The following is a 141,040-nucleotide window of genomic DNA, read 5'->3' as shown; positions in this document are numbered from 1 at the left end:
TATTTTACATCCACTTAAACTCTTATGTGCTTCCCTCATTTACAATTGGACATTTCCCAGTAATGCCTCCCAGAATAGCTAATAAGCATGTTGTCTTCAGCTGTTTGTTATCCAGTTAGGAGAAGAAAGTAGTATCAGTGATAGGGGACTCAGTCGTATACAGTACAACAGATGTCTTGTGTTAGGTTGAAACAAGATTGAAACAAGTCTACTAGTATTTCCTAATGACACATGCTGGCACAACATGTGCCGCTGTAAGTGCAAAATAACAATTACTGTATTTGACAGCTGCAGATGCTGGTGAATAAGTTGTAAATGCATTTTTCAGAGGGCCGTCAATGGGTGGCGTCACAATTTGGGGCTTGGTCCAGCCCTGCAGTAAGAGACAGTCATCCACTGACATTTCTGGAGTAGTTTTGTCAATGCCTCTTTTTGTTTATCCTTCCTTTATGTCTTAGCACACCGTGTGGTGTTAGCAGCAGGTGGGGACTATTTTCGGGCACTGCTCTGTGGAGGGTTACGGGAGTCCAGTGAGGACATTGTATGCCTGCGAGGCGTGGCATCCTGGGTCATTGAATCCATGCTCGGCTTCATCTACACGGGTCAGCTCAGAATGGGCTGGAGCCAGATTTGGGAGCTGACAGATGCACTGTGTCAGTTCCAGCTGCAGGGGGCGCTCTCACTGTGCATTGACTTCCTACGGGACAGAATGGATGAAAGCACCTGTCTGGATGTGCTGGTCCTAGCTGAGACCTATGCGCTGGTCCAGCTGGGGCAGGCTGCAGAGGAGTACATCCTAGCCCACTTCCAGTGCATCTCTGCTGGGGAGAAGTTCAAGGATGTCCCCTGTTCCTTCCTGGAGAAGATGCTTGAGAAGGACTCATTGTATGTAGAGAGTGAGGTAATATATTTTTCTTATTTTGTTGGTCATCCTCTTGCGTCTTAATACCTATATTTTGGCAGATTAGGATTTGAAAATATGACACTTTGGCTCCATCTAGTGTTTTTTATAAAGAACGACCCAGTGGCTAACAACAATTGCTGGTTCCAGCATCTGAAATGAGAGCTCTCCTTTCATTTCATAAAATTGCAAGCACTTTACTTTTGTTTTTTTTAGGATGAAATAAGAAACTTTGGACCTATGAAAATGTATAGAATAAACTTTAAATCAATCAGTTTAAGAAAAATCCATACATGAATAAAAAGTTGCTTCAAATTTGAGAACCAGGATTTAGTTCACTCAATTAAGGTTATGACTAATAACCATGTGATACCTACTATGCATTATCCTGACCAATGGCCAGTTTTTAAACCTTCTATTTCAACAAATACAGGGAAGCTGTGAATTATGAATTTCTTTTCCTTATACTTAGATAGTGGTGTTCAGGGCAGTAGTTGACTGGGTGGAGGATAGCCCTAAAGAGAGACTACCAGTTCTGCCAGGCCTGCTCCACCGTATTCGTCTCCCCCTCCTCAGCTACTCTGAGCTCCAGGAGGCCCTAAGCTGCGGCCTCCTCTACAGGAGCCCAGGGGCCAGAGGATCACTGGAGGCTCTCCAAAGCCTCCTGGAGGAGGATTACACAGGGCCTGAGTGCCGACCTCGCAACCCAAACCAGGTACACACACACACACACACACACACACACACACACACACACACACACACAGTTTCCAGGACAATCTTCCATGATAATATATTCGATAATCGTGCTTTAGAAATGCCTTATATCTTGGTTAAGGTTCTGGTTCTGGTTGGTGGGGACACTGTTGATGATGAATGCATGAAGATGGTTCCCAGCCAGACCTTGTGGTTCGCTCAGCAGTTCCACCGTGGACATGGTCTGATCAGAAGCATAGAGTGGAGGCCATTCACCAAGCTTCCTGAACCGCCCCGGTTCAGACACTGCGTCTGTCTCCTCAACAACAACCTTTATGTCCTGGGAGGACGCAAGTACTACGGAGCACTGGATATCCTTAAGTCTGCCTTGAGGTAGGGTGTGTGTGTGAGAGAGAGGGGAGGAGGGGGTTTCAGATCACAAAAGACTAAGAAAAAGTAAAATATTAATATTTATGAAACTAGATCAGTGAATGTTTGGCAATTTGTTGAAAAAACTAACAAACAAAATTGTTGCTGATTCATTTTCCATCAACTAATCAATTAATTAGACAGGGTGAACGACAACATGTTCTCAATTACAGGGAAAGCTTTACTTTGTGAAAATATTAGCTAGGACACTGCAGGAGATTTGGGGGACAGGTTTGACTCACCCGCAGCAGCAGGATTAGATCTGTATCACGGATGTGACGCAACATCCTTCTGCAAAGCCGCTGGTGATAGTTTCTCTGGCTGATATGGCCTGCTTCTCTTTTGATGTTGGCAGTTCAGGTTTTAATTCACAGCTTAAGGGGAGATTCCTAAATTGTCACATAGTCTAAAGAATAAACCCTTTCAGGAACGTCTCGGTTTCAGGAACTCTTCATCTCCTCAGTTGATCAAGGCATCTCCCAGGTGTTTTCCATCAGCCGCTAATTATGAGACAGAACCATCCCCTTATGATCCTCTAGTCTGCTCCTACACACACTCTGCCAATACAGAGAAACAGTATGTATATATACAGTATATATATCCAAAAACATGCCTTCAAGCACGTTTATGCAACACCGTATTGATGTTTTGAAAGTTCACAGTTTAAAAAAACTGGACATTTGAGGGAGATGTTGAGCGCTATAACAAAGTCGAACATCAGCTATTGTCAGATTCCTCACTTTCCACAGTAACAGTAAGTAGTCTGGAAAAACTGCAATGACAATACATTTTTATTGCAATAATATTGTATTTGTTACTCATAGTCCTGTTTCTCGCTCTCTGTGTAGGTTTGACCTGTCTCAGTGTAAATGGGAACGACTACCTGACATGCTGTGTCAAAGGGACAACTTTTCTGCTGTGTGTCTGGAAGGTAAGATCTTTGCTCTGGGTGGTAACTGTGACGACAGCCAATACCTGGATGCTGTGGAGTACTACACTCCTGAGGAGAACACCTGGAGGTACAGTATAACACTAAAGGGACTGCACTAATAAAACCTGAAAAGGCAGGCATGCATGTCTGAGCTGTATTTTAGCACTTTAATAAACTTGGGCTGGGATGTAACAAGTTATACAATCAGCACTTGCTACATTATCTGCCCTCTTTCTAAGTCTTCATTGGCAAACAATCTACTGAAATGATCTTTGGCGTTATGTTGTTGCCGCTGGATGACTCTCTTGGCATATTCTGATCTTGATTATAATAATAAACTAGTTATATTGGTTGTTACTGTTCCGATGATTATCCGTGTTTATTGATGCAGTGCTGCTGAGTCAGTTATTTCATGTTTGCTTTACAGTATGTACTGTATGTTGCACTTGATGCTGCAAAATCAGTTGTTGTCGGCGACAAATAAAGGTGAACATAAAAGTAAAGTTATTGTATAAGGAGTACAGTTACTAATACTGTGAATATGCACTGTACTGTACAGTATGCATCCATACTACATCTTTACTAATGCAAAAACAATTGTTGTAATAAAATGCTGTTAGATTTTCTTTATTACCTGGCTGTATTTAAAAGGGAAACTTTACTTACCCACATTACTTTATTTGAACTTCGAGGCCAGATCAGACATTTCTGAACGTAAAAATGAACCCACCCTAAATTACAGGGAAGTGTGTAAATACATGAATTTCCCATTTCACGTAAAGGTGCAGTCATGAAAAAATAACATCTTCTGAAGATCTTTCTCAGATAAAGATTATGTTTGAAACAAAGTAAAAAAAAAGTTATATCTCACTTTAAAGCCACCTACAGGGAACTTTGGGGGAAAGAGGTTAGTACAAGTAAACAATATGTGTAATTTATCACTTCTCTCTGACACAGAACATACCCTGACTCATAACCCTTAGTGTCCTCCCCTGCAGGCGGGCGCACTCTCTGGACACAGCAGTGTGCAGCCACGCTGCAGCTGTTCTGGATGGACAGATCTATATTTCTGGAGGCTGTGACCCCCATCAACACTGTCTTTCCTCTATGTGCCACTACCATCCTTCCCGTGGCTGTTCACCCAGAGCCCCCATGACTGTGGGAACGGGTCGTGCCGGCCATATCATGTTAGCCTTGGGGAGGGGGTTAGTGGTAGCTGGAGGGCTGCAGCCGCTCTGGATGGGCTTCGGAGACCAACTCTTCTGTGAGCTGTACAACACCACGCATGACTCCTGGTCATCCATCCCCGCCCTGCCTCGCCCTCATCTGTCACCAGGAGCAACTGTGCTTGGTGGACGGTTATATGTGGTGGGAGGGTCTTCAGCAAACACAGATACATCAAGGGATAATAAGGGGGTGCATCGCTATGATCCCATGGAGGGGTGCTGGGAAAACTTGGGGTCTATGCCACACCCATATACAAATCTGGCAGTTTGTTCCATGCCATTTCCAGAGTCTTTCATTTAAGCACTGGTTGATTTTGTTTCTGGCTCAGGTAAACCCAAGGAGCTTTAATATATGTAATTCTGTTGAAGCAACTCTAATATATAGCTAGGTACAGTAGGTGCTACAGGACAACCAGGCCCTATTATATTTACATCAGAGACACATGATGTCATCAGAAATGCAATACAAACTTTGAGTTTGAAAGATGTGGGCAGGAAGGCTGGGATGGTCGGTTACAGTTGGTTGCATTATGGGAAATGTAGGATGCAGTGTTTTTGGAGTTTGACCCATACTAGACACTAAAAGTCAGGGTAATTTTGACCATGATTTCCATGTGTCTCTTGTGGGTCTCCCTACATTAAAATAATGCTGGGCTGCCCCTGTAAACAATAATTGGGCTAGGTTAGGCTAATTTTGTGTGTGTGAGTTTGTATATATTTTAAATTGTGTTTATTTTGTGTTCTGAATAATTCATTCTTGCTGTACTGGTCAAATGTAAAATTAGGTCAAAGCTATCTAAATGTGAACACCAGCAGAGCCCAATTAGGTACAAAGGGAGATGTTGAATGAGACCTTGACCTGGTTAAATAATATGTGGTGGCCATGTACGCCCCAAAGCAGCAACCAACGTCAAATGACATTTATGTAAATTCAACTCTCCAATACTTCAGTCAACCACAGCAATCCAAAATGACGCTCAATGAGTTCGCACAAGCCACAACAATGGGTCTTCTGATTTTCACAACAGTTTTGTCCTATTTATCTATTCACAAACAGCTTCCTGTCATCAGTTGACTAAAGTTAGAACTGTGTGTGTGTGTGTGTGTGTGTGTGTGTGTGTGTGTGTGTGTGTGTGTGTGTGTGTGTGTGTGTGTGTGTGTGTGTGTGTGTGATAATAAAATGAACAATTGCAATTCTTTTCTAATCCTGAATCTTTTTCTTTTCGCTTTTTGGCCCACAGGTTTATAATCTTTTACCTTGTGTTTCTCCGCCCAGTCTTCTGTTTTCCTTCATGGGCGTACTTTGTCTTTTGGTCCTTCTGCAGACAGACACACAAAACAAAATACAGTAGATATTCAGTGCAGTATCATAACAAAAGATTATTTAAAAAGGGGGGATTAGACAGAGGATCTGTCCTCTAGTCTGAAGTAGTTGTCAAACTCAGACCTCGTAAAAATTTTGATTCCTGTCAATTTAAAATTGTGAATACAACTTTGCCAACACCAACTCCTCAGCTCTTTGTCAAACTCTTCTATTCGACTGGGCTAAGACACAGTCCAAAGGGACGTCAAATAGACTTTTAAAAAACAGGATTAGTTCCCTTTTAGAAAACAGGAGGCCTGCATGATATTCAGGTCCATACAGTATGCTCTTTGCCAGTCAAAACGGGCTCTCAAAGGAATGCACCTATACTTAATTCAAAATTCCTCAGCAGACAAATTTGTTCAGTTGCTTGGAAATTGTTTATTCATTTGTCATCATGTGACCTCTGTATGACATTTCAATACTGTGATAATTAAAAGTAGTTGTATACTGTATGTGGGGGAGATCTTACACCCTCTGTCTGGCAGAAAGCATCAGAAACACAACAAGGTCCAAAGTGTTGAGAAGGTGTTGTTGTCAACGGCTGTTTCCATGGTAAAGAATGAACCTTTGAGGTTGAGATTTATCATCATCTTTGAAGGGTTATAACAACTACAGCATATAAGGATAGGGGATCAAGAAAGTCTATCCTAGTGTGTGTTGACCTTTTTAGGTCCAGGGGTTTTTGACATTGTTATTGGACATCTGTGGCTCTCAAAGCAGCAGGCCTCTTGGCCACATGTAAGGAGTTGACACTGTTACTAAGCCACCAGGATTTTGTCATCATCCTGTACTACACTTGTGTTTCAAGGATGTTGTCATACTAAGATATCTGTTGATGTCCCTTCACTCTGTCACTCAGCAGCTTTAAATATGACTCATGTTTCCTGTAGAAAAATCCCTTTCTGTCTTTTGCGCAGCAATTTTCAAATAAAATGTGATTAACCACATTAAATCTTGTGACGTGGCTGTTTCTGTTATGAAATAGTGGACAGAGATGAAAGGATGTTGCTTTTGTGAAATGTTTCTTATGCAATGATCTGCTCATGCTGCAGAACATTGCATAAGTGAACAATTATTTTTGCAAGCCAGTACTTCATGTACTCATCTAGAACTCTTGTGAAAATACACAACAGAAGAGATTCAATATTAAAAACCTTTATTAAGTTAAACATTGTCTTTTGTTTTTTTGACTAATGACTAGACAAGTTACTAGTAAATGTAAAACAATATTCTCACACATCCAAAATATATCTGATCATTTAAATAGCCAAATATACATCAATTATTATGTATTATTAAGTCACTGCCATAGCTAAGTCAAACATTGTTTTTTAGACTTAGCCATGTAGAAAAGGTGTTTTTTATCTGTGAACACCTTTTTTGACACAGCCATGCTACTTAGTCACATTGGTGATTTGAGTTAATGTTCACATTCTTAGCTTAGCGTGTTAGCATGCAAACATTCAATATTTAGCACTAAACAGAAAGTACAGCTGAGGCTGATGGGAATCAGTTTTGCAGGTATTTGGTCATAAATAAAAGTACAGGACAAATTACATTACATTACATCTGATAATGGTACCAGGGTAAGTTAGGGTACATTTCTTGTGGTCTATCCTGAGGGAAATGTTATTGTGAGTACCAAATTTCATGGCAATCAATCCAATATTGACGAGTCATTTCATTCAGAACCACAAATGTTAACCTTGTGGTGGCTTTACAGGAAATGTCAGAAGATCACCAAAGTCATTAGGATTCCTCACCTGGGGACCATGAATGTCTGTACAAAATTGGGCACCAATCCATCAAATAGATGTTAAGATATTTCATTGGATAAGTGAACATTTCCATTCTCTAGTGGCAAAGTCATTAGGATTCATCTTATTTTATTTTTGTACCAAATTTCATGGAAATCCATCCAATAGTTGTTGAAATATTCCCAGATATAAAAGTCACGTAAGTAAAGCTTGATGATGCAAATTACGAGTCAACACAGTCTGTGTCTAATCAACGAGTTGGGGAAAGTAGGAAAAACTATTATATCATCTCAACACTGGCCAAAGTCTTGAGTTCAGGCTGATCAACCTCTTTGCCTGCCACATTGCTGCTCCTGTCCTTGTTCTTGCTTTTGAAAGGACTTCCCAGTTTGATCAAGAGTGTGTGCAGGACAGAGCTTTCATCTGGTGAAGAGCTGCTGCGGCTCATGCGGCCGCTACGGGTAGACGTGCCCCTGCTTTCCGAGTTGGTGGCCTCGAAGAGCTTGCCCATGAAACTGAGGCCGGCCTGGCGGATGTGGGAGCTGCCGGCGAACACATAGAGAATGGGGTTGACAGCGCTGCTGAAGAAGGCGAAGGCAGTGACATTTGGACGGGCTGCAACGGCAGCGTCGATCACTGGATCACTGCCCTTCAACAGACCGACCACCTGGAGGAGGGAGAGGGGTAAGAGGGAGGTTAGAGGAAGAGAGGAAACAGCAAAACCAGTGCACACAAATAAAAGGTCCCCAAAAAAACGGCCTGGTCAAAGACATAGAGGCTGGTGGAATCACCTGCTCTATAATGGTTCTGGTAAGTTCATCATGTACATTTCCACAGCACTAATTCCATCAGTACATCAGCAGAGTTGTGTTACACTCACCACTCTGTGGTTTTACTTTTAGTAGGAACTCTCGCTACTCAATCACAGTCAGTTCTACTTGCCACATTTGGTGTTAAAGCTATAGTGCGTAGTTAAGTAATGACAACAAAACTGTCAGCGTGTCCACATGATACAAGCCTTACGTAACCGCGCACCACCCCCACACCCCCTTCACACATTTGCTTGTAACCAAGGAAGACACGGAGAATTAAAAAAACATGATGGACTCTTCAGAAGAGGTAATTATTTTCACTTGAGTTTTTGCACGGGAAAGTCACCGGATGACACAATCTTCTGAACATAGGCATACTGAGAAATACAGAGAGAGTTGTGTGGAGCTGATAGTCTTAATTAGCTTTCGAGCAACTCATTTGGCAACGGCTTGAATATGACGGACGTTCATTAATGTCAAAAAGTTACGCACTAAAGCTTTAAGCTACTCTCCTTGAAAGTCAACATTTCCTGCAGCAGTTTCACATTAAAAGCTGTGAGGAAAGTGATGTTTGATGCCATTTGAATCGACTTTTAACGTGAAACATCTGCAGGGAGAGTTGACATTCATTGACAGTTACTTAACTCAGAACCAAAAAACAGCAAAGTAGAACCAACTGCAATTAAATAGTGATAGAGAACAGTACATTTACAGTAGATGAAGATTTAAAAAATGACATCATAAATGATACATATATCAAAGTAAGCAGCACTGAAGTGACGGGACATATTAAATGGAAAATGTATATTTTAAGAGCATTGCATAGCATTTTTTTTCAATATTTAACTGAAATGTCAGTAGATTTGTTGACCAATCATGATAAATAATGGTTTCACGTTATTGCAAACTCATTACAAAAAAATTGGTAATCACACTGTGCGACCCACCCATTATAATAGGAATTTTGCCTGTCAATACTTTCTGGGTCAACATGCGTTACAGAGTCCTTCTATAGGAGCATTTTACCCCCAAAATACTTGCACATTTTTGGTATCTAATGGAATCAGTAGCAGTTTCTAGCCCATGTAGGTCAAACTCTGAACTTAACAAAATCACCTCTATGATGTTGACGATGTGATAGGGCAGCCAGAATACTGCAAAGGCGGAGATGATTAGCAGGATGAGGCGGCTGCCTTGTTCTCTGCGCTGGAACTTGGCGCTTTGCAGACGGCAGATGACGGAGGAGTAACAGGTGTTGATGAGGGAGAAAGGCAACAGGCAGGCCATGATGGTCTCAAACAGGTACTGGAAGACCCGGTGACCCGTGCTCCCCCAGTGGTATGGGATACAATGACTGATATTGTCTGATGGGGTCTCCTTCAGATTACTGTAAGAGAACAAGAAGAAATACACAAATTGAATATGACAATAGATATACCAGCCAGAGACATAGATACATAAATTGTAATTTATGTTTTAATAAATTATAGCAGATATATCAGCATTTTTATTACTGTAATAATAGTGTGCGGCAATTCAGAAACAGCGCAATCAAATTGGTTTCACCATCAATTTAGCTTTAAGTATGGAAGTTCATTAGTGACAAAACTATTAAGCAACCTTAAAACAAATCAAGATGTAAAAACACACAAGTGTTACTGAAGTTTTGAGCTTGCAAGAGGCTCTAGATTTGAACAAACTGCATGTTTTTGTTTTGTTTTAACTCACAGTCTCTTTGTTTGCTTTTTTATACAGTCGTGGTTTATGTAATGATCGTTCATGGTCAGTGCTTTGCCCCACTCAGTAGTTTTGTTTTTAATATAATTCAATTTTCATGCTGCCTGCCTGCTACACTGCATCACACTTTTACTGTCTTTAAAAAATAATAGGGAAATAAAATCAATTATATTTCCCATTACAGTTCATTTTGTTATGAAACAAAAGACAGTAATTCAGATAAGATAGCATCCTAAAAAAAAAAATTTTTCTTTTTTTTCTTACTGCCAGAAAAAAAGCCATACCTTTATAGTCTATTATCTATAAAGTTCTAAATTGTCACAACAGTTCTTCAAAGGACACCTAACTTAACATTAGAAATGACACCTTCAACACATAACGAAGAGAACCAACAATTTTGCAGGTTTTGTTCAAGAAAGGGTGAAACTGAGAAACGTAATAGATCCAAATGTACAAAGAGAACTTTAGTCTTACCTTCGGTAGAAAGGCATCGGCAGTGACAGGAGGAACGCTAACACCCAGACCACCAGCAGTACAATCAGCAGGGAGTGCTTGGTTCTCATTCTCTGGGACAGAAAAGGCCTATTTACGGCCAGCCAGCGGTCTATGCTCATCAGGGTGATGAGGTAAATGGACACATACATGTTCACACTTGACAGGTAATGCACCAGCTTGCATGCGGCCGAGCCAAACTCCCAGCCCCGTCCGCCAGCCAGGTAGCGCAGGAAAAGAGGGGCGCTGAGCAGCACGAAAGCATCCGCCATAGCCACATTCAGCACCAACAAACAGGTCACTGAGCGTTTCTTCACCCGGCAGAACACCGACCAAACCACAAACAGGTTCCCGGGGAAGCCCAGCACAAACGCCAGGGTCAGGATGGCGATGCCGACCTGGGCGCTGATGGACATAGAGGACGGCTGGGAGGTGGTGGTGGTGGTGATATTGGATGCCATCAGGAAAGCCTCTAATGAATCAGAGTTCGGCTTCGGCAGCTGTGAATCTGACACAACCTTTCAATGGACAAACAGGCAGGAAACAGGATATGTTGTATTAAGATTTGTGAGATGCGCATGTGTGTGTCAATGCTGGCTGAATATTGCACAATATATTGTATTCCTATCTGTGTCACTGTCTCTCTACACAACATATTTCTAGAGTGTAGTTTACAGCAGCAGAGCTGCCAGAATCAGCCGTTTATATATGTCAATGGAATCAGCAGAGAATCATAAGAGAGGCCAAAGGTCATGAGCTGCTTCTGTGGAGACGACAGGAATTGATACAGTAGTCTACCTTTCTTAATATGTGAAAACCAGGTGTACATTTTATTGTGTAAGACTTGTGTGCAGCAAGGAAATAGGAAATTTCAGTACAGTAATATTGCACTGTCAAACAAACCAGTGGCGGTTCTACATTGAATGGTGCCCTGGGCAAGACCCCCTTTGAGTGCCCCCCCCCCCCCCTCCAAAAAAAATTAACTATTGCAATTACAACAGGAAACACACTTTTTAAGGTGCACAATCTCCACTTCCAACATTGCCAAAAGTCAATGAACACAATTCTGCACAAAATATGACAGTATAGGTTATGAGAACTTAAAATAAATATACAGTATATAAAAAAATAATATACAATCATAAAAAATTGAGCAGAGAGCAACAATAATATAAAATATTAGGAATAATATACAAATAAAATATAGAAATATTCTAAATAGCACAAATCTTTCATCACACAAATGTGAAGACACACTAAAGAAAATCTAATTATTACACTATAGCACTAAGAACAGAAAACACAAACTAAAACTAAAACCTGACCTTTCTGGCCTTCCTTGACGCAAAATCATCAATGATGTCATCGACAGGGACGGACTGTCTGGGACCAAAAATTGGCCCTGGCATTTTGGCCCAGACCGGCCGACCACATAAGATCACAAATACCACCCGTCCTTGCGCTCCCCTGAATATGTATAGCAACTCCTACTCCTTAAAACTAACGCCATGTAATGAGTAAGCAAGAATCAGTGAGAGTTGACACATTAAATACTTCAAAAAGTGCCATTTATTAATACAATAAAACGGTATACTCCTCATGAATCATAAAATTAAATAAATAAATATATATATATATATATATGTATTATCATTTCAAGAGGCCCGGTGCTTTAATTTGAAGAGGTCTATCATGAGTTTTTGTCTGCCAATGCAAAGTCAAAGTCAAGTTTATTTCATCCATAGAAATGGAAATTACAGTGCTCATACACTATACATACAATACAATAAATACAATATAATACAATACATAAATACAATACAAAATTTATAAAAATGTACATTTAAAGTGCTGGTTGTGCTGTCTGATAGTCTGAGGTATAAAAGAGAGAGCATACCGCTTAGTTCGTGTCACAGGAGGCCTTAGCCTACCACTACGTTCCATAACTCTGCCCGTCAAATTACCATGAAGAAGGTTACCCGGGTCCCTCGTTATTTTCTGTCATTTTTGCTAGACGGATGTCATATACTTGATCCACTGTATTTAACTCTCCTACCATTTTTCCAGCCCTTTTAGTCACTCTATCAATCCTGGCCTTCTCAGTTATCCCAGCATTCCCACCCCAACCCACCACACAGTAACTCCAAACACTACATATCACTGACATAAAAAACATTCTCACCACATCTGTATTCACCTTAAAGGACTGCAACTTCCTCATACAGTATACACGTGGACTTAATTTTTTCATCAGTAAGTCAACATGATCTGACCATGTTAGCCTATCATTAAAAACAATGCCCAAATACTTGTATGTGCTCACTCTTTCTATTACTGAACCTTTAATTTCCACTGGCTCAGTTGTCATCTTATTTCTCCTGTAATCAATTATTAATTCTTTAGTTTTCTTAACATTGAGTTCAAGGAAATGAGTGTCACAAAAATCAACAAAAGCTTTTATCTCATTTTGATAGTGACTATAGTCATCATTTTCAATTAAACCAATGAGCGCTGTGTCGTCAGCAAATTTAACAACTTGACAGCTTGCCTGCTGTGGACGGTAGTCTGCGGTGTAAATGGTAAAAACAAAGGCTGATAAAACAGTTCCCTGAGGTGATCCTGTGTTTGTCATGATCTTGTCTGACTTAACTTTTGAGTTTAGCTTAACAAATTGAGACCTGTTCTCTAAAAAATTTAGAATGAAAGAAATAAATACACCTGGAACCTTCATCATTAAAAGCTTATTTATGCAGATAGAAAAGCTATAATTCTCGTTACGAACGTTTGGATGATGTGCAACGTTTATATAGGCTACTAATGTTGTGTTGTGTTTATCTTTCGCGCCCGCCCCACACCGCTACGGACTAGTCCATTTCATTGTGAAAGTAAGGGGTGCCAGCAGGGCGCCTACAGCTGCAAGGGGGGGTGGGGGAGGCGCTGAGAGGACTTTTTTTAAAGTTCTCGTGCCGTCCTCCATGTGATATGAAAAAATGCTGCCCTGGGCGGCTGCCCGGTTTGCCCGTGCCAAAAACCGCCACTGAAACAAACTCCCTACTCATATTTGTGCTTTTACCTATTTTTACCTACCTTTTGATTATGGTTTATTTCGTGCCATTTTTGACATTTGTTTGGCCAAATAAGTCCAGACAAAGGGGAGGAATTTAAATTCTGATATATTTTTCTTTATTTTAAGTTTCTAAAGGTTGGTTTTGGGACATCATAATTTGATGCAATGTTAAAAATAAAAATCCCCTCTTTTCTAATACAGTGCATTCTCCCTCAGTTGTCCAAATTAATCTGAGAATGTAAATGTCTTATGAAGCAGCGCATGTGTTGAATGAATTTGGCAAGCAATAGGAACTAATGTAACAGTTCTGCTTTATACCACATACTGACTATAAGAAGCGAAAGAGGCAGAGGAGCCCTTTAAACTTTCAAAGTTTTTTTTAAATTAAAACTTCACTGACCTTAAACTGCTGATCTTTTTTTTTTTAAAAGGCGGCAACGATCAATCCACTCCAAAGGTTTACCAATTTCCATCTATTGTACACCTTGACTGATCTACTGTTGACTCCCAAGCTTCTCTCTTTGCTTTGAAGACTGCGTGTGAAGAGAAAACCTTAAAAGTATATTGAGTAAGAGTGTTCATAGGAGAGAAAATCCAGTGACAACAGGAAGCCAGCTTGAGCTCACTGGGTGTCAATGTGACAGTAGTTCCTGCTTCACATTTTATTCTGTGGTACTGGTATGCATGCCAGCTTTATGAAAAACTGTTGACAATGCATCTGCTGCCCGGTGTGGAACAGCAACAATACAGCTTATTGACAGAAATGTAGTGCCTTGTTATAAAAGAGGCAAAACGTGGATAGCATGGAGCCACAAAATGTTGTGAAACTGATGGCATAACGTTTGAGGAAGAGCAGGAATGAACAGCACAAAAGATCGTCATGGGGGTGAATAAGTGAGGGGGTGATTATTATTCCAGTAAACTGTCAGGATCTTGTTGATACATGAGTGTTAAATCATTCCTCTATCGTGTGCATTGTCTGTTCTCTTTCACCAGACATCTTTGCAGATTTACAGCATATTCCTCTTCCCACATAAACTGGATTGCAACTAGTTAAGATGTGTCACATTTACAGCTGCTTTACTTCATTTGGTATTTTTCTGTATTTCATTTTTTTACTGAGCATGCTCACAGTAAAATATTAAAACATTCCAGGTCGGGATTTTCTATTTAAAGCTGCACTAATCAATGTTTTCATAATAACAATGGATCAAATGACAATAATGTGAAAGGGGTCCCTCGTCCCACAGAGAATTATCACTAAACTTTGCAGTTCTCATGAGCTCTATAGAGCATTTTAGCATCTTTTAGCTTATTGTTTTCATCTTACGGCCAAGAACGTTACTGTTTTGATTCAGTCTCACTGTTTTTCATCATTCCAGCCAAACAAGGCAGCTATTTTCAGTGAATAAATGTCTCATAAACTCACTGTGCAACTGCCAAAAAAAGCAATTCATGCAGCTTTGCAGTTTTTCTCAGTTGCTTTGGTACATTTCTTGAATCATCCCTAACATTTGCAGAACAGTAAGTGCATTTTTCGAAACAATTCGTACAAACAGCAGCACCCAATGGATTACCTGTAAAACCCCATAACTTACTTAAAATCCTTAGCCGAGACTGCAGTGCTGTAAAACAGTCTTGTCTTTTTCTTTTCTGTATCGCAATGACATCGTCTGTCAACAAATTACAGTACAAACAGTAAAGTTGTAAATGTAAATCTTGTTAAATCTCTTGCAATCAATCTACCACATACAGTAATGTGTAACTTTGTACTGTTGAAATTGATATACGTCATACAGAAAAAGTCCAGCCTTTAGCCTTTTCAATCATTGTCATCAAAACCTTAGCCATAGTTCATGAATGTTGTCGAAGCACGCAAAGCGAACACATCAGTGTGAATATAAAATATAATATAAAAACAAAGTCAAGTGCCTCCATCGAACCTGAGCTCTCAATTTGTGCTCGTCACTGAGATAAAACAATATTCCCTCTTTCAGTTCATTTTGACATTTCGATGCTTCTGTCAGGCATTTTGACAAATAAAACATTGCATAAAAAATGTTGCGAAAAATCTTGCAAAACAAAGTAAACATAAAGCACCACCTGGGTCCTAGATAATACTCCACAGTTCTTCCTTATGAAATGGTTCAGTGCAGAGCAAGTCTCATATATCTCAACAATGTCACTTTAGGATAAGGCAAGCTGTTCTTGGATCAGTATGCCCAGTGACATCCCTTTTAAAGTTGGTAACAGTATCATTTTGAGTAGGGATTTACATTAGCTGAACAGCTGCTGAATCTTGTCTTCATTGGCAGGAACCAGCAGTGCATGATGAACCCTGATGACATTTTTGTTATTGGACGGGGATTTTCCACTCAGAGGAACAACACCAGCTTCAAGCCTGCTGAATCATGTGTCTTCACCATTCTTTACTGGTTTGGTATTAGAGTTTGAGTTGGTAACAGAGTCTGAATCTTTGTCCTTTAGCATGACAGCATCTGCGTCTTTGTCTTTTTCGCGGCTGTTCTGGCTGTTTTGTCGGCTCTTCCTGGTGGCCGAGTCCAGCCCAGTGCCCTCAAACAAGCGGGCCATGAACGCCAGCCCTTCTCGCCGGATGTAGGACTTTCCTGCGAAGAAGTAGAGTACTGGGTTCGCACAGCTGCTCATGAAGGCTACGGAAGACGTGACAGCTCGGCTCTTGTGCCATATTAAATTGAGTCTGGAGAGTGGAGAAGTAGGAGAGATTTCATTAGAGACAAATGACTGACTTTGATTTGTATGAGAATGTACATAAAAGGTTTGCAGACTATAACTTAGTACTTGCTTTAGCCAGTGGTGGAAGAAGTACTCAATATTTTACTTAACGTAGGAATACTACAGTGTACAAATATTATGTTACAAGTAAGTCAGGTCAGTGGTTTCCATCTGCTCCAAGTGTGTTAAGCTAAGCTCCATCCTTCCTCACATCTAATTCTTGATAAGTAAGGAAATAATTAGAAAACACCCTATCACCATCAAAATAAAAATCAAAAATAAATGGTCAATTGATAGTTTTTTTTAAACTTCAGTTAATAGTTATTTTATTGTTAAACAATTCAACGATAATTTTACTTATTATTACTAATGCTAAAATTTGTTATTTAATAGGTTATTGTTGCACACATCATAACATTTTCTATATTATATTACGTATTTTTGTGAATGATTGCCAAATGATTTGTGAACCATTAGTAAACATTATTTGGATGCTTTTATAAAGTTGCAACTGATTATTATAATATCTGGTAATGGTTCATAAATACAATGTAAAGCATCTATAAACATAACTTTTAGAGATCACCAAAAAAGATTTAATGGAGCCAAATTAATGTTATTTGATGCTTTATTAATCACTTACTAATCTAATTATTTTATAATTTGCCATTCAAATGATGTTTATTGATGGCCAAGGGCGTAAATCCCAGGGGGGTCGGGGTCAGCCCCCTCCCCCCCTAGAAATATCATTAAAACAATGCAGTGTATTGTAAATAACATAATGATGTATACTTAAAATGTCTGTGTAAGCAGTAAAACAATACAAACCCCAAAAAATGCTTTTTAAGTTTAGAAACATTTTGAGTCCCCCCCTCCCTTACCTCACAGTGGCTTGGTCCACTGCATGCTGTAGGATCTGCGCTAGCAGACTCAGTCACATCGGGTAGTGACAGGAGTGACAGGTTCAAGGCTGTTTTATTCACATTAAACATCGGATGAAGTTGTTCTTTTCTCAAATAGAAATGATGCTGAGTAATGAATTAGTCATGACAAAAAAGTTCGCTATGTTAGTGTAATATAATGTAACGTTACCTAGCTTATAGCTTGTTGGATAGAAATGCACCCACTACAACTAACGTTACCACGGCGATAGCCTAACGTTATGTGTGTGAACTGATATTAGGGTTAATATTGAAGATCTACAGTTGTGTTTTGCTCAATATGAAGTTAAGTGGCTGATCAGTTAAATATATATCCTCTGTCCCAGAAGAAACCTAATATTTATGTGGAGGACGCAAGATCATTTTATAATTATAATGTGACCACGTGGTGAACCTATGAACCTATAACTCATATTTAGACATCTGACGTTAAAGATTTGTGTTGTTGTTAAAAATGACAAAGAAAAGAAAAACAGACATAAGATATATTTTCAGTAGGCCTACACCAAAACGCCAAGTACAATAAGTCCTCATATCAAGACAATTTGGTAACATCTTTATAAGAATGGGTGCTTATGGAAATACTAACGTCACTATGTCACTGGCAAACGAGACAGAAAGACCTGAGGAACAGGGAGACCAGGGATAGTCAGGTGGAGAGTCTCAGGGAGACCAGGGACAGTCAGGTGGAGAGTCTCAGGTAAGTGTGTTGAGCACAATTCATATTTTTGGAGCTGTGTGGCCGTCAGGGTTAGCAGATGAGCTTTACCAGTGGCTCACTAATTTACATTATGATCAGCTAATTTAACAAGTGTACAAAAGCATTGTATTTCTTTTAGATGGGGACACTTTTTCAAAATAAGTCATTTTGTTTTAAGGTATTTTTGTGGCTTGATTATAAACAACTTAAAAATAAATACATGGTTTTAAAGAAGAATATTTCGGTCAATTTAGTCAGCTTTTTTATTGAATCAAGAGAAACACTGAAAAGAAGGAAAATGGTACAGTCTCCATGCTACACTAATGATAGTATTAAGGCTTTCCTCTGTGAACACATGTCCTCTACAAGTATAATTGTGGCTGTATTATTTGTGTCCCCTTCAAAAATTGCTCTTCAGAGATTTTATGTTTATTGTCCCCACCTACTGTTAGATCAGATTAGATCTAACAGTAGGTCTAGATGGCTTACAAAACAATGAATAACCATTAACAAATTACAGGGAAGTGTGTAAATACATGAATTTCCCATTTCACGTAAAGGTGCAGTCATGAAAAAATAACATCTTCTGAAGATCTTTCTCAGATAAAGATTATGTTTGAAACAAAGTAGAAAAAAAGTTATATCTCACTTTAAAGCCACCTACAGGGAACTTTGGGGGAAAGAGGTTAGTACAAGTAAACAATATGTGTAATTTATCACTTCTCTCTGACACAGAACATACCCTGACTCATAACCCTTAGTGTCCTCCCCTGCAGGCGGGCGCACTCTCTGGACACAGCAGCTGTTCTGGATGGACAGATCTATATTTCTGGAGGCTGTGACCCCCATCAACACTGACTTTCCTCTATGTGCCACTACCATCCTTCCCGTGGCTGTTCACCCAGAGCCCCCATGACTGTGGGAACGGGTCTTGCCGGCCATATCATGTTAGCCTTGGGGAGGGGGTTAGTGGTAGCTGGAGGGCTGCAGCCACTCTGGATGGGCTTCGGAGACCAACTCTTCTGTGAGCTGTACAACACCACGCATGACTCCTGGTCATCCATCCCCGCCCTGCCTCGCCCTCATCTGTCACCAGGGGCAACTGTGCTTGGTGGACGGTTATACGTGGTGGGAGGGTCTTCAGCAAACACAGATACATCAAGGGATAACAAGGGGGTGCATCGCTATGATCCCATGGAGGGGTGCTGGGAAAACTTGGGGTCTATGCCACACCCATATACAAATCTGGCAGTTTGTTCCATGCCATTTCCAGAGTCTTTCATTTAAGCACTGGTTGATTTTGTTTCTGGCTCAGGTAAACCCAAGGAGCTTTAATATATGTAATTCTGTTGAAGCAACTCTAATATATAGCTAGAGGTACAGTAGGTGCTACAGGACAACCAGGTCCTTTTTTTTTTTTTTTTTTCAATATCAAACTTTATTGAAGAATGTGGACATACAGTAGGAAGGAACATCTTCTGTACATCTTAACAGTCTAAGTTCTAAACGAGCCAGAGGGTTACTAAAGGAAAATAAAACCAAAACAAAGCAAAAAACTTCATACAAATATTTTGTAAAGCTTACAAAAGGTCATATGATCTAACAGCTTTTTTGTTTGTACAGGTAGAAATGGAAAATATGTATTGTTTAATATTGGCAGCCAGCTCCGAAAAGCTTGGCTTCTTTTTCAAAAACTTTGACTTATGTAAATACAATTTGGTTAAAATAATTATCAAATTTATCACATAATACTCTGAATAAAGCTTTCTATCATATTGAGTGAATCCAAACAATACATTTTCCAAAAGTAATGGTGTACTCTTAACGTCTTGTTGAAAGAGTTGACGAGTCGCCTTATTCTTACTTTTAGCTTGTAGTGAAAAACAGATATTCCCAACAGTTGTTTCTTTCACATTTAACAGTATAGGGTGATCATCAACTCCATTAAAACCTTTAAAGAGTGCAACGACAGCTGAAGGTATTGCATCAAAAACAATAGAGAACTCCTTCGGAGAGACAGGGATGCCGTAGTGATGAATAAACTCAACATAATTATAAAGCTGACCATGCTGGTTGAGTAATTGACTTAGAAGCAATATGTTGTTGTCAACCCACTGCTGAAAGAAAATGGATTTGTTTTTATACAAAATATATTTGTTGTTCCAAATATAAAACCTATGAGGAGAGAAATTATGCTTGTAAATCAAAGACCAAGCCAGCAGCATTTGTTTATGGAATGAAGAAAATTTAAGAGGAATTTTGTAAATATTATAGGTACAAACCAATAAAAACTGGAGTCCACCAACTGAGGAAAAAAACATAATGGGGAATAAAATTCCACAAGGAAGTTGGACACTTTAAATAACGTTTAATCCAATTAATTTTGAAAGTGTTATTTAAGGTATTAAAGTCCATGAAACTGAGGCCACCTTTACTGTACTCATTCATTAAAACAGACTTTCTCAGATAGTGAGTGCGGTTTTTCCACACAAAATTATATAGAACTTTGTCTATAGTTTTACACATTTGTTTATCTACATATAAAGACAGTGCAGCGTATGTTAATCTTGATATTCCTTCAGCCTTCGAGAGTAGAATCCTGCCTTTTAATGATAAGTCACGTAAAAGCCAAAGGTTGGATTTCTTTCTTGTTTTTTCAACAATGGGAGTGAAATTATTCTTGCATCTTTGGAGTTCATTTTTATCAATAACAAGCCCTAAATAATTAATACTATTTTTCACAGGAATATTAGCGATCATATCAACATCACAATCTTTAAGTGCTTGTAATTCACATTTTTTGAGATTTAAACGGAGACCAGAAGCTTTACTGAAGACTTCTATTATAGAAATTGCTAGAGGAACCTGGGAGCTGTCTTTTAAAAACAGTGTTGTGTCATCTGCCAGTTGACAAAGTGCTTTTACATAAAAACATTAAAGAACAGTTAGAAAACGATTAAAAAAACAAAGCAAATTAAAACATCAAAGTGCAGTTAAAAATGATTAAAAAATGATAAAAAATGAATAAAAATCATTTAAAATCACATAAAAGTTGGGCTGCAAGCAGAAAATGGTAGGGAGATATAGGGCATCCCTGCCGAATTCCACATTTGATTTCAAATCTGGGCGAGGACCCATTTTTAAGTTTAAGGGAGCAATTTGCATTATTGTAGAGAGTTTTGATCGCATTACAAAAGAAATCCCCCAAGCCAAACTTCTTAAGTGAATGATAGAGAAAATGATGCTCGACGGTATCAAAAGCCTTGAAAAAGTCTAAGAAAAACACAAAGCTGTCGTCTGAAATTAAATATGAATAGTCAACTAAATCTAAGACAAGTCTAATGTTGTTGGAGATATGCCTATTGGGCATAAATCCTGATTGTGTTTCATCAATTATAGAGTTTAATACTTTTTTCATTCTTCTAGCAAAGATCAAGGCTAATATTTTATAATCATTATTTAAAAGACAAATAGGACGCCAGTTATCAATATAAAGTAAATCCTTGCGTGGTTTAGGGATTAAAGTAATCAGACCTTGAGTCATACTCCAAGGTAAGGTATTGGTTGATATGCTTTCATTACAGTTTCTCGATTGCTAAGACATTTCTTGAAAGCTGCTCTCCTTTTCTCTAAACTGTGGACACAAAACCCAATTTTCAAGCTACATTCACAAAACCTCACTCTTGCAAAACCAAACTTTCACCTCAAAACAGTTCAATCTGTGCTCAAAACTGAACTATGTTGTCAAATCGTGCCCCGAGTCAATCAAAATTAAAAACACTACTGAACAGTCACTAAACACTACGTAGAAAAATAGAAGACACAATGCTCAGGACATGAAGCTGGAGAAATAAATGTTTGTTCACTGTAGGCTAAATGCATGTTGCAAAACAAAAAAAACCTGTGCATTTAGCACTTGTACAAAAAGACAAAACAGAAATCTTGTGCATTTACACGTAGCACTTGTAAAAACAAACAGAAATTTATGTGTTTGCCACTTGTGTACAGTAAGCCCATGTAAAAATAAAGTACAAAAATATACAAATAAGTGCATTACTCAGCCACAGCATCACAGGCCACATTTTGTCTGGCCAGGCAACGGGGGAAAAAACCCCTGGTATGCCGTATCCAGGCTTGGCATGCCTCCACACCTATGTCACCACAGGCAAGTCCCATGGCTTGCAGGAGATTTACCCTGGTGTAAGGTTGGCGTTCATATACCTTCCACCGCCATGAGGAGAAGAATTCCTCAATGGGGTTTAGGAAAGGGGAGTACGGTGGAAGGCAAAGATTGATAAAACCATGGTTCATATTGAACCACTCTCTAACCTGGAGGGCTCTGTGAAAACTCACATTGTCCCAAACAACAACATAGATGGGATGCTCATCCTGCTGCCCTAACAGAGCATCTCGCATGTGATTGAGGAAAATGAGGAGCTGGTGAGTGTTGTAGGGCCTCAGGTTGGCATGATGGTGGACAACCCCATGATTGCTGATGGCAGCACATAATGTGACAATGCCACCACGCTGCCCAGGAACACCAACAATGGCCAATCACATTACGGCCTCTCCTTCTCCTTTTGGTGAGATTAAACCCAGCTTCATCCATGTAGATGTATTCATGGGGTCTTTCCATTGCATCCAGTTGAAAAACCCTCTGTAGAAATAGATATAGTTTTGTAAGTGATACAGAAAAAGTGATTTAGGCCACTACAGTAAATCACTACTTAGAGTAATCAACATTGAATTGTCTGGATATATGCCAACCTGTACATACTGGAATCTTTGCTTTTTGACTCTGTCTGAGTTGCGATCAAAGGGCACTCTGTATAGCTGTTTCATGCGCAGTCTGTTGCGCTTGAGGACACGATCAACAGTAGAGAGGCTGACACTGTTGATACCCTCAAAATTTACATGGTCCTCAATGATCTTCTGCTGAATTTCACTCAGTTTAATTGCATTGTTCTCACGGACCATAACAATTAGGGTCTCTTGGTGTGGGGAGAACATACCTGTCCTCCCACCCCCATGTGGCAGTCTTTCAATTCTACAAAAAGAGAACATGGAGTTACAAAAAATATACATGAAATACTAGGCCTACAAACAGTTAGACCAACCCTCCATTACAATACTACACTACATTGGTACAGTGATGTACTGAAACATATATTTACTTACAGTATACTGTGGTACAGTATATGTCATACAGTAATTGCTGTCAACATTTACATACAGTACTATAATGTCAAAAAAAGGTAATTACCTGTTCTCTTCTCTAAATCTTCGGATTATGGTGGACACAGTGAATCTACTGATGTTTGGTTGTACCCTTTGTCCAGCCTCCCTCATGCTCATACCATGGACAAGAACATGGTCAATCACAGTAGCTCTGATTTCATCAGATATTACTGTTCTTTGTCTTCGCTGACCACCTCGACCTCCTCTCACACGAACTCTTCCTCTCAGATTTCTATCCATTGTAGGGCCTCACAAACCAGTGCTCTCTGAACTGGCTTATATGTTCCCTCACATCATTAGCCACAAGTGTGATCAATTTTGAGTTGTTGTGTTCAAGTGGTGACACCTGTACTTTAATTGTGTTTGACTTTTGTCACCTGTGCTCACCATTATGCAGCACGGGTGCATCACAATGAAAATGTGTTGGCAAGTTGTGTCTAAACAGGTGAAAAGTGCTTATGGTTTTGCCAAAAGAGTAGAGCTTAGATCGGCCCAAAAAATCAAGCTCGAACCTACCCGAGCCCGAGCACGTTGCGTCCGAGCCCGGCCCGGCCCGACACATTAGCTGTAATTATGAGCCCGAGCCCGATTTAAACCCGACACTTTTTTAATACGTGGGCCGTTATAACTGACGTTCTCAACTACAATTTAGAGTTGTTTGAACTGCAGAAATCTGTTTAGAATAATACAACAAGGACGAAGCCTGTAAACTGCGCTGTTTGTTTATTCAGAATGGAACGGATCGCAAATGGATCTGAATGAAGAAACGTAAAAAAAAAAAGAAACAATGATGAACAACATATTGTTGTCACTGCCCACGACTTGTTTAAACTGCTTCCATACCTCCGACTTTCCTCCACACTTGCTCAAAGGTAATTCTCCTGTTTTTCTTTTTTTCTTTACATCTTCAAGCTCCATCATAAAAAAAAGCATCATTTTCTGAATATTCTGCAGTATATAGCTTTTTGTAAAATGAGGAGCAGAACTTAGATATTAACTGTTGATCATCAGTTATAGAGTTGTCAATGTTTAGCTCATTAATGGTATTAACTTTTGCATGGTACTTTTCCAGTTTGAAGAAATATGAAGAATTCTGTTCTCCTTCTTCTAACCACTGCTTCAGAAACTTTATAAAAGCTCCTTCCGCCTTCCTCTTATATATTTCATCCAGGTTCTCTTGTAAATTAAACATTTCTATTTTTTCCTCCTCTGTTAAAGCATCTGGTGATATTTGAGACAAGACCGATATACCTGTGATAACCTTTTGTTCCTCTAATTTCCTAATTTTAGCAAGATTGCTACCAAGCTTCCTAAAATATTTGGCTGATTCATATTTAAATAACTCCCAATTAACACTAAAGGATTTTTCCATCTCAGCTTTGTTAAAAAAGTGTTTTATCAACTGTGGGATTTTCTGTTTAACCTTCTCAACTTTAAGAAGAGAGTTATTTAATTTCCAATAATTGGCTTTGCAACAACAACAATCTGAGGTAAATAATTTTATAGAAATGTAAATTGCTTTATGATCGCTTAAGGGACAGGGAAGAATGTTTACAGTCACACCTTGTTCTTTAATACTATTTGACACTAGCCAAAAGTCTATACGGGAAAGCCTAGTTTTGTCTTTGTTACTTCAAGTGAAGGATAAAACATCCGGGAATTTAATTCTCCATATGTCAGTTAAATCATATCTTTCCATGAAAAGCTTAAAGTATGTATTTCTACCACTATCACGTGCAGGTGGCCATCTATCAATCTGGGAAATTAAAGTAATATTAAGGTCTCCTCCAAGCAAAATATGAGAGTTTGGAAACGTTGTTAACCAATGCTTGAGTCTATTCTCTATGTCAGCAAATAATTGAATTTTTTGTAGATTAGAATTGTACCCATATACATTAAAAATAATTAAAACAATCTTGTTGTAACTAATCACTTGGCAAATAACGTGCCCTTTTGGATCTGTATCTGTGTGTAGAATGTCACCATTATACAGTGAGAAAACCATAACTCATTACCCCACTGAGTTCTCCAAAAATTTACATCACTTGAAGTTGAATGAGATTCCTGACAAAACGATAAATCTGTGTTCAGCTGTTTAACAAATAAAAACATAGCTTTACGTTTAGCAATATTTCTTATCCCCCTGGCATTTAAAGAAACAATAGACAATGAAATATTTCAAATAGAAAAGGCTTATGAGATACTACGGAGCAAATAACCTAATCAAGCTGCACCTTAGAGTAATAACAGGGTTAACTTATTGGTGGAAAATTAAGTTTTTAAGTGTTAAGTTCCAAAAAGGAAAAGAGACCAACATATTTCAAATAATAGTCTTTCAGAAAGTTGGTCAATAAGTGTATTCTTTAAGAGATATATTATATGCAACAGAAACGTTTTCCAAACAAAACTTAGGACCATGCAGGCTCAATAATAAGGCAGTAAAAATAAACCAAGAGCCTGGATACTCATTTTGGCTGTGTGCCAAAAATATATATAGTTATGAGTTATGTCTTATGCTCATTATTCAGGTGATTTAAGGTCACCAGTACTTCAGGTGATTTCCTTCCCATCGACAAAGGCTCGTGCTCCAACAAAGTAAGCAGGCTTTCTCTCACTACGTGCCTTACTCACCAAAGGCCACATCTTCAATCTGGCCTCCTTGACCGGTTGAGGGAGATCTTCGACAAAGCGGAGCTTGTTCTCACGCATGATGGGGTGATTTTTGGTTGCGTTCCATAGCGCATCTCTGTAGGATCTCTGGGAGAATCTGATGATGATTGCTCTCGGCCGAGAGCTGGCAGGTGTTGGTTTTCCGATACGATGAACGACGTTGATCGCAGCTGGGAGCTTGTTGTTTTCATCTGGGAGAATACTCCGACAAAGCTCTACAACTTTCCCCTTCACATTTTCTGCAGAGTTTTCGGCCACTCCGTAGAGTTTCAGGTTCCATCTTCTTGAATAGGTCTCCAGTTCGCACACACGAGTTAGAAGTGCCGCCACTTTTTTTTCCTCCTCTTTAAGACGACCATCAAAACTCTTTACTTTCTGTTTTGTTTCTTTTAATTCACTACAAGCAAAATCTAGAGTTTTCTTCCGCCCTTCAATTTTCAGCGCGTTTCCATCAATTTTCTTGGAGTTTTCACTCACCAGCATTTTTATGGAGTCAGCCTGCTCCTTTATAAGCTGAGAGAGGGTAGAGATAACGACGTTATCCTGGGGTTTTGAGTCGTGTTTTGTTACATAGAGAGCCTTTTTTGCAGCTGGGGAATCACACAGAGTCACAGGAAGAGGGGGGAAATCTTCTGACATGGAGACTTCTACCGTCGACATAGTGCTAGCCAAGGTTGTGCTAGCATAGTCGTGGCACGAGGCTATCAGAGCGTTACCTGCCTGTACTTCAGGAACAACGTTCTTCTTACTCTTGTTCATTCTTTTTCTATCACGGGATGACATAGTGTTGTTTCCCACAAGTATAGACATCAGTCCGACAAGGTGAGGATATAGTATTTTTTAAGTTTCCACCAAAATAAAACTTTTGTGCAGGAGCTCAGCATTAACGCACTTACTCGGCCGCCATCTTGGTCCGGACCCTACCACAACCAGGCCCTATTATATTTACATCAGAGACACATGATGTCATCAGAAATCCTGCAATACAAACTTTGAGTTTGAAAGATGTGAGCAGGAAGGCTGGGATGGTTGGATGCATTATGGGAAATGTAGGATCTAGTGTTTTTGGAGTTTGACCCATACTAGACACTAAAAGTCAGGGTAATTTTGACCATGATTTCCATGTGTCTCTTGTGGGTCTCCCTACATTAAAATAATGCTGGGCTGCCCCTGTAAACAATAATTGGGCTAGGTTAGGCTAATTTGTGTGTGTGAGTTTGTATATTTTTAAATTGTGTTTATTTTGTGTTCTGAATAATTCATTCTTGCTGTACTGGTCAAATGTAAAATGAGTTCAAAGCTATCTAAATGTGAACACCAGCAGAGCCCAATTAGGTACAAAGGGAGATGTTGAATGAGACCTTGACCTGGTTAAATAATATGTGGTGGCCATGTACGCCCCAAAGCAGCAACCAACGTCAAATGACATTTATGTAAATTCAACTCTCCAATACTTCAGTCAACCACAGCAATCCAAAATGACGCTCAATGAGTTGGCACAAGCCACAACAATGGGTCTTCTGATTTTCACAACAGTTTTGTCCTATTTATCTGTTCACAAACAGCTTCCTGTCATCAGTCGACCGACTGAAGTTAAAACTGTGTGTGTGTGTGTGTGTGTGTGTGTGTGTGTGTGTGTGTGTGTGTGTGTGTGTGTGTGTGTGTGTGTGTGTGTGTGTGTGTGTATGTGATAATAAAATGAACAATTGCAATTCTTTTCTAATCCTGAATCTTTTTCTTTTCGCTTTTTGGCCCACAGGTTTATAATCTTTTACCTTGTGTTTCTCCGCCCAGTCTTCTGTTTTCCTTCATGGGCGTACTTTGTCTTTTGGTCCTTCTGCAGACAGACGCACAAAACAAAATACAGTAGATATTCAGTGCAGTATCATAACAACAGATTATTTAAAAAGGGGGGATTAGACAGAGGATCTGTCCTCTAGTCTGAAGTAGTCGTCAAACTCAGACCTCGTAAAAATTTTGATTCCTGTCAATTTAAAATTGTGAATACAACTTTGCCAACACCAACTCCTCAGCTCTTTGTCAAACTCTTCTATTTGACTGGGCTAAGACACAGTCCAAAGGGACGTCATATAGACTTTTAAAAAAACAGGATTAGTTCCCTTTTAGAAAACAGGAGGCCTGCATGATATTCAGGTCCATACAGTAGCCTATGCTCTTTGCCAGTCAAAACGGGCTCTCAAATAGAGCTTAGATCGGCCCAAAAAATCAAGCCCGAACCTACCCGAGCCCGAGCACGTCGCGTCCGAAACCGGCCCGCCCCGACACATTAACTGTAATTATGAGCCCGAGACCGATTTAAACCCGACACTTTTTTAATACGTGGGCCGTTATAACTGACGTTCTCAACTACAATTCAGAGTTGTTTGAACTACAGAAATCTGTTTAGAATAATACAACAAGGACGAAGCCTGTAAACTGCGCTGTTTGTTTATTCAGAATGGAACGGATCGCAAATAGATCTGAATGAAGAAACGTAAAAAAAAGGATGAACAACATATTGTTGTCACTGCCTACGACTTGTTTAAACTGCTTCAATACCTCCGACTTTCCTCCACACTTGCTCAAAGGTAATTCTCCTGTTTTATTTTTTTTTCTTTACATCTTCAAGCTCCATGTTGCACTTAAGATACACAATACAGCACAGCAGGCCCGGTGTGATGCGTGCGAGAGGAGGAGACTCCACGCATGAAGTGCTGCATTTTGTAACTGCAGCCTAAATTTTGTACACATGTGTTACTTTTATATAACTTATATATACATATTTATAATATTTTTGATTATAGCATAGCTTTCTCCCCACCCAACTAGGCTAAATAGGTAATGGATAAAAAAAAAAAAAAATGCTTGATCAAGGGTCCGGCCCGGGCCGACCCGGCCCGAGGATAGTGGCGGAAAATAACGGCCCGAGCCCAACCGGTGGTCGTGTCGGGCTCGGGTCGGACTCGGACTTGGGCCGAGAATCTAAACTCTACTCTCAAAGCAATGCACCTATACTTAATTCAAAATTCCTCAGCAGACAAATTTGTTCAGTTGCTTGGAAATTGTTTATTCATTGTCATCATGTGACCTCTGTATGACATTTCAATACTGTGATAATTAAAAGTAGTTGTATACTGTATGTGGGGGAGATCTTACACCCTCTGTCTGGCAGAAAGCATCAGAAACACAACAAGGTCCAAAGTGTTGAGAAGGTGTTGTTGTCAACGGCTGTTTCCATGGTAAAGAATGAACCTTTGAGGTTGAGATTTATCATCATCTTTGAAGGGTTATAACAACTACAGCATATAAGGATAGGGGATCAAGAAAGTCTATCCTAGTGTGTGTTGACCTTTTTAGATCCAGGGGTTTTTGACATTGTTATTGGACATCTGTGGCTCTCAAAGCAGCAGGCCTCTTGGTTGCCACATGTAAGGAGTTGACACTGTTACTAAGCCACCAGGATTTTGTCATCATCCTGTACTACACTTGTGTTTCAAGGATGTTGTCATACTAAGATATCTGTTGATGTCCCTTCACTCTGTCACTCAGCAGCTTTAAATATGACTCATGTTTCCTGTAGAAAAATCCCTTTCTGTCTTTTGCGCAGCAATTTTCAAATAAAATGTGATTAATCACATTAAATCTTGTGACGTAGCTGTTTCTGTTACGAAATAGTGGACAGAGATGAAAGGATGTTGCTTTTGTGAAATGTTTCTTATGCAATGATCTGCTCATGCTGCAGAACATTGCATAAGTGAACAATTTTTGCAAGCCAGTACTTCATGTACTCATCTAGAACTCTTGTGAAAATACACAACAGAAGAGATTCAATATTAAAAACCTTTATTAAGTTAACAAACATTGTCTTTTGTTTTTTTGACTAATGACCAGACAAGTTACTAGTAAATGTAAAACAATATTCTCACACATCCAAAATATATCTGATCATTTAAATAGCCAAATATACATCAATTATTATGTATATGAAGTCACTGCCATAGCTAAGTCAAACATTGTTTTTTAGACTTAGCCATGTAGAAAAGGTGTTTTTTATCTGTGAACACCTTTTTTGACACAGCCATGCTACTTAGTCACATTGGTGATTTGAGATAATGTTCACATTCTTAGCTTAGCGTGTTAGCATGCAAACATTCAATATTTAGCACTAAACAGAAAGTACAGCTGAGGCTGATGGGAATCAGTTTTGCAGGTATTTGGTCATAAATAAAAGTACAGGACAAATTACATTACATTACATCTGATAATGGTACCAGGGTAAGTTAGGGTACATTTCTTGTGGTCTATCCTGAGGGAAATGTTATTGTGAGTACCAAATTTCATGGCAATCAATCCAATATTGACAAGTCATTTCATATCAGACCCACAAATGTTAACCTTGTGGTGGCTTTACAGGAAATGTCAGGGGATCACCAAAGTCATTAGGATTCCGCACCTGGGGACCATGAATGTCTGTACAAAATTGGGCACCAATCCATCAAATAGATGTTAAGATATTTCATTGGATAAGTGAACATTTCCATTCTCTAGTGGCAAAGACATTAGGATTCATCTTATTTTATTTTTGTACCAAATTTCATGGAAATCCATCCAATAGTTGTTGAAATATTCCCAGATATAAAAAAACGTAAGTAAAGCTTGATGATGCAAATTACGAGTCAACACAGTCTGTGTCTAATCAACGAGTTGGGGAAAGTAGGAAAAACTATTCTATCATCTCAACACTGGCCAAAGTCTTGAGTTCAGGCTGATCAACCTCTTTGCCTGCCACACTGCTGCTCCTGTCCTTGTTCTTGCTTTTGAAAGGACTTCCCAGTTTGCTCGAGAGTGTGTGCAGGACAGAGCTTTCATCTGGTGAAGAGCTGCTGCGACTCATGCGGCCGCTACGGGTAGACGTGCTCCTGCTTTCCGAGTTGGTGGCCTCGAAGAGCTTGCCCATGAAACTGAGGCCGGCCTGGCGGATGTGGGAGCTGCCAGCGAACACATAGAGAATGGGGTTGACAGCGCTGCTGAAGTAGGCGAAGGCAGTGACATTTGGACGGGCTGCAGCGGCGGCGTCGATCACTGGAGCACTGCCCTTCAACAGACCGACCACCTGGAGGAGGGAGAGGGGTAAGAGGGAGGTTAGAGGAAGAGAGGAAACAGCAAAACCAGTGCACACAAATAAAAGGTCCCCAAAAAAACGGCCTGGTCAAAGACATAGAGGCTGGTGGAATCACCTGCTCTATAATGGTTCTGGTAAGTTCAACATGTACATTTCCACAGCACTAATTCCATCAGTACAGCAGCAGAGTTGTGTTACCACTCTGTGGTTTTACTTTTAGTAGGAACTCTCGCTACTCAATCACAGTCAGTTCTACTTGCCACACTTGGTGTTAAAGCTATAGTGCGTAGTTAAGTAATGACAACAAAACTGTCAGCGTGTCCACATGATACAAGCCTTACGTAACCGCGCACCACCCCCACACCCCCTTCACACATTTGCTTGTAACCAAAGAAGACACAGAGAATTAAAAAAACATGATGGACTCTTCAGAAGAGGTAATTATCTTCACTTGAGTTTTTGCGTGGGAAAGTCACCGGATGACACAATCTTCTGAACATAGGCATACTGAGAAATACAGAGAGAGTTGTGTGGAGCTGATAATCTTAATTAGGTTTGGAGCAACTCATTTGGCAACGGCTTGAATATGACAGACGTTCATTAATGTCAAAAAGTTACGCACTAAAGCTTTAAGCTACTCTCCTTGAAAGTCAACATTTCCTGCAGCAGTTTCACATTAAAAGCTGTGAGGAAAGTGATGTTTGATGCCATTTGAGTCGACTTTTAACGTGACACATCTGCAGGGAGAGTTGACATTCATTGACAGTTACTTAACTCAACCAAAAAACAGCAAAGTAGAACCAACTGCAATTAAATAGTGATAGAGAACAGTACATTTACAGTAGATGAAGATTTAAAAAATGACATCATAAATGATACATATATCAAAGTAAGCAGCACTGAAGTTATGGAACATATTAAATGGAAAATGTATATTCTAAGAGCATTGCAAAGCATTTTTTTTCAATATTTTACTGAAATGTCAGTAGATTTGTTGACCGATCATGATAAATAATGGTTTCACGTTATCGCAAACTCATCACAAAAAAATTAGTAGTCACACTGTGCGACCCACCCATTATAATAGGAATTTTGGAAGGTTAAAGACAGTAATGTCTATTAATTTACCTGTCATAACTTTCTGGGTCAACATGCGTTACAGAGTCCTTCTATAGGAGCATTTTACCCCCAAAATACTTGCACATTTTTGGTATCTAATGGAATCAGTAGCAGTTTCTAGCCCGTGTAGGTCAAACTCTGAACTTAACAAAATCACCTCTATGATGTTGACGATGTGATAGGGCAGCCAGAATACTGCAAAGGCGGAGATGATTAGCAGGATGAGGCGGCTGCCTTGTCCTCTGCGCTGGAACTTGGCGCTTTGCAGACGGCAGATGACGGAGGAGTAACAGGTGTTGATGAGGGAGAAAGGCAACAGGCAGGCCATGATGGTCTCAAACAGGTACTGGAAGACCCGGTGACCCGTGCTCCCCCAGTGGTATCTGATACAATAACTGATATTGTCTGATGGGGCCTTCTTCAGATTACTGTAAGAGAGCAAGAAGAAATACACAAATTGAATATGACACTAGATATACCAGCCAGAGACATAGATACATAAAATTTAATTTATGTTTTAATAAATTATAGCAGATATATCAGCATTTTTATTACTGTAATAATAGTGTGCGGCAATTCAGAAACAGCGCAATCAAATTGGTTTCACCATCAATTTAGCTTTAAGTATGGAAGTTCATTAGTGACAAAACTATTAAGCAACCTTAAAACAAATCAAGATGTAAAAACACACAAGTGTTACTGAAGTTTTGAGCTTGCAAGAGGCTCTAAATTTGAACAAACACCATGTTTTTGTTTTGTTTTAACTCACAGTCTCTTTGTTTGCTTTTTTGTACAGTCGTGGTTTATGTAATGATCGTTCATGGTCAGTGCTTTGCCCCACTCAATAGTTTTGTTTTTAATATAATTCCATTTTGATGCTGCCTGCCTGCTACACTGCATCACACTTTTACTGTCTTTAAAAAAATAAAAAAATAAAAAAATGGGAAATAAAATCAAGCATTATATTTCCGATTACAGTTCATGTTGTTATGAAACAAAAGAGAAATTCAGATAAGATAGCATCCTTCTAAAAAAATGTTTTTCTTACTGCCAGAAAAAAAGCCATACCTTTATAATCTATTATCTATAAAGTTCTAAATTGTCACAACAGTTCTTCAAAGGACACCTAACTTAACATTAGAAATGACACCTTCAACACATAACGAAGAGAACCAACAATTTTGCAGTTTTTGTTCAAGAAAAGGTGAAACTGAGAAACGTAATAGATCCAAATGTACAAAGAGAACTTTAGTCTTACCTTCGGTAGAAAGGCATCGGCAGTGACAGGAGGAACGCTAACACCCAGACCACCAGCAGTAGAATCAGCAGGGAACGCTTGGTTCTCATTCTCTGGGACAGAAAAGGCCTATTTACGGCCAGCCAGCGGTCCATGCTCATCAGAGTGATGAGGTAAATGGACACATACATGTTCACACTTGACAGGTAATGCACCAGCTTGCATGCGGCCGAGCCAAACTCCCAGCCCCGTCCGCCAGCCAGGTAGCGTAGGAAAAGAGGGGCGCTGAGCAGCACGAAAGCGTCCGCCATAGCCACATTCAGCACCAACAAACAGGTCACTGAGCGCTTCTTCACCCGGCAGAACACCGACCAAACCACAAACAGGTTCCCGGGGAAGCCCAGCACAAACGCCAGGGTCAGGATGGCGATGCCGACCTGGGCGCTGATGGGCATAGAGGACGGCTGGGAGGTGGTGGTGGTGGTGATATTGGATGCCATCACGAAAGCCTCTAATGAATCAGAGTTCGGCTTCAGCAGCTGTGAATCTGACACAACCTTTCAACAGACAAACAGGCAGGAAACAGGATATGTTGTATTAAGGTTTGTGAGATGTGCATGTATGTGTCAATGCTGGCTGAATATTGCACAATATATTGTTTTCCTTATCTGTGTCACTGTCTCTCTACACAACATACTTCTAGAGTGTAGTTTACAGCAGCAGAGCTGCCAGAATCAGCCATTCATATATGTCAATGTAATCAGCAGAGAATCATAAGAGAGGCCAAAGGTCATGAGCTGCCTCTGTGGAGACGGTAGGAACTGATACCAGGGCTGGACTGGGACAAAAAATCGTCCCTGGCATTTTTGGCCCAGGCAGCCCACACCCACCGTGATTGGTCAGACACATTCCCTGCATACAGCCCTCTTAAAATATGCGTGCATTCTATGATATGAGTTGCCTAGTGTTCTGCATTCATATGATCGTTTTGGATCCTTTAACAAGGGTCTCAAGACTTATCTGTTGATTTTACACTTAAATAATTAATTCATTCTTAGAGTTTGGGTTTGTATATATATATATATATATATATATATATATATATGGTATTTTTATTTTAATATTGATGTTTGATATTGTATTGCCATTATTGTTATTATTACTATTTTGCTTAATATTGGCATAGCTACTTTTAAAAACAGTTTACTGTTCATTTTAACTATTGTAAGATTCATATATAGTATAGGATCAGGAATGAGTTGCAGTGTTAGCATTAATGTTTACTCCACTGATCAACAGTCAACAGTCAGGTGAGTACTGGCATTCCACAAAGCACATTTGGCTTTGCAATGCTACTGAATAACATTAGCTAATCAAGCAATTCAAGGAACACTGATGCTTGTATCAACACTGATTTTATAGATCACACAGACTTTTCAGCTACCCAACAGGCCAACCGCTAGCATTTTCAATATAAGCTTAAGCAGTTAGGTTAACTGACAGCCACTAACTTAACTACAGCCAAACTGCTTGTTGTCGTTATGACGTGAGGCGCACATTAACACACACACACACACACACACACACACACACACACACACACACACACACACACACACACACACACACACACACACACACAGCCTTCCTCCCTTGCTGAGAGTCCCTGTTAATTTGCCTACTCCTTACCACATCGTCATCTATTCTCTCTTCCATCATTTCCTCACTCGCTCCCATGGCCCTGTCATGGTCACTCTCCTCCTCCTCGGCTTCTTCCCTGTCATGATGTTGTTTCTGTTTCTCTGTATAGCCAGCCACCTCTCCTCCTCCTCTACTTCAGGTAATGATGATGTTGAAGCAGCTACTACAACCCCAAACATGTCAGAAATGTTGGCACATTTTGAGGCATCCGCCTGTAGATTCTTAATCTTTTCTCCCGTAATTTCTCTGCACCTCCCTTGCGCTTTGGTGGTCGTTTGTCCATTTTAACGTGGATGCTAAACTTCCAGCATAAGCGTAATTACATACTATTACAGCTCGTGTCTCAGGAAGGGGAAGGGGATTCCTGGATTTGATTGGGTCAGGCCAGTGCCAATAAAGAAAATTAACCAATGGGCCGCTGTCAGTTCTTTATGGGCCGGCGCGGCCAAAAAAAAACAAAAAAAACTATAAATTATATCGGCGATTCGGCCCAAAAGTGGGACGGACAACCGGGAAATTGATTTGTTTGGCCAAATAAGACAAATCAGACAATCCAGACAAAGGGGATGAATTTAAATTCTGATATATTTTTCTTCATTTTAAGTTTCTAAAGGTTGGTTTTGGGACATCATAATTTGATGCAATGTTAAAATTAAAAAATCCCCTCTTTTCTAATACAGTGCATTCTCCCTCAGTTGTCCAAATTAATCTGAGAATGTAAATGTCTTATGAAGCAGCGCATGTGTTGAATGAATTTGGCAAGTAATAGGAACTAATGTAACAGTTCTGCTTTATACCACATACTGACTATAAGAAGCGAAAGAGGCAGAGGAGCCCTTTAAACTCTCAAAGTTTTTTTTAAATTAAAACTTCACTGACCTTACACTGCTGATCTTTTTTTTTAAAGGCGGCAACAATCAATCCACTCCAAAGGTTTACCAATTTCCATCTATTGTACACCTTGACTGATCTACTGTTGACTCTCAAGCTTCTCTCTTTGCTTTGAAGACTGTGTGTGAAGAGAAAACCTTAAAAGTATATTGAGTAAGAGTGTTCATAGAGAAAATCCAGTGACAACAGGAAGCCAGCTTGAGCTCACTGGGTGTCAATGTGACAGTAGTTCCTGCTACACATTTTATTCTGTGGTACTGGTATGCATGCCAGCTTTATGAAAAACTGTTGACAATGCATCTGCTGCCCGGTGTGGAACAGCAACAATACAGCTTATTGACAGAAATGTAGTGCCTTGTTATAAAAGAGGCAAAACGTGGATAGCATGGAGCCACAAAATGTTGTGAAACTGATGGCATAACGTTTGAGGAAGAGCAGGAATGAACAGCACAAAAGATCGTCATGGGGGTGAATAAGTGAGGGGGTGATTATTATTCCAGTAAACTGTCAGGATCTTGTTGATACATGAGTGTTAAATCATTCCTCTATCGTGTGCATTGTCTGTTCTCTTTCACCAGACATCTTTGCAGATTTACAGCATATTCCTCTTCCCACATAAACTGGATTGCAACTAAGTTAAGATGTGTCACATTTATAGCTGCTTTACTTCATTTGGTATTTTTCTGAATTTAATTTTTTTACTGAGCATGCTCACAGTAAAATATTAAAACATTCCAGGTCAGAATTTTCCATTTAAAGTTGCACTAATCAATGTTTTCATAATAACAATGGATCAAATGACAATAATGTGAAAGGGGTCCCTCTTCCCACAGAGAATTATCACTAATCTTTGCAGTTCTCATGAGCTCTATAGAGCGTTTTAGCATCTTTTAGCTTAGTTTTCATCTTACGGCCAAGAACGTTACTGTTTTGATTCAGTCTCACTGTTTTTCATCATTCCAGCCAAACAAGGCAGCTATTTTCAGTGAATAAATGTCTCATAAACTCACCTTGCAACTGACAAAAAAATTAATTCATGCAGCTTTGCAGTTTTTCTCAGTTGCTTTGGTACATTTCTTGAATCATCCCTAACATTTGCAGAACAGTAAGTGCATTTTTCGAAACAATTCGTACAAACAGCAGCACCCAATGGATTACCTGTAAAACCCCATAACTTACTTAAAATCCTTAGCCGAGACTGCAGTGCTGTAAAACAGTCTTGTCTTTTTCTTTTCTGTATCGCAATGACATCGTCTGTCAACAAATTACAGTACAAACAGTAAAGTTGTAAATGTAAATCTTGTTAAATCTCTTGCAATCAATCTACCACATACAGTAATGTGTAACTTTGTACTGTTGAAATTGATATACGTCATACAGAAAAAGTCCAGCCTTTAGCCTTTTCAATCATTGTCATCAAAACCTTAGCCATAGTTCATGAATGTTGTCGAAGCACGCAAAGCGAACACATCAGTGTGAATATAAAATATAATATAAAAACAAAGTCAAGTGCCTCCATCGAACCTGAGCTCTCAATTTGTGCTCGTCACTGAGATAAAACAATATTCCCTCTTTCAGTTCATTTTGACATTTCGATGCTTCTGTCAGGCATTTTGACAAATAAAACATTGCATAAAAAATGTTGCGAAAAATCTTGCAAAACAAAGTAAACATAAAGCACCACCTGGGTCCTAGATAATACTCCACAGTTCTTCCTTATGAAATGGTTCAGTGCAGAGCAAGTCTCATATATCTCAACAATGTCACTTTAGGATAAGGCAAGCTGTTCTTGGATCAGTATGCCCAGTGACATCCCTTTTAAAGTTGGTAACAGTATCATTTTGAGTAGGGATTTACATTAGCTGAACAGCTGCTGAATCTTGTCTTCATTGGCAGGAACCAGCAGTGCATGATGAACCCTGATGACATTTTTGTTATTGGATGGGGATTTTCCACTCAGAGGAACAACACCAGCTTCAAGCCTGCTGAATCATGTGTCTTCTAGTTACCATTCTTTACTGGTTTGGTATTAGAGTTTGAGTTGGTAACAGAGTCTGGATCTTTGTCCTTTAGCATGACAGCATCTGCGTCTTTGTCTTTTTCGCGGCTGTTCTGGCTGTTTTGTCGGCTCTTCCTGGTGGCCGAGTCCAGCCCAGTGCCCTCAAACAAGCGGGCCATGAACGCCAGCCCTTCTCGCCGGATGTAGGACTTTCCTGCGAAGAAGTAGAGTACTGGGTTCGCACAGCTGCTCATGAAGGCTACGGAAGACGTGACAGCTCGGCTCTTGTGCCATATTAAATTGAGTCTGGAGAGTGGAGAAGTAGGAGAGATTTCATTAGAGACAAATGACTGACTTTGATTTGTATGAGAATGTACATAAAAGGTTTGCAGACTATAACTTAGTACTTGCTTTAGCCAGTGGTGGAAGAAGTACTCAATATTTTACTTAACGTAGGAATACTACAGTGTACAAATATTATGTTACAAGTAAGTCAGGTCAGTGGTTTCCATCTGCTCCAAGTGTGTTAAGCTAAGCTCCATCCTTCCTCACATCTAATTCTTGATAAGTAAGCAAATAATTAGAAAACACCCTATCACCATCAAAATAAAAATCAAAAATCAAAAATAAATGGTCAATTGGTCCGTGTACTTTTTCGTTCATTCGATTTTCATTTCATAAACAGTATTAAAAAACAAAAAACAAATGCTAATTTGATTTTTGTTTTAAAATACAAAATTTGAAATTGAAATACAAGGCATTTTTTTTCCTTTTCATGGTCAAAAGGGGATGGGAGAAATTAAAAATATGCTGTGATTTTCATTTTGTATTTCATATAAGAAAAATAAAATCGCTCGAAAATAGAAATGAAAAAAGCCTGTTATTTTCATATTCAGAGACCGGATGTTGTCATTTCCAAGGCAACAGCGCCAGCCAGTGTAGCCTACCAGTGTTGCTTTCAGCCCAGGCTAAAATTACTCTGGAAACATACTCTTGATAATGCTTGGGGGGACTTTTATTTCATAATGTCACATTTATTTATTACCCTCTCTCCCTGCCTTCCTCTGACTCTCTGTCTCTACCCGCAGCAGACAACTTCACCCCAAGAGAGTCGAACCAGCTGAGGAAATAGAATTTCAGTTCACAGCTGTAACGTTACCGTTACGCCACCGTTACCAATCCCAGCAAACTTTCTGTTGCTTGCTGATCTGGCAGAGAGTCACCGGGGGTTCGGGATCAGATCATGGGGATCAGACCTCTAATATTCTGGGTCTAATATTCTAATATTAGCTGCTGCAGCTAGCTAGCAGCTAGCCTCCAGCCCTGTGACCTCGGTCCCCGCGGTTCGCTGCCCGGTGCTGACTGACTCTGGTCCGTCTACATAGCTGGCGTTACCCGCTCTAGCTGAGCTGGGAATCTGCCGCGCTCGTGTTTTAGTCATATTTTCTTTTGTTTGCAGATAGTGATATGCTATGATGCACTGATGTCAGGCAGGCTCGCTAGTTGCTTTTAGTCGAAGTCTGTGAGATAACAAAACTTCCTTTGAATATAACGTGCATATAAATAGACGGAATAAATAAAAGTCCCCTGAAATAAATAAAAGTAAAACATATGTATTTAGGCTATTGAACTATAATGACTAATGCGTATGTTCATATGTATTGCCTCATTTATGTATTTCATTATCTATTTCATAGCCATATTTATGTATATTTATGTAAAGGGGGGCAAAAAATGGATGATCAGTCGCTCAGGAAGTTATAGGCTACAGTTTCCCTCAACTGCAGCCGGGACATTCTAAAACGCTTAACGTGAAAAAGCTTAACATGGTTTAATCTATCTAATGATCAATCAGATATCAGTCAGTTATCAGTCAGATAACGTCCATAATAATTGGACTTTGGGTTAGATTTTTTGACAGTTTTCAGTGGTTATGAGGAGATAGAAATTTGGTAATCATTGATCATTGTTTAGGTACATTAAACCACGTTAAGCTTCTTCCTCGCCATAGGCGCCAATGAAGAAGAAAACGTTAACGTGAGAGAACTTCTATAATCGTTTGAATTTCGGTTTAGTTTTTTTGACAGGCTAAGTGTTCATGACAAGATATGGCCATGAAAAATATGGTGATGGTTAAGTGTTTTTTTTTTTTTCATGTTAAGCGTTTTAGAATGTCCCCTGCAGCCTGAGTTAAAGCAAATATGGTAGTGTATGTTTTGGTCATTCGATTTTCATTTCATGAAATACATAAATGAGGCAATACATATAAACATATGCATTAGGGTTTCCAAAGTAATTTTAGCCTGGGCTGAAAGCACCACCAATGGTAGGCTACACTGGCGCTGTTGCCGTGGAAATGACAACATCCGGTCTCTGAATATGAAAAAACAAGCCTTTTTTCGTTTCTATTTTCGAGTGATTTTATTTTTTGTTATATGAAATAGAAAATGAAAATCAAAGTTTTCTCCCATCCCATTTTGACCATGAAAAGGAAAAAAATGCCTTGTATTTCAATTTCAAATTTTGTATTTTAAAACGAAAATCAAATAACCATTCGTTTTTTGTTTTTTAATACCTGTTTATGAAATGAAAATCGAATGAACGAAAAAGTACACGGACCTCAATTGATAGTTTTTTTTAAACTTCAGTTAATAGTTATTTTATTGTTAACAAACAATTCAACAATAATTTTACTTATTATTACTAATGCTAAAATTTGTTATTTAACAGGTTATTGTTGCACACATCATAACATTTTCTATATTATATTACGTATTTTTGTGAATGATTGCCAAATGATTTGTAAACCATTAGTAAACATTATTTGGATGCTTTTATAAAGTTGCAACTGATTATTATAATACCTGGTAATGGTTCATAAATATAGTGTAAAGCATCTATAAACATAAATTTTAGAGATCACCAAAAAAGATTTAATGGACCCAAATTAATGTTATTTGATGCTTAATTAATCACTTACTAATCTAATAGTTGTAACTTTAAAATAACCATCCAAATGATGTTTATAGATGGCTTACAAAACACTGAATAACTATTAACAAAGTTTTAACTATCTATCTAGATGAATAAACAAATTATTTGATATTACACAAAACTAATGATAAGATAGCATCAATTATAACATTACTAATAATAAGTAAACTTTATGAGTCATAAGTTCATTGTTTGTTAACAGTAAAATAACTATTAACATCTAAGTAACTATCAATTTACCAATTATTAATGATGGTTATTGTAAAGTGTGACCAATAAGTTGAATACGTTTTATCAAATAATTTATAAGTTTTGCCAATATGTTCAATAAGTGATGCTTTAAATGGTCCAATTTGACCCAACAACTCCCAAATGTACACCGTGTATAGTATGTAACACCAATGATTGTAAAAAGCATGCAAATTGTTGTGTCATCACTTACATTTTTTTTACTTCACCGTCTGGATACAAAGCCCATGTTACCTGAGGACAACAAAACAATTGCTAAGTTAATAAGTGAAAACTTAAGTAATGATCAGCAACTTTTTTCAATAAATGACATTAAACCTGGACGCATGATGAATACATTTACTCTATATCGATAATGTTTGGAGCGATGTGTTACTTGTAAAAACAGAATGTATGACATACTTGCACCATGTTGATGATGTGGTAGGGCAACCAAAAGAGGCAGAAGGTCAACACGATGGCCAGGATGAGCTTCTCACTGCGAATGCGACGGCGGAACTTTGTCTGTCGGATCCGTCGTAAGATGCAGATGTAGCTGACTACAATGACCCCGTAGGGAATTAAAAACCCCAACACGATCTCCAGCATGTACTGGAGGATCACCTGTTAAATAGAATTTAATATTCTATCATTCTGCATAACATGAAATTACATGCTGGCTGCCCCGGGAAAGGCAGCAAGAGGTAAGTGTTTCAAAAAGTTGATTTAGGGAGTTTATTATAGGGATTTAAAGAGAGAAAGGTTAGGGAAATTAGCAAATCAGTTGTTTTTTTCAGTTATATGTTCAGATGCTTTTCTCTATTGCATGCAGAATCAGTTTTGATTAACTTTACCTCCGAATAATGTGGTTTCTTTTTTAGGAGATAAGAGAGTTTCACCCTGCTTCCAGGTTTTATGCTAAGCTAGGACAGTCATCTCCTGGCTCCAGCTATATTGAGCGTACAGACAGCTGAGTGTGGTATCGATCTTCTCCTTTAACTCTCGACAAGAAGGTGAAAAAGCATATTTCCTTTTCTCTAAAATGTCAGGGCCTCCCTGTGCTTCAGATGTTCCTGTTCATTCCCATCACACTGAACTCTTGCATACACTATTCATTTGTCTTTTATTCAAGATTTAGAGGATTGTGCAACCTTGGTGGAGTGTGCTTAATTGGCATTACTAGTATGAAGATAATCAGGTTTTTGTTCACTCACATGGCTGCTTTTATCGTGGACTGGTTCGCACACCAAGGTAGTCCCCTCCTGCTTCTCTTTTCTGAAGATCATTGCAGGAACAGAGGCAACCATCACCAGGATCCACAACACCGCCAGCACCCGCAATACAGTCTTCCGGCTGGTGAGAAGAGTGATGCGCTGCGGCCACAGCACTGCCACCAGCCTGTAGATGCTCATGAGCATGATGATCTGGATGGAGGCATACATGTTGACCAGACACAGGTAGAAGATGATCTTACACATCGCTTCCCCAAACACCCATTTCTTCAAAACCAGGTAGACGATAAAGAATGGGGTGAGGGCCATCAGAGAGCCGTCGGCGACAGCTAGGTTGAGGATGAGGAGCGTGGTGACAGAATACTTCTGGGCACTTGCCAGGATGCTCCAGATGATGAAGAGGTTTCCAGGGAAGCCCAGGAGAAAGACGAGGCTCAGGATGAGGGCGCCCATAGTGGTGCCAGTCTTGGTATTCACAATGCTCTCATTTGTCAAATTGGAGGATTCATTTAGGAAGGGAGAAATGTTTCTCTGGGCCATTTTTGTTACCTGCCAAAGAGAGAATATTGGTAATGGTTGTTTTATGGTTTACCTACAGTAGTAGTACATTTATTTCTACCTCTAAAGTGAAAATACAGAAAACATAAAAATATAAGGAATTGTTTTTTCCTCTTTTTTTCAAAAAGAAATGTTAGGAAAGCCAACCTCAGAATGCTGCTTTTGAAAATGAATAATCAATATGAGACTTTGTTTTTAGGGCAGTTTCTCAAAAAAGTAACTAGAATATGGAGGCATTTCTTACCTAACACCAACCTGCAAAATTACAAAGAGACTTTAACAAACTGCATTAGTCAGATTGTATGACTAACAAAGAGCCTTACCTCTGAATCATACTCCATGTTTTATCTGGCACAGGCCTGAGTTTGATATACAAGTACATATTACTGCAGAAAAGCGTGGGAGTGTGGCGCAAGTGTAACAGGTTTAAACGGAGCTTCTTAATTCCTGAAAAACGAGACCAGACACGAGTGGAGAGCAACCGTTACTGTGTTTATGTCAATATTTGAGCAATGATTCAGTCTAAGATTTATATTCTTTCTATTTCTCTTTAGGGCCTAATGAAGCAAGTTTATTTGTAGTACCATCAAAACACAAAAGAAATATAAACAATATGACCAAAAGTATGTGGACATTCCTTTGGAAAATGAATCACATTTACTCAACATTTAATCACCCTACTTCAGTAAAAGTTCAGGTCCTTGTCCTTCAGTTATTATTATTAGAAAACATGATCACTTTATACAATATGATGCATTGGTACACACTTCTGCCTAACAGTTCACATTAGCTCCACTTAGACCAACTACAACATTAACTGATGTCTTCTATATTTAGGCATCAAAATTGTATAACATAAAATTCAGTTATGAGATGTTCTGAAGTGAATAAAGAAAATAAAAACTTTGAAAAGTGGCTGCAGTTTGCTTGCATCAGTTCCATACAGTATGTTTGCAGATACAGAGAATGCAACTTCACCATGTTTAGCTTAGACTTGGGTACCACCAGCTGGCTGCTTCCTTTTGATCTACGGAACTTATTAGGTGTATATTTTTTAAGCATGTCAAGGATATTATACAAGGGATTTTTAAACAGGCAGATGCATCCAGCAGTAATGTATTGATTCCACTAACAAGTATTATCTGTGTACTAGAAGCCGGATATTTTACTGTATTCCTCTGTGCCATAGAGCTCCACTGCTGTCCAAAAACTTTTAAAAATACATCCACTTCTTTCAGGATGAATACACACACACTGTAGTTCATTTTCAGTGAATCCCACAAGCATCATCCTGGTAGTCTATATTCTGATTACCACACCAAATGTGTATCCATCCACCGCAGAAAATAGTCCTCAACAAATAAACTTTTTCCTCCTGTTTGAGTAAAGTTTGCTAAAAAACTTCAATGCCCAGCTCTTTGAAGACATTAGCTGGTATTATTTAGAAATGAAAGTATGTTCAGTATGTGTAACCCTTTTTTATAAGAGTTATCACTTAAATTGATTTAGGTGGATTTGGGAATAAATCCATCAGGATTAACATGTTGTTGGTTGTGGTATTTTTATGTTAATAACACAAATATAAAATATTGCCAGCCTTTTTCTTTAAGAGATTTATAAACTAGCAGCATTCTAAAATACACACTATATATATGTAAACAACTGGAAGCCAATACAAATGTTTAAGAAGAGGAGTAATGTGCTTAGTGCAGAAAAAGAGTTTGCTCTCAGCAGTCAATTAAAGAGATACATTTTACAGTTCATACAACAGGTAATGCTTGTGTATTTATCATATAGGCTCCTGACAGGCGACCAATGTAAAACAGCTATTTCTGGAAAAGTGATGTTACTGGAAAAATGTTTTCAGAAGTGACATGTCATCACTTGTTCGACATATCTTGACTATTAGTTCAAGAGCACACCCTCTAGACTGACACTCAAACTATGCAGTGTCAGTATTTTTCATAAAATCCAATATTCACACCCACATCTGCTAACCAAACCTGTTTGATATTTCTTAGCAGCATGTGCAGGAATTATGGATAATTACAATGATACACATTTAATAAGTAAGTGGTAATATCAAAGGTAGCAGAGATGGAATGACTGCTTCCCGAGAAGCAGACATTTGTTGTGTTTTGGAGACATTTACTTTTATTGCTGCTCCTTCAGCCTACTGTATATATAGTATACGCTGTTGCATGGTGAAGAGAAAGCATTTTAATTTGTACCACAGTAAAGTGGGTGATGCATAGGGGGTGTGACTTAAGTAACGGGCTCTTCTTGTTTTACTGTTAAAGTCATGTTTTTTATTTAAATGAGAAAGTTAATTATTTATTAATTTAGATATTTGGCACTTGGTCTGCTTTTTTCTTGTTTAGTTTTACACTAAATAACAGACTATTCAAAGACAAGTCCACAGCACAAAGGTGCTTTAGAGAGACATACAATAAAATCCAATTAGATAATGAAAACAAACAAATGGGTACATTTGGAAATAAATAAGTTAAATACACAAATAACAGAAGACTATATGTGGCCGGCTCGATGGTGTTTTAAGCCCCCAATGTCTCCTTCCAGGCAGCGCTGCGACCGTTGACTTCAAGGCACCTAATCCTAACCTTAACCCTAACCATAACCATAACCATAACCATTGCCTAAACGACTTCAAGGCAGCGCTGCAACCGTGCCGTGTGCCAGCAAAACATAGGTAAAGATCTATGCCTGATGATGTAATAGTATCTTCATTAACCGCAGATGCACTCACAGAAGTTTTCAAATGAAATATTGTTGAATAAAACCATTCTCTCCAGGTTTCAGAAAGTGAGAGACAAAGAGATGAAACCACATGGCAGTGTTTACAGAAAGCTGGTCAAACCACATTGATAGTAGCATCAAAGCAACAAAGGGAGATATGTTTGTGTGTATTGTGACTCATGCACATACCTAAGCTACTAAAACACACCTGCTCTGCCTAAAAAGGAAAATTATGCATAATAAAATTGTACAACACAACACAAATTTAGTTGCACAAAACGTCATCTTGTTCATGTTTGAACAAATCACAGCTGTCAAATGAAATTAACCACACTGTCAAAAGACCACATGAAAACACTTTGTAAAACTTAAAAAATATACAGGGATGCAGAAGACAAACACCTGTAAATCATCAAAAATAAACAAAAGTTCAAAGTTTCCCCATCCAACAGCAGCAACTAGTAAAACAGCTGACTGTAGTGATTTGTTGGCAGTTGTAACCACAGTGTTGTTGACAGAAACTAACACAGAATCATGAAGGGGAGACAGGAACACAGGTACACTCACCAAGTAATCGACTGTAAATCCCAGCAGAAGATAGAAGACACCAAGGGCTGGGAAATAATCTGATGTTAATGTTGCGTTTTCTTCCGTTTCTTTTCACCCTTTCCTCTTCCCGCGTTTCCCCCCCCCACCCACTCTCTCTCTCTCACTCTGTGATTGATTTGTCACGCTTGCTGTAACATGTAGTGTAGAAGAAAAGGTGTGTCCCTTAATACCTGGCATGCCTCTGCCCTGGCAGTCTGTCAACATCAACTGTCGACCAAGGAATCCATTTGTGTAGTGTCGACTTAAAGGGCAAGTCCATTTCTTTTTACCTTATCGTTTCCCGCCATGCAGATTACTGTTTTGAGATTTTACCATAATATCAAAGTGGTTGTCAATAAAGATATGTCTAAAAATCCAACTACCCTACATGGCCCAAAGTATGTGGACACCCAAATGAGCATGTAATTCTGAAACCATGGGCATGAATCTGCCACTATAAACTTGTAGGAGGACTCTCCACAAGATTTTGGAAACTGGCTGCAACGATTTGCTCCCATTCAGCCACAAGAGCATAAGCGAGGTCAGCCAATGATGTTGGGTAATAAGGCCCGAGTTGCTGTTGGCATTTCAGTTCATCCCAAAGGAGTTGGATGAGGGTTAAGTCAGGGCTCTCACTTTATAGATTCACTTGCAATAACTTGCAAGCTGCCGTTTCTTCTTGCCAGGGATGAAAAACCCTCTAGATGAGTCATGCTCAGCTAATTTTCCAATGCCAATAAATCAGTCTATACCAAAGCATAAGAAATGACAAAGAAAATTATTATAAAAAGAAAGATTACTTACACATATGGAGCAGTTATGGAGCTGTTAACTAAATACTTGGTCATTTGTATTTAGTTTTTAGGACTGTCAAAATGTTGGACAGCTTTTCCATTAAAGACAATAGTTGTTGCAGTGCAGAAAAAAATACTTCAAATTGCCATTACACATACTTTTACTATTCTAACTTGGCCAGCTGTGCGAACACTCCAATGTCATACCATATACTGTATATTCAAAAAGTGGAAACTTAGCGAACCTGTCTGGGTGAGTGGAGTACCCGAGGGGTGAAGACCTCACCCTGTGGCTGTCGTCTATCAGGTGGAGATAGGGGTAGTTTGAGTTCCTGTCCAGTGTGACGGAACAGCCATCTGCCAGGAAAACAAATTAAGTATTAATACTGCTAAATGGAAATTATTTTTGTATTAAAGTAAAGGGGTTCAACTGAATTTCTTACAGCGTAGAAGCTGTTCTCTGGTTTTTGGTGCTGGCGGAAGTGAGAAGTCAACATAAGAGAGACCGTATAATAAAAACTAGGGCTGTCAAACGATAAATTTTTTTAATAGCGATTAATCGCTGAATTTCTATAGTTAATTGCGATTAATCGCATATTTTATCATATGATTAAAATTCTATTATTTTGCATTTCAGAACAGTTTTTAAGTACATATTAACAATCGAAAGCAATTTTTACCAGTGTATCTTGATTGGGAATCAAATGAATGCAAAGAAAGTTACTTTAGGAACTTGATTTTAAGATTTGTAATTATTTATTTACTGTTAAAAGAAAAATGTGTGAATCTGTCATTATTGCACAATTTCTCCAAGTACCTAACTAAAAATCCCTATCCTTACTAGAGTCAATATAGTGTTTAGTAACTCCTAAATAATGTTGATTATTCACTGACGTCCAGTGATCACCGGTTAATGAGACAGCATTTGCAGCACTTTGCAGCTGTTCCAGTTGGGCTGCTTTCTCCGTGTCATACAGGCTGTGTATCTGTGAAAACTACTGTCCCCCTCGACGGCAATGAGACGGGTCAGAACATGCCAACAGTAGTACGTCTTTAAGACCTGAGTCCTCTACGATGCTGACAGGTCTGCAGTTAGTTGCCACCCGTTTCACAAGAGCTTTAGTCATTTTTTGGGATTTGGTTTCATCCACAGGTCGGCAAGTAGCACTCTCCAAAATACTGCTTTGCCTGAGTGGGTAGCATGATAGCGGTAGCATCACGTTAACTGTACTACTATGCTTAGCTCCGTAGGTGGTAGCTCAAACTTGACGTGCTTCGGTGATATTTTAATTCAGCTTTACACAATGTGCATATGGCTTTCGACTTGTCTACGAGCCGTCCGGGAGTTTTGGAAAATAAAAAGCGTCATTCAGGATTTCATTTCATGTCTGCAGCCTGCAGCAGCAGGATGTGATACAAGGAAGTGGCAACTTGATAAGTAACGGTGCTGCAAAGGGTCAAAATAGTAGCCTGTTAGGCACGACGCAAAGCCGAGTGAAGTGTAAAATAAATTAATAAATGCCGGCATGCGATTAAAAAAAATGAATCGCATCGCCTCGGCCCTAAATCGCATCGCGATTAACGTGTTGATGCTGACAGCCCTAATAAAAACAAAAAAAATATCTTAAAACCACTGGACATGAATATAGCCATTATACCAGTCAGATTTTGTATATTCTCATGTGACCTGTGGCAGACATCCTGGGCCACATGTCCCTTACCACAGTCTCTTAATTGCGTTTCAGCTCAGACAAACCGTTAGTCACACCTATGAAGGAACGCAGAGGACCAGCACCGGGTGAAAAGTCACAGGAAGTGGATAGAGAAACAGGAACATCTGAGGGGAAACAAGACAGAGGCAAAAACAGGAAACATTACACAAATATATGTAAATGGAATAAAATGCAAGATGCTGACTTTTCTGACTCAAACTATCATCTGGCAGAAAAAATGTTGGTTGTTAATCAGAATACTTATTCAGAAAATTCACTTCTTTATCGAGGAGCTCAAGTTTGGTTTGTAAACTAGTTTTAGCAATCAATTATTTTACAAAGAGTATTCCTTTAATGCCTTTGCTTATATTCAAGTACAATTTTAGTGTATTTTTATGCATTTATTACAGCTACACATTGTCAACCGTTATTGAACATAAATATTTTTGAGAATGAAATATTTTTTAATGTATTCACCCTTTAACATAAAATGAAAATCTAGCAGTGATCCCTTCAGGGCAGGTTTACTACATCTGTTGCAATGCCTCTGTCAGTTTTTATAGCCGTCCCAACTGTGGGACTAGAGTCAGTAATTTGGCTGTAACGCACTGTCAGTGGTCGTATGTAACTAAATACATTAATTCAAGTACTCTACTAGTACAAATTTGAGCTACTTGTACTTTACTTGAGTCCTTTCATGTCACTTTCTACTTCTACTGCACTAAATTTTAGAGAGAAATATTTCCTTTTTAATCTGACTACTTTAGTTACTAGTTACTTTACAAATTAAGATTGTTGCACACAAAACACATGTAGTTTATGAAATACTATGTATTATAAATTAAACTACCCAACAATATAACTTCTATAAGTACGGCTGAGATGATTAGCCCATTAAACAGAGAATTGTTTTGATTGTTTCCAGTTTCTAAAATGTGAGGATTTTACTGCATTGAGTACTTTTACTTTTAATACTTTAAGTAAATTTTTCTGATGATACATACTTTTACTTAAGTAACATTTTCAATGCAGGACTTATTATTTTTTTTTTTACTAACTTATTTACTATTTCTACAGTGTGGAATTAGTACTTTTACTTAAGCATAGTATCTGATTACTTCTTCCACCACTGGACTGCAGGAAACTTGTTTATTCAACAATGCATGCATTTCAAAGAATCTTTAAAACATCTTCTTAAAAAAAAAAAAAAAAAAAAAAGGTCAAAAACACTATAGTGTCTGGCACCCTAATCATATGGATGTGATGGTCAGTCTCTCCTCAGCGTGCTGATCTCCTCCTCCAGCTGCAGCTTCAGCTCTTGAGCCTGAGCGACGGCAGTGTTCTCCTGATCTCCGGTCAGCTGCTTCACCTCTCTGCATCGTCTTTGAATGGAGATCAGCTCGGCAAAGATATTTTCACAGCTCAGCGCAGTCTGGGCACAACTCTGTTGGCACACATCACATTATTTTTTATTCTCTCTCAAGAGAGAGAGAGAGAGAGGTTTAAAAACAAGCACATATTGGCCAAATACCGGCCAAAATAAATCGGCAGCATTTATTGGCTGACCCTGATTTCTAAAGATCAGCATCGGCCAGAGAAAACCCATATCGGTCGACCTCTATTAATGTTGGCTGCATTCCACTTAGGAGAGGCCCTGGTATTGTGCATGCTGACTCACTGAAATAGCTTACTGGGACACTTGATGGAATTGAGCCATCATTAAGGTTATCAATTTCAGCTGTGCTTTTCCTACTATGCCAAGTCAAAAATGTCTGCTGTGAAAAACATCCATTGGGACTTTGAAAGGGAACACTGTGGACAGATAATGGCGTGAAGTGAATGTGTTGGACTTCAGTCTAAGAGGTTTTGTTTCTACCTCTGGGTCAGCCTTCGGTCTTGAAACAGGAATTGTTCCATGGCCCTTATGCTTATCTATAAAACGCACAGAAAGCAAACAAGCTGCTTGTCTGTCTGACAGTAGATCTCCATCAGCTTGTTGTGTTTCCTACACATCTTTTCCTGCAGTGGGATTGTAGCAGAGACCAGCTGGTGCTTCTTCAACACAGGAACACTGGTGAGGCTGCAGGTGAACGGGACAGTTAGATGCAAAGCACGTCAGGCAAGACATAGTGGCAGTGTCGTTTGGTCCCACGGCAGAAATCACAGACATCTTTTGGGCCGACACAGGCCTCAGCAGCAGGGGGAGAAGCCTTCTTCAGCATCTCAACCTGAGGATGATAGGGAGGGTTAATTACTAATGACCAAGAAATTGAATGCATGGGGTAAAATGAAACATACCACTATATAGTTAATTAGCTGCATTCCAAAAGCACATAGCACATTTTTTTGACATCTTAAATTATTTTTCATTTTATATTATTGTGTGACTGTTGGACAAACTTTAAATGACCTCACAAAACTTTCCTGTTCTAACATTTTTATGTCATCAGGTTGATGTATAGCGTAAACCAATCGTGGCCAAGATGATTTCTCCATCTAGGCCTCTTCCTATCAGTACTATACTGCAAGTCTGTTTCATTATTTTACAGTTTTTCTCAGTCACTTTGGTACATTTCTCCGATCACAATTGACACTCAAAACTGCTTGTTCAACCTACATATGATGGTCACTTGTACACAAGATAAAAGCAATTTATCATTGTTTTTTGGTCAAATTGCAATTGCTTTTGTAAATGTATGCAATTGATCATGTACAATTGGCTGCTGTTTTTGACATGATCAATTGCTTACATGTTAATATGCTATCTGCTAAGTACAGGTAAGAGCAGGTATAATTCACCCCTCACCTCAGCCAGCATGTTGTTCCTCCGCAGAACAGGCCTCGTGGTGAAGGTCTCCCTGCACTGAGGGCAGCTGTACTTTCCCTTCTTCTCTTTATGTTCCCAGCAACCCTCAATACATCCTTTGCAGTAATTGTGTCCACAGGGAATGGTGACTGGCTCTTTTAGCAGCTCCAGACATACTGAACAGCAGAACTGATTCTGTTCCTACTTATATTCATGTTGACCTTCTTGCTGATGTTGTTTGCCAGCCATTTTACTGACAACCAGTTTCATAAAAAGACAAGAGTGTCACAGAATGTCATTTTGTGTGAAAAGAAGGTGCTGACTCCCTACTCCAGCCAGAAGCTGAGGCTAAATAGAGCGCGAGTGTGACGTTCAAGGCTCAGTGTCCATCAACTTTAATTGATATCACCTGTGTGCGCTGAGAAACGGTGTTAAAGGGGCAGATACCAATTTTTCACACCGAGACCATTGTACCAGTCATGATTTGTGCTAATTAGCCTGTGTGTTCAATATTGTCCTCTTTCAAAGTCTGAGAAAATAATCCTGATGTCATGTCATTCAATACAGGATGAGTCTTTCGTCGACATGCAGGACAATTGGCTAAAAAAAAATTAACCATAATTATATTAAATGATGATGGCTGAAATAAATAATAACTGTAATTCGGGAACAGTATGTCTGTGGCTGAATGTTTTCAGATACAGCTCTAACAAAGAAACCCTCCCTCTAGGCTACATATCAGCACTGTGACTTGACCTCTGAACCAAAAAAGGTTTTGCATTACAAAATCACCCATATCTGCATCCAATGTATAATACATCACAAAGTAAATGTCAACATTGTATTTGACTTGATGCACCTCATCTTTACAGGATGTGCCAGAATATGTTCCAGTGGCTTCTGATTAAACAAAGTATTTTTCTTGCTTAAGGGGGCCCTCTGGTGATCAGAGATTGCAGGTGCAGAGTAAACATACAGCCTCATTATAAAACGAAATGGACAAATGAGAAAATGTGTGAGCAATCAATGCTTTTATTGTTAAGAAACATATTTAGATATGGAGACAACATTCAAACCACAACTTGACTTGACTGACATATTTTACAAATAATTTACAAATGAGTAATAGCAGAGATATTACTTTCACCTTATTCTTGGCACATAACATTATTCTATTTAGTTAAAGCTGTACTCATCCATTTTTGTTCTATTAACAATGGATTAAGTGACTATGCGTGCTGTGGAAGTTGTCGCTTGCAGTGTCAAACCTGCAAAGAATTATCACTTTTATTAATGGCCCACAAACTCTTATTAACCTCATTTCTAACCTCAGCAGGCAGCTGTTTTCATCAAATAAGCTTTAATAAACCCCACTGTATGCTACCAGCCCAGCACCAAACAGACAAAGGTAGTGATTTACTGGTCAACATAGTAGAGCATTTAGCAGCTAAAGAGCCAGAAATTTCCCTCCCGAGTTGGTGAAGACAAAAACAGACATAAAAGGAGAGTGAATGTTGAACTCATATTCGCCAGCCGGCCAGAAACACGACTACAAATGATTGCTTATGTTGCTCAGCATCTAGTAGATGTGTTAATATTGTTCTTAATGTTTTCCTGTTCCGCTGAACCCAAGTGGCAAAAAAGTTTGAAGCTTTAAAGCATCTTTTGCTTGGTTCATGACAGCATTGGCTGCAATCTCTACTGCCTCCGATGGAGATTTTGCTTCCTCGGCTGCCTCATATCCAATAACACCACCCATTGCTCCTCCTGCAACAGCAAAGCTTGCCATCACTCCAGCTGCCAGTCCCGCTACTTCTACGCCTCCTGCTGCTGCTGTTGTCACAAGTTTCTTTAATGATTGACAGTTGCACAGAGCTGTGAGAACTAATCTAACCATCACTGCCACGCCAAAAAAAGCTCCCAGCAATGCTCCTGTGCCAGTACCTGCCAATTGGATCAAAAACTTCTCAGACACTTTGGTTTTCGCCTGATTTCTGATCTCTTGCGGTGGCAAGTTTCCTGATGACTGTTTTATGATCTCTTCCTCTCTCTGTATTTCTTTCTCCACTTCTTGTAACACCCTATTGGTGTAGCATCCTTTGTTTTCCACCACCATCTTGTCTATGGTGTTAAGCAGCTCATCCACCTGGACCAGGTTGCTCCTGTAGCTATTCTGCTGTTTGTTCTTCCAGTATTTATTATCCATGATGTGGCACCGGCCGCCGCACTTCTTCATCAGATCACTCAGATTCTCATTCTGACTGACAAAGTCCTCAATTTTCATCCCTTTAGGGAGCTGATCACCATGAGTGAAGACAATTACAGCATATTTTAAAGCATCTTCCGTGAAATACTGGCATATTTTAGTGATGACAGCCTGCTCGTGCTCTGTGAATTTCTCCACTTTAAGCACAATGAGAAAAGCATGAGGACCAGGAGCGCACTCTGTGATACACCTCAGTATCTTAGGCTTCATCTCCTCCTCAGACCTGCCTGCATCAAAGAAACCAGGAGTGTCGATCAAAGTGATGCTTCTTTCATTGACACATCTGGTTTCAGCTTGACATTCACTTGTTCCAGAGTTGGGAGTATGGTTTGTGGTGAACAATTTCTCTCCAAATATGGTGTTGGCTAGGTTGCTTTTCCCAGATCCAGTTTTCCCGAGCAGGACGATCCTCCTTGTAGCTGACACTAGAAAAGAGAATAATGACTCTGTTAAGTATGTTTGTCTCTAGCTTGATTGCTTTTTTTTTTTTAGCTTTTAAGCTTAGTTTTCTAATGCTTTTTGAGAACAAGTAACTCAGTTAAGGTAACTCAGTACTGAATTGCAATTCTTTGATGACACATAATACCTATACCCACCTTGGTCTGGTTGGTGAACATTTTTTGTGAATCCTTTGGGTTGGAAAGCTTCCTGCACAGACTTGAAGGCCTGCAGAGAAAAGGAAAATGAGGAATATGTTTATTGCTCAAGATTGACATTTATTTGTATAAGTAGATCCGGCATTAATAAAATAGCGTTATTTTTTATACACTAGATTAATTGCACTTAATATCATTACCAAGATATTTGAACCTCTGAAGCCTTCACTGCTGTTTACACACAAAGAAATCCAAATAAATTTAGAAAAGACATTTTTTTCTGTACTTACTATATACTTACTTACTATATTTAACAGCAGACACTCTGCAGACTCTAGAGTTTCATCATGGATAGTCAGTGTTTATGGTACAATGCATTTCCATTACCTCACTAGACTCCTCGTCGTTGGGGTGGATGACGATGCGGACCAGTAATGGTGTTCCGCTGGCTCGGTTCTGTCCAAACGCATGAACTTCCTCCAGTAGAACCCTGGCTACCACGCTGTCAGGAAAATGCAGGGCAATCCCAACTCCAAGTACAGGAAAGGCAACGGATCCAAACCCTCTTTTCGCACAGGAAATTAGGATTTCATTGATGCCCATTCTCAGAACCTGTAAAAGGTCAGAATTCAATGGTTTTTAAGGCTAGACAAAATAAATGCTGTATTGTGGTGCAGAAAACGGGAAAACAGCTCCTTAAACAAGAAGATAGGACACAACTGAAAACACTCCTCCAATATTTCACCTGGACTGCAGTTCCATCATGGTCATCATCCCAGGGAATGAGGTTGAGGAAGAACACTGCATTGGATGGGAGTTCAGGCAAGCCCTCCACCAGGACTGGGTCACCAGGCAGTGTTTCTTCTTCTCCTGCTTCCTTTCTAAACTTTGCCTTCAGCTGGGATCCAACCATTTTAAACAAAATGTTTCCGACACGGGTAGAGAGAGGCTCATGGCCAACCATGGGCGATACCAGGGCATCCACCTGGGAGGACAACAGCATATGTGATGGGGGTTTCACACAACTATATAGCTTATTTATTTTCTCATATTAGTCCTAATTAAAGAAATAAAAGTTCCCCTTTATAAAAAAACATCAGTGTCTTCCTAAATCCAAATCCCTTTTTAACAGGAACATCTGGTAATTTTAACATGGAGCCTAAAGTACCAGACAGATTTACAAATACTAAACACACAAGGCACTGCAGAAATAGGCTGTAAACACAATAATGACAGATTATTATTATGGCAAACTTGTGAGCAAACACTTGCTTATGTCCACATCCAGCAGACATGGGGCAACATTAACGTTTATTGGGAGTCAGCATTTAGCCACTTGGCTTGAGATTGGTGACTGAAAAAATGTGTGTAAAACACCTCCTGCATAGACAAACTGTAATAGGATCTTCAACTGAGCTTTGCTGTTAGAAAAATACATTGGTCAAGCTGGCATAAATAGAGCCAGCAGCATTTTAAATGCATGTGATATTCAGTAGTTTTGTGTAATGTTGGAGCTCCTGCCAAACATCAAACTGTTAGCACATTATCAAGGTAAGCAAAGTAATTTATAATGTCATGCTGATGAAGTATCCTAAACACGAGTCATTCTGCAGAGAGTGGTTCTAATCTTCCCATGAGCAGGTTTGATACATTTTCTTACAAATCACAGAAACGTGTCTTACCTGCTGGGTCTCGATGGTTCCCTGAATGATCTCTACATGGACACCACCTCCAGGAGCTCCAGCAGTGGCTCCTCCTGCTGTGTCTTGGGCAGAAGCATCCACCTGGAAGCCCAGATCTCTTGGTGCACTGTTTCCAGTACTTATCCCTTGGAGAAGCCGGTCACATGCTTCCTGCATTGCCCTAACCACCTCTCCTCTGTTATCAATCAGGATAACTCTGCTCAGACTTCTCCCCCCGTAACTGCCAAACTTCTTAACAGCAGTAACAATAGCCTCAGAGCACACAGTAACAGGGAGACCGAATGTCCCTGAGCTGATACAGGGAATGGCTATGGACCTGAACTCCATCATCTCTGCTAAATTCAGAGCCTTCTGGACAGTTTTTTCCAGTAACACCCCCTCTCTACCACCTGATTTTCCACCTACAGGCCCAACAGCATGCAGCAGTTTCTTGCACTTTAAGTTCCCCCCTGTGGTCACTACCACTTCACCTGTAGGAATTTTCCCATTATACTTTACTAAGGCAGTGCTCTCACTCTGTACTTCAGGGCCACCTGCTTTACTCAGTGCAGCAGCAACCCCTCCACCGTGGTCCAGATCTTCGTTGGCAGCATTCACCAGGGCATCAGCATCCTGTTTGGTGATGTCACCCTGACACACCAGCACCTGGAACCCATCATGGAGGCTGTAGTGCGCAACTGTTGCGTTTACTTCACTCAAACTCAGAGATTCCAAATTATGTGCAACACTTGGTGAAACCTCTTGTGCTAACTCTGAGAAAGGCAGATTGACTTTGTTTTGCACACTATACTGGTCCGAAATAAACTGTGTGACAGCTTCACTCAGCTCTTCAACCTCTTTGGTGTGGCCCAGTAAGCACACCGAGCTGTCTGAGCCAAACACGACCTGAGCCCTGTATTGCCCTTGGTTCATCTCATTTGTCTTGGACTTAAGCTTTTCCTGAAGCTCAGCGGAGCAGTTAGGAACATCCATCTTGACTTCCTTTATCTCAGCTTGCAGTGCATTTTCTGTTTCATCAAGATTATCAGTGGAAAGGGAGACCAAACGTAGCTCTGTGTCTCGTAACTCTACTTCCACCTTGTCACTGACACCTAAAAAGTGACTTAGCACCCCTGGATCTCTGTATGCCTTCCTTAGAAAGGCCAGCAAACGTGGGCTGATGTCAGAAACTGTCTTTTCCAACACCAAATTCTCCTGACCAGAGATCCAATCGCCAGCCTTAAGAATCTCTTCCGCAGAACCTTCCAAAACTAACTGACCGGCAGCTCCCTGCGTTACCTTCACTCCTGGACAATCTCGTCCCAAACTGTGCTCGATCTCTTTCCAGAGGAGGCGGAGCTTGGCCTCGCCCAGTCGCCGAATGCTGGTTTGCTTCTCACTCATACCTGACCTGTCCTCTACATTCATCAACCTGGCGTTCACCTGAGAATGCTCCCCGACAACAACAGCCATCCCAACCTCGCTGTACACCTTGACCTCATCTGTGCTCTGATGAGAGCTACAGGACTGAAGCAAAGCTTTAACTTTATGAGCGTTAAACTCATAGTGGCACAGGTAGCCATCAAAAAGTTTGTCTACCTCGGAATTCCAGTCTCTATCATCACCTGCAGCACCAGGTTGAGCTAAACGCCTAACTGACACCCTCTCCTCCTGTGGGTAAAGCTGAGCAGAGCAGGCCACAGAGGCAAATTCTTTTTCTAGTTTCTCCCCAGCCTTGGGACATTCCTTAAAGTAACGAAGAAGGTAAGTATCAACTTGTAGTTCATATTCTTCACCACTTGGTGGAGGAGTTGAGGCAGGAATGGACTGTGGGCTCTGATGAAAAGAGATATACAAGTATAATGACAACAATAACAACAACAACAACAACAACAACTTTACTGATGCAGTGAACAACCTCTTTGGTGTCATATAACAACATGAAATGGGAAACTGTTAATAGAAATGTATTTTTTGACTACACAATCTTGATTGAATGACAGAAATGTTGTGCTAACCTGTACTGGAGCTGTAGGATCCTGGCTTGGAGAGGAGATGATGTGTCCCATGGTGCCTCGGACAGTGAACGCCACACCATCCACAACATGCTCAGATTTCTGCAGGACTGCCAGCTGATCTATTAAAAGTATGTGACATTATTTATTGTGTTTTAAATCATGGACTTGCTGCTCATTTGACAAAACATTTTTTTGTCACTAATAGAAAAAAACAAAAATGCATGTAGGCCTAGTGTGTAGCCTACTTCTCTCCAAAAAGAGCAAAGTTGCTGTTTCAATCCCCCTCTCCCACAGTGTACACACACACACACACACACACACACACACACACAGTACTTCAACATGACTGATAATGACCTGCTTTGTTGTTTCTCATGCAATCAAGTTTTATAGACAACTGATTCTACTAAAGTAGGCCTACTGTACATTCAGTTAACTGGTGCAGTGACTGAAAACTGGAAATCTACTAATCTTTTGCATTGGGTTATTGTTATTCTTTTCTACATGGTAGTCTATACTTAAGCTATAGGCTAACGTTACTTCTTCGAGATATTCGGCGACTTCCAAAGCTCATCTGTGACAGAATTGGTTTAGGTTTCATTTTCGGGAAAGTGAAACTTATATCAGTGAGCCTACTTTGTAGTTCAAACATAGGGTAGTCTACCTCTTTACCCAACATAAGACAGACGACATTACATCATATAGAACATGAGTTGATCAGTAATCTACGGTGTCTTATCTTATTGGCTACCTTTTTGACATTTGAAAGCAACGCTGTAGATGTCATCCTTCACCCTGCTCACTGGTCCGCAGTCTCCTCCGCCGGATCTGCGCCGAACACGGAAATATGTTTCTATCCTCTTCGCCTGCTCCCCGAGCAGACTGCTGTGCCACTCAAAGAAAACGGAGTACTGGTAAACACCATCCATAGTGTCGCTCTTCTTGTGAATAGACGAAGAACGACAATCATATGCAGCGTCCGATTGGAGGAGCAGTGTGTTTACAGTCGCCGTGTGATCCCGCTGATCTGCGCACCTAGTGCTGGGAAAGCAGAGCAAAGTCAAATATCACCATGGTGACTTCATACCACAGGGAGGTACGGTGCAGTATGTCGTTACTGCTAACGCTGAAACAGAAGAAAAAACAACTTACTTTATAGGGAATAGTGTCACAGGGTAGATTTTTTCAATCCAACAAACCCCACTAACCCCAATAAAAAATAACGATGATAATAATAAATGAAAAAATATAATAAAAAATAATAATAATAATAGGCTAATTGCAAAATTAACCAACTTTTCCCTTTAATATTTTTATTTCACTCGACCCTGTTAAAACACTATATGTGGATAAGTATTGAAGAACCCTCCCTTTGCCACAGACTGGATCATAAAGCATTACCATTACACCAAGCAAGGAGATACATATGCATGTTTGTGTGTTATGCTATCTTGTTTTTCCTGTCCTGCCTGTTTGTGCCACTTGTGCTATGCCTATGAGGTTGTCTGTTACATGGACTGAACGTTTGGCTTGTGTGTGTATATGTATGTGTTGGTATTGAAGTTGATAATGACCATCTGTTCTTGTTTATATGTTGATCTTGTCATTTTTTTATTTTTTACATTTATAGTCAATTTTACCTGTATTGGGCTAAACCTGTATGTACTTATAATCCTTTTATCTTTTTAGGTGTGACATTATACGATCTGCCCAGGGACAGCAGATGTAAAATAGCCTTTTGGCTAATTCTGGCACATTTGACATTTTTATATGTATTATTTGTGTGCATTGTCCCTGTTAAATAGACCTGAAATAAATAAATAAATATGAGGATGTGCATTAAAGTATGCCTTTTGTTTGTCAAAAAGTCATTCTCAGACAAAAGCCTACAAATGTACCATATGTTATCTTACACAATGATGGTCTTTGTGTTTCAAGCTTCTTTATTTGTCACATGCATAGTCATACACTTACAAGAAGCAGTGAAATGAATTCCTGACTCCACTCCAACTGTGCTATCACATCTATCACATGACTAATAGCATAATAAGTTAAGTTATAGAATAAAAGTTAAGTTTAAAACATGAATAAATAAGAAGTTTGGGGTCAATGACCCCAGAGATATATTGTATCTCTTCTGTATTGTGTATATCTATTGCTAATGTATTTTATTTTACCATGTTTTATAGCTAGGGATCCCAAAGTGTCAAGTAATGCTTTCTTTTCTGCAGACCTATGAAATGTGTCCTAACTGTTTTAAAAAATGATTTTAAACTGTTTAAAATTGTGTTTTAAAGCAGTTCTCATAAAATTCCAGAAAAAAAGGTCAAGGTAATTAGACAAATAATTGACAATTAAACTATCAGAAGAACAGAACATAGTTAAGTAATATGTTTCTTGAAAACATAAACAACGTTACCACAGAAACAAAGTTTACCATCTAAGAATAAGTACTTACGGTTATCTCAGGTTTCACTGGCTGACCTGTTGGTTATGACGGGCTGAGTGGCAAAGTCTTGTGACAGAGCTGCTACTCAGCTCTTTTGTTTTATTAGGTTTGAGCTTCAGTATACTTTGCTGACACCAATGGCTCAGGTATGCCACCTTCTGAGTCATAGCAGCCTCATGCCTGCTGCATACCACACACAGGGCTAGGATCTGCTCATTTGGATGAGTTATTTATAGCGTGATATTCTTACCTCTTACCCTCTCATCACACTATAAAGTGTTATATTTCCAGTGTAACATGTCTATTCTATCTTATTTGTATACTCCAATGTTCCCTCTATTATCTCGTTATTTCACTTTTTCCCCCACAAACTATCACCTCTAAAATGCTGCTTTCATTTCATTAGCAACTTTTACACTCCTAAGGCACAGTACATATGTACTGTACTGTATACTGTATTTGTATGTACTGTATGTACACAAAACATGAACTAGAAGTGAATCTCCTTTAGTGCTCAATATCCATCTGATAAACAGAGACTAGGTGATGAAAAAACCTCTTATCAAGTATTATTAAGTGCAGTGGAGCTGTTACTTTGAACTTAAGTAAATGGGACTGTTAATATTCTTTGAATGGACTGAAAGGTCATACTGAAAATGCTTTCATGTCTCCTTAATGAAATAATATGTTGAAATAGAGCAAAACTAACAAATGTTTTAAACCATGTGAACTTTTGTACACTGAATCAAATAAAAAAAATCCTTGAGCATAAAGACAACCTTATAGAACCACGCCTGGCTGTTTGAGTTGTGACTAATGGTATACTGTACTGTAGGTGTGTCTTTGTACCTTGGCAGATACTGATATCTGAGTTGTTTATCCAAACATTAGGGAATATCCTACATAGTGGGATACAGGTGCCCTCTAGTGTCCATGTCACAGTGCTTTCAAAGTCATTCTATGAATATTCTAAAATTTGAAATATTTTCTACAATTTTGTTCACCCCATTTACATCAATGAGGGTTCAGTAAATAATAGTTACAACTCTCAGTATTGTACAGTGATTCATGAAGACAATAAATGTTCTGTGTCTTTCCCTTCATGACGGTTGCCTTTATTACAGTACTGTAGCATTATATTTCATTCATTTTGGGTGGAAACTGGAAACTGAGTGTATCACAGAGCAAGAGTCGGTAAACTGAGAAAGAAAGAGCAGATTTCACACACCGGACACCATCATGTATGAGCTTTAAATAATAAAGGTTTATTTTAAAGTATATCAGCCACTGTAGGCCTACCAAAATTACATATTATTATACATGTATATTACATATGTGTACATACATATATATAAATACAGGCTCAACATTAACGGTTGGCCTTGGCAACCAAATTGTGACAAGTGGCAACCTAATCACCACCCCTGGTTGCCCCCGTGGCAACCACATTATTGTAGCCCACTTTTTTCTTGTACTGTACTTTCATTACAATAAATAAATCATCATTGATGGCATTCGAGCATATGCGTTACGGATGTTTAAATTTGCGTTCTGATTTGTTTACTACATCATGCTGTCAGACAAAGGCTAATTGTTATATTTTCCATCTCTGTCTGCACTATTTTTCGCCCAAAAAGGACACAGTGAATAGGTTGGTCAACAGAACTTCAAACCATACTGGACATTTAGTTTTGTGTGGTCTAATAGAACTCCTACCTGATGTCATCACTGATCTCATCTCTACTTGATGCCATCGCCGACCTCATGTCTGTCTAATTCACTCCTTGCCTGTTTTTCTCCACTAAGACATATTGTCAAACAAACATTATGTAATTGATTTTCCATATTAGTTTTTCCATATTAATAATATTAAGAAATTAATACATTGGTATCAAGTGGCTCCCCCTACACTTCAACCTAATGTTAGCCCTACCTGTTGCCTTCCCCTGTCTTTCCTGATCCACCATCCTCACACCTGAATGAAATGAACTCACTGTTAAATATAGCAGCCTAAATTCAATTCTTAAATCAGCCTAGTGATGGCATCAGATAAGACAACTAGTATGGATTAAGGTTGTGCTGCTGTTGAAATTACATTCACATTTTGGATTTTAAAAAGTACAAATATGGAGAGCCACTTAGCATAGACCTTTAAATAGAGAGAGAGAGAGAGAGAGAGAGAGAGAGAGAGAGAGAGGTGTGACCCTGTAATTACAGCTTCAATGTCACCCAACAGATGTAACTATAGCCTGTATGTCTGACAGCTAATGGTAAAACAGTTATTGCATTAGTGATGTTTTCCAGAGTCTTGTCATTTATTGTACATGGTACCTTATATTTTCCAGTTTTCAGCTCAGCAACCTCGGCTTTGCATATTCTAGGCTAGCCGTAAACCCCCATTTGGCTGCTACATTCCCAGTGTTAGCAAAGTAATGCTAGCTAGTCTGTTAACATGAATATTTGCAAGCCTCCAAGCACAGACGTCGCACTTTATATCCTACCTGCCTTTCACCATCCACTTATTTAACTCATGTTGCATCCATTGACATGCTATCTCCTTTTCCCTCTTTGTTTTTCTATTTTAGCCACCGACAGCTTTTTTGCTTTATCCATCTTTTTCCATAGATGACAACTCACTACTGTACCTGCTCGCTCAGCGCTCACGGCGCCCCTGCTCGCGATATTACGAATCCTACTATGGCCACGCCAAGAAGCCCAGCCCCCCGCTCCCTCTTCTACAGTATATCAAAATTCTATGATGGAATCTTATGAGATAGGGCGCCTACTCTAGCCTGTTAGTCCTCTAAAATGTTATATATCATTGAGGAAATGCAGAAATGATTTAGAAACGCACAAAAGCAGCTACATATAGAAAATACCAACAACAACAAACCTTTTACCATTGCTTTGGCGTCCCCATGGTGCTGCGTCCCTATGGCTACATATCTTGACCTTGACCTCTGAACCAAAAAAGGTTTGTATTGCAAAATTACCCATATTTGCATTCAATGTATAATACATTACAAAGTAAATGTCAACACTGTATTTGACTTGATGCACTTCATCTTTACAGGATGTGATGGAATTACAACAGGAAACACACTTTTTAAGGTGCACAATCTCCACCTTCAACATTGCCAAAAGACAATGAACACAATTCTGCACAAAATATGACAGTATAGGTTATGAGAACTTAAAATAAATATACACTATATACATAAATGTGCCAAAAAACATTTCATTTTGACGATATGGCCTTAGCAATAAACAAGCCATTCTTTAATGCCACCAACTGTTTAGTACCCTTCTTTTTTTTTACTTTCTTAAAAAGTATCGGTTCAGGCACCGTTAAGGCACCGGTACCGTTTTAAAAGTACCGCTTTAGCACCGGTATCCAAACCAAACAATACCCAACCCTAATATTGACTCTAGATTCAAATGTGTGACAAGATTCACACAGTTTTCTTTAGTTTACAATAAATAAATAAATAATAAACAACTACAAATCTTAAAATCAACATGTACATGTACTTAAAAACAGTTCTGAAATTCAAAATAATACAATTTTAATCATGTGATAAAATATGCGATTAATCGTGATTAACTATAGAAATTCAACGATTAATCGTGATTAAGAAAATGTAATCGTTTGACAGCCGTTCTCTCTCTCTCTCTCTCTCTCTCTCTCTCTCTCTCTCTCTCTCTCTCTCTCTCTCTCTCTCTCTCTATATATATATATATATATATATATATATATATATATATATATTTTAATACATATTTTTTTTAGTATTTCAAGAGGCCCTGTGCTTTAATTTGAAGAGGTCTACCATGAGTTTTTGTCTGCCAATGCAGATAGAAAAGCTACAATTCTCGTTAAGAACGTTTGCACGTTGTGCAACGTTTATATAGGCTACTAATGCAATCATACAGTAAAGCATGCCTACGTCTTTTATTGTTGTAGTGTTCTCATCAACAGTTTGTCCACCACTCAGTTTTTGGCTCAGTTTTATCAAGGGGCAAAGTGTTTTAAGGGGAGTTGTGCTTACTGCAGGTTCTAGCCTCACTCCCTCATCTCTGTCTCTCTCCTCCTGAGTCTCCTCCTCACTGTGCATGACACTGACACTGCCGCCGAGACCACCACCACTATCATCAGCCAAGGGAGCTGATGAAGGTCCTGCTACTGCTGAAAACATGTCTTTTCGCCTTTTTCTTTTATTTGAGCCGCTTGGGTAACTTTGTTTCATTTTCGCGTTTAGACCATTGCCATAAAAGAAAGTTTTAGACTCGTCTTGTTCCGTCTCTGTGTACTCAGTTCGACTGTACGACTGCCTTATATCCAATAACACCACCCATTGCTCCTCCTGCTACAGCAAAGCCTCCCATCATCACTCTAGCAGCTGCTACTGTTGTCACCCCTCTTAGTGCTGGAACTGTATTCACAAGTTTCTTTAATGATTGACAGTTGCGCAGAGCTGTGAGAACTAATCCAACCATCACTGCCACACCAAAAAAAAGCTCCCAGCAATACTCCTGTGTCAGTACCTGCCAATTGGATCAAAAACTTCTCAGACACTTTGGTTTTCGCCTGATTTCTGATCTCTTCCGGTGGCAAGTTTCCTGATGACTGTTTTATGATCTCTTCCTCTCTCTGTATTTCTTTCTCCACTTCTTGTAACACCCTATTGGTGTAGCATCCATCGTTTTCCATCACACATCTTGTCTATGGTGTTAAGCAGCTCATCCACCTGGACCAGGTTGCTCCTGTAGCTATTCTGCTGTTTGTTCTTCCAGTATTTATTATCCATGATGTGGCACCGGCCGCCGCACTTCTTCACCAGATCACTCAGATTCTCATTCTGACTGACAAAGTCCTCAATTTTCATTCCTTCAGGGAGCTGGTCACCATGAGTGAAGACAATTACAGCATATTTTAAAGCATCTTCCGTGAAATACTGGCATATTTTAGTGATGACAGCCTGCTCGTGCTCTGTGAATTTCTCCACTTTAAGCACAATGAGAAAAGCATGAGGATAAGGAGCGCACTCTGTGATACACCTCAGTATCTTAGGCTTCATCTCCTCCTCAGACCTGCCTGCATCAAAGAAACCAGGAGTGTCGATCAAAGTGATGCTTCTTTCATTGACACATCTGGTTTCAGCTTGACATTCACTTGTTCCAGAGTTGGGAGTATGGTTTGTGGTGAACAATTTCTCTCCAAATATGGTGTTGGCTAGGTTGCTTTTCCCAGATCCAGTTTTCCCGAGCAGGACGATCCTCCTTGTAGCTGACACTAGAAAAGAGAATAATGACTCTGTTAAGTATGTTTGTCTCTAGCTTGATTGCTTTTTTTTTTTTAGCTTTTAAGCTTAGTTTTCTAATGCTTTTTGAGAACAAGTAACTCAGTTAAGGTAACTCAGTACTGAATTGCAATTCTTTGATGACACATAATACCTATACCCACCTTGGTCTGGTTGGTGAACATTTTTTGTGAATCCTTTGGGTTGGAAAGCTTCCTGCACAGACTTGAAGGCCTGCAGAGAAAAGGAAAATGAGGAATATGTTTATTGCTCAAGATTGACATTTATTTGTATAAGTAGATCCGGCATTAATAAAATAGCGTTATTTTTTATACACTAGATTAATTGCACTTAATATCATTACCAAGATATTTGAACCTCTGAAGCCTTCACTGCTGTTTACACACAAAGAAATCCAAATAAATTTAGAAAAGACATTTTTTTCTGTACTTACTATATACTTACTTACTATATTTAACAGCAGACACTCTGCAGACTCTAGAGTTTCATCATGGATAGTCAGTGTTTATGGTACAATGCATTTCCATTACCTCACTAGACTCCTCGTCGTTGGGGTGGATGACGATGCGGACCAGTAATGGTGTTCCGCTGGCTCGGTTCTGTCCAAACGCATGAACTTCCTCCAGTAGAACCCTGGCTACCACGCTGTCAGGAAAATGCAGGACAATCCCAGCTCCAAGTACAGGAAAGGCAACGGATCCAAACCCTCTTTTCGCACAGGAAATTAGGATTTCATTGATGCCCATTCTCAGAACCTGTAAAAGGTCAGAATTCAATGGTTTTTAAGGCTAGACAAAATAAATGCTGTATTGTGGTGCAGAAAACGGGAAAACAGCTCCTTAAACAAGAAGATAAGACACAACTGAAAACACTCCTCCAATATTTCACCTGGACTGCAGTTCCATCATGGTCATCATCCCAGGGAATGAGGTTGAGGAAGAACACTGCATTGGATGGGAGTTCAGGCAAGCCCTCCACCAGGACTGGGTCACCAGGCAGTGTTTCTTCTTCTCCTGCTTCCTTTCTAAACTTTGCCTTCAGCTGGGATCCAACCATTTTAAACAAAATGTTTCCGACACGGGTAGAGAGAGGCTCATGGCCAACCATGGGCGATACCAGGGCATCCACCTGGGAGGACAACAGCATATGTGATGGGGGTTTCACACAACTATATAGCTTATTTATTTTCTCATATTAGAAACCTAATTAAAGAAATAAAAGTTCCCCTTTATAAAAAAACATCAGTGTCTTCCTAAATCCAAATCCCTTTTTAACAGGAACATCTGGTAATTTTAACATGGAGCCTAAAGTACCAGACAGATTTACAAATACTAAACACACAAGGCACTGCAGAAATAGGCTGTAAACACAATAATGACAGATTATTATTATGGCAAACTTGTGAGCAAACACTTGCTTATGTCCACATCCAGCAGACATGGGGCAACATTAACGTTTATTGGGAGTCAGCATTTAGCCACTTGGCTTGAGATTGGTGACTGAAAAAATGTGTGTAAAACACCTCCTGCATAGACAAACTGTAATAGGATCTTCAACTGAGCTTTGCTGTTAGAAAAATACATTGGTCAAGCTGGCATAAATAGAGCCAGCAGCATTTTAAATGCATGTGATATTCAGTAGTTTTGTGTAATGTTGGAGCTCCTGCCAAACATCAAACTGTTAGCACATTATCAAGGTAAGCAAAGTAATTTATAATGTCATGCTGATGAAGTATCCTAAACACGAGTCATTCTGCAGAGAATGGTTCTAATCTTCCCATGAGCAGGTTTGATACATTTTCTTACAAATCACAGAAACGTGTCTTACCTGCTGGGTCTCGATGGTTCCCTGAATGATCTCTACATGGACACCACCTCCAGGAGCTCCAGCAGTGGCTCCTCCTGCTGTGTCTTGGGCAGAAGCATCCACCTGGAAGCCCAGATCTCTTGGTGCACTGTTTCCAGTACTTATCCCTTGGAGAAGCCGGTCACATGCTTCCTGCATTGCCCTAACCACCTCTCCTCTGTTATCAATCAGGATAACTCTGCTCAGACTTCTCCCCCCGTAACTGCCAAACTTCTTAACAGCAGTAACAATAGCCTCAGAGCACACAGTAACAGGGAGACCGAATGTCCCTGAGCTGATACAGGGAATGGCTATGGACCTGAACTCCATCATCTCTGCTAAATTCAGAGCCTTCTGGACAGTTTTTTCCAGTAACACCCCCTCTCTACCACCTGATTTTCCACCTACAGGCCCAACAGCATGCAGCAGTTTCTTGCACTTTAAGTTCCCCCCTGTGGTCACTACCACTTCACCTGTAGGAATTTTCCCATTATACTTTACTAAGGCAGTGCTCTCACTCTGTACTTCAGGGCCACCTGCTTTACTCAGTGCAGCAGCAACCCCTCCACCGTGGTCCAGATCTTCGTTGGCAGCATTCACCAGGGCATCAGCATCCTGTTTGGTGATGTCACCCTGACACACCAGCACCTGGAACCCATCACGGAGGCTGTAGTGCGCAACTGTTGTGTTTACTTCACTCAAACTCAGAGATTCCAAATTATGTGCAACACTTGGTGAAACCTCTTGTGCTAACTCTGAGAAAGGCAGATTGACTTTGTTTTGCACACTATACTGGTCCGAAATAAACTGTGTGACAGCTTCACTCAGCTCTTCAACCTCTTTGGTGTGGCCCAGTAAGCACACCGAGCTGTCTGAGCCAAACACGACCTGAGCCCTGTATTGCCCTTGGTTCATCTCATTTGTCTTGGACTTAAGCTTTTCCTGAAGCTCAGCGGAGCAGTTAGGAACATCCATCTTGACTTCCTTTATCTCAGCTTGCAGTGCATTTTCTGTTTCATCAAGATTATCAGTGGAAAGGGAGACCAAACGTAGCTCTGTGTCTCGTAACTCTACTTCCACCTTGTCACTGACACCTAAAAAGTGACTTAGCACCCCTGGATCTCTGTATGCCTTCCTTAGAAAGGCCAGCAAACGTGGGCTGATGTCAGAAACCGTCTTTTCCAACACCAAATTCTCCTGACCAGAGATCCAATCGCCAGCCTTAAGAATCTCCTCCGCAGAACCTTCCAAAACTAACTGACCGGCAGCTCCCTGCGTTACCTTCACTCCTGGACAATCTCGTCCCAAACTGTGCTCGATCTCTTTCCAGAGGAGGCGGAGCTTGGCCTCGCCCAGCCGCCGAATGCTGGTTTGCTTCTCACTCATACCTGACCTGTCCTCTACATTCATCAACCTGGCGTTCACCTGAGAACGCTCCCCGACAACAACAGCCATCCCAACCTCGCTGTACACCTTCACCTCATCTGTGCTCTGATGAGAGCTGCAGGACTGAAGCAAAGCTTTAACTTTATGAGCGTTAAACTCATAGTGGCACAGGTAGCCATCAAAAAGTTTGTCTACCTCGGCATTCCAGTCTCTATCATCACCTGCAGCACCAGGTTGAGCTAAACGCCTAACTGACACCCTCTCCTCCTCTGGGTAAAGCTGAGCAGAGCAGGCCACAGAGGCAAATTCTTTTTCTAGTTTCTCCCCAGCCTTGGGACATTCCTTAAAGTAACGAAGAAGGTAAGTATCAACTTGTAGTTCATATTCTTCACCACTTGGTGGAGGAGTTGAGGCAGGAATGGACTGTGGGCTCTGATGAAAAGAGATATACAAGTAATGACAACAACAAGAACAACAACAACAACTTTACTGGTTTATGATGCAGTAAACGACCTCTTTGGTGTCATATAACGACATGAAATGGGAAACTGTTAATAGAAATGTATTTTTTGACTACACAATCTTGATTGAATGACAGAAATGTTGTGCTAACCTGTACTGGAGCTGTAGGATCCTGGCTTGGAGAGGAGATGATGTGTCCCATGGTGCCTCGGACAGTGAACGCCACACCATCCACAACATGCTCAGATTTCTGCAGGACTGCCAGCTGATCTATTAAAAGTATGTGACATTATGTATTGTGTTTTAAATCATGGACTTGCTGCTCATTTGACAAAACATTTTTTTGTCACTAATAGAAAAAAACAAAAATGGATGTAGGCCTAGTGTGTAGCCTACTTCTCTCCAAAAAGAGCAAAGTTGCTGTTTCAATCCCCCTCTCCCACAGTGTACACACACACACTCACACACACACACACACACACACACACACACACACACACTCACTCACTCACACACACACACACACACACACACACACACACACACACACACACACACACACACACACACACACACACACACACAGTACTTCAACATGACTGATAATGACCTGCTTTGTTGTTTCTCATGCAATCAAGTTTTATAGACAACTGATTCTACTAAAGTAGGCCTACTGTACATTCAGTTAACTGGTGCAGTGACTGAAAACTGGAAATCTACTAATCTTTTGCATTGGGTTATTGTTACATTCTTTTCTACATGGTAGTCTATACTTAAGCTATAGGCTAACGTTACTTCTTCGAGATATTCGGCGACTTCCAAAGCTCATCTGTGGCAGAATTGGTTTAGGTTTCATTTTCGGGAGAGTGAAACTTATATCAGTGAGCCTACTTTGTAGCAAGGGCGAGGCTAGCCCCTTTTTAGGGGTGCTGAAGCACCCCTAAAAAGGAGCTCAGCACCCCTAAAACTTGGAGTTAGAAATGTTGTTATTCTAACATTTTTGTTCGTCTTTGACAAGGTTAAATAATGTCCAAAACATACTCCGTAGTTTGTGGTTTAAAATGTATGTGTTAAGGATGAAAATGAAAACATCCCCGCTTAGCAAATGGTATCATCCTCTTCTCTTCTTCTACTTCTCCTCTGTACCTGTACCGCTCAGCACGACCGTCATCCAGCGCGAAACACACGCAGAGTGAGAACCCGTTATGTAGTGTTGTGAATCAACTAAGTTGCTCCAAAGCTGTGTCTCACAAACCATATCGGTGAGTACCTGAATCACGTGTACACCTATAATAACGCCGCCTTCACACTGGCAGTTGAAATCAGCTCCGTAATACGCAATACGCCCCCAGCGGACGTCGTACTACACCGTTGAAAAGGCAGAGAGACTAGAACGAGTGATAAGTGTCTGAATGTCCGATTCTCTCTGACCTCTCTTATACAGATATAAACAGAAAGGCTGCTGCATGGAGAAAAGTTGCCCAGGACGTTGACATGTCACGTCGGTTAAATGTGATATAGGGTATAATGTCAATAGTTCGGTGTCTATTGCTAGCTAACCAATTAGCATTAGCAGGTTTGTTTATCAGTACCATAGCAACGCACATCACGTGCGTCTTTTCTGGTCAGTCGTCATGGAAACATCTCTATCACTCTGGCCCTGGCGTTTGGACCAGAGTGAAAAAACAAACATATCACTGTATACTACCAGTAGGCCTATGTGTGAAAACACTCACTGTGGCTTTTTAAATGAATTGTTATTCATTCCTAGATTTATATCTGTTATTTTTCAGTTGTGGCTGACTATCAAACTAGACAATAAAAGAAAGTTTAATGTTTTTCTTTTGCTGTATTTATTCATTCCTCACACACAGAGGATTTAACCTGAACCAGGCTTAACTCCTGAACTCATAGCATTACTCTCTCTCTCTCTTTCTCTCTCTCTCTCTCTCTCTCTCTCTCTCTCTCTCTCTCTCTCTCTCTCGGCACATGGAGTTAACGGTCAGGAAAACCAGCTGAGTGAAGAAGGTTTTGTGTTTGTTACAGGCGGCTGTCTGTGTGAACTCTCACAATTAAGCTGGTGCTCTGAAAAGGTCTCAAAAAAAAGAAAAACAATCTGGATGTTGGAGTTAGTTGAACCAATGTTAAAATGATAAAGTTATTTTTCAATAGACATATTTTTGTTGGCAGTCGGGCTCATTGGGTGCTCAGCACCCCTAAAGCTCTGACCCTAGAATCGCCCCTGCTTTGTAGTTCAAACATAGGGTAGTCTACCTCTTTATCCAACATAAGACAGACGACATTACATCATATAGAACATGAGTTGATCAGTAATCTACGGTGTCTTATCTTATTGGCTACCTTTTTGACATTTGAAAGCAACGCTGTAGATGTCATCCTTCACCCTGCTCACTGGTCCGCAGTCTCCTCCGCCGGATCTGCGCCGAACACGGAAATATGTTTCTATCCTCTTCGCCTGCTCCCCGAGCAGACTGCTGTGCCACTCAAAGAAAACGGAGTACTGGTAAACACCATCCATAGTGTCGCTCTTCTTGTGAAGAGACGAAGAACGACAATCATATGCAGCGTCCGATTGGAGGAGCAGTGTGTTTACAGTCGCCGTGTGATCCCGCTGATCTGCGCACCTAGTGCTGGGAAAGCAGAGCAAAGTCAAATATCACCATGGTGACTTCATACCACAGGGAGGTACGGTGCAGTATGTCGTTACTGCTAACGCTGAAACAGAAGAAAAAACAACTTACTTTATAGGGAATAGTGTCACAGGGTAGATTTTTTCAATCCAACAAACCCCACTAACCCCAATCAAAAATAACGATGATAATAATAAATGAAAAAATATAATAAAAAATAATAATAATAATAATAGGCTAATTGCAAAATTAACCAACTTTTCCCTTTAATATTTTTATTTCACTCGACCCTGTTAAAACACTATATGTGGATAAGTATTGAAGAACCCTCCCTTTGCCACAGACTGGATCATAAAGCATTACCATTACACCAAGCAAGGAGATACATATGCATGTTTGTGTGTTATGCTATCTTGTTTTTCCTGTCCTGCCTGTTTGTGCCACTTGTGCTATGCCTATGAGGTTGTCTGTTACATGGACTGAACGTGTGGCTTGTGTGTGTATATGTATGTGTTGGTATTGAAGTTGATAATGACCATCTGTTCTTGTTTATATGTTGATCTTGTCATTTTTTTATTTTTTACATTTATAGTCAATTTTACCTGTATTGGGCTAAACCTGTATGTACTTATAATCCTTTTATCTTTTTAGGTGTGACATTATACGATCTGCCCAGGGACAGCAGATGTAAAATAGCCTTTTGGCTAATTCTGGCACATTTGACATTTTTATATGTATTATTTGTGTGCATTGTCCCTGTTAAATAGACCTGAAATAAATAAATAAATATGAGGATGTGCATTAAAGTATGCCTTTTGTTTGTCAAAAAGTCATTCTCAGACAAAAGCCTACAAATGTACCATATGTTATCTTACACAATGATGGTCTTTGTGTTTCAAGCTTCTTTATTTGTCACATGCATAGTCATACACTTACAAGAAGCAGTGAAATGAATTCCTGACTCCACTCCAACTGTGCTATCACATGACTAATAGCATAATAAGTTAAGTTATAGAATAAAAGTTAAGTTTAAAACATGAATAAATAAGAAGTTTGGGGTCAATGACCCCAGAGATATATTGTATCTCTTCTGTATTGTGTATATCTATTGCTAATGTATTTTATTTTACCATGTTTTATAGCTAGGGATCCCAAAGTGTCAACTAATGCTTTCTTTTCTGCAGACCTATGAAATGTGTCCTAACTGTTTTAAAAAATGATTTTAAACTGTTTAAAATCGTGTTTTAAAGCAGTTCTCATAAAATTCCAGAAAAAAAGGTCAAGGTAATTAGACAAATAATTGACAATTAAACTATCAGAAGAACAGAACATAGTTAAGTAATATGTTTCTTGAAAACATAAACAACGTTAACACAGAAACCAAGTTTACCATCTAAGAATAAGTACTTACGGTTATCTCAGGTTTCACTGGCTGACCTGTTGGTTATGACGGGCTGAGTGGCAAAGTCTTGTGACAGAGCTGCTACTCAGCTCTTTTGTTTTATTAGGTTTGAGCTTCAGTATACTTTGCTGACACCAATGGCTCAGGTATGCCACCTTCTGAGTCATAGCAGCCTCATGCCTGCTGCATACGACACACAGGGCTAGGATCTGCTCATTTGGATGAGTTATTTATAGCGTGATATTCTTACCTCTTACCCTCTCATCACACTATAAAGTGTTATATTTCCAGTGTAACATGTCTATTCTATCTTATTTGTATACTCCAATGTTCCCTCTATTATCTCGTTATTTCACTTTTTCCCCCACAAACTATCACCTCTAAAATGCTGCTTTCATTTCATTAGCAACTTTTACACTCCTAAGGCACAGTACATATGTACTGTACTGTATACTGTATTTGTATGTACTGTATGTACACAAAACATGAACTAGAAGTGAATCTCCTTTAGTGCTCAATATCCATCTGATAAACAGAGACTAGGTGATGAAAAAACCTCTTATCAAGTATTATTAAGTGCAGTGGAGCTGTTACTTTGAACTTAAGTAAATGGGACTGTTAATATTCTTTGAATGGACTGAAAGGTCATACTGAAAATGCTTTCATGTCTCCTTAATGAAATAATATGTTGAAATAGAGCAAAACTAACAAATGTTTTAAACCATGTGAACTTTTGTACACTGAATCAAATAAAAAAAATCCTTGAGCATAAAGACAACCTTATAGAACCACGCCTGGCTGTTTGAGTTGTGACTAATGGTATACTGTACTGTAGGTGTGTCTTTGTACCTTGGCAGATACTGATATCTGAGTTGTTTATCCAAACATTAGGGAATATCCTACATAGTGGGATACAGGTGCCCTCTAGTGTCCATGTCACAGTGCTTTCAAAGTCATTCTATGAATATTCTAAAATTTGAAATATTTTCTACAATTTTGTTCACCCCATTTACATCAATGAGGGTTCAGTAAATAATAGTTACAACTCTCAGTATTGTACAGTGATTCATGAAGACAATAAATGTTCTGTGTCTTTCCCTTCATGACGGTTGCCTTTATTACAGTACTGTAGCATTATATTTCATTCATTTTGGGTGGAAACTGGAAACTGAGTGTATCACAGAGCAAGAGTCGGTAAACTGAGAAAGAAAGAGCAGATTTCACACACCGGACACCATCATGTATGAGCTTTAAATAATAAAGGTTTATTTTAAAGTATATCAGCCACTGTAGGCCTACCAAAATTACATATTATTATACATGTATATTACATATGTGTACATACATATATATAAATACAGGCTCAACATTAACGGTTGGCCTTGGCAACCAAATTGTGACAAGTGGCAACCTAATCACCACCCCTGGTTGCCCCCGTGGCAACCACATTATTGTAGCCCACTTTTTTCTTGTACTGTACTTTCATTACAATAAATAAATCATCATTGATGGCATTCGAGCATATGCGTTACGGATGTTTAAATTTGCGTTCTGATTTGTTTACTACATCATGCTGTCAGACAAAGGCTAATTGTTATATTTTCCATCTCTGTCTGCACTATTTTTCGCCCAAAAAGGACACAGTGAATAGGTTGGTCAACAGAACTTCAAACCATACTGGACATTTAGTTTTGTGTGGTCTAATAGAACTCCTACCTGATGTCATCACTGATCTCATCTCTACTTGATGCCATCGCCGACCTCATGTCTGTCTAATTCACTCCTTGCCTGTTTTTCTCCACTAAGACATATTGTCAAACAAACATTATGTAATTGATTTTCCATATTAGTTTTTCCATATTAATAATATTAAGAAATTAATACATTGGTATCAAGTGGCTCCCCCTACACTTCAACCTAATGTTAGCCCTACCTGTTGCCTTCCCCTGTCTTTCCTGATCCACCATCCTCACACCTGAATGAAATGAACTCACTGTTAAATATAGCAGCCTAAATTCAATTCTTAAATCAGCCTAGTGATGGCATCAGATAAGACAACTAGTATGGATTAAGGTTGTGCTGCTGTTGAAATTACATTCACATTTTGGATTTTAAAAAGTACAAATATGGAGAGCCACTTAGCATAGACCTTTAAATAGAGAGAGAGAGAGAGAGAGAGAGAGAGAGAGAGAGAGAGGTGTGACCCTGTAATTACAGCTTCAATGTCACCCAACAGATGTAACTATAGCCTGTATGTCTGACAGCTAATGGTAAAACAGTTATTGCATTAGTGATGTTTTCCAGAGTCTTGTCATTTATTGTACATGGTACCTTATATTTTCCAGTTTTCAGCTCAGCAACCTCGGCTTTGCATATTCTAGGCTAGCCGTAAACCCCCATTTGGCTGCTACATTCCCAGTGTTAGCAAAGTAATGCTAGCTAGTCTGTTAACATGAATATTTGCAAGCCTCCAAGCACAGACGTCGCACTTTATATCCTACCTGCCTTTCACCATCCACTTATTTAACTCATGTTGCATCCATTGACATGCTATCTCCTTTTCCCTCTTTGTTTTTCTATTTTAGCCACCGACAGCTTTTTTGCTTTATCCATCTTTTTCCATAGATGACAACTCACTACTGTACCTGCTCGCTCAGCGCTCACGGCGCCCCTGCTCGCGATATTACGAATCCTACTATGGCCACGCCAAGAAGCCCAGCCCCCCGCTCCCTCTTCTACAGTATATCAAAATTCTATGATGGAATCTTATGAGATAGGGCGCCTACTCTAGCCTGTTAGTCCTCTAAAATGTTATATATCATTGAGGAAATGCAGAAATGATTTAGAAACGCACAAAAGCAGCTACATATAGAAAATACCAACAACAACAAACCTTTTACCATTGCTTTGGCGTCCCCATGGTGCTGCGTCCCTATGGCTACATATCTTGACCTTGACCTCTGAACCAAAAAAGGTTTGTATTGCAAAATTACCCATATTTGCATTCAATGTATAATACATTACAAAGTAAATGTCAACACTGTATTTGACTTGATGCACTTCATCTTTACAGGATGTGATGGAATTACAACAGGAAACACACTTTTTAAGGTGCACAATCTCCACCTTCAACATTGCCAAAAGACAATGAACACAATTCTGCACAAAATATGACAGTATAGGTTATGAGAACTTAAAATAAATATACACTATATACATAAATGTGCCAAAAAACATTTCATTTTGACAATATGGCCTTAGCAATAAACAAGCCATTCTTTAATGCCACCAACTGTTTAGTACCCTTCTTTTTTTTTACTTTCTTAAAAAGTATCGGTTCAGGCACCGTTAAGGCACCGGTACCGTTTTAAAAGTACCGCTTTAGCACCGGTATCCAAACCAAACAATACCCAACCCTAATATTGACTCTAGATTCAAATGTGTGACAAGATTCACACAGTTTTCTTTAGTTTACAATAAATAAATAAATAATAAACAACTACAAATCTTAAAATCAACATGTACATGTACTTAAAAACAGTTCTGAAATTCAAAATAATACAATTTTAATCATGTGATAAAATATGCGATTAATCGTGATTAACTATAGAAATTCAACGATTAATCGTGATTAAGAAAATGTAATCGTTTGACAGCCGTTCTCTCTCTCTCTCTCTCTCTCTCTCTCTCTCTCTCTCTCTCTCTCTCTCTTTATATATATATATATATATATATATATATATATATATTTTAATACATATTTTTTTTAGTATTTCAAGAGGCCCTGTGCTTTAATTTGAAGAGGTCTACCATGAGTTTTTGTCTGCCAATGCAGATAGAAAAGCTACAATTCTCGTTAAGAACGTTTGCACGTTGTGCAACGTTTATATAGGCTACTAATGCAATCATACAGTAAAGCATGCCTACGTCTTTTATTGTTGTAGTGTTCTCATCAACAGTTTGTCCACCACTCAGTTTTTGGCTCAGTTTTATCAAGGGGCAAAGTGTTTTAAGGGGAGTTGTGCTTACTGCAGGTTCTAGCCTCACTCCCTCATCTCTGTCTCTCTCCTCCTGAGTCTCCTCCTCACTGTGCATGACACTGACACTGCCGCCGAGACCACCACCACTATCATCAGCCAAGGGAGCTGATGAAGGTCCTGCTACTGCTGAAAACATGTCTTTTCGCCTTTTTCTTTTATTTGAGCCGCTTGGGTAACTTTGTTTCATTTTCGCGTTTAGACCATTGCCATAAAAGAAAGTTTTAGACTCGTCTTGTTCCGTCTCTGTGTACTCAGTTCGACTGTACGACTGCCTTATATCCAATAACACCACCCATTGCTCCTCCTGCTACAGCAAAGCCTCCCATCATCACTCTAGCAGCTGCTACTGTTGTCACCCCTCTTAGTGCTGGAACTGTATTCACAAGTTTCTTTAATGATTGACAGTTGCGCAGAGCTGTGAGAACTAATCCAACCATCACTGCCACACCAAAAAAAAGCTCCCAGCAATACTCCTGTGTCAGTACCTGCCAATTGGATCAAAAACTTCTCAGACACTTTGGTTTTCGCCTGATTTCTGATCTCTTCCGGTGGCAAGTTTCCTGATGACTGTTTTATGATCTCTTCCTCTCTCTGTATTTCTTTCTCCACTTCTTGTAACACCCTATTGGTGTAGCATCCATCGTTTTCCATCACACATCTTGTCTATGGTGTTAAGCAGCTCATCCACCTGGACCAGGTTGCTCCTGTAGCTATTCTGCTGTTTGTTCTTCCAGTATTTATTATCCATGATGTGGCACCGGCCGCCGCACTTCTTCACCAGATCACTCAGATTCTCATTCTGACTGACAAAGTCCTCAATTTTCATTCCTTCAGGGAGCTGGTCACCATGAGTGAAGACAATTACAGCATATTTTAAAGCATCTTCCGTGAAATACTGGCATATTTTAGTGATGACAGCCTGCTCGTGCTCTGTGAATTTCTCCACTTTAAGCACAATGAGAAAAGCATGAGGATAAGGAGCGCACTCTGTGATACACCTCAGTATCTTAGGCTTCATCTCCTCCTCAGACCTGCCTGCATCAAAGAAACCAGGAGTGTCGATCAAAGTGATGCTTCTTTCATTGACACATCTGGTTTCAGCTTGACATTCACTTGTTCCAGAGTTGGGAGTATGGTTTGTGGTGAACAATTTCTCTCCAAATATGGTGTTGGCTAGGTTGCTTTTCCCAGATCCAGTTTTCCCGAGCAGGACGATCCTCCTTGTAGCTGACACTAGAAAAGAGAATAATGACTCTGTTAAGTATGTTTGTCTCTAGCTTGATTGCTTTTTTTTTTTTAGCTTTTAAGCTTAGTTTTCTAATGCTTTTTGAGAACAAGTAACTCAGTTAAGGTAACTCAGTACTGAATTGCAATTCTTTGATGACACATAATACCTATACCCACCTTGGTCTGTCATTGACTTGAAGGCCTGCAGAGAAAAGGAAGTAAATGTTTTAATATCAATTTCAGTATGTACTCATCTGATGCAGGAAAATGTTAAATGAAGAATATGTTTATTGCTCAAGATTGACATTTATTTGTATAAGTAGATCCGGCATTAATAAAATAGCGTTATTTTTTATACACTAGATTAATTGCATTCAATATCATTACCAAGATATTTGAACCTCTGAAGCCTTCACTGCTGTTTACACACAAAGAAATCCAAATAAATTTAGAAAAGACATTTTTTTCTGTACTTACTATATACTTACTTACTATATTTAACAGCAGACACTCTGCAGACTCCAGAGTTTCATCATGAATAGTCAGTATTTATGGTATAACGCATTTCCATTACCTCACTAGACTCCTCGTCGTTGGGGTGGATGACGATGCGGACCAGTAATGGTGTTCCGCTGGCTCGGTTCTGTCCAAACGCATGAACTTCCTCCAGTAGAACCCTGGCTACCACGCTGTCAGGAAAATGCAGGACAATCCCAGCTCCAAGTACAGGAAAGGCAACGGATCCAAACCCTCTTTTCGCACAGGAAATTAGGATTTCATTGATGCCCATTCTCAGAACCTGTAAAAGGTCAGAATTCAATGGTTTTTAAGGCTAGACAAAATAAATGCTGTATTGTGGTGCAGAAAACGGGAAAACAGCTCCTTAAACAAGAAGATAGGACACAACTGAAAACACTCCTCCAATATTTCACCTGGACTGCAGTTCCATCATGGTCATCATCCCAGGGAATGAGGTTGAGGAAGAACACTGCATTGGATGGGAGTTCAGGCAAGCCCTCCACCAGGACTGGGTCACCAGGCAGTGTTTCTTCTTCTCCTGCTTCCTTTCTAAACTTTGCCTTCAGCTGGGATCCAACCATTTTAAACAAAATGTTTCCGACACGGGTAGAGAGAGGCTCATGGCCAACCATGGGCGATACCAGGGCATCCACCTGGGAGGACAACAGCATATGTGATGGGGGTTTGACACAACTATATAGCTTATTTATTTTCTCATATTAGTCCTAATTAAAGAAATAAAAGTTCCCCTTTATAAAAAAACATCAGTGTCTTCCTAAATCCAAATCCCTTTTTAACAGGAACATCTGGTAATTTTAACATGGAGCCTAAAGTACCAGACAGATTTACAAATACTAAACACACAAGGCACTGCAGAAATAGGCTGTAAACACAATAATGACAGATTATTATTATGGCAAACTTGTGAGCAAACACTTGCTTATGTCCACATCCAGCAGACATGGGGCAACATTAACGTTTATTGGGAGTCAGCATTTAGCCACTTGGCTTGAGATTGGTGACTGAAAAAATGTGTGTAAAACACCTCCTGCATAGACAAACTGTAATAGGATCTTCAACTGAGCTTTGCTGTTAGAAAAATACATTAGTCAAGCTGGCATAAATAGAGCCAGCAGCATTTTAAATGCCTGTGATATTCAGTAGTTTTGTGTAATGTTGGAGCTCCTGCCAAACATCAAACTGTTAGCACATCATTAAGGTAAGCAAAGTCATTTATAATGTCATGCCTGTCATGTAGAAAAGCCCTTGTGGAAGTATCCTAAACACGAGTCATTCTGCAGAGAGTGGTTCTAATCTTCCAATCAGCAGGTTTGATACATTTTCTTACAAATCACAGAAACGTGTCTTACCTGCTGGGTCTCGATGGTTCCCTGAATGATCTCTACATGGACACCACCTCCAGGCGCTCCAGCAGTGGCTCCTCCTGCTGTGTCTTGGGCAGAAGCATCCACCTGGAAGCCCAGATCTCTTGGTGCACTGTTTCCAGTACTTATCCCTTGGAGAAGCCGGTCACATGCTTCCTGCATTGCCCTAACCACCTCTCCTCTGTTATCAATCAGGATGACTCTGCTCAGACTTCTCCCCCCGTAACTGCCAAACTTCTTAACAGCAGTAACAATAGCCTCAGAGCACACAGTAACAGGGACACCGAATGTCCCTGAGCTGATACAGGGAATGGCTATGGACCTGAACTCCATCATCTCTGCTAAATTCAGAGCCTTCTGGACAGTTTTTTCCAGTAACACCCCCTCTCTACCACCTGATTTTCCACCTACAGGCCCAACAGCATGCAGCAGTTTCTTGCACTTTAAGTTCCCCCCTGTGGTCACTACCACTTCACCTGTAGGAATTTTCCCATTATACTTTACTAAGGCAGTGCTCTCACTCTGTACTTCAGGGCCACCTGCTTTACTCAGTGCAGCAGCAACCCCTCCACCGTGGTCCAGATCTTCGTTGGCAGCATTCACCAGGGCATCAGCATCCTGTTTAGTGATGTCACCCTGACACACCAGCACCTGGAACCCATCATGGAGGCTGTAGTGCACAACTGTTGTGTTTACTTCACTCAAACTCAGAGATTCCAAATTATGTGCAACACTTGGTGAAACCTCTTGTGCTAACTCTGAGAAAGGCAGATTGACTTTGTTTTGCACACTAGACTGGTCCAAAATAAACTGTGTGACAGCTTCACTCAGCTCTTCAACCTCTTTGGTGTGGCCCAGTAAGCACACCGAGCTGTCTGAGCCAAACACGACCTGAGCCCTGTATTGCCCTTGGTTCATCTCATTTGTCTTGGACTTAAGCTTTTCCTGAAGCTCAACGGAGCAGTTAGGAACATCCATCTTGACTTCCTTTATCTCAGCTTGCAGTGCATTTTCTGTTTCATCAAGATTATCAGTGGAAAGGGAGACCAAACGTAGCTCTGTGTCTCGTAACTCTACTTCCACCTTGTCACTGACACCTAAAAAGTGACTTAGCACCCCTGGATCTCTGTATGCCTTCCTTAGAAAGGCCAGCAAACGTGGGCTGATGTCAGAAACCGTCTTTTCCAACACCAAATTCTCCTGACCAGAGATCCAATCGCCAGCCTTAAGAATCTCCTCCGCAGAACCTTCCAAAACTAACTGACCGGCAGCTCCCTGCGTTACCTTCACTCCTGGACAATCTCGTCCCAAACTGTGCTCGATCTCTTTCCAGAGGAGGCGGAGCTTGGCCTCGCCCAGTCGTCGAATGCTGGTTTGCTTCTCACTCATACCTGACCTGTCCTCTACATTCATCAACCTGGCGTTCACCTGAGAACGCTCCCCGACAACAACAGCCATCCCAACCTCGCTGTACACCTTCACTTCATCTGTGCTCTGATGAGTGCTGCAGGACTGAAGCAAAGCTTTAACTTTATGAGCGTTAAACTCATAGTGGCACAGGTAGCCATCAAAAAGTTTGTCTACCTCGGCATTCCAGTCTCTATCATCACCTGCAGCACCAGGTTGAGCTAAACGCCTAACTGACACCCTCTCCTCCTGTGGGTAAAGCTGAGCAGAGCAGGCCACAGAGGCAAATTCTTTTTCTAGTTTCTCCCCAGCCTTGGGACATTCCTTAAAGTAACGAAGAAGGTAAGTATCAACTTGTACTTCATATTCTTCACCGCTTGGTGGAGGAGTTGAGGCAGGAACGGACTGTGGGCTCTGATGAAAAGAGATATACAAGTAATGACAACAACAACAACAACAACAACAACTTTACTGGTTGATGACGCAGTATACGACCTCTTTGGTGTTATATAACAACATGAAATGGGAAACTGTTAATAGAAATGTATTTTTTGACTACACAATATTGACTGAATGACAGAAATGTTGTGCTAACCTGTACTGGAGCTGTAGGATCCTGGCTTGGAGAGGAGATGATGTGTCCCATGGTGCCTCGGACAGTGAACACCACACCATCCACAACATGCTCAGATTTCTGCAGGACTGCCAGCTGATCTATTAAAAGTATGTGACATTATTTATTGTGTTTTAAATCATGGACTTGCTGCTCTTTTGACAAAACATTTTTTTGTCACTAATAGAAAAAAACAACATTGGATGTAGGCCTAGTGTGTAGCCTACTTCTCTCCAAAAAGAGCAAAGTTGCTGTTTCAATCCCCCTCTCCCACAGTGTACACACACACACTCACTCACACACACACACACACACACACACACACACACACACACACACACACACACACACACACACACACAGTACTTCAACATGAGTGATAATGACCTGCTTTGTTGTTTCTCATGCAATCATGTTTTATAGACAACTGATTCTACTAAAGTAGGCCTACTGTACATTCAGTTAACTGGTGCAGTGACTGAAAACTGGAAATCTACTAATCTTTTGCATTGGATTATTGTTATTCTTTTCTACATGGTAGTCTATACTTAAGCTATAGGCTAACGTTACTTCTTCGGGATATTCGGCGACTTCCAAAGCTCATCTGTGGCAGAATTGGTTTAGGTTTCATTTTCGGGAGAGTGAAACTTATATCAGTGAGCCTACTTTGTAGTTCAAACATAGGGTAGTCTACCTCTTTATCCAACATAAGACAGACGACATTACATCATTTAGAACATGAGTTGATCAGTAATCTACGGTGTCTTATCTTATTGGCTACCTTTTTGACATTTGAAAGCAACGCTGTAGATGTCATCCTTCACCCTGCTCACTGGTCCGCAGTCTCCTCCGCCGGATCTGCGCCGAACACGGAAATATGTTTCTATCCTCTTCGCCTGCTCCCCGAGCAGACTGCTGTGCCACTCAAAGAAAACGGAGTACTGGTAAACACCATCCATAGTGTCGCTCTTCTTGTGAAGAGACGAAGAAAGACAATCATATGCAGCGTCCGATTGGAGGAGCAGTGTGTTTACAGTCGCCGTGTGATCCCGCTGATCTGCGCACCTAGTGCTGGGAAAGCAGAGCAAAGTCAAATATCACCATGGTGACTTCATACCACAGGGAGGTCCGGTGCAGTATGTCGTTACTGCTAACGCTGAAACAGAAGAAAAAACAACTTACTTTATAGGGAATAGTGTCACAGGGTAGATTTTTTCAATCCAACAAACCCCACTAACCCCAATAAAAAATAACAATGATAATAATAAATGAAAAAAATATAATAAATAATAATAATAATAGGCTAATTGCAAAATTAACCAACTTTTCCCTTTAATATTTCGTCATTCGACCCTGTTAAAACACTATATGTGGATAAGTATTGAAGAACCCTCCCTTTGCCACAGACTGGATCATAAAGCATTACCATTACACCAAGCAAGGAGATACATATGCATGTTTGTGTGTTATGCTATCTTGTTTTTCCTGTCCTGCCTGTTTGTGCCACTTGTGCTATGCCTATGAGGTTGTCTGTTACATGGACTGAACGTTTGGCTTGTGTGTGTATATGTATGTGTTGGTATTGAAGTTGATAATGACCATCTGTTCTTGTTTATATGTTGATCTTGTCATTTTTTTTATTTTTTACATTTATAGTCAATTTTACTTGTATTGGGCTAAACCTGTATGTACTATTATACTCCTTTTATCTTTTTAGGTGTGACATTATACGATCTGCCCAGGGACAGCAGATGTAAAATAGCCTTTTGGCTAATTCTGGCACATTTGACATTTTTATATGTATTATTTGTGTGCATTGTCCCTGTTAAATAGACCTGAAATAAATAAATAAATATGAGGATGTGCATTAAAGTATGCCCTTTGTTTGTCAAAAAGTCATTCTCAGACAAAAGCCTACAAATGTACCATATGTTATCTTACACAATGATGGTCTTTGTGTTTCAAGTTTCTTTATTTGTCACATGCATAGTCATACACTTACAAGAAGCAGTGAAATGAATTCCTGACTCCACTCCAACTGTGCTATCACATGACTAATAGCATAATAAGTTAAGTTATAGAATAAAAGTTAAGTTTAAAACATGAATAAATAAGAAGTTTGGGGTCAATGACCCCAGAGATATATTGTATCTCTTCTGCATTGTGTATATCTATTGCTAATGTATTTTATTTTACCATGTTTTATAGCTAGGGATCCCAAAGTGTCAAGTAATGCTTTCTTTTCTGCAGACCTATGAAATGTGTCCCAACTGTTTTAAAAAACGATTTTAAACTGTTTAAAATTGTGTTTTAAAGCAGTTCTCATAAAATTCCAGAAAAAAAGGTCAAGGTAATTAGACAAATAATTGACAATTAAACTATCAGAAGAACAGAACATAGTTAAGTAATATGTTTCTTGAAAACATAAACAACGTTACCACAGAAACAAAGTTTACCATCTAAGAATAAGTACTTACAGTTATCTCAGGTTTCACTGGCTGACCTGTTGGTTATGACGGGCTGAGTGGCAAAGTCCTGTGACAGAGCTGCTACTCAGCTCTTTTGTTTTATTAGGTTTGAGCTTCAGTATACTTTGCTGACACCAATGGCTCAGGTATGCCACCTTCTGAGTCATAGCAGCCTCATGCCTGCTGCATACGACACACAGGGCTAGGATCTGCTCATTTGGATGAGTTATTTATAGCGTGATATTCTTACCTCTTACCCTCTCTACTCATCACACCATAAAGTGTTATATTTCCAGTGTAACGTGTCTATTCTATCTTATTTGTATACTCCAATGTTCCCTCTATTATCTCGTTATTTCACTTTTTTCCCCCACAAACTATCACCTCTAAAATGCTGCTTTCATTTCATTAGCAACTTTTACACTCCTAAGGCACAGTACATATGTACTGTACTGTATACTGTATTTGTATGTACTGTATGTACACAAAACATGAACTTGAAGTGAATCTCCTAGTGCTCAATATCCATCTAGGACAAACAGAGACTAGGTGATGAAAAAAAGTCTTATCAAGTATTATTAAGTGCAGTGGAGCTGTTACTTTGAACTTAAGTGAATGGGACTGTTAATATTCTTTGAATGGACTGAAAGGTCATACTGAAAATGCTTTCATGTCTCCTTAATGAAATAATATGTTGAAATAGAGCAAAACTAACAAATGTTTTAAACCATGTGAACTTTTGTACACTGAATCAAATAAAAAATATCCTTGAGCATAAAGACAACCTTATAGAACCACGCCTGGCTGTTTGAGTTGTGACTAATGGTATACTGTACTGTAGGTGTGTCTTTGTACCTTGGCAGATACTGATATCTGAGTTGTTTATCCAAACATTAGGGAATATCCTACATAGTGGGATACAGGTGCCCTCTAGTGTCCATGTCACAGTGCTTTCAAAGTCATTCTATGAATATTCTAAAATTTGAAATATTTTTTACAATTTTGTTCACCCCATTACATCAATGAGGGTTCAGTAAATAATAGTTACACCTCTCAGTATCGCACAATGATTCATGAAGACAATAAATGTTCTGTGTCTTTCCCTTCATGACGGTTGCCTTTATTACAGTACTGTAGCATTATATTTCATTCATTTTGGGTGGAAACTGGAAACTGAGTGTATCACAGAGCAAGAGTCGGTAAACTGAGAAAAAAAGAGCAGATTTCACACACCGGTTTTTGCAAGCATCCACCCTGCTAATGTTTCAGACACTGTTCTTAGTTTATCTCTCTTAGCTGCAGAAATGCACAACAGCAGCTGACTGTGACCCGCCCCCCCTGACCTCTCTGTGGAACAGGCAGAGGCACAGCCTGTGTCCAAAAATATTCACTCCAGTTGTCTGTCATTTAGTTTATATTGTTATCTAAATGTCTTGTCAGAATTATTATAGTCTATTTAATGAACTCAAATCACCTCACGATACAACATACTATGAGTAATATTAAGGACTGACCTGAGTAGTGTCCGAGATTACTATTTTTTTTGCCATCTTGAGACACTGTGTAGTTCCCTAAATACAATTCAATCAGGAGAGACTTTGTTGAAAGATTTATTGTACATATGCATATGAAATATAAAGAGTCTTTGGAGATTAGACTCCACAGTTATAAAATATTTTTTTATAGGGGTAGAGAAACAAGACATATCCCCCCAGTGGAGTCTAGACACTGGTGGTGGCGGCGAAGGAACCCGAAGACCAGCTGAAGGAGTCAACGGAGCGTTCTGCTGGAGGAAGACCCAGGGTGCCGCGGGTGATGGTGACTGGAGGTGGAAGGGGAGGAGGAGGGTTGCACGCTTTGCGTGAAACGAAAGCTAACAGCAGTAGAGAGAGAAACAGATTTAAAGCAGGGATGTAATGCTGTGATTGGATCATGAATTTCGTGGCCATTTCTGGTTGGTTTACTGAAAACGCCTCTAACCAGCTGAAAAGTTTTAGGAAGAGAGAGCGGTGATTGAAGTTATTGAAGTCTTCCTGAAAAAATGTACGCTTAGCTCCATTAGTGTGAATTAGTAAACAATTTTAGAAACGGCAAGTATCTCTGGACACCAAACAAATTCACCACCTATACATGTTCTGGCATGACACGTGACACTCAGAAACAATGGGCTGTGTGTGGGAACACCTTTATTTATTTATTTATTTCTTGTATAAAATAATCCATATGACTTACAACATATTCTTCTGCATGTAAATGCTCCAATGTGGCGCAATGGCCGCTCATCATAACCAAACAGTCATATTTATATAAACACTAAAACCAATAAAACTGTGCCAAGGCTGATATGGTTTCAAGTAACTGACGACAAACTTTTCTGAGCAGCCTTTTTCATGCAAAGAAGTATTCCAAGAAATTGTTGATGATCCAACCAGAACAAGAGCAAGCCAAAAAAATAAAAATTTAACAAGCATGTCAATTAATGTAATAAATCAGCCATAACAACTGAGGGCACTCTACCCTTTTACCTTAACTGTTTCGCAATTAGGAAACTACTTATTTGGCCTCAAAGTGCTAGTTTAAAGTTGCAGAAATATAATGTTTTGAAATAATATTATATAGTAAAGTTTTAGAAATTATCATCAAAATAGTTGCCAATTTTTGCAACATTTATTGTTAGCGCTAAACAGCTACAGAGAAGATTGGCACAAAAACTCTGCAACAAAAGATAACGCTGAAAATCTCTTAAGAGGCTTAGCAGGACCTTAAAGTTAGAGTGGGGTGGTATTCAATGCTTCTTCTTTTTCTTTTCTTTTTTATTCTTCACTCTTGTAAAATAGCATCCTCTCATCTACCATGTGGTATTCAGTTATATTGGAAAGCCAATTACAGCCTGATCTACAGTGGCACACATTAGCCACCCCAATATAAACTTTATCACCATAACTTGACCAGTTCTGCATAATGTCCACTGCTTCCATTCTTCAGCCCAAGGCCAGGATAGAGAGGCTGAGTGAACGTGGTGTGCTCTTTGTGGAGCAAAGTCATCGAGTCAGAGACGTTGTAAAAGGACAGAGTCCCTGATTTATAATCCAGGAACACTCCGATCGTGGAGGATGGAGGGCTGGACACTGCCATGCCTGTACTGTTGTGTTGGAAAGTGTAACCGTTTGGGGAGCACTCTAAACTCCACGACTTGTTGTTCTTTCCAAACTCTGGTTCATATGATGACAATCTGCTGATGTCTTTGTAGGACACTGCCACAGACCAAGTATAACCACTCAAAGTGACCTCCCAGTAACAGCGCTCTGACAAACCCTCTCTGCACAACACCTGCCCTGAGCGAGTAGAATATATATCATAGGCTGCATACGCCACTCGCCGGTGTTCTTGTGAAATGGACAAATATCGGGAGACTGAGTTCCCATCCAGGGTTAGAGGACGGCAATCTGATGAAAACACAAAGCAGTAAAAATAAGGCAATATTAACATCAACCTTTAAATATTTAGTTCATTACTAATGCACTGGTATATTGTGGAACTGCAGGGAATTAAATGTTTCACTCACAGCGTAAAAACTCCTCTCTGGTCTTTGGCACAGGTGGCAGCACAACATCTATAGTAGAAACTAACACAAACAAACAGATCCTAAATACCACTGGACATGAATCAAATCCACTGTATTACTCTGGATTCTTATACTTCTACCAGGTACCTGTGGCAGAGACCCTGTGAGATGTCTCCTTCAGGAGGCCCTCTATGTCATCCCTCAACTTAGACACGCAGTCAGTCACAGGTTTGAAAGTTGAACGTTGAGGATGAACAACAGGGCCAGTTGGCCAGTCTGGAGATTCGCAGGAGGTGGAGAGGGACTGGAAAGTCTGGAGGGAATTTAATAAGTCAGAGACCCAAAAAAAAAAAAAAATAGTCCAATATCACCATCAGTGTATCACGTGTTTCACTGACTGTCAAATCTGGCCAGCAGATGTCACATTTGCCGTGTCCTCAAGAAAAATTAACTGAGTTTTGCATGTTTTAAGCTTCTAATACAGACGGTGTGTGCTTTGGCTGTACAGCACTGATAATGTGGAATTTACATACAGTAACATAAGAAATTATACAAAGTGATAAAAATACCCCAAAACTGTTAAAATTGCTCCACACCACACCGGGTGTCTGCTACCTGAATGAAATGGATGTGGTCGTCGGTATGAGAAAGCTGTTCCAGGTCGGTGTCTCTTATCTTCAGCTTGGTGATCTCCTCCTTTAGCTGCAGCTGCAGCTCTTCAGCCTGACAGACTGCAGTGTGCTCCTGGGCTTTGATCAGCTGCTTCACCAATGTGCGTTTTTTCTTAATGGAGGAGATCAGTCCGTCAAAGACCTTATCACAGATCTTCACTGCAGGCTGGCTACAATTCTGTTCATACAAAGAAAAACAAAAACAAAAGGTTTTTCTTTTCTAAAATATGTTCTCAAATATGTATATGTATAAGTTGTTTTAATACATGCATTGTCATGGCAAACTGAATCTACAAGTTAATGCATGCATCTATAGTGGTTAATCAGGTTATGGTGGTGAAAAATGAAAGGCTCCATACATATATCGTAGGGCCGGTTATTTAAAAACATGGGATTACTCAAATACTAAAGTCTAAATTCCACACCTTGAACCCCTTCAGAGCTTGGAGCAGCTCATTCAGCTCTTTTTCTCTCTCCTTTTGTCTCTCCTGGACTTTCTTTTGATTCACGGTCAGCTGTTTCTGAAAGAAATTGTTGGCACAACAGCCAATGGCTCTTTGTGAATGGATATATTTAAATAGTATGTTTTCTATCACTTCGATCACATCCGACTGCTACTGGTGAGAAAGATTTGACTATAACGCTTAAGTAATATTCATATGCAATGTGACTGCAGACCTTTCTGTTTGTGTTTTTTGTTACTACCTGTTCCACAGCCCTCTCTGCTGCAGCGGACACTGTACGATGGCTCTTATGCTCATCTATAACGCACAGATAGCAGATACACTTCTTGTCTGTCTGACAGTAGACCTCCATCAGCTTGTTGTGCTTGGTACACATCTTTTCCTGCAGTGGGATTGTAGCAGAGACCAGCTGGTGCTTCTTCAACACAGGAACCCTGTGGTGAGGCTCCAGGTGAACGGGACAGTAAGATACCAAGCACGTCAGGCAAGACATCGTGGCTTTGTATCGTTTGGTCCCGCGGCAGAAATCACAGGCGACATCTGCTGGGCCGGCACAGGCCTCAGCAGCAGGGGGAGAAGCCCGCTGAAGGCCTGACTTCTTCAGCTTCTCCACAAGCTACAGTAGGGATGATTGAAAAAGAAAGGTGGTGATAAATATTGTAAATTACATGACATACAGGAGAAAAGCAGAATAAGAACAGAAATCACTCATAGTGTATACAGAGTCTACCAAGGCTTCACAATCATCTGAATTAGTTATTCTTAATTTTGGTCTATCTTTGTTTTTTAAGTGCACAAGGATTTTTAGAGAACCTAATTCATGGGGTTGTTAGGGCTTCACACAAGGATTGTACAAACTTCAAGTGAGTCAGTCAGACTCATGACCACTTACAGCCAAAAATGTATCTAGTGACTGTAGTCGGACCTACAGGCAGTGATGAAAAGTAACATTTACTCAAGCTGTACTTGTGTACAATTTTGAGGTACTTGTGTTTTACTTAAGAATTTAAATTGTTTGCTACTTTACACTTCTACTCAGCTACATTTAAAAGGCAAGTATTCACTTTTTTTACTACACTACATTTATTTGAAAACTTTAGTTAGCCTACTAGTTTCCTTGCAGATTCACATAAATACAAATGTAACCAATCAATGCAATCAGTGCTATCTTTCTACCACCACTTCCAGACGGCCTATTTCCACGCCATCACCTCAGCCAGCATGTTGTTCCTCCGCAGAACAGGCCTCGTGGTGAAGGTCTCCCTGCACTGAGGGCAGCTGTACTTTCCCTTCTTCTCTTTATGTTCCCAGCAACCCTCAATACAGCCTTTGCAGTAATTGTGTCCACAGGGAATGGTGACTGGCTCTTTTAGCAGCTCCAGACATACTGAACAGCAGAACTGATTCTGGTCCAAATCAACGCCATGCTCCTGCTGCTGCTGCTCAGCCATTTTGATGAGTTTTACAGAGAAAGCACTCATGAGTTTCGCTTTCTGTTATGGAAAAGACCCTCGGCAACGGCACACCTCCAAAGTCGTCAAGGTTAACCTGTGCCTTGCCAAACACTCAGCTGCCAGGTTAGTTTGAGCTGAAAAGTAACATTATTTTGTTGACTGCATTAGTTTTGAATTAGACTGCAACTAGCTAGAACAAAGTGTACCAATGTATGGCCTTTTTTAGCCAGCTAAGAGCAGGCCTATATCATGTTAGTCTACTTTTAGCTAGGTTAAGGCTACCTAGCTAAAACTAGTCAATACATTAAAGGTTTAATATAGTGTTATCCGAAAAGACGAGGTGTAGAATAATACAAAAATAATCCCTTTCAATTATCACATATGACATTGACCCACTAGAAGTGGTTGTGTATATGTCGACACCCTACCTTTTGCCTTGATTCGCTCTTCTTATTATTCGGATTGCAGGAGCAGCAAGACATTTCTGGTCGTGCATTAGAACCGATAGTAAAGTTGTCCTCTGATTCACTGCGTTCTTCGGCGCTCCCTCTCTTAGCTAATTCACTCTTTATGTTATCTTATTTTTATCTCATTTATTGTTTCTAGTATATTTCTTGTTTTCTTTTTCTTTACGTGTGGGTATGTAACTTGCTGCTTGTAGCCTAACAGAGTAATTTCCCAATTTGGGATTAATAAAGTCTACCAACCAACCAACCAACCAACCAACCAACCACTGTTTCTCTCTCTCTCTCTCTGGCGCGAACAGTGCGAAGCGAATGAGGCAAACACTCAATATTTTCGGAATTCGCACGAATCCATGTGAGTTAAAATAAAACTGAATACAATTTAATCTGGTTTTTGGAATTTTTTTAATATGAAAATTCTGGTTTTAATTTACTGTCGCACAACAAAACAGACAGTGAAAAATGTGTAAGCACAGTTGTTTAATTGTCTAACTTGTTACAAGCTATTGCTTGATACTTTTAAAACAAAAATAAAAACAATGAAAATCGAAAAGCATCTTTCAGCATTCAAAAGGCATGGAAATGTAAAATAAAGAGTAAAATCTTTGAAAAATACTGAAGTCATCAGTATAATAGCACATGTCCTTCATCTTTCCCAGATGGATGTTAGATTAGCCTAAGAAATTATTACAATGTTAAAATTAGTCATATCATTTATGGCCAGTAAATGTATTATTAGTTGGCACAACAAAAGAGAGACTGAAAAAAGTCCTATTAAACCAGCTTTTTACTTATTGAATCACTCAAAACTAAATGCAAAAACACTGCAATAAGGAGTTAAAATAAAACCAACTAAAAATACATCATTCAACATTTCAAAGTCTTGAGAGTTATTCAAAATGTTATACTGTGTCATCATTAATAATTTCCCAGATGTATATTTATTGTACCCTGTATTGGTAAAACACTAATCACACTGACATATTTGCAAGGGATTATAAAGTAACTACAGCTTGATCTCAAAAGCGTGGTTTCTAACTAATAATTTCAATGTCTCACACATCCATAACCCAAGTAGCCCATTGATCCCTATAGTTAAATATATAATAAACAGCAACCCCCTGCTCCACTCTTTTTATTGGCAATGCTCTATTTTTTGTTTTGATCATTCGCAACCCCAGATTACTTCCAGACAGCCTTTACTGTCTTGACTATGGCTTCCTTTGCAGTTTCTGCTCCTTCAGCTGCATCATATCCTATCTGACCGCCCTTCACTCCCCCCCACAGAGCGTCAGTTGCTAGTTGCTTTGTTGATACCATTGCTGAAAGATCCTGAAAATTTCTTAAAGTTGCAGTAACCATCCCTGCCACACCAAGAAAAGCTCCTAACACTGCCCCTGTTGCAGTACCTGCCAATCTGATCAATAAGCTGTCACAAACACTAATTGTAGCTTTATCTCTAATTTCTGCCGGTGACATGTTGCCTGATGACGATGACTGTCTAATGCGCTCTTCCTCTGTCTGTATTTCTCTTTTCACTGCTTGTAGCATCTCATTGGTGTAGCATCCTTTGTTTGCCTCAACCATCTTCTCTATGGTGTTGAGCAGCTCTGCCACCTGGAACTGGTTACTTCTGTATTCATCCTCTCCGCAGCTCTTCCAGTACTTATTATCAAAAACGTGGCACCGGCCTCCACACTTCTTCACCAGATTACTCAGATCTATATTCTGACTGACAAACTCCTCAATCTTCAACTCTTCCAGGAGCTGGTCACCATGAGTGAAGACAACGGCGGCATATTTTAAAGCTTCCTCAGACAAATATTGGCATATTTTTTTGATGACGTCCTTCTCGTGCTCTGTGAATTTCTCCACTTTAAGCACAATGAGAAAAGCATGAGGCCCAGGAATGCACTCTGTGATACACCTCACTATCCCATCCTTGAGCATCGTCTCGGATCCACACGTGTCAAAAAAACTGTGACTGTCGATCAACTTGATGCTTTTCCCATTGACAGATTTGGTTTCTGCATGAGAATGACTTGTTTCAGAGACGGCAGAATGGCTTATTTTGAATGCATCCTCTCCCAATATGGTGTTAGCCAGACTGCTTTTCCCAACTCCAGTTTTTCCCAGTAGGACAATTCTTCTTGATGTCAGCACTAGAAGAGAGCAATGATTCTGTATTAGCACGTCACTTTCCTTTTGGTACTAAAAGTGTTTTATCTTTATAAATGTATGCACATTTCACTTGTTTTTTTTTGTTGGCTTGGTTTATATTTATTCTGGTATTTTAAATCATCCAGAGTAAATCTGAGGATTTGTTCATGAATCAAAGTATTGCACAAATAGTATTTGTGGCCTGTGGATGGCGCCAAATGAAAGGTTAAGGGATCATCGAACAATTCCTCTATAATTATCATGAAGCCCAAATATCTCCTAATAATTAAAACATTGTGTGAAGTTAGTAATGTATTCTATCATGCATAATTCATCTTGCAAGCTTTTAACTGGTATATCCATTTCTTTCTTTTTAAGCTCTGTGTGTGGCAGAATCAAGTACAGTATGTTTCTCAGTGTTGACTGATGCAATCCTGACATGTACATTTACTTAAACACTGTAGCATAAGCACATAATTTAAATAATTGAAGTTGAGTTAAGTATTTCCATTTCATGCTAATTTATAATTCTACTCTTCTACATTTCAGAGGAAACTATTTGTATGTATCTGACAGATATGGAATACTTTCTAGTTACTTAACAAAACATATGATGGAAATAGGATGCAGTGTTCAAGATTTAACAACCTAACAGTATACACATGTATGCATCACCAATAACAATTTAAGACTTAAGACCTGAATACTTCCTCCACCACTGCGGGACCAACTCACCATCCATGTTGCAAAAAAACGAGTCACAAACTGGATGTGTTTCCTTCTGTTCTCTTGCTGTGGTCTGACTGTACTGTATACTTTCTTTTTCGACCACACCAGTTTCACTTGATCGGCCATACCTGAACAATGGAACGAGTGTTACATATGAGTTCCTGCTGCACTATACAAATTATTCAAAACATATCAAAGTGTAAGCAAAAAAAATATCACACATGAAAATAACATCATATAATGCAATGAACAGGGTTTTTATTTTTTGAAACGCCAGACTCAAAAACAAAAGTTCTGAGTCATTTTTTATACTGCTATTTGTACTATTTGAGTTTTGTGAAATGATAACATAACATTACAAAGGTTTTAAAAAAGTCAGTTAAAAATAAAACACTAAAAATAATAAAATAAAAAGAGAATCACACAAAGAATTAAACAAACAAACATCAGATTAAAGACAAATCATTTGTGAAGATGAGTTTAAGACAGAAGGGGGTTAACAGCTCGGCAATATAACCAGTTCAAGATTTAAAAGTTATCAAAACATTTGTTGTGTCAAAACAGTGTTGTATTGTGTCGTGTTGTTTTTTAATCCCAATAAAATCTTTGTAACGCTATTTTGAAGCCTCTGACAGGGAACAAGTGTTTCACTAATGCCAGTAAACAGGACATTACTGAAGGCAAGACAGAAGGTCCTGAATGCATGAATGACAGTTTCCAGATGAGCAGGTTGAAGTTGAACCTTGTCAGCTGTTTAGGGGTTTAGGGTGGTGGCTGTGGTTGGGAAAGTACAGGTTTGAAAAGAATGTTATTATGATTGTTTTATTAATAGAAAGTCTTATTGAGCTGGAGAGTATTGACAGGCTGTATAACCAGACTAACATGACATTATCTGAAGTGACTCCACCCACCCTGCTACGTTCACGGCGTTCCAAGCTCTATTTCCCACTAAATAGAAAACTCAGTGATATGAGTGCAATTTACATTTATACTGTATGAATAGCACAGTATTCTGAAGCAGTTTGGTTTCATGTTAAAGGCTCTAGAATATCGTACATATTAAATGAAAATATTAGGCTACATAGGCGTTATCTATTTATTGTCACAGAGGGGATGGCAGCTGCACCTTTTTATACTTGTCATACCTTTTCAGGTGGAGAATATTTTGTCTGAGTGAGACAGAACAAGTTGAAAGGAATTGTATCTGTTTTTATTGTCAGCATCCACACCTAACTGCAGGAATGAACTTTACAATTAAACAGAATGAAAACAAAAAGTCCTTTGTGTTTAAAGTGTGGCCTGTAGCCAGATTACTTCTTTCTTGTAAATGTAGAAAGGGTTTTACTTTCAATTCATTCTGGTCTCTTAGAATGTCGCACCATAAACATTACAGTTGTTTGCTACTTTTGGAAAACCTCAGAACTTCAGATTAAAGTCTGCTCCCAAAAATGTGTGTCAACATTACAAGTGTAGTCTGATGTAAGGCTAGCAATTCTCCTCCTGTAATTTGGTAGAAAAGCAGCCTCAAAAGTTAAAGCTGGCACATCATCAACAAACCCAATAAAGGAGTAAAGCCATCAGTGGCTCACTCATGTGTTCTTCATAGGTTTTGGACAACATAGGAGCTACACAGATAATACTTGTTAGCAGTGGTGGAATGTAACTAAGTAAATGTACTCTGTTTCAATTTCTGACATTCTTGTACTTTACTTAATGGTACATTATACTTAAACTTCTACTCCCCTAGATTTTAGAGCTATACTGTACTTTTTACTTCACTACATTTATTTGATACACAAAAACATATACTTATATGATGTGATGCAGATCTGTGCTAAAATCTACCCAGTTGTGTACAGAACTTAAAATTTGCTCCAAATTGATGAACTACAATAAAATATTCTTACACCTTTCTTAGTAAAAAACTGAATGATATAATATTCTATGATCATAACACTTTTGAAAGTGTCATTCTAAGTACTTCTGCTTTTGATACTAATTACTTTTTGCTGTTAATGTTTCTGTACTTTTACTGAAGTAACATTTTTAATTCTTTTATTTTTTCCTTAACTTAAGTAAATGACTTGAGTACTTTTTACTCCACTGCTTGTTAGTAAGATCAATTATTGATGGTTTTGGTATTTTAATGGAATTTATTGACAAATATATGAATACTGTTGTCCTTTGACATCATGGGAATTGTTGTATGAAATAAGAAACTGGAAGGACTTGACCAATCAGCTGTTTTATTGTTACATAATACATTCACAACACAGCAACACATGTTAACAAAAAATATATGTAAAGAATTAAAAAAAAAGGTTACACAGTGTGATTTAGTATTTTACTTCCATAATGTTGGTGGCTTTACTTTGGAAACTTCCATCAGAGCTACAGGAGACATTTTACAGCAGTGTTTACAGTTTGACTATAGTACTCCTCAAGGCAAGAATGCTTGTGTAAAATTGGTGGCATGCTCCTATATATAACAACCCAAAGTCATAGACCCAGCAACCACTTATAGATTTCAGATCATTAGTTAATTTGAATGTTAAACACATGTATTTCCATTTTGGTAAATCTTCTATATACTGTTTGCTTCTCTATTTACGGTTTATTTGCTCAGTATTTTAAGAAAAGTAATCACAGTGGTTCTCTTTTCAGGTGACAGGAACCAGCACACAGTTTAAAGCACAGATGCAAGGACTTCCATAAGGTAAGAGACCTAAATGGACAAATGAATACAACCTTAAACTAATCTGATAATAACTACATTTGACAGGTTACCACTTTAGAAAAAAATGATAATAAGAATTTGAAATGAACTGTATAGGATTGCAACAACTTACATGTCAATATCAACCTATTAAGACACCTGCTGTTTGTTTGTTTGTTTGTTTTTAAATGTGATTCATTCAAACGGATTCCAAGGATCATAGATTCTTTTGTACAAAGCATTAAGTTTGTTAAAGACAACTTCAAATGTCTTTTGTATTACACTCACTGGTGCTATGCTTACGTCATCTACCTTTATTGTAAGGGCTGGCGGAGCCACATTTAAAGCTGTCAATCCTTTATTTGACCCCTTCACAGATTTTGAATGTAACAACACAGCTGAGACAGTTGCTACTAACCCAGCTATGACTGCGAACCCCACTAAACCTCTGATCCATGTTCGTGCTGCATTGTTCACCTGCTTCTTAAGGATGTTGCTCATAGCCTGTTTCCTGATCTCTTCATATGACTTGTTTCCTAATGAGTGTCTAATATGCCCTTCCTCTTCCTGGATTTTTCTCTCTACTTCTTGCAACTTTTCATCTGTGTAGTATTCTCCATTGTTTTCCATCGCTATATTATCTATGGTGTTGAGCAGCTCTGCCACCTGGAACAGGTTACTTCTGTATTCGTCCTCTCCGTTGGTCTTCCAGTATTTATTATCAACGACGTGGCACCGGCCGCCGCACTTCTTCACCAGATCACTGAGACCTTCACTTTGCTCAGCATAATCCTCCATTTTCATTCCTTCAGGGAGCTGGTCACCATGAGTGAAGACAATAACAGCATATTTTAGAGCATCTTCAGAGAAATATTCACACATTTGTGTGATGACAGCCTTCTCCTGCTCTGTGAATTTCTCTACTTTAAGCACAATAAGAAAAGCGTGAGGCCCAGGAGCGCACTCTGTGATACACCTCACTATCTCACGCTCCATCTCCTCCTCAGACCTGCCTGCATCAAAGAAACCAGGAGCGTCAATCAAAGTGATGCTTCTTCCATTGACACATTTGGTTTCAGCTGGAGAACAATGTGTTTTCGAGTCATTAAATTGTCTAATTTTGAATGTGGCCTCTCCAAATATGGTGTTCGCCAGGCTGCTCTTTCCAACTCCAGTTTTCCCTAGTAGGACAATCCTCCTTGTTTTCAGCACTAGAAGAGAATAATGACTCTGTATCAGTAAATCAGTATCAATATCTTGCCCCTTGGTTCTAGGTTCTAAAAATAAAAATTATTACACAGTGGGAAATAAGGCTGAGGATACAGAAAAACATTAATAATCACAACTTTGCATGTTTTAGAATCTTTCATAGGAAAAAAGTGACATCTATGGCATGATTATGTTAAACAGCTAATTCCAATTTTAAAGTAAAGCTAATGTTGAGAATTGTGTGGTCATTCTGTTGCTTTATGATCACGGTTTCCTATTTTGAATGTATTTCTGTTAAGGGGGCTGCTGGCTGTCCCTATCTGTTTTCCCCTTTCCCTCGTGTAGACCTACCTGTCTTCTGTATGTAGGTCAAGTGGCGGGGCCATTCTCTCAGCGCCCTGCCATTCATCTTGCACAGCTGCTGCCAATCACCTCACCAGTACTTAAGTGGTGTAGTCTACGTGATACGCGGGTATATGCAGTACACCCATTAAGAAAGCTCCAGGATTTCCATATACCCACTTAAAAATGCCCAATGACCCACAACAACATACTTTCCATTAGTTTTTTATTATATCTTGAATTGTCATCTGTGTTTTTCTTTTTCACATTAAAAGGTATTTTAACTATAAATTGGTGCATAAAAGTGTATCAGAAATGAAGTCGTTGATGCTCAAAACTGGGGGAGGACAGACAGATTCTATACAGATATAGGCAGATATACAGTACAGTATACCCACTACAATATTCCTGCAGCCCTCAGCCTTGTTCCCTCCAGCCTGTTGTTCCTGTAAGTACTGATTCCATTACAACTCTTTGTTAAACTGTGTCTCGTGGTGAATCTCTCAGTGTTCTGGGTCAGAACTGCCACAACAGTTTCACGATACAATCCTTTTTTCGGGACTGCAAAGATAGCCTATTTATTCTGCGAATTCAGATGAAGTTCCTTGAAAAGATGAGGGGAACGCTGCTAACATCATTAACAATATATCAAACATTAACAACATTAACTGCAGATATCGCTGTTTTGCGTGAAAGTGGTTTGTGAAGAGAATTTTATTGTCACCGGACTGCACTTCAGTATATTTCACGTTAATAAGAAACATGGTGGTGTTAATAAGAGAAGGGGTGAATAATACATATATTTATATTACTTACTATATTATGTTACTTTATATATATTTAATCTAGTCTATATGTAATTAAAATAATGTAACACTTACTATTTGGTGGATTATTACAAATTATGCTTAAACACATTCAGAAAATTGTGAATCTAACTTTGTCAGTACATTTGGTCGGTAGAGCTGCGTTGTTATTTCCTTGTTTTTGGTAACGGGAGTTCTGCTGAGAGCAGAAAGCGATTCATGGCGTGCCCTAATCTTCTTTTCATCTTAATTTTTTGACTTTGTTGACTCCATCCCCGACTAAATTCTGGGACCCAGAGTTAATTTGTGACTGCCTGCTCCCTGACATCCATCAACCGCAGAAAAGTTATCGGGCCAGTAGTTTTTTCAGGCAAGCAAACCATGTCTGTTAACGGACATACCTCAAAGGTAACAAACTAAAATGAAACCATTCCTACTAAAATATAAAAACGTCAACTAAAATGTTTTAATATTGTATAGATTGTATATTGTTAGAAATAGTTGTGAATTTTGAAAATGCCCCAAATCATACAGATTTGAATAAACATATTTGATGCTCATTATTGACACAATAGCAGCAATAAGTCGTAACTTACTGTTCATGCTGTGAAAAGTAGAAGTGCAAAAAATTACTCAGATCCACGATAAGTCTATGAGTATTTCCTCTTGTTCTCGCTCTGACCATAGATTGTAGAGAATAGACTCCACCTCTTGATTAGTTTTTTTCTACTTTTCTGACTGGTTTCCTGGCTGCAGACCAACACACATTGCGTTTGTTTTTATTTAAAGTGAATTATGCATAAGCAACAGTAATAACTATGGTCTACCAGAAATGGCTACATAACACTAAATATACATGATAGCCTATAGGACAAAAATATTTAGCAGTTCTGACCATGTTTATGTTTTAATAGGCTACTTCGTTTTTTTGTCCAGGAAAATAATAATTTCTCCCTGAAAATGATGTCCAGTTTTGATTTCAATCTTTGATTTCACTTTCACAGTATGATGCACATTTAACAATGGTTAATTCTGTAGAGTCAAAAAAGGGATGTTCAGTTTTAATACAGGAATGCATGTTGTAAAAAAAATAAATCACGTATTTATCCCAAAATCTTCATTCATGTTTATAAGTTGAAATGTACATAATGTGGATATTCACATTTTGTTCAGTCTTCATTTATTTTTGCATTTATTGTGTCTGTTCTGAAGAAAGGAAACTCTAACTCATACGTCTGGCAGCATAGACAAGGCCTTGAAGGCAAGTCTGTACAAACCCACAGTGTATGTCACTATAATGAAGTGATGTGATGTGATATTTTGTTCAGACTTTATTTATTTATATAGCACTCTTCATACATAAAAATGTAAAAATGTAGCACAAAGTGCTTCATACCAGCCCCTTTGTAATTATGAGAACTGTTCCAACACTCACTCCTACACCAAAAAGAGCTCCTAACACTATACCTGTTGCAGTACCTGCCAATTTGATCAAAAGCTTCTCAGATACGCTGCCCTTAGTCTGCTCTCTGATCTCTTCCTCTGACATGTTTCCTGATGACGGTCTAATGGCCTCCACCTCTAGTTGTATTACATCCTCCACTGTTTGTAGCATCTCATTGGTGCAGCAGCTTCCTTTGTTTACCTCAATCGTCTTCTCTATTGTGTTAAGTAGCTCCTTCACCTGGAACTGGTTGCTTCTGTGTTAAGTAGCTCCTTCACCTGGAACTGGTTGCTTTTGTATTCATCCTGCTGGTTGTTCTTCCAGTATTTATTATCAAGGACGTGAGTAAAGACTACTGTGGCATATCTTAAAACTTCTTCAGAAAAGTGCTGGTTTATTGTTGTGATGACAGCCTGCTCATGCTCTGTGAATCTCTCCACTTTAAGCACAATGAGAAAAGCATGAGGCCCAGGAGCACACTCTGTGATACACTTTAGTATCTCAAGCTTCAGCTCCTCCTCAGATCTCTTTGTGTCGAAGAAACCAGGAGTGTCGATCAAAGTGATGCTTCTTCCGTTGACAGATTTGGTTTTTGCTTTACATTCACTTGTTTCAGAGTCGCTATTGTGGCCGATTGTGAACAGTTCCTCTCCAAATATGGTGTTAGCCAGGCTGCTTTTCCCAGATCCAGTTTTTCCTAACATCACAATTCTCCTTGTGTTTGACACTGAAAGAGAATAATGTCCATCAATATATAATATATATGATATATAATAATATAAGAAGATACAAATAAACTCAATAACAATAGAAATACTAAAATCCTCACTGTCCACAAGTAGTACACGATAGTGCTTAGCATAATAAGGGAACAGAGAATGGTTTAAAAAAATAAAAGAGGACGAGCATATTAATGATCAAGAACATCTTACCAATCACATCACATTACTGCTAAACAATATAAGGTAATATATTGTGGTATATGAAGCACAGGATCAACATATTTTGACTCATAGAAATAACAGCTTTAGACTACCAAATTTGCAAATCAAATCAATTTTTCACATTCACACACTGTAATTTCATTTTCACTCTCAAATGTACAGTAGCAAAATGCTATCAGTGTAGAGCCCGGCCGTCATTAAAGAGAGCAGCGCTGCGACATCAGCAGGCTGAGGTGGACAAAACACAGATGTGTTCAGTAAAGGCAGCAGGAGCTCCCTTCAGCAATCCATCCATCCATCCATCTTCGTCCGCTTATCCGGTCTCGGGTCGCGGGGGTAGCAGCTCCAGCAGGGGACCCCAAATTTCCCTTTCCCGAGCCACATTAACCAGCTCCAACTGGGGGATCCCGAGGCGTTCCCAGGCCAGGTTGGAGATATAATCCCTCCACCTAGTCCTGGGTCTTCCCCGAGGCCTCCTCCCAGCTGGACGTGCCTGGAACACCTCCCTAGGGAGGCGCCCAGGGGGCATCCTTACCAGATGCCCGAACCACCTCAACTGGCTCCTTTCGACGCGAAGGAGCAGCGGCTCTACTCCGAGCTCCTCACGGATGACTGAGCTTCTCACCCTATCTCTAAGGGAGACACCAGCCACCCTCCTGAGGAAACCCATTTCAGCCGCTTGTACCCTGGTTCTCGTTCTTTCGGTCATGACCCAGCCTTCATGACCATAGGTGAGGGTAGGAACGAAAACTGACCGGTAGATTGAGAGCTTTGCCTTCTGGCTCAGCTCTCTTTTCGTCACAACGGTGCGATAAATTGAATGTAATACCGCACCCGGTGCGCCGATTCTCCGACTGATCTCCCGCTCCATTGTCCCCTCACTCGCGAACAAGACCCCAAGGTATTTGAACTCCTTCACTTGGGGTAAGGACTCATTCCATACCTGGAGAAGGCACTCCATCGGTTTCCTGCTGAGAACCATGGCCTCCGATTTAGAGGTGCTGATCCTCATCCCAGCCGCTTCACACTCGGCTGCAAACCGATCCAGTGAGTGTTGAAGGTCACAGGCCGATGATGCCATCAGGACCACATCATCTGCAAAAAGCAGCGATGAGATCCCCAGCCCACCGAACTGCAACCCCTCTCCACCCCGACTACGCCTCGATATCCTGTCCATATATACTACAAACAGGATTGGTGACAAAGCGCAGCCCTGGCGGTGGCCAACCCTCACCTGAAACGAGTCCGACTTACTGCCGAGAACCCGGACACAGCTCTCGCTTTGGTCGTACAGAGATTGGATGGCCCTGAGAAGGGACCCCCTCACCCCATACTCCCGCAGCACCTCCCACAGTATCTCCCAGGGGACCCGGTCATACGCCTTCTCCAGATCCACAAAGCACATGTAGACCGGTTGGGCATACTCCCAGACTCCCTCCAGGATCCTTGCGAGAGTAAAGATCTGGTCCGTTGTTCCACGACCAGGACGGAATCCGCATTGTTCCTCTTCAACCTGAGGTTCGACTATCGACCGAACCCTCCTTTCCAGCACCTTGGAGTAGACTTTACCAGGGAGGCTGAGAAGTGTGATACCCCTGTAATTGGCACACACCCTCTGGTCCCCCTTTTTGAAAAGGGGAACCACCACCCCAGTCTACCACTCCTTAGGCACCGTCCCAGACTTCCACGCAATGTTGAAGAGGCGTGTCAACCAAGACAACCCCTCCACACCCAGAGCTTTAAGGATTTCTGGACAGATCTCATCAATCCCTGGGGCTTTGCCACTGTGGAGTTGTTTAACTACCTCAGCAACTTCCACCAGGGAAATTGACGACAATCCCCCATCATCCTCCAGCTCTGCCTCTACCATAGAGGGCGTATTAGTCGGATTTAGGAGTTCCTCAAAGTGCTCCTTCCACCGCCCTATTACCTCCTCAGTTGAGGTCAACAGCATCCCATCCTTACTGTACACAGCTTGGATGGTTCCCCGCTTCCCCCTCCTGAGGTGGCAAACGGTTTTCCAGAAGCACCTTGGTGCCGACCGAAAGTCCTTCTCCATGTCTTCTCCAAACTTCTCCCACACCCGCTGCTTTGCCTCTTTCACGGCAGAGGCTGCAGCCCTTCGGGCCCTTCGGTACCTTGCAACTGCCTCCGGAGTCCTCTGGGATAACATATCCCGGAAAGACTCCTTCTTCAGTCGGACGGCTTCCCTGACCACCGGTGTCCACCACGGTGTTCGTGGGTTACCGCCCCTTGAGGCACCTAAGACCACAGCTCCCCACCGCAGCTTCAGCAATGGAAACTTTGAACATTGTCCACTCGGGTTCAATGCCCCCAGCCTCCACAGGGATGCACGAAAAGCTCCGCCGGAGGTGTGAGTTGAAAGTCTGTTGGACAGGGGCCTCCTCCAGACGTTCCCAATTTACCCGCACTACCCGTTTGAGCTTACCAGGTCTGTCCAGAGTCTTCCCCCACCCCCTGACCCAACTCACCACAGATGGTGATCAGTTGACAGCTCCGCCCCTCTCTTCACCCGAGTGTCCAAAACATACGGCCTCAGATCAGATGAAACGATTATAAAATCGATCATTGACCTTTGGCCTAGGGTGCTCTGGTACCAAGTACACTTATGAGCATCACTATGTTCGAACATGGTGTTCGTTATAGACAATCCATGACTAGCACAGAAGTCCAACAACAAACAACCACTCTGGTTTAGATCAGGGAGGCCGTTCCTCCCAATCACGCCTCTCCATGTGTCTCCATCATTGCCCACGTGCGCGTTGAAGTCCCCCAGCAGAACTATGGAGTCCCCCACTGGAGCCCCATACAGGACTCCACTCAAGGTCTCCAAGAAGGCCGAATACTCCGAACTCTTGTTTGGTGCATATGTACAAACAACAGTCAGAGTTTTCCCCCCCACAACCCGCAGGTGTAGGGAGGCGACCCTCTCGTCCACTGGGGTAAACTCCAACGTAGCGGCGCTCAGCCGGGGGCTTGTGAGTATCCCCACACCCGCCCGGTGCCTCACACCCTGGGCAACTCCGGAGAAGAAAAGAGTCCAACCCCTATCCAGGAGTATGGTTCCAGAACCGAGACTGTGCGTAGAGGTAAGCCCCACCAGATCTAACCGGTAGCACTCCACCTCCCGCACCAGTTCCGGCTCCTTCCCCCACAGAGAGGTGACATTCCATGTCCCCAGAGCCAGCGTCTGCTGCCTGGGTCAGGTCCGTCGAGGCCCCTGACCTTCACTGCCACCCATGTGGCAGCGCACCTGACCCCAGCGGTTCCTCCCACAGGGAGGATGGGATGGAGCCCATGGGATGGAGAGATGGATGCCACGTAGCTTTTTCGGGCTGTGCCCGGCCGGGCTCCGTGGCAAACCTGGCCACCAGACGCTCGCTGACGAGCCCTCCATCTGGGCCTGGCTCCAGACGGGGGCCCCGGGCTTCCTCCGGGCAGGGTCTCTCTATCTCTTCCTCGTTCTGTCATAGGGGTTTTGAACCATTCTTTGTCTGGCCCCTCACCTGAGACCACTTTGCCTTGGGAGACCCTACCAGGAGCACAAAGCTCCAGACAACATAGCCCTCAGGTTCATAGGGACACACAAACCTCTCCACCACGATCCGGTGATGGTTCCCTTCAGCAATGTTCATTTAAATATACATAAAAAGAGAAAATGTCTAAAAATGGGAATGTACTAGTGCAGAAGTTAGGGATAAAATATAACATATAAAATATCAAATAAAAGAAAAAATACTTTATTTTCTCAATTGTTTTGATTTCTAGACACACTAGCTTTGACAAAAACAGTGTTTGTGACAAATCCAACCTTGGCATACATCCATGATCTCAAAGATATGTGTCTTTTTGTTGTGACTTTTCATCACTACGCTGAATAAAAATCCATATTCCCATGAAGGAATAGTGAGTATGGTTGAAAATAAAACATTGGTATTCTTCCTCTCATCATTCCCACCTTCAGATCTCCCTGCAGCTGCATTTCCTACTCTCATATGTTGGTGAAGTGAGATAATAGGCTATTGAAATAAAACTGCATGTGGCCAAAATCTCTTCTAATGCTGAACGGTGCTCACATGCAGTGTTTCTCAAACTGTTTTAGACCAAGGACTGCCAAATATCCCCAAAAACAATGGGCCTTCCAACAGTATTTACAAATGACAGCTAAATGAAATGACAGTTTTTACAAATAGCTTACTCACTCATTGTTTCTGTTGCCATCTTAATGAAGAGGGATGTTGCTGCTTATACTGAGACATCAGGGAAGCAATGTCTGTCGTAAGCATGGATGTATTATAAGACCTTCTTAAGCCATTGATCCATCTTATCAGTTGACAGCATAAGACTGTTAATATTAATATTAACTGTCTATGGTTGACACTAAACTTTATTCATCCGTATTTCCTTCAAAATGTGTGACGTAAATTGGAGGAAGTGTTGCAAAACGGTCTGCTTCATAGTTGAAGTCTGACAACACCACAAAACCAAAACAGCCAATTGAAATAATAAGGTTTGCATTTCCATATGAGTTTATTTAATATTGAAAACAACACATCTATGCACCTCCCTATTAGGCTTTGTAGTTGCTGGCAGACAGTTTGAGAAACACCATTTTCAATTTTAAGTCAAAAGCGTATTTTACCAAGTCTACTCGTAGACCAGCAGGGGTCGGTGCGGACCACTCTGACAAATACTGGTCTATGTTGCTGAAATACAGTGCACATATTGGTGGTTTTTTGGTGGCTTAAGATTCAGTTTTTGTTTAGTCGCTCTCACAAAAAGTGAAACTTTACTCTGTTTTTATTACTTCATAAATGGCTACTTTATAGCAGCTGATAAAACTCTCAGCAACAGTCTTCTCAGATAAAGTTGACATGGACTACTCTGCTGAATGTTACTGGCCTGTGATTACCACAATGGTCGATGCATCACAAATAGCAAACAGTTGGCTGAATATTTGGCTGCTACATTTCACATTAGCCAGTACTGGTTTGGTTACAATAGTTAGCCTACAGAATAGTCAAATTACATCATTTTACTTTAATTGATGTAACCAGAATGTCAGGCAAATAACAACTGAAAGACGTAGGCTAACTTTAACTCACCGTTCATGTTGTTAGAAGAGAAATCAGTGAAGAGTCAAATTTGGATTTACCCGACAACCACCCTGTTTATCTTTTCTCCTGTCCTCTGACACAGGTTTTATTCTAGGTTCACTTTCACTTGTGTGTGTGTGTGTGTGTGTGTGTGTGTGTGTGTGTGTGTGTGTGTGTGTGTGTGTGTGTGTGTGTGTGTGCCTTACTAAGTAAAAGATGGATTTGCTCAAATAATAGTTTTTAATAATGTATTGATTGTTATGATATTTGTAATGGTGATACCTTGTAATCCCCAAAGAACTTTTCGAACTGATGTTGTACATACATTAAGTAGTCTCGCTTTGCCAGACCCTCCTCCAAAGTAAGTGACATTTCCTGGTTAGCGTTTGCAACAGGAAACAGTGAACAATAGGTGACAGAAATACAGTCAGCAGTGTACACTGGTTTGATTAAAACATTTTTTTAAAGATCTTATCTATGAAAGATGTTAAAACAATTTTATGTCTGGTTACAGTTTACAGTATATACCATAAACAACACATCAGACACTCAGTGGTAAGTTAAGATAAGATAGAACTTTTATTTATCGTGTAGGCCTATGTACAATATCAAGTAGGCTATAGGTAAGTGTGTAATTCAGAAAGAAAATAGCTTGTGAAACAGGAATAAGCAACTAACTAAAGTTTGAAGCACAGACAAGAAGTACAACTTATAATATATTACATATGAATTAGCATAATGAGCTAGTTTAGAACCACATTATCATGCAACCTACTGGGAGACATGAATTTTGAATGATCGATTACTTCCATCTTCTTCAAGGGTCAGGACTCATTAAAGGTTTTGACTCTGTTTTAACTTTGGCTGTAATATCTTGTGCTTTAAAGACAGATAGTGCATCATCCTTAAAAACCTCTGCTGTCCTCTTTGCTGCTTCCAGTGGTGTGCCTGCTCCCTTAGCTGCATTGTATCCTGTAAAACCTCCTTTCAGCGCTCCTGCTGCAGCAGTTACTCCTACTATGCTCCCTGCTAATGCTGTTACTCCTCCTCCTGCTGCTGATCCTCCAACCGCTCCTCCACATGCCATTGCTGTTGCTGCTGTTGCTGCTATTTTGATTAAAGCTCTCTCCTCTGACAAATATTTCTTTAAAACATTGATAACTTCTCCTGGCAACAGTATTACACCAAAAAGAGCTCCTAACACTACACCTGTTAAAATACCTGCTAGTTTGATCAAAAGCTTCTCAAATACGCTGCCCTTAGCCTGCTCTCTGATCTCTTCCTCTGACATGTTTCCTGATGACGGTCTAATGGCCTCCACCTCTTGTTGTATTACATCCTCCACTGTTTGTAGCATCTCATTGGTGTAGCAGCTTCCTTGGTTTGCCTCAACTATCTTCTCTATTGTGTTAAGTAGCTCCTTCACCTGGAACTGGTTGCTTCTGTATTCATCCTGCTGGTTGTTCTTCCAGTATTTATTATCAACGACGTGGCAGCGGTCGCCGCACTTCTTTACCAGATTACTAATCTTGTTCTGGCCAACAAAATCCTCAATTGTCTGTCCTTCCTCAAGTTGGTTACCGTGAGTAAAGACTACTGTGGCATATCTTAAAACTTCTTCAGAAAAGTGCTGGTTTATTGTTGTGATGACAGCCTGCTCCTGCTCTGTGAATCTCTCCACTTTAAGCACAATGAGAAAAGCATGAGGCCCAGGAGCACACTCTGTGATACACTTTAGTATCTCACGCTTCAGCTCCTCCTCAGATCTCTATGTGTCGAAGAAACCAGGAGTGTCGATCAAAGTGATGCTTCTTCCATTGACAGATTTGGTTTTTGCTTGACATTCACTTGTTTCAGAGTCGCTATTGTGGCCGATTGTGAACAGTTCCTCTCCAAATATGGTGTTAGCCAGGCTGCTTTTCCCAGATCCAGTTTTTCCCAAGATCATAATTCTCCTTGTGTTTGACACTAAAAGAGAATGATGTCCATCAATAATACTGTACATTTGTCTTTAGGCTGTTTTTATGTTTAAGAAGACACACATGAACTCAGTTACAGTAAAAATCCTCATGCTCAGAAATCACAATGAAAGGGGAAACAAGTTTTACTTTAAAAAGAGCTGCATTAGCACAATAAAATTATGAAGAATGGTACATAAAAAGAGTCCCATGAGCATTAAAAATAGTGTATCTATCTTAACTTTTTTAACAAAACCAATCACTGTTCAACATTTGGAAAGAAAAAAAGAAGAAAAAAACAGCCATTAAAGTGTATCACATTTGCACTGTAAAAAAAAACATCTACATCTTACAACTTAATGTGCAGTGTTCAGTCCTGACAGAAATAACTAAAAGAAATAAACTTACCGTCCATGTTGTCAAATGTGAAGTTACTGTGCAGCGAAAATTAGTCAGAGTGACAAGACTGCTAGAGTGTATGTGTTTCCTGTATGCATTTCCTGTATCTTCCTGTATTACCAGCTTTTTATTTTGTTTTTTTACCTTGTCACGCCTATTTAACGTTGGCAGGCCTCCTCTCAGTCCACGATGTGGTTCCCTCTCTTTAAATGATGTGAAATAGCTGACATCCAGTTTAATTGAAACAATAAATATAAACAAATGATCCACACAAGAAACAGTTCAGATGTAAGTCTGGATGAACTTGTTCCAAATCGACCAACTACTCAGACCTAGGGGGTAGTTGGATTCATGAGAAGTTAAGAATGTTAACAATAAGGGTTGTTTTATCTGCACTTGAAGTGAACAATTTTTGGATAATTAAGATATGGGTTTTGAGTTTAAAACTTCACAAAAACTTTTTGGCATCCATGTTAAGTATAGCAGTCGTATAAAGTGTAAAATGTGATTCAGAAGGTCTGTTCTCTTAGCTGCAAATTCTGCATATACGGTGCTCCTCTTAATAGGTGGTAGAGGGAGCAACAAAGGCAAGATCCACTTGTCTTCATCACTGCATCATGAAAGCCACAGAACATAGTGTATTTAAAACCACAGCACATGCCACACTCCATCATCACATGCTTTGCAGTAAAACATTTATTGGTTTAACTAAAATCATTCTTTGCTCAAATTACATTCTTTTGACATGTTTCAATACTAACACTTTTCAAAGACAAAAGGACAGATACATTATGTTTTCTCCAAATCCTTCTTAACAGAAGATAAGAAGTGCACAGAAGGCTTCCTCGTCAGCAGCCAGAGTGCCTGTGGGTCTCACATACAGTAACATTTCTTTCCCCCTTGTATTGTCCTTCGTGTCATGGGGACTTGTTTAGTTTATTTACATTTTGTATCAGCCTGTCTAAACGCGTTCGATCGCAGCACGGGTCTCTGGGACCCCCCCCGTGCCAGTTCACGTGAAATGACATCACATAGTACGCAAGGTAGTATTAGTAGTTAGTCACCGGGGGACCCGAAGCTCAACGCCAGGCCAATGCAAAAATGTCAAATAAACTGAAGGACAACACAAGGGTTAAAAACTTCTCTTCTGATGTTCACCTGTGTTCCAGTGTTGACTTCAATGGGTTTTAACAGCATTAACAGATAACTTGGTTTTTGTCATATCATCATGTGAAATCCCACGTTTACAGTGTTCATGTTATAAAAAATGATGCCATTGGAGATAACAGAAAACATGCACATACATACTATAAGTGAGTTTGGGATTTTCTCATATTAACAAGATGTCTCATTTTAACATTTTACAATTGGACACCAAAAGGTATTTTTTTGTCAGGATCAAGCTCTAAGCATCTTTATTTCTGTTCAGCTCTCAGTGTGTCTCCCTCCTTCATCTCTTTTCTTCTCAGACACTGACAAACACTAGTCTGGCAGTGTAGGCCAGGTCAGCGACGTAAAGCAGGAAGTTGAGAGCAGTGAGCACCGCCGCAGCGATCAGTTTTGACGACGCTTGGCCTCTGTGGTACTGTTTGTCAAACTGAAACACGGGCCACAGGATGGTAGCCGTCAAGTACATGATCACCGCCAGGAGCCCGTAAGCTGACAGGAACTTGGAGAAGGGGATGGGGAGACAGCCGGTGCACTCACCCACACACAGCACCACCACGGCCATGGAGAGGATGAAGCAGATGCAGTACACAGCCATGCACCACTTAAGCGCTGCATGGTGGTCATACGTTACAGGGTCGCTGACCAGGATGAAGATAATACAGGCCACAAAGGTCTGGCACACCTTCATAAGACCGGGAGCCGTAGCCATGTAACCTGCCACCTCTCCTGGCCTCGCTTTAGTCAAACTCACCTCCCCCATGTATGCTACCGCTGCCAGGCAGGAGAAGACGGTGGAGGCGATGCGATAGTCACGAGAATCACCGTAGAACCGCTGGTCCTTAAGGAAAAAAACTGGGAAGATGATAGAGGCAGAGAGGCAGAGGAGGGAGGCGTAGCAGGCGATAGTGATGGGGAAATTAGACCAGGACACCGGAACTCGGGCCTGGAGGCCGAACTGCTCCACCAGCAGGACCAGCAGGGTACAGGCGAAGCTGAACGCCCAGCAGAAGATGCACCAGTCAGCCATGCCTCCGTGGTGCAGCTGGGCTCCATGTGCTGCCACACTGAACGCCACGCAGGTGAACAGCAGGGCAGCTACACGCACCCATAGCAGCTGGGAGGTGGGAAACACAATCAGTGGCATTATGGGATGTCACAATCAGACAGGAGTTGAAAGTGTCTTCTGTAGTCCAGCGAGGGTTAAGAGGAGTCTTTAATGCTGAATGTGGGATCTTGTGTTGGTTGCTTGTCACACACTCTGCCGGTGTTTGTCACATATTCTGCAGAAAAACAATAAAGGAGGGAGTAATCAGAATAAAGTCTGATGTCATTCTGAAACAAGATGCAAGATACTACAGTGTATCGGTGAAATACAAACATATGGTGCTTTATTTCTTAAGATTAAAAACATATTCTGCTGTATCATTAATGCTGTAGCCCTAACTGATTGATGCATCCTCTAAGTCTGAGCAGCTAATAATGAAGAAATGCTCAGTTGTTCTGTTTTATTTACTGTCAACAACATGATTTCTTGATCTCAAATATTTTGCTTAAATTTATCAATTGGCCTGTTTGTCTATAAGCTATTAAAAGCCTAATGCATCAGGGAAATGGTCTTCTGAATCTACTGTATGTCATGAATGATTTTTTGCAGCACAAACAAAAGTGTAACATCAGAGCTGGTAATATAAGTAGAGCATGGCGATATAGAAAAAATCTAATATCACAATATTTTTGACCAAAAACATCAATGCCGATATTTACGGCAATATCATACAGTTGACAATTGGTGCTTTCACAAAGTAGAGAGTTTTGATAAATCACCAATAATGTGGATACAATGACTAAGGCAATTGGGTAAAGGCAATTAATAAAACAGTAAGTCTGGTAAGTTTAGAAAATGACATTGCTTTACTGTATTGTAGCCGTTAAAACCAGGAAAAGACTAAACTTGTGTCATATCACGATATTGCGATACCCAAAATGTAAGACGATATCTAGCCTCATATATCAATGTCGATATAATATTGATATATTGCCCAGCCCTAAATAAAAGTATAAATAAGTTGTTCATCCCTGACTGACTTGTCTAGACTCAAACTAAAGTTGTGTAAAGACTGAGGAATGTGTGAGAAACCTGTTCAAGCTGTGACCTGTGCACGGTAGGTATATGGAAAGTGGAAGTTTGTCTTACTTTAAATTGGAAAGTCCCTCAGTCTAAAACAGAAGGGAGTTATACATTTCCATCTTCAGGGTGTACTAACAGTTTGATGTTAGTGCCATCTAGTGTCCAAACTGTTGATGGTGTTTAGTAAAGGTTTCTGCCTCAGAGAGCTTTACAATCTGTACAAGATTTTACATCTTCTAGATCATTGAAACAGATTGAAACGAAATATGAAATATTATGTTTATCCATTATTTTACTAGAGTTAAATAGGCCTGGGATGGTCTGATGAGCAGTTTTTTTTTTAATTTATTTCAGAAATCATATACAGAAGTAGCTTTTGTATGAGACTTTTATAAATAAAAAATGATCAGTAGTATTTCGTGGTGTTGCTAGTGAGGAACAGCCTGTTTTTTCATATAATGCCATAATATCATATATCACATAATGAACTGCATCAGGTTGGTTTAAAATAGAGCAAGCAGCATGAAAAAAGGATAGTTCCATAGTCATGCACAGACATAATGCTGGACTATGATAATCTTCCTGTCCTTAAGACTGCAAAGGGTTTTGTTTTCCAATATAAGAAACTCATTTTTATCTTTATACTTTCTGCGCCAGTTGCTCCACATGCTGTTTTAAAGTATGTGCCTAGTCAGTGTCTAGCCAAATTCCCAGGTATGTATGAGATAAGATGAGATAAGGAAAAGCTTTGCGTGGGAAAAAATGGGCTGAAACCTCATGAAGAGCAACAGGGTAGGGATCCTCCTTCCATTTCCATAAGTTTAATGGGAGGAGGAGGTGGCTTTTTCTTACACATGGTAACAATTATGTTTGCATTCATAGAATATATTGAAGTGAAGCAGTTCACCTTTTGTTGCAGGGACTGCATGTCCCTGCCAAATCTGTCAAAACATGCAGATCTTATGAATTAGAAACTGCATTCTGGGGTTTGACAAATTAAACTGATGACAGTCTGGTGTTCTATAGATAGCTATGATTACAGGCTGCTTATCTTAAGAAGCGACAAGTGCTACACTATAGGTCCAGGAGACGATGCATTGTTCATGAAGAAAAACATGCGCCCTCATTCTGTCAATGCAAACCCTGAAAATTGCTAACCTCATTTGTTGTTTATCCATTAACTGCAATGCCATGCTTCCTGTTCTGTGTAATGAGACTCATAGACAGGAAGCAGCTCTGAAGAGCTAATGGCACTTCTGCAGTAATTCAATTCAATTCAATTTTATTTATAGTATCAAATCATAACAAGAGTTATCTCGAGACACTTTACAGATAGAGTAGGTCTAGACCACACTCTGTAGTTTACGAAGCCCCAACTATTACAGTGGTTGCCTCAAGAGCAAGCATTAGCAGTAGCTATTGCGACAGTGGCAAGAAAAAACTCCCTTTTTTGTTAGGAAGAAACCTCGGACAGACCCAGACTCTTGGTAGACGGTGTCTGAAGGCACCGGTTGGGGCTGTGATGAATGGTGGCAATAATAGTCAGTAACACACACTGGCAACACAAACCAAATGAGCACTTACAAAGTCTATGGTTTGACATACTGGTGCTGCATGCTTAGTCACCCAGTTTCATTACTGAGAGAGATATTGGTTAATACCTGAGCTAAATGAGGACACCAAAGCTGATAATGTACATTCAGAGATACATGTGGTTGTGTGGTGTGGGTGTGTAGCCTCATGCCCTTGCTGCTGACAGGAAACCAGACTTTGGTTTTCTTTTTTGGTGGTGGGGGGTTGATAGTAGGCCTTTGCCATGTTCTTAATATAAGCCATAGGCTACTGGGTGCTATTGTATATCACTGTATAGCTTAAATATCAAATTGATCATTTTCACTGGCTTAAAATTCTTCTTCTTAAAACAAACTACCTGAAATGTGTATACATTAGGCCTATTTTCCTCTTTTTAGAAATCCAGGCTGCAGGCAGACACAGCAGCATGAAAACTGAGGCGATACATCTACTTTTAAGGGTAACATAGACACATTATAACTGGAACATGAAGTGAATGATGAAGAGGTTTTCCTTCCCAAATAGCGGACATACCGCGCCCAGCGCTGTGCTATTGTAATCAGCTCTCTGTCGCTGTTCCAAAAATAGACTATGGTAAACGCTCCTAACTTCGACACAAACTGTCTGGCGGAAAGAAAAAAATACAAGTGTGAATATTGATCTTACCGATTTCTTGGCTCGGAGTTGTCTTTTATTTTTTTGTCATAAGCTTAAAGTTCCTGGAACACCGCGCGTACATGGAGGCGCACGCATCCACTGCTCTCATCCACCAATACCTCACAGCAGAATGCATCCCCCGCCCAACTCTGGCCATATTTGGTAAAGTGTTGAACCCATGTTGAAATCATCTCCCTCAGTAAGGTCATCGCAATTTAGCCTATAAAAATAGGCCAAAAATAATAAATAAATACCCCTGAGCCTGGGTCAAATTCCTATCAATCTGGAACGCAAATGGGCTCTCTTTGGTAAAAGATTTGTGATTTGGTGTCCCCACATCTGCTTGTAGCCTACTTGTACCAGAAGAGTATAGGAGCCGACTGCTTTTTCCGTTTAGGTGTAGTTGTGAATTAACAGCAGTAAAGATATGACTGTATGAATATAAAAATGTAGATACAATTTTATAGCTGATATATTTTGATTATTTAGCTCACATTTGAGACAGAAATTCGTCTAAAACAACATGTTATATGCAATTGGCAATATGTTATGGATTGAAAGTGCCAAGAGGAGCTCACCAAGTCAGGGTCAAGATTCATTACATTACAAATAATGAATAATACAAAAAACATTGTTACATTTTCATGAAAACCTGTGAAATTGTTTCAAAGTGTAGCACTTTTTCAGTCAAATCTGATTTGGAAAAATAGCTACATAAAAAAAAGCATATTTCAAAGATAGTAAAATAATACAATAAATATTGTAATAAGTTGACTTGTGATTAAATTTCTACTCTTTGAAGATAAATTATTGCTGAAAAATAGTCAGTCCAGAAAGAAGATATTGGGGTACTGGCCCTATAACATCAGGTCTGAAGATGTAGCCTGTAGCTCAGAAAAGTTCGATCATGCGCAGTAATTGTGCAGAAAAATATTGATGGTGATATTAAATTGTCTAACGAGAATAAGACTCATACATAATATTAAAAGTACAAAAACAATAATATCTTAAGTGTGTTTGATGCAAAACATAAACAAGAAGTTTGGACGTGTTTACTTTACTCTTCATAAAACCGGCAGTCTTTCTCTTTTAGAAAGTTTTTTTTACAATGTTAGGTTTTACTCGTGTTGGTTATATTTTGCATATTATATTTAGTTTAAGGATATTGTTTTTTTCCATGGCAGTTTAGTGTAGCCATGGATCCATGGTAGTCTGAGAGTAGAGTAGCATCAACATTGCGATGAGGCAAACCGCATGCAATACCACAATCTATCCAGACGAGGGCACTGTTGTATTCCTTTTGAACGTATTATCGTTGAGAATATGGTGGTGGATCAGCAGCCAGTCAAGACAGCAGGATAACAACACAGCAGAGATCATTATTTGAAGAACTGGGATTTAAACACAATAAATATATGCAACGATAACTTCTGAGTCTTCTGGCAGACCACGAGAGAGAGAAGCAAATCCGGATTCACCACTGTGACTTGTTTTGGGAAAAAAGACCTAAGGTGGAGCTTTTACTCGTATTGCCTTCTAGCTAACGTTAGCTGGCTAACATGCAGCTTTAGTGTCTGAATTTGCACGAAAACGGGACTCTGGGATATATCGAGCTGGATTTTGCATGGACTGCCACTACCTCGACCATTTTAACACTCAACTATTAGCATGCAGTTAAGACCATGCTAGCCTTTCATTTTGCAGACATAGCTGGTTAGCTAGCTACCTCTAAAGGGCCGACTCGTTAGCGCAGCTGGAAGCCGAACCCACGGCGCTTTTGGTCGGCCAGAGGAACAACGCCATGCCGCGGGTTGAAATCGGCCCACCCGTAGAGCTAACTTCAGGAAGCTAGCTGGATATAGCAGGCCGCTTCCGATGGTCGTTATCATCCCCTAGACAGCTAAATATTTAGATAAGTCACAACACAAAATCGAGAAGCACCTTTAACTTTCATTCTGAACGGTGTTTTATTTTGTTTTTCATTTTCACGGAGTGGTAATTGATGTTTTACTTATAAAGCTAAGGCACGTTATTTTGTGTATAGAGAAATTTGCATCAGCTAGCCACAATACACATCATCAATCTATCTAAATAACTTTAGGCAAAGATACGTGCGACATTAAGGTACTGCTTAGCTTGTATGGGATTATTTAGGTTGGCACAGCTGTTGAAAGCCACGCATGTAAACAAGTCGGACTGCGTTAATGTTTTGGTTCGTTATTTTATTGCAAGGTTTCACTACATATCACTCGAGATGATGCTGAGCTGTTACCTGGACGGCAGTTTAGCGTGTTAAAGCTTGGATTTATCTGGCAATAATAAGCTTTACACAGACACTGTAAGGCATGGGAGTTGTTGACTTGGAGCATAGCGAGACATACAGTATTAGCCATTCATTCATGATTGATGACCTTTGAGGAAGCAGACTGTCCTTTACCCATTTTCCACTAGAGCTGAGCTACTGCATCAAGCCACTAACAGTCTTTCTTGTAGTATTTATTTTTAACCACTAATGTCACCTAGTAAAAAAGCTGAGGAGATTTGAGTGTTAGTTTTTAGCAGCATTTTCTTTTAAAGTCCCACTGACATCCAACTGGAACTACTGGGGTGGATGGGAACATGAGGAGCACTCTGTCTGATCTGAACCAGCTTCCCAGTAGCTTGAAGATCTGATCAAAGCACAACAGAGAGCCCCATTGTGTGGACTGAAACTGAAAAAGGAAAGATGATGTGGATGATGATAAAAGAGGCCCAGTGACAGTGTTGATCCCCGCACCAGGAAGCAGAGGAGTGTCAAAAGGCTGCAGACATGAGTCTCCGCCAACCCACCTCTACACTGGACAGGTACGAGCCTCACATCCACCCAGACAGTTTCTCTTTTTGTGGTAAGGGTACACCTCAACGCCTTGCGTAGAAATGTAGGGCTCCCAGATCAGCCTATTGACATGTCTTTATCTGACTGAGGTCCAGTCTGGACTCTTGAAAAACTAGTCAGACAGGTTGTTACCTCGGAGGTGATAAGGCAAGCAAAAAGAGGGGAAAATACTGTATGCATGACAATAGTAGCAGACTGGGAATTCATACTTTCAAAACAACTTACACTCTTTAATCTTGACTCGATTCACAAATGCCAAAATATGTTTTTCTGTACGTTGTTAATGAAGTTTGTCGACGGAACGAAAAAAGCGGAACCGAACAGCAATAGCACGGTGCAGCACCCGGACGATGCACATGCTTGCAGTTCGTCTAAACAAAGTGTCAAACGTTTCGGCGCATTTTGGATTTAATATCTTAATAATTACCTTTGCGCGATGAAATTAGGTATTTTGTGGATACTTTGTTTTTAGCTAACTTCAGAACTAACAAACAAGACCAGCCGACCAACTCAAACTGCAGCACTTCACTAAACTCAAAGAACACACACAAAACAGCTAAGCAGTGATGTGTCAGTGAATTATACTTTCATTTCAATAGATAGACGATTGTAAGTCCAAATTAATGCAGTTAAATTTAAAAAAAAAAAAAAAAAAAGCTGCATACTTACACTTTTCTTTTACTATTTTCCTGTTAGTCATAAAAGTGACCTTCATCATGACCAGTTAGCTTAATGCCAATAATGTTTCATGTTGCATTTCAGTGTAGTAATAGCCTGAAAATACCCCTTTCAATATTCTTTTAAGTTTACTTTATTCATATTTTCACAGATATTAGTTACTTTATGAAAATATCCCTGAATTAGCCAGAAAAGAACATGCTAAACTGTAGTCCCCGGGAAGGCAATAGTTAAAAGCACAGACTTTAAGAATAAAAGCATTGAAAATACAGTCACGGTTGGCTCAGTGGGTAGAGCAGGCGCACATATACTGAGAGGCTTATGCCTCGACGCAGAGGTCCAGGATTTGAGTCCGACCTGTGACAATTTCCTGGATGTTTTCCTCCTCTCTCTTCCCTTTCTCACCTAGCTGTCCTATCATTTAAGCCCCACAAAAAAACCAAAACAAATACAGTCACGGATAAAAGCAGTGAACAAACATGTAGATACAAAGCTTGGACTACATAGAGACAACAGAGACAGCTCTTATGACGGACAGAATCAACAGTCACACGATAACACAAAGTCAGGCCTGGTGAAGTGTGGATATTATGTACAGAGACTGAAAATAAGCAGGAGTCACTCTTACATTAAGCATAAAACACCTCAGCCACCTTTTATTCAATCAAAAATCGGTTCTGAATCGATTCCCAAAGATTCCCACGTCTTTTGTTTATAGTAGGGCTGTGCTCGAATGAAGGAATTCGTAGTCGACACTCATTCAATTGTATCGATTAGTTGATTTAATCGACAGATCTGTAAATCTGAGTTTCTCCGCAAAGAGTCATGCAAAAGCACCACTTTAATTCTTGTGTTTACCAGAGATGTGCTCGTACATTTCTTGGAAATAAGTCATTCAGCATGAAAAAAGCATAAAACATGACTATTCGACTAAAGAAATCTTAGTTGACTAAGACCAAAACGACCGATTAGTCGACTAATGGACTAAGAGGGGGCAGCCCTAGTTTATAGTGAGTTTCATTGTCTAGCCTATTTGTTGCTTGAATGTCGTGTTGTGACTCTTCACCTGCTATGTTTAGCTCTGCCGCTGCTAATACTTGGTGTACTGTAGTTCATCCTGTTTGTCAGTCACCACATTCACCATGTAGCATTACACTGTGTTTCTGTCACCGTCTGTTAGATGCATCTTTGTCTTTATGATGTGTCTTTCCTATCAACTTTTTTCCTGTGTGTGTGTGTGTGTGTGTGTGTGTGTGTTTGTGTGTGTGTGTGTGTGTGTGTTCTGGTGCATGTGCCTACCACTGTGTCTGTGTGTGTCATGTGACAGCAGGGCAGCCAATACGAAAAACGCCCACCCGTTCAGGTAGGACAGCTGTCCAGTGAGGGCTTACGTCAGGATTTGGGGTTAATGTGACACCTACAGATTGTACAGCCGTGGCAACAGATTTCTCAGTGGCTGCCCTTGTTATTTCAGAGCGCCTGGGCTTGATGTAGCAATGTAGGCGGAAAGGCACCCAGCACTTGCACAAAAAAGAAAATGTATACATTTCAGACCTTCAAAATGTATCATAGCTCATTGGGATGCACCAATTCCTATCCCTCCATGTAAGTCATATCAGAACACTGAACTTAGTAATGCAATTGATGTAGAAACTCTAGCTTGATGCATTCCAAGCAGCTTGTTTTATATGAAGGGCTGACTCCACCTACCTGAGCAAGCTTAGGTGTTCAATACACACATGTGAAAAAGCGAAAACACAACTAGATAGATATATAGATAGATAGATAGATAGATAGATAGATGGACTTCATTGACCCCAAACTGGGACATTTCTGTGTTACAGCAGCAGGTAAAAACAGCATTCAAAGAGAATTACAGAATTACAAACTTACTCCTGCTCTTAGTCACAGTAGATCAGTCCATTCAGATAGTTCTTTATTTGATATGAGATTTGATAACTGGCTAAAGGTACGATCAATTAACACCTTTCATTTTTAGATTAATTTTAGTTTCTCAGAATGTGAGGTGAAGTCTTTATATTGCTTGTTTTTTTTCTGACCAAAAGGTCCAAACCCCAAAAGTACTAAATATGAGGAGCAGTACCTTACATTCAAGATGCTAGAAGCAGCAAATGTTTTCCTTGACAATTGACAAAAGAGATTACTCAAGTATCTACTTTGTTGTTGACTAGTTTTTTACTCCACTGCCATTCGTTGACTTATTGTTTCAGCACTAATTGGCTCTGCAGGTGTACAGTAGTAGCTCAATATCGCCAGAGCTTTGTAAATTTACACAAATAAATTTATTTTGATGGATTAATAACTTTAAGTACCTTTTTTGTGGTAAACTGAACAATTGTCATTGAACTCTGGAATAACACCAAAACCCTTCAGTGTTTACTCTGTGTTCTTTCGTCATGTGTTATTCTTGGAAGTCACCTGCTCTCACTGTTTACAATCTGTTAGAGCATAAAGGGCATGAGGGTGATATCAACTCTTGGTCTGTTTCTCTGTGTCCTTTAACTTCAACATTGGTCTTCATGCTGAATATCTGTCTTTTTTTTCTCTTATCTTTTTTTCCTTTATCTGCCCTTATCTTTCTTTTCTGTCATGCTTCGCTTTCAGCCCTTTTGCTGCTTGGTGAGTTTTCCCTTCCTTGTTGCTTCTAATGTTATTTATATACTCACTCTCTCTACCCTACATATCTGACCATGCTCCTCCCCGAGCTTTTCTGCCTCTGATTTCCCTCTCTCCTCTTCTGTAGCTCTGTGTACTTGTAAGCTTCCCCTCTTTCTCTTTGGCCTGTTCTGGCCCTTTCTAGTTATCCCACCTTCAATGATTCTCCCTCTTCATTTATTCCTCTCCTCTCTCCCAGTCCCAACCAGCTCTCCCAGAGAATATTTCTAAATCACCCTGTTTAGTATTGTTTCATTTATTATAAGCCTCTCTTTCTCTCATCTCTCAAACCCAGGCTCAGCAGTCTGACCATCGGGGACTCGGAGCGCAAATCCTCTGCCACCCAGCAGAGGGAGCCATCGATTGAAATCCCTGCTGAGAGTACGGGTAACAACTTCCCATGCTGCTTGCATGTTTTGGTTTCAGGATGGATTTAGAATTTCACTATATTTAATATCTCCCCAAAACACCCTTCATACCCTGCTCTCCTCTTCCAGGTACTGGTCTTGTCCAGAGATGTGTGGTCGTGCAGAAGGACCAGCTCGGCTTCGGCTTCACAGTATGTGGAGAGAGAGTCAAGCTGGTGCAGAATGTCCGACCTGGTGAGACTCTTGCACAGCCCATGTGTTGTTATCATAATGCTTATTCTATGATTTTACACACAGAATGAAAAGATGTTTTTCCTCCCTTTTCAAGAGATTATAGATGGGAATTTACAGATTTTATGATTAAACGTTCATATGTAGTTAAGAAAACAATCACACAACGAAAAACATGTATCATTTTTTGTTCTTAATTCATACAACTACACACTGCATGGATTCGAAGGTCTACTGTCAAATCACAAACTGATACGATCCTACTTTGAAAATTATTTTTCAAATATAATATGACCTAGATGACATGGGCAGTGATAAATTAGTTATGTATAGTAGCACACAACATGAGTTTTCTCTCTCTACATGAGCTTCACCGTATGCCTTTACTCATCTTTACAGGTGGTGCAGCAGTCAAGGCCGGGGTCCAAGAAGGGGACCGAATCATAAAGGTTTGTACTACATTCAGACAGACACTAAATCAGCAAGTTTTTGGTTTCTTCCCGGTTTTAATCTACCTGATTTTTTTTTTTCCCCCCGCCTGTCTCTCTCTCTCTCTCTCTCTCTCTCTCTCTCTCTCTCTCTCTCTCTCTCTCTCTCTCTCTCTCTCTCTCTCTCTCTCTCTCTCTCTCTCTCTCTCTCTCTCAGGTGAACGGCTCACTGGTGTCCTCCATGTCCCATCAGGAGGTGGTAAAGCTCATCAAATGTGAGTTTGCAATAAGTGTGGTTGTTGTGTGTGTTTGCTGTTTTATGTGTTTGGTAATTTTCTGTTCTTTTGCCGGTGTTTATCTGATTCCATCACTGTTTATTTATTTATCGTCCCATAGCTGGACCATATGTAGCTCTGACACTACAAGGGCCGCCCCCTTCAGCCGCCTCCTTGCCCTTAGAGCCCCTCCCCACTGAGCTCACATCCAATCAAAGAACGTCTCTGGGTGGGGAGGCCCCACCCACTCCACCTCCACCGCTGCCCTCTGGACTGAGCAGCACACCTTCCCAAAGAATCACTGGACCCAAACCACTACAGGTAAACCAAATGATATTAAGGGTTAAAGGCGTTTCCCAGCTGCATCAGTACTACCATGTGTAGGTACTTGTTTTAAGCAAATAAATAATAATAATGCATGAGTATTATCGTTAATCATCAAAATGATTTACACTTTCTGTTGTAAATGTTTTTTTAGGACCCAGAAGTACAGAAACATGCCACTCAGATACTCAGGAAAATGCTGGAGCAGGAAGAGGCTGAACTGCAGGTAAACACACACACACACACACACACACACACACACACAGTCACACACACACACACACACACACACACACACACACACACACACACACATCCCCGACTGCATCTTCCTGTAGATACAAAAAAAAAATAGACGTTCCATGTAAGGATCTATAATGTCTCACATTATTGTGTACTCTAATGTTCTACATCACTCCTTGTTGTTTCGTGCTGTCTGCATAATTAGTTACAACGACGTTTTGCATCTAATGTCTGCTGATGATAACTATATTACAGGAGTTGATGGAGGAGCAGTTGAGGAGCCCGTCGCTGTCACTGGGGGAGCGGATTGAAAGTGCCAAGAGAAGAGCTCACCAAGTCAGGGTCAAAATTCAGCAAGATCTGGTGAGGAGACGAGACTTTTGCTTTCCATATTCACTGAAAACCCCTCTATATGTTTTAACTGTTTGTCTTACCGGCATATTCAAATTTACTGATCAAATCATGATCAGATGAATTCAGTTAAGTTTAAGACGAGGTGGTGTTTATACATTTGGCTGGCGTAACTGCAACCATCATGCCTGCGTGTCAAGAGTGTTAAAGGGTTTTAAATTCAAACCTATATGTCAGTGTTGTGTTCACGGTCTGTTCTGCTGCACCTGATTTGGCCCCAAAAAAATAGATTACCTTTTACAGCCAGTGCTGAAAATGAACTGACGCTTTATTCTGCCTCTCCAGGAGGGAACGCGATTTGAATGTGCCACAAGCTACGTCATAGCAGGAGAAGGTTTGTATCGCTTTATCTTTCACCTATTTAAGTAAATATCTCGGCGCTGCATTGGATCTCCTGATTAGCATGCAATGTTCCTGGGTTAATTAGTCGTAATGTCAGCAGAAAATACACAGAATGAGTTCAAATGAAAGGAGATGTTCTAATTCATTAGTTGTTATGGTACCACACACTACCCAACATACTTTGATTTGAAGTGAACTTGCTTTACTGAAGTGGCGTAAAATGGGTTGTCTCTTGTAGAATAAAACATACTGAGCCTGTGTGTAACCATTACCGAAGTTATCTTTGCATCGTCCATGCACTCACGGCAGTGCGTCGCTGCAGTTGATGGCACTGGGCTGCTGCAGAATAAGTAGAGTGGAAACACAATGGATATTGGGGTTATTTATGGCATAAAAAAAAAGATTTTTCTGGCCTGGCGGGGGTTCCCGTTGTACAATAATAGTTGAAACACTGTAGCTTAAAACTGCTCTGTGCTTTGACAGGTCGACTATCAATGGAGTCAAGCGAAGGAGACATGGAGGTAGGCTGCACAGTCTTATCTTTTCATAAACTGGTGAGATCGTATGTGCGCGTTTGTGTATGTGATGGTCCCACTCATCCCGTCCCCCTCGTCCTCCCTCCCTCGTCCTCCTCCTCCCCAGGCCTTTGAGAGTCCCCACTCCTCCCCCTCATCCTCCTTCAGGATCCCCCAACATCGACGGCAGAACTCCGACACACGCACCCTGTTTGATTCGGTGAGATGGACACACACACTTGCATTCACTTGAGATAGATGTCCCTTTGCAATAAGATCCTCACATGCAGCACAAGCTCCCTTCTGCTGGGGTTTATACTGGACATAAAAATAACACAAAATACTCCTAATACGGTTCCCCTATTTTGAGATGTAGCTGCTGTTCTTTCCTTTTCATCCGTTCCTCTCCATTTCTGTCCCTGCGACTTGCATAGCTGCTTAAAATGTATGAGACAAGCAGTGAGACTGAGAACATACTTGTCACCACAACCTTAAATTCAAATTTCACATCATCCAACTGTTATGCGTTGAGCACCGCATGCACAGTATACAAATGAAAATGTAAGATGTGACTGAGTGCTTTCCATTTTTTGAAATGTGTGTGTGTGCGTCTGTTCAAAGGGCGGAAAGGCCCAGATCATCGGCCCCGAGGAAGAGGATGAAGAAGATGACGGCTATGCATTTAACGAGGTGAGGAGAACATTCGGTGTGACTCTTATCGATCCGAGTTGATGTGATTTTTTTTTTTTTTTTTTTTTCAGCAGTCTTTCTACATTTTCTTCCTTTTTCTTCATTGCATCTCGCCGTTCCCTCCAGCTATACAATCATTCACATTCTTCCTCTGTCTCTCAGATGGACGGACCATTCCAGGACATCGAGTTGTTGAGGTCACGACCGGCACACATGGCGGTGTTCATGAGATATGTCTTCACCCAGCTTCTGGACCCCAACCCTCTGGTCGGTCTACGTTATATTTCATGTTAGATTTGAGCAAATGCAATGAAACAAAGTTCTTATTCTGCTGTTTTTGGATGACATTTCCATGTGTTTATCTGTGTTTGCTTGCTTACATTCATGGTTACTGTATGTGTGTCCACAACAGCTGTTTTACCTGTCGGTGGAGGCCTACCTGGGCTCCAGCACTAAAGACGCCCGCGCACTTGCACCTCAGATCTGTTCCCATTTCCTGGACCCAGATGCTGTATGCACCAACATGTCTTAATGAGTTTATACTTGTAATCCTTCATGTCTTATATCCCAGTATTGGCTGCTGATGTGTTGATGCATTTGGCATTGAAGAAGCTAAATGTTAAACTTTCTTCTAATCTTCCGTTAAAAGGGATTTTGCTTTTTTCATATACAGCAAATATTGATTTTTTTCCACATACAGTGAGGAAAATAAGTATTTGAACACCCTGCTATTTTGCAAGTTCTCCCACTTAGAAATCATGGAGGGGTCTGAAATTGTCATCGAAGGTGCATGTCCACTGTGAGAGACATAATCTAAAAAAAAAAAATCCAGAAATCACAATGTATGATTTTTTTAACTATTTCTTTTGTGTGATACAGCTGCAAATAAGTATTTGAACACCTGAGAAAATCAATGTTAATATTTGGTACAGTAGCCTTTGTTCGCAATTACAGAGGTCAAACGTTTCCTGTAGTTTTTCACCAGGTTTGCACACACTGCAGGAGGGATTTTGGCCCACTCCTCCACACAGATCTTCTCTAGATCAGTCAGGTTTCTGGGCTGTCGCTGAGAAACACGGAGTTTGAGCTCCCTCCAAAGATTCTCTATTGGGTTTAGGTCTGGAGACTGGCTAGGCCACGCCAGAACCTTGATATGCTTCTTACAGAGCCACTCCTTGGTTATCCTGGCTGTGTGCTTCGGGTCATTGTCATGTTGGAAGACCCAGCCTTGACCCATCTTCAATGCTCTAACTGAGGGAAGGAGGTTGTTCCCCAAAATCTCGCAATACATGGCCCCGGTCATCCTCTCCTTAATACAGTGCAGTCGCCCTGTCCCATGTGCAGAAAAACACCCCCAAAGCATGATGCTACCACCCCCATGCTTCACAGTAGGGATGGTGTTCTTGGGATGGTACTCATCATTCTTCTTCCTCCAAACACGGTTAGTGGAATAATGACCAAAAAGTTCTATTTTGGTCTCATCTGACCACATGACTTTCTCCCATGACTCCTCTGGATCATCCAAATGGTCATTGGCAAACTTAAGACGGGCCTTGACATGTGCTGGTTTAAGCAGGAGAACCTTCCATGCCATGCATGATTTCAAACCATGACGTCTTAGTGTATTACCAACAGTAACCTTGGAAACGGTGGTCCCAGCTCTTTTCAGGTCATTGACCAGCTCCTCCCGTGTAGTTCTGGGCTGATTTCTCACCTTTCTTAGGATCACTGAGACCCCACGAGGTGAGATCTTGCATGGAGCCCCAGTCCGAGGGAGACTGACAGTCATGTTTAGCTTCTTCCATTTTCTAATGATTGCTCCAACAGTGGACCTTTTTTCACCAAGCTGCTTGGCAATTTCCCCGTAGCCCTTTCCAGCCTTGTGGAGGTGTACAATTTTGTCTCTAGTGTCTTTGGACAGCTCTTTGGTCTTGGCCATGTTAGTAGTTGGATTCTTACTGATTGTATGGGGTGGACAGGTGTCTTTATGCAGCTAACGACCTCAAACAGGTGCATCTAATTTAGGATAATAAATGGAGTGGAGGTGGACATTTTAAAGGCAGACTAACAGGTCTTTGAGGGTCAGAATTCTAGCTGATAGACAGGTGTTCAAATACTTATTTGCAGCTGTATCATACAAATAAATAGTTAAAAAATCATACATTGTGATTTCTGGAATTTTTTTAGATTATGTCTCTCACAGTGGACATGCACCTACGATGACAATTTCAGAGCCCTCCATGATTTCTAAGTGGGAGAACTTGCAAAATAGCAGGGTGTTCAAATACTTATTTTCCTCACTGTATCATGCTTAAAAACTTATACGATATTTTTTTTCCCCTTTTGTAGCCCCTGAAAATCAAAGTACGAGAGGAGTATCTCACAGATATAGGTAAGAACTAAATGCTAGTTTGCTTTGTGGGCTTACTCAATTTGTTTTGCATTTTATGCAACATAAGGCTGTATTAATTAGTATTAATAAAAAGTGTAGCCGCCGACATAATGTTGTGTCCATCGTCCCTTCAGAAAGTCGACTTCATGCCCAGGAGGACATCAGAGGACCTCTGTCCGAGCTGCAGCAGCAAGTGCTGCCGGACATCCAAGACCAGATACAGGACTACAGGTACATTACTCAAGATTGAGAGTACTTAAGACATCCGTTTAGGCAGAATAATCACCATAAATGTCAGTTTTGACAATATTACCATGACGATCAAGAGTTCATATTAACCCGTAAAGCTTGTGTTTCATAGGAACAAGCAGATGATGGGTCTCGGCTCTCTGTTTGGAGAAGGAGACCTGCAGCAGCTGGATGGAGACCCGGTGAAAGAGAGACAGGTGGTGGACAGACAGGTCACTGCCCTCTGGGAAATACTGTGAGTCTGTTACTCACATACTGCTCTTGCGTCATGTTTTTCCTTTACCAAAAACGTGTTGACTCACCTTTATCTAAATGATGTCAAACTAGAGGAGATCAGTTTGTTTTCCTTTGGAATTTATTAACTTAGTTTTACTATTATGCCAAAAGATAACCAAAACAGATTTTTTTTGGGGGGGTCTAAATCCACCTTAACTAATTACACATTTTTCTACTTCAACGTGTTACTGTAACCGTGAAGTGAATATTAACTTTTGCACACTCCGACTGCCACAGGATCCGATGTTTGGGGCCCAATAAAATAGTTATTACAAAGCGACAGAAGGAGCTATCATAACAAAGGTCATTAACACAGCGGCAAAACCTGGAAACCACATGACATTTGCTCCTTTGACTTTATACACACACAAGCCAATTCCCATCACATGACTGCCGCCCTACAGTCTGTTTCTTACACCTGTGTTTGCACCTGAATGAACTGGATTTAACTCTGAGGAATTAAACTGGATATCTCTTTGAAAGCCTGTTGTTTGTTGTGGTGCGAGTTAACAGCCTTTTTATGTCTCTCTCTTTGTTCTCCTTTCAGATCAAAGCACGAAGAGGACAGAAGGTAAAAGAAATGTCTTGTTTGTTGGAGTGAAATGTAATTTAACAGCGATCTGTCTGAGCAATTTACTTCTTTCTTTCTTAACACTTTTCCTTTGTTTGATTTCCCTTGTGGTCTATTCTCCCCACATTTCTATGTTTGTCCTGTCTCTTTCTTTCTTTCTCTCCCCGCCCCATCGCTCCACTCCCTCAGTTCTCCTCTGGCGTCGGCTGTGCACCTATACCTGCGTCATTCTGGTATCAAGCTGAGAGACTCCAAGGTCTTCCCTGGTCTGAGCACGGAGAAGGAGAAGTGGCTCGCTTTCTTAAAGACGAAAAAGGTAAGGGGCAACTGCGCTCCAAAAAAAAAAATCTGAGTTGGAAGGGAAGATGTTGCAAGTAATTATCTAAGTAATGTTGACTACTGCTATGTTGAAACCACACTAATAAAAATTGAGTAGTAGTACGTGGGCATCTGTTTTCTGTTTTACAATATGCAAGAAGAACACATTCTGCAGTATGAGTTGTGTTGCAATTCGTACTGCAATCACAGTATCGGCAAAGGAAACACAGTATTCTTTGTTTAGCTGTGTTGTAAAAATCTCAGTGTGGTTGGCTCTCCTATATACATAAGAAAATACGTCGATTTTATAATGTGACTTGATGGTTCCTCTCTCCACAGCTGAGTGGTACCAAGAAAGAGAAAGATGGAGAGGATAAAAAGAGAAATCCCATCCTGAAGTACATCGGCAAACCCAGGACCACATCCCAGTCCAGTAAATACACACACACACACACACACACACACACACACACACACACACACACACACACACACACACACACACACACACACAATATAATTATAACCTGACATCTTAGCCAAGTTCATTGTCAAAAATGCTAATACACACATACAATAGTGTGAGATTTAAAAAAAAAAAAAAAAAAAAAAAGTCATTATCAGCTGATGGTATTGATACACTGGCACACCACATCAGAGGCATGCTAACACAAACGTGATGTTCTCACTCATTGTATTTGTCAGTCAATATTGATTTATTTCTGTCCTCTGTTTGCCCTTTTATTGTTTTTGCAGGTTTTTTTTATTGATTTATGGAATATTCATTGTGTCATCTTGTTCTGTTTTCATTGTTTCTTTTTGGTTCATCTTGGTTTTGTAGCATTCCATGTCCCGTTGTCTCCCACCGAAGGTATATATTTTATGTCATTGCACTTTTGTTTTTGCTGTTTAGTTGAATGTTGCTTTTCAACAAACATACCCAACTAAGTTATTCTTTGTGGGATGTATGTAGTTTGAAAATGTGCTTGTGTTCCACCTCATTTTATACACATCAACCCTTATATGGGGGACTATTTCATCGTACTGTACAATTAAGCAATATCTGTGTGTGCAGTCCGTCCTGGCAGTGTGAGGAACATCATTCAGCAGTTTGAGAACCACACAGAGACAGGAGAGGAGGGAGACGATGCTGCCGACCCCCAGAGGCTCTCCACTAGCAGCCTGGGAGAAGACGGCATGGACAGGTAGCTCTCTTAAACTACAGTATGAAGAATATATTCAATATCAGCTCGTATGGGTGGTACAGCACCTCGTTGAAAGTGTTTGATAATCGCGGATTTAGTAATAGTGTATGTTTTCTCTCTCTTGCAGCCCCACGATCTCAGTGCGTCTGGCACGCAGCGAGTCGTTGAAGGCTCAGGGAGAAGGGCGACGGCGGGGCGTCGTCTCGGGGACGGAGTCTGTCCCTCGCTCTCGTAGCGATGTGGACATGGAGGACTGCGGGGAGGAGAGGGAGGGGCCAGGCCTCAGGCTGCTGCAGCACAGCGCCTCGTCCTCTGCATCCAGCAGCTCTGCGCGGTAAAGATTCACAAAGGCGGATTTGTTAGTGTGTTTTCACACACAAGTTTTTATTGACTTTTGGAATCAAATTTCCCAGATAATACTAAGATACAGATTTCTTTTTTTTTTTGCATACTTCAGGCAGGGATAAATAAAAATAATTACATAAGCTTCAAGGAATCAACATTTTCCTCTTTAGTGGAACCTTTACATCCCGGATGTTACCCCTCCAAGTGTAGGTTTTCACTTCATGCCATCTCTCTCTCCACTCTCTCTCAAACTCAGGTCTCTAGAGAACCCTACACCCCCATACACCCCTCGGTCTAGACGCAGGTGAGTTTCAATGTCATCCCCATAGATGATCTGTACTTTAAGGAACTGTCTGACAGGGAATTAGAAATTAAGATGGCTGACTTGTTTCCCCACATGCAAAACCTTTGAAGAAGAAATGGTTTAGATCACAAGAAATGTCAGCCTTTAGCATCTTTCAGTTTCAAGTCTCCCCATGTTGTTAGGTGAACATAAAACAGATACATATATAACTATGTTAGTATTAAAATAAATGGTTTGTTTTTCTGTTTGTCCCACCATCCATACGCTTACACCATCTCTCCATGCGCATCTTGGTACATCCATGTTTATTTTTTACGTGACTCTGTAGGAGTGTGGACTCACCGTTGGCCCTGCTGCCAGACGCTGCAGCACTGGAGGAGGAGGTGTTTGACAGTCAGATCTGGCAGGACACAGTTCCTCCTCAGCTCCTCGCCACACTCAGTCCAAGGGAGGTGGAAAGACAGGCCGTCATATACGGTACGAGTCAAATTCAACACGCGTTAACAGCGAACACAACTGTAGTACTAATCAAATAAAATAGTCTGCTTTAAAATGTTAATTTTAAAATTGAAATAAAAAGACATAAGATGGCAGTGCACTGATGTCCCATTCTCTGTTTTCGTCTCTCTTCTCTTCATCATCAGAGCTGTTCACCACCGAGGCGTCCCACCTGCGGACCTTGAGGGTCCTGGACCAGGTCTTTTTCCAGAAGATGAGGTCTGTGCTGAACTCTGATGAGCTGGCCTGCATCTTCCCCAACCTGCCCCAGGTCTATGAACTCCACGGTCAGTGTACTGTTTGTGGGAAAGTGAATATTTCCAGGTCTTAATTTGTCAGTTACAAAAATGTACATGACAAATCTCATTTGACTGCACGTACAGTATGTGTGTTTACTGTAATTGCAGGTATAGCTGTGTATTTTCAGAACACGACCTCTTATACTCCACCGTCAACTCTTTCCATACCTGTATCATTCAGCTCACAATATGAAAAATACTATTTAAAAAGATTTTACAATTTTGCTTGACATTGACAATATTTCTCTCCCAAAAGTGAACCCACTGACTTTGTGCACAATTATTTAGCAACTTTCCTTTGAGTTCAATTTGAAAACCTGACTTTAATTAAAGTAACATCCTGGTTTGGATTTCGAGCATTTCAGTATGAGGAACTGTGACTGTGTCCTCTTGTAGGAGTGTCACTGCTTTCTGCTTCTTCTGTTTGCACAATAAAGTGAGTTGTACTGAGTCAACATGTATTCGGGGCTGTATGTTGCTAGGTAAATAATAAGTGAAGCAAATTCTAAGCAAAGGTTGTGACTGTTAAATGTAATCTCAGTCTGCAGCTATTCTAAGTCAATATGTATGTTGGGCTTTTAGTAGGAGCCAACATAAAGGCATATGGTATGATATAATTGCCACTAGATTTATGGATTATCTAATTGGTAGGACTTTAAATGATTTAACCGATGATCACCAGTTGAGGTTCTTTAAATGTCACTGTTAACGCGGCTTCTGTGTCTTTGCAGCAAGTCTGTGCGAGGCGATGAAGAAGCGGAGAGAAACTCCCATCGTTCAGGACATCGGGGACGTTATGCTGGCCAGGGTGAGTTCCATTTTCTCATTTCTCTTTTAATGTGGAAGGTGTTTATGTGCAGTATACAGGATGGTAATTGTGGTGTGTGTTTCCAGTTTGAAGATGCAGCTGGAGATGAGTTTCAGGAACAAGCGTCGCAGCTGTGCAGCCAGCAGTCTCAGGCTCTGGAGCTCATCAAGAACAAACAACGTAAAGACCCTCGCTTCGCTCACATCATCCAGGTACACACACACACACACACACACACACACACACACACACACACACACACACACACACACACACACACACACACACACACACACACACACACACAAAAACACACTTCCGTGCTTGACTCAAAACGGCGGTCTTAATCATTTTAACAAGTCATTTCTGAAGTCAGTAACATTTGATTAGTAATGTGGATTTCCTAATTTTACCAAGATGATATTTATAAATCTTATTTTATCCTTATTTTGTGATTACCAGTTTTTTTTTTCATTTACTTTAAACACAACACACAAAACATATAATTTGCAACATGAACATCCCCCCCACCCCGTCCCCTCGTCATCACCACCCACCCAGACAAAAATCTAGAAGAGATGACACAGTCACTACTATATTCAAGACCATACAACAAAATAATAACAAAATAGACAATATACTTTTATCATTATTAATATTACTAATACTCCCATTCAAGTCATGTGGACTATAAAACTCTTTAGTTTCTAGTTGGTATCGATTTGTATGTCACTATACTTAGTAATCTAGGATTTACCATTAAAATTACAAGACAACAGTTTCTCTGTAGATCCTTCCGTTTCTCTTTCATTAGTCCTAGCCTTAATAGTCATGGAGCATTGTGCTTTACGTGCTCACTTGTTCTGACTTTGTTCAGGAGTGTGAAGCGAGTCCTCACTGTCGGAGGCTGCAGCTCAAAGACCTGCTGGTGTCAGAGATGCAGAGACTCACCAAGTACCCCCTGCTGCTGGACAACATCATTAAACATACAGAGGGTGAGGAATCAGGAGATGCATCGTATTATAATCGTTAACACCGAGAAAAAGTATAATTTTTAAGACTGACTTGTTTTTCCTTTAGCTGCTTCGTCGGACCTCCCTTCACTTCAGCGCGCCCAGGCTTGTTGCCGAGGGATACTGCAGGCTGTTAATGAGGTTGTCGGGGAAATAGAGCACCGGCAACGCCTCAGCCAATACCAACGCAGGCTGGACGCTGCCCCTCTATTCAAGGTTGTCACATAATTTATGCTGGTTAATCTGTTGTTGTTTTTTTTTTTATACCAACTTTTTTTTTACCTAAATGTGTTTTGTTTACCTATTTTGAAGCCTTATTTATCCATATATATGCAGGATGACAGTCTCAGAAAACAGAATTATACAGGCGTTAGCCCACACTGATCTTAGCTCTGTCAGATTCACATCTAGACTAAATGTTTATTGCTATATTTTTGTATATATTGTCTATTTTTTAACTGTACTATGGGCCTTCCATTGTGTCCTGAATAAAGGCATTATTATTATTATTATTATTATTATTATTATTATTTACTCTTCTCTCTCTATTAGAGTCTGGACCTCACCACTAAGAGAATGATTCATGAAGGTCCTCTCACGTGGAAAGTCAGCAAAGATAAGCAGATAGGTCAGTACCTCTGTGTGGACACATTCTGTATTGATGCATACAGTCTCATCAGTTTGGTTTCATACCTCATGTCACCTGTGTTCCTCCATCAGAGATTCAAGCGCTGCTGCTGTCAGACTGCCTGGTCCTCCTACAGAGGGGCCCAGACGACCGGCTGCAGCTGAGATATCCATCCCGCTGGCTGGGTGGAGGCAGCGGAGACAGCAAGACCTCCTTCAGCCCTGTGGTGAAGCTGGACTCTCTGCTGGTCCGCTTAGTAGCTACAGGTAAGACTGTGGTCCCACCCGGGAAAGCTAATTTCAAAAATGTTGAGAATGAATTGCCCTGCTGCTTTTTTGGTGATCAAATGTGTAAATGTTGTGATTTCTCTCCAGACAACAAGGCCCTCTACGTCATCAGCACCACAGAGAGGCAGATCTATGAGCTGGTGGCTGGGACATCATCGGAGAAAAACACGTAAGCTCTTTTCTTGAACCGTTAGGGAGGCTTACCGAGCTTCCACATTCTTCTTCAGCCTCCAGAAACTTGTGTTTTTGTTTTGCAGCTGGAAAGATTTACTTGAAAAGACCATCTCGTCAGCTGGTGGTTCATCGCCCCTGATCAATCACGGATCCATGCCTATATCGTGAGTAAATCTTATGTCTGTGGATAATACAAAGGACTTTAGGACTTTTTCATTTTCTCATTTATTCCTCTTCTTTATTATTATTTATTTTCATCGCCTTGCGTATGCTCAGTGTGCCTTGTGTTGGTATTTTCTATAGGTCCCCCAGTCTACGCAGTGCATCCCCAGCGTCAACTGGCAGCAACGTCTTTGCAGGTAATAACCACACTATAATCATCAGCCTCAAATATGTAAACTGTCTGCAAATTTTTGTGAAACAAAATAGAGTCTGATCTTACTGGCTTAGTCACAAAACAAAGGATGTGATGATTAATTTTTTTTAATCTTCTAGACAACTCCATGACGGAGCAGTCGGATTCAATAGAGACTCATTCCTCCAACGAGGACATTGAGCTCTCAGAAAACACACCTAGGGACCAATCAGGAGCTTTCATCTGTGGTGAGAGAAAAGACGGTGGTGTGGCAGAGGCCGCTTTACAAGATGGTGAGAAACAAACGCATCCGCATCACTTCTACAAACTGTTGGATGTTAAAACTTTTTCAAATAGCTTTTTAGTAATCAGCAAGTGATCAACCTTGAGGAATTTCAAAACCTTTTTTGTTGTTGTCATGGCTCTGCAGTTGAAACACTAAGGCAGCTGATATTACGAGATTTGGAAGAGGACAGTTGGAGCCACGATTCAGATGACACGCCCACCAACGAGACGGCCAATGAAAGGAGCTCGTTCACCGAAAGACAGCGGCCAGAGTCTCTAGAGACTGTCCTCAACTTCAGCATCAACGAATGGGAGGCCGAGCCTGAAGAGGTTCCGCCTCCAGACGCAGAGCAACCCAGCAGCGTTCAGGTCGTACGGAAAGGTAACGGATCAGATGGAGAAAAGTTTCCAAATAATTCTCTTTAGTTCTTCAGCGGGGCTGGCTGATCACTCAATTCTCAGATACAAATTTGCAACCTTTATTTCAAGATAAATCACCATTGTTTCCCTTGAGGTAAATATTTGGTGACTGCTTTCTGTTTTGGGATAAAATGGATGTAGTTTAATGGCTGCCTTCAACTGCATGTTTTCTCTGCACTTGGTGATTCATTATTTGTTTTTTACACACTTAATCTTTTTCTTTTGTCTGCTTGCTCTTCACGGCACACCCATCCCACACTTGATTTGACATTGTCTTCCCTCACTCTTTTACACCCTTCTTTCATTCTACGCACACGTTTCTTTGTCACACGTCTATCCTCTGTGCAATAGCTGTGGTTGCGGGTCCTTCTTCTTCTTCTTCTTCTGTCCCTGATGACATCACTGATGGTGTCACCCTCCCCTCCGACCAATCATCCAAGCCGAGAGGCGAGGCCACTACGCAGGGTAATGATGACAGAATTGGTCAAGTGCTGTAGTTTTTATCAGACAAAGACACTATTTTATTCACACGTGTAATTAATTAAGATAAAAGGTATGGTCTGTAATTGAAGAGTTGTGTTGATTTTACCCCTGAAATTACTTACACTTATGCACACGTTCTGTACTCTAGGGAACACTTTCTACTTGGTAATGCCGACGGAGCAGGGAGAGAGCTTCACTGAAGACCTCAACGACCCTCCTACCCCCACAGGCAGCCACTCCCCTCAGACTCCGGAGGAAGTGATACCACCACAGACTCATCCAGAGGAGGAAACGCCCATCTGCGGTGCAGAGCCCAACCAATCAGAGGCTATGCAACTGGAACAGGAAGAGGAAATGGGCCGATCGCAGGCTGGGCACCAGAGCCACGTGATCAAAAATGTGGATGAGATTTTCCACACGATTGAGGGGTTGATGAGCAAGTTGCGTCAGCTGAAGGTGAGTTTAAGTGCGTTAAGCTGGCAACAAGGTGGCTGTGTGACTGTTGTCTGGACTGGACTGATGACCATCAACTCTCCACATATTATACCACACCCAAAGCTCACACCACATCAACCTTTTTCTGGACTGACTGCAAAGCGTCTCTTTTCTTTCTCATGTGTTTTCTAACTAGTTAGAGAGGCGTAGAGATGACACAAAGTTTGCAAACAGACTGCATCTTGTAATGCCTACCTAACGTTACAGGGTGCATACGGATTGATTGATTGATAAGATAAGTTACATCTTTATTGGTCCCCAGTAGGGATGTAACGGTATGAAAATGTAACCTCACGGTTATAGTGACCAAAATTATCACAGTTTTTGGTATTATCGCGGTATTTTTAAAAAGTGTGTTCAATATGTTCAGAAAGCACTGATAGGCCTACACAAGCTGAAATAGTTTCAGAAAGTGTAACAGTGTTTATTATATTACAAAAATATATGCAAAACCTTATCAAAATGGCAACTTTTAACATCAAAGGAACAAGGGTTCAGCGTGTAAACAGCTTATTTGTCAGGAATATTTCCAGTAGTGCAGGTTTAAATTATACAAATCCTTCAAACATTCAAGCTAAGACAATAAGAACAACATGTAAACAAATCAAAGAAACACCACTAATTATATACTTGTTTTCTTCATCATCAAAATTAAAATGTAAAACACAACTTCAGGCGACTCAGATGAAGCTGGGAAGGATTAAACACACGGTTTCCACATCGTGGTAATCCACCGTGATAATAATGATATTTTAAATGAAAACGGTAATTGTTATCGTCAACATTTTTATTGTGGTTTACCGTTACACCGGTAATCGTTACATCCCTAGTCCCCAGTGGGGAAATTCGGTTGTTGCAACAGTACATCAAAAATAAATGTGAACATAGACTGTATATAAAGAAAATTAAGAAATCTCCCTGCAGTTTGTCTCCAAGGTTTTCCACCATGGCCTCTATTCACCAACCAATAGATTTTTTTATTTAATTTTATTAAATGTAGCCACCAGCGGAGATCAGCTTTTAGGGAAGGGGATCTCACCACCTTTGAGGGGACTGTAATAAAGGCAGCATACGTCATCTGGCTGTAAAAATAAATAAAAGAGTTCAGAATAACACTGGAATGTAGATTGGATGGATTATACAAAACTGGATTATACAACCTGTTGTATAATCCAACATGTTTTTCTGTTGCAGCCCCTTCATGGCATCTGTGAATGTGTCCGTCAAAAGTTGTCAATTTTTTTTACACGGGCAATGAGGCCCTCCTAACAACAAGGAAGAAACTGGGTCAACATGTCTTATGATTTAACCCACAAAGTTTACCATGGTTTGAAGACTCTGTGTTCATCTCTCACCAGCTAGCGTAGTTACACTCATTGTTCTACTCGTATAATATCCCGCATCTTCACCCCTTTACAGGAAATGGAGAAGTCCCATCACAAGCTTTTGAAAACCCTCAGAGAGCCCTTTGTCAATCAGGACTCAGACGACCAACAGTGTCACTCGGCAACCGTCTCCAGAACACCATCTCTGGATCGTAGCTCAGGAGACGGTGAGTAGGAACTGAATTTGCATCTTAAATCTTTTACAAAACAATGGCTGATGATGCAGTTTCAGTTATTTTCTATTATAAATATATATTGTTTTCCCTTGAACCCTTGAACCCAACCAGGCAAAGAGGGCAGTCCAGCAGAGCCCAAGATTCAGTCGACTGGATTCTGACGTCGTGGCACATTGGATTTACTTGCGGTCAATTGATCTTGATTGTTGGCATACGGACAGACCCATGTGTACCCACTGTCAGACTTGGACGCCACAGCCCTGCCTCACCTCGCCCCTCGTCCCTGCATGCACTGGCCAGTGGAACAGAGCCCAGGAAGGACTGTAGCTGTTTGCTTTTTTTAAGCTGGCCGGATTGACCAGGATTTCTGAGGTCAGCACAACTTCTGACTTCTTCCAGAGCACGGGGGAGTCCAGGACAGAGTGAGGAAAGAGTGTGAAGGAGAAAAAAAAAAGTCAGAAGACAAATTGACTGGTTAAAGAGAGAAAGAAAAAAAAAAAAAAAAAGTTGGAAGAATTGAAAGTGGGGAAAATGACCAAGTTGGATATATGTGAAGAAAAAGGAGTTGTATGTCTTGCTTGAAAGAGCTGGTTGAAGAAACGGAGCAGAAAAGTGTTGAAAATGTTAATTTAAGGAAAAATCCGAGGGACCCACCACCCCTGCACTTTACCCACAATGCATCCCTCTGTCATGTACGTCCTCTACAGTGGACGGGTCAGGAATCGGAGATGCCACTGGCTTTATATTTAGGGGCCGACGTTACAATGCCCGGCTCCCCGCCACTAGTTGCTTTACACTGAGTTCACCTGCCACCACGGCCGAAGGACTGTGTCTATATAATTCAGGTTATTTGCACTGGGTAAGGAAACCAATATCTCACACACACACACACACACACACACACACACACACACACACACACACACACACACACACACACACACACACACACACACACACACACACACACACACACACACACACACACATTAAACCGTTTCATTCATCTCAGACCTTCGTATCCCCACACTGTGGGAGAAACACTAGCGTTATTATAATCAGGAACAGTTGCAGCCACACTGACGTATCCATAAGCCCTCTTTTAAGTAAAGCTTGGAACCATCAGTGCAACTTATTGATGGTTAAATGGTTTGTGTTGATTGTTCACTTCAAAGTTCTGGAAACACTTGTGCGCTGTCTACTACTGAAATGCTGGCAGGTTTTATTTTCAGCGCTGCTTCAGAGGCGTACAGGGATCTCAGCGATTAAATAAACAAGCTCAGTGGATTCGCATAGCTGTTCGGATCATGTAAAGTTGTTTAAGTTGGGGAGATTTCTGGTGTTTTGGGGCAAGGTTCAAGACAGGCAATGTTGACGACGAGTGTGAGGAAAGAGGACAAACGACAGATTCAAACTTAGAAACTTGAATTTTCACTGAAGCCCTGTGTCGCTCAACCAAATTGGGTCAACCAAAAAGCCAAATATCGCCGCTGACATTGCCTGTCTACCCTTTTAAGATTTGACTGTGCATCCTCTGCCCCTCTCTCCGGTGTATTGTGTGTGTAAATACCACGGTAAATACTGTGAACCAGCAACTCCTCCCTTCCCCCATACAGCGGTCGTACCATACATAGTGTTTATATCCATCTAGCCTACATTGTGTCCCCCTACCCTTCTCAGAACAACATATTTATTAGGAGAAAGGAAAGGCTTTGTAAAATTTAATTTTTCAAATTCAAGCACATGGTCCAATCAAAAATCAACAAGTAACCGCTATATGCAACTGTGCTGTGATCACAGCAGTTAGATGAAGTAAAAAATAAAATGTAAAGGGATAGTTTGACATTTTGGGAAATACATTTACGGGCAAAGATCGATACCACTTTCATATATGTACGGTAAATATGAAGCTAACGACAGCCGCTGCTTAGCTTAGCATAAACACTGGAATTGGGGGGAAATCACTAGCCTGGCTCGCTCTCAAGGTAACAAAATCCACCAACTAGCACCTTAAGAGCACAGTAATTATTATCTCATTAGTTCCTGCAGTCTCTGCGGGTTACTTCGCCTGAATGTATCGTTGTCGCCGTGTTGGTGTTTTACGCCAAGCTAAGCTAACCAGTTGCTGGCTCCAGCTCCGTACTTAAAGCACAGACACAAGGATGGTATCGATCTCATCCAACATGTGACAAGGAAGCTAATAATGTCGAACTATTCTATAACTATTTTTGGGTCATATGTAGGAGTAATTTAACGTCCTTGACATTCAGAAAGGTTTTTGTACGCCTTGGTTGAGGCACGTGTAACCAGCAAAGACTGACACTAGAGCCAAGTGCTTTTTTCTCAAACGCCATCTACTAATTCTAATAAACCCAGAAAATATGTATTTAAAATGTTACAAGGAAGGAACTTCTTTTAGAGAAGTTCTTTTGTGTACCAGTTTAAATGTTTTTTTTGTGTCTCTTTCTTTCTCTTATCAAGCTGGGCAGAATCACACTGGACTGGATTTTATTTGAGCTGGTTTCAAATACTGAGGAGCACTTTAGTGAGTTACCCAGCAAAACTGACAATACACTACCAAACTGCACAAACCAGGAGCCAAGTATATTTACAAACTACCAGCCAGATTCTGCTATTAAAATGATATTTCACTGCCTGGTGGAAGGTTTTCACTCTTTAGCCAGCACACACTGAAGGCGTCGTTTGATGAGAAGTGTAACTTGGCTGTCACATACGATCAAAAAAAAAAAAAGAGTGGACTTAGAATGAGAGCTTCTGGTTGCATAGGCCGGCTGATTTTAGCAGCTGAGGCACCAACACCTTGAGGAATTCGTGCTAAAATGTAAAAATGTTCTTC

The 141,040-nt window shown here is 40.2% G+C and overlaps 14 protein-coding genes, 2 long non-coding RNA genes and 1 pseudogene across 28 annotated transcripts in view; 2 read left to right on the top strand and 15 right to left on the bottom strand.

Moving 5' to 3' along the window:
* Positions 1-5,323, top strand: part of LOC116053324 (kelch-like protein 33) — a 7,910-nt gene extending 2,587 nt beyond the window's left edge. The window contains exons 2-6 of one of the 2 annotated variants that reach the window (XM_031304390.2): positions 459-901; positions 1,374-1,616; positions 1,740-1,990; positions 2,875-3,045; positions 3,956-5,323. In XM_031304390.2, coding sequence (XP_031160250.1) covers positions 459-901; positions 1,374-1,616; positions 1,740-1,990; positions 2,875-3,045; positions 3,956-4,484 — 1,637 coding nt within the window. In that variant the 3' untranslated portion in view covers positions 4,485-5,323. The remainder of the gene's footprint in view (positions 1-458; positions 902-1,373; positions 1,617-1,739; positions 1,991-2,874; positions 3,046-3,955) is intronic. The other variant, XM_031304389.2, reaches the window with a different exon arrangement.
* Positions 5,324-6,764: 1,441 nt separating this feature from the next.
* LOC116053332 (leukotriene B4 receptor 1-like) lies at positions 6,765-15,829 on the bottom strand. Its single transcript, XM_035994021.1, has 4 exons — positions 13,813-15,829; positions 10,330-10,864; positions 9,235-9,505; positions 6,765-7,973 (listed from the first exon to the last, which is right to left on the bottom strand). The coding sequence occupies exons 2-4, from the start codon at positions 10,806-10,808 to the stop codon at positions 7,587-7,589; spliced, it is 1,137 nt and encodes a 378-aa protein (XP_035849914.1). The 5' UTR covers positions 10,809-10,864; positions 13,813-15,829; the 3' UTR covers positions 6,765-7,586.
* A 5,575-nt stretch (positions 15,830-21,404) lies between these two features.
* LOC118493655 lies at positions 21,405-23,397 on the bottom strand. Its single transcript, XM_035994241.1, has 4 exons — positions 23,073-23,397; positions 22,577-22,856; positions 22,163-22,336; positions 21,405-21,443 (listed from the first exon to the last, which is right to left on the bottom strand). Exons 1-4 carry the CDS (start codon positions 23,285-23,287, stop codon positions 21,405-21,407), a joined length of 708 nt encoding a protein of 235 aa, XP_035850134.1. The 5' UTR covers positions 23,288-23,397.
* Positions 23,398-30,327: 6,930 nt separating this feature from the next.
* Positions 30,328-36,484, bottom strand: LOC116053330 (leukotriene B4 receptor 1-like). Its single transcript, XM_031304410.2, has 4 exons — positions 35,776-36,484; positions 33,217-33,752; positions 32,116-32,386; positions 30,328-30,830 (listed from the first exon to the last, which is right to left on the bottom strand). Exons 2-4 carry the CDS (start codon positions 33,693-33,695, stop codon positions 30,441-30,443), a joined length of 1,140 nt encoding a protein of 379 aa, XP_031160270.1. The 5' UTR covers positions 33,696-33,752; positions 35,776-36,484; the 3' UTR covers positions 30,328-30,440.
* Positions 36,485-37,006: 522 nt separating this feature from the next.
* Positions 37,007-46,379, bottom strand: LOC116053333 (leukotriene B4 receptor 1-like). Of its 3 annotated transcripts, none has more exons than XM_031304416.2 (5): positions 46,123-46,379; positions 42,223-42,789; positions 41,432-41,632; positions 41,223-41,263; positions 37,007-38,092 (listed from the first exon to the last, which is right to left on the bottom strand). In XM_031304416.2, exons 2-5 carry the CDS (start codon positions 42,778-42,780, stop codon positions 37,789-37,791), a joined length of 1,104 nt encoding a protein of 367 aa, XP_031160276.1. In that variant the 5' UTR covers positions 42,781-42,789; positions 46,123-46,379; the 3' UTR covers positions 37,007-37,788. The 3 variants fall into 3 exon arrangements, with proteins under 3 accessions (XP_031160276.1, XP_031160272.1, XP_031160277.1); XM_031304412.2 differs by lacking the exon at positions 46,123-46,379 and adding an exon at positions 43,122-43,804; XM_031304417.2 differs by lacking the exon at positions 46,123-46,379 and adding an exon at positions 43,043-43,128.
* Positions 46,380-49,784: 3,405 nt separating this feature from the next.
* On the bottom strand, positions 49,785-50,744 carry LOC118493635. The gene is made up of 2 exons (XR_004895588.1): positions 50,526-50,744; positions 49,785-50,093 (listed from the first exon to the last, which is right to left on the bottom strand). It is a non-coding gene; the product is annotated as an uncharacterized LOC118493635 (long non-coding RNA).
* A 1,808-nt stretch (positions 50,745-52,552) lies between these two features.
* On the bottom strand, positions 52,553-60,598 carry LOC116053438. Of its 2 annotated transcripts, none has more exons than XM_035994078.1 (8): positions 60,476-60,598; positions 58,769-59,143; positions 58,018-58,136; positions 56,000-57,835; positions 55,063-55,302; positions 54,705-54,929; positions 54,318-54,387; positions 52,553-54,146 (listed from the first exon to the last, which is right to left on the bottom strand). In XM_035994078.1, the coding sequence occupies exons 2-8, from the start codon at positions 58,944-58,946 to the stop codon at positions 53,059-53,061; spliced, it is 3,756 nt and encodes a 1,251-aa protein (XP_035849971.1). In that variant the 5' UTR covers positions 58,947-59,143; positions 60,476-60,598; the 3' UTR covers positions 52,553-53,058. The 2 variants fall into 2 exon arrangements, with proteins under 2 accessions (XP_035849971.1, XP_035849970.1); XM_035994077.1 differs by having other exon boundaries at positions 58,769-59,058; positions 60,476-60,588.
* Positions 60,599-64,885: 4,287 nt separating this feature from the next.
* On the bottom strand, positions 64,886-73,655 carry LOC116045606. Its single transcript, XM_035994079.1, has 8 exons — positions 73,543-73,655; positions 71,842-72,131; positions 69,632-69,750; positions 67,615-69,450; positions 66,676-66,915; positions 66,318-66,542; positions 65,931-66,000; positions 64,886-65,759 (listed from the first exon to the last, which is right to left on the bottom strand). The coding sequence occupies exons 2-8, from the start codon at positions 72,017-72,019 to the stop codon at positions 65,149-65,151; spliced, it is 3,279 nt and encodes a 1,092-aa protein (XP_035849972.1). The 5' UTR covers positions 72,020-72,131; positions 73,543-73,655; the 3' UTR covers positions 64,886-65,148.
* Positions 73,656-77,932: 4,277 nt separating this feature from the next.
* On the bottom strand, positions 77,933-83,860 carry LOC118493615. Its single transcript, XM_035994080.1, has 7 exons — positions 83,506-83,860; positions 82,707-82,825; positions 80,690-82,525; positions 79,733-79,972; positions 79,375-79,599; positions 78,978-79,002; positions 77,933-78,806 (listed from the first exon to the last, which is right to left on the bottom strand). Exons 1-7 carry the CDS (start codon positions 83,681-83,683, stop codon positions 78,196-78,198), a joined length of 3,234 nt encoding a protein of 1,077 aa, XP_035849973.1. The 5' UTR covers positions 83,684-83,860; the 3' UTR covers positions 77,933-78,195.
* A 4,146-nt stretch (positions 83,861-88,006) lies between these two features.
* Positions 88,007-91,556, bottom strand: LOC116053326 (E3 ubiquitin-protein ligase TRIM47-like). Its single transcript, XM_031304393.2, has 7 exons — positions 91,104-91,556; positions 90,134-90,508; positions 89,854-89,949; positions 89,373-89,606; positions 88,905-89,070; positions 88,758-88,817; positions 88,007-88,638 (listed from the first exon to the last, which is right to left on the bottom strand). The coding sequence occupies exons 1-7, from the start codon at positions 91,371-91,373 to the stop codon at positions 88,127-88,129; spliced, it is 1,713 nt and encodes a 570-aa protein (XP_031160253.1). The 5' UTR covers positions 91,374-91,556; the 3' UTR covers positions 88,007-88,126.
* A 719-nt stretch (positions 91,557-92,275) lies between these two features.
* On the bottom strand, positions 92,276-94,808 carry LOC116053339 (GTPase IMAP family member 7-like). Its single transcript, XM_031304425.2, has 2 exons — positions 94,706-94,808; positions 92,276-93,972 (listed from the first exon to the last, which is right to left on the bottom strand). Exons 1-2 carry the CDS (start codon positions 94,710-94,712, stop codon positions 92,993-92,995), a joined length of 987 nt encoding a protein of 328 aa, XP_031160285.1. The 5' UTR covers positions 94,713-94,808; the 3' UTR covers positions 92,276-92,992.
* A 2,117-nt stretch (positions 94,809-96,925) lies between these two features.
* Positions 96,926-100,547, bottom strand: LOC116053336 (GTPase IMAP family member 7-like). Its single transcript, XM_031304421.2, has 2 exons — positions 100,369-100,547; positions 96,926-98,626 (listed from the first exon to the last, which is right to left on the bottom strand). Exons 1-2 carry the CDS (start codon positions 100,373-100,375, stop codon positions 97,611-97,613), a joined length of 1,023 nt encoding a protein of 340 aa, XP_031160281.1. The 5' UTR covers positions 100,376-100,547; the 3' UTR covers positions 96,926-97,610.
* A 615-nt stretch (positions 100,548-101,162) lies between these two features.
* On the bottom strand, positions 101,163-107,417 carry LOC118493654 (GTPase IMAP family member 7-like). Its single transcript, XM_035994240.1, has 3 exons — positions 107,287-107,417; positions 101,495-101,943; positions 101,163-101,456 (listed from the first exon to the last, which is right to left on the bottom strand). Exons 1-3 carry the CDS (start codon positions 107,291-107,293, stop codon positions 101,163-101,165), a joined length of 750 nt encoding a protein of 249 aa, XP_035850133.1. The 5' UTR covers positions 107,294-107,417.
* Positions 107,418-108,073: 656 nt separating this feature from the next.
* LOC118493616 lies at positions 108,074-109,875 on the bottom strand (annotated as a pseudogene).
* Positions 109,876-110,766: 891 nt separating this feature from the next.
* On the bottom strand, positions 110,767-115,302 carry LOC116053340 (myeloid-associated differentiation marker homolog). 2 transcript variants are annotated; one of them, XM_031304427.1, is made up of 2 exons: positions 115,171-115,302; positions 110,767-112,084 (listed from the first exon to the last, which is right to left on the bottom strand). In XM_031304427.1, exon 2 carries the CDS (start codon positions 111,946-111,948, stop codon positions 111,100-111,102), a length of 849 nt encoding a protein of 282 aa, XP_031160287.1. In that variant the 5' UTR covers positions 111,949-112,084; positions 115,171-115,302; the 3' UTR covers positions 110,767-111,099. The 2 variants fall into 2 exon arrangements, with proteins under 2 accessions (XP_031160287.1, XP_031160288.1); XM_031304428.2 differs by lacking the exon at positions 115,171-115,302 and adding an exon at positions 114,630-114,652.
* LOC118493617 lies at positions 110,767-118,713 on the bottom strand. The gene is made up of 3 exons (XR_004895566.1): positions 118,702-118,713; positions 117,637-117,643; positions 110,767-111,039 (listed from the first exon to the last, which is right to left on the bottom strand). It is a non-coding gene; the product is annotated as an uncharacterized LOC118493617 (long non-coding RNA).
* arhgef11 (Rho guanine nucleotide exchange factor (GEF) 11) lies at positions 116,453-138,675 on the top strand. 8 transcript variants are annotated; one of them, XM_031304089.2, is made up of 42 exons: positions 116,453-118,005; positions 121,340-121,354; positions 121,686-121,771; positions 121,888-121,992; positions 122,389-122,438; positions 122,635-122,692; positions 122,814-123,013; positions 123,171-123,242; positions 123,515-123,622; positions 123,956-124,004; positions 124,496-124,533; positions 124,655-124,747; positions 125,149-125,217; positions 125,380-125,484; positions 125,630-125,728; positions 127,567-127,609; positions 127,744-127,840; positions 127,971-128,093; positions 128,682-128,705; positions 128,895-129,021; positions 129,363-129,456; positions 129,865-129,894; positions 130,099-130,228; positions 130,356-130,562; positions 130,830-130,877; positions 131,206-131,354; positions 131,522-131,662; positions 132,406-132,482; positions 132,569-132,694; positions 133,360-133,477; positions 133,563-133,711; positions 134,048-134,123; positions 134,216-134,389; positions 134,498-134,579; positions 134,668-134,748; positions 134,888-134,943; positions 135,080-135,232; positions 135,370-135,606; positions 135,996-136,109; positions 136,276-136,583; positions 138,042-138,174; positions 138,295-138,675. In XM_031304089.2, exons 1-42 carry the CDS (start codon positions 117,971-117,973, stop codon positions 138,342-138,344), a joined length of 4,329 nt encoding a protein of 1,442 aa, XP_031159949.1. In that variant the 5' UTR covers positions 116,453-117,970; the 3' UTR covers positions 138,345-138,675. The 8 variants fall into 8 exon arrangements, with proteins under 8 accessions (XP_031159949.1, XP_031159948.1, XP_031159952.1 ...); XM_031304088.2 differs by having other exon boundaries at positions 121,686-121,777; XM_031304092.2 differs by lacking the exon at positions 121,340-121,354.
* Positions 138,676-141,040: the final 2,365 nt, after the last annotated feature.

The sequence above is a fragment of the Sander lucioperca genome, chromosome 17 (assembly GCF_008315115.2).
Source record: "Sander lucioperca isolate FBNREF2018 chromosome 17, SLUC_FBN_1.2, whole genome shotgun sequence".
NCBI classification, from domain to species: domain Eukaryota; kingdom Metazoa; phylum Chordata; class Actinopteri; order Perciformes; family Percidae; genus Sander; species Sander lucioperca.
The sequence above is the reverse complement of the archived record's forward strand: the minus strand, read 5'-3'. Positions and strand labels throughout refer to the sequence as shown.

Bases quoted from the DNA above. Each gene is read 5' to 3' on its own strand.
- LOC116053332 (XM_035994021.1), bottom strand. From the start codon at position 10,808: ATGGCATCCAATATCACCACCACCACCACCTCCCAGCCGTCCTCTATG. The intron at 9,506-10,329 runs GTAAGACTAAAG...GTTCTCTTACAG, and splicing joins CCGATGCCTTTCTACCGAAG to TAATCTGAAGGAGACCCCAT. The intron at 7,974-9,234 runs GTGATTTTGTTA...TCCCTCCTCCAG, and splicing joins ACATCGTCAACATCATAGAG to GTGGTCGGTCTGTTGAAGGG.
- LOC118493655 (XM_035994241.1), bottom strand. From the start codon at position 23,287: ATGGATAGAAATCTGAGAGGAAGAGTTCGTGTGAGAGGAGGTCGAGGT. The intron at 22,337-22,576 runs GTTGGCATATAT...GTTCCTGGGCAG, and splicing joins AAAGATTCCAGTATGTACAG to CGTGGTGGCATTGTCACATT. The intron at 21,444-22,162 runs GTGAGTTTTCAC...TTGTGTCCACAG, and splicing joins ATGTTGTTGTTTGGGACAAT to TTTAGAGAAAAGGAGAGCAG.
- LOC116053330 (XM_031304410.2), bottom strand. From the start codon at position 33,695: ATGGCATCCAATATCACCACCACCACCACCTCCCAGCCGTCCTCTATG. The intron at 32,387-33,216 runs GTAAGACTAAAG...GCTCTCTTACAG, and splicing joins CCGATGCCTTTCTACCGAAG to TAATCTGAAGAAGGCCCCAT. The intron at 30,831-32,115 runs GTGATTTTGTTA...TCCCTCCTCCAG, and splicing joins ACATCGTCAACATCATAGAG to GTGGTCGGTCTGTTGAAGGG.
- LOC116053333 (XM_031304412.2), bottom strand. The intron at 41,633-42,222 runs GTGAGTGAACAA...TCTATTTAACAG, and splicing joins TCCACGATAAAAGCAGCCAT to GTGATCCTCCAGTACATGCT. The intron at 41,264-41,431 runs GTATGTCATACA...TGTTGTCCTCAG, and splicing joins ACATCATCAACATGGTGCAA to GTAACATGGGCTTTGTATCC.
- LOC116053438 (XM_035994078.1), bottom strand. From the start codon at position 58,946: ATGGATGGTGTTTACCAGTACTCCGTTTTCTTTGAGTGGCACAGCAGT. The intron at 54,930-55,062 runs GTGAAATATTGG...GACCTTTTACAG, and splicing joins ATGATGGAACTGCAGTCCAG to GTTCTGAGAATGGGCATCAA. The intron at 54,388-54,704 runs GTAATGGAAATG...TTTTCTCTGCAG, and splicing joins ACGACGAGGAGTCTAGTGAG to GCCTTCAAGTCTGTGCAGGA.
- LOC116045606 (XM_035994079.1), bottom strand. From the start codon at position 72,019: ATGGATGGTGTTTACCAGTACTCCGTTTTCTTTGAGTGGCACAGCAGT. The intron at 69,751-71,841 runs GTAGCCAATAAG...TACTTTTAATAG, and splicing joins TGCTTTCAAATGTCAAAAAG to ATCAGCTGGCAGTCCTGCAG. The intron at 65,760-65,930 runs GTGGGTATAGGT...TCTCTTTTCTAG, and splicing joins TGTTCACCAACCAGACCAAG to TGTCAGCTACAAGGAGGATC.
- LOC118493615 (XM_035994080.1), bottom strand. From the start codon at position 83,683: ATGGATGGTGTTTACCAGTACTCCGTTTTCTTTGAGTGGCACAGCAGT. The intron at 82,826-83,505 runs GTAGCCAATAAG...TACTTTTAATAG, and splicing joins TGCTTTCAAATGTCAAAAAG to ATCAGCTGGCAGTCCTGCAG. The intron at 79,973-80,689 runs GTAAGACACGTT...TTGTCCTCCCAG, and splicing joins GAACCATCGAGACCCAGCAG to GTGGATGCCCTGGTATCGCC.
- LOC116053326 (XM_031304393.2), bottom strand. From the start codon at position 91,373: ATGAGTGCTTTCTCTGTAAAACTCATCAAAATGGCTGAGCAGCAGCAG. The intron at 89,950-90,133 runs GTAGTAACAAAA...AATTTCTTTCAG, and splicing joins CAGAGAGGGCTGTGGAACAG to AAACAGCTGACCGTGAATCA. The intron at 89,607-89,853 runs GTGTGGAATTTA...TTGTATGAACAG, and splicing joins AAGCTCTGAAGGGGTTCAAG to AATTGTAGCCAGCCTGCAGT.
- LOC118493654 (XM_035994240.1), bottom strand. The intron at 101,457-101,494 runs GTGAAGGAGCTA...AACCAGTTCCAG, and splicing joins ACAAAAGCAACCAGTTCCAG to GTGAAGGAGCTACTTAACAC.
- LOC116053340 (XM_031304427.1), bottom strand. From the start codon at position 111,948: ATGCCACTGATTGTGTTTCCCACCTCCCAGCTGCTATGGGTGCGTGTA.
- arhgef11 (XM_031304088.2), top strand. From the start codon at position 117,971: ATGAGTCTCCGCCAACCCACCTCTACACTGGACAG. The intron at 123,014-123,170 runs GTAAACCAAATG...ATGTTTTTTTAG, and splicing joins CTGGACCCAAACCACTACAG to GACCCAGAAGTACAGAAACA. The intron at 124,534-124,654 runs GTAGGCTGCACA...CCTCCTCCCCAG, and splicing joins CAAGCGAAGGAGACATGGAG to GCCTTTGAGAGTCCCCACTC.